Raw genomic sequence first — 106,621 nt, forward strand, 5'->3', positions numbered from 1 at the left:
ACTCTAACAAATGGGCACCCTACTGTAGAACATGTAGGCTGTTTCTAAATTGGGGTATCATGACTAAAAAAATAATGAACATTGTGGAAGAGTATAACTGAAGAATGTGAGTTCTGTGGACAGATGGATCTGGACTTCAGTTTGGGTTCTGTCTCTTATAAGTTATATGATTTTTACTTTATTCAGTCATGTTTTTATTCAGCAGATACTTATGGAAAGCCCATTATAAGCCAGGCACTGATTTGGAGATGGTAACACAGCATTAAATAAGTCAGTTCCTCCATGAGCCTAGCAGAGGATCATGACAATAAACAAATAAACACATAAATTGGCTAATGACAAGTGCCGTGAAGCAGGGCGAGGAGACAGCAAGGCGGGCGCCCAGCTCAGTGAGCTCCGGATGAGCACAAACACTTTATCTGATTTTTTTTATATCCTTGTGTCTAGCATAAGTCCAGTGAATCATTGTTCAATAATTGATTAATTTATATTACCAACTGGAACTCTTATTTTAAGTGTAAGTAAATTACTAACCAATGTTGTTATCTGTCAGTAAATGATAATGCATGGATTTCCTAAAATAAGTATGCTAACTTTAATAGAATTTTGCTGAAGAATTAGCCTCATCTCCAATAATTTTCACTTTCTTTATATTCTGCTTTAAGGGAAAGGGAATTGCCTTCCCAAGAAAATTTGTGTCAGCAACAATTGCTGACAAAGACATAAAAACAATGGTATCAATGGAAAAGGGGGTTTACCAGCTTCCATGTTTCTGGTTCATGGTAATAAAATTATTCTTGTACATATATTTCAATGACATTAGCTTGCAAAAATCTCTGCCTGTCTTACAGTTGCTGGCTAAAACTTATAAACAGTGGCTCTAAATGGCGAAAACCAAGCCTAAATGCTGTACTACTTGCCTTTGTGTCCATCTATATAGGAGTCTTTTAGCGTCTTCCATCACTCAGAGTGGGCAGTACACACCAGAGCAGTCTCAACTAAAGAAGAGGTAGTGCAATGGTAAATAAAATACCTTAGCAGAGTAGGTTGTGTTTCAGAGGTTTTGTTGTCTGCTTTTTCACTGTTCCCAAGATGGTGTTACTGACTCCCAGTTGTGTTCTGGTTAGGAACACAACACAAAAATGGGTTTTCTCCGCAGTTCATCAATCATGAAGGCTGATCCTGTTTGTGTTATGACTCACACACAAACCCACACTGTGGACAAAATGCTTTCATTATAATTTAGAAGAAAGACATAGGGCCTTACAGTAGTTACTAGAGGCCTGGTGCACAAAATTCATACATTGGGGGGAGAGGGGTCCCCTCAGCCCAGCCTGCATCCTGCACCCTTTCCAATCCAGGACTCCTTGGGGGATGTCCGACTGCTGGTTTAGGCCCAAACCCTATCGGGCATAAACCAGCTGTCAGACATCCCTCTCACAATCCTGGACCGCTGGCTCCTAATTGCTCACCTGCCTGCCTGCCTGGTTGCCCCTAACTGCGCCCCTCCCCCCCCCCCCCCCCCCGCCAGCCTGATCGCCCCTCATTGCCTCTGGGTGCTATCCTGATCACCCATAACTGCCCCCCTACCAGCCTAATCGCCCCCAACTGCACCCCCCACCAGTCTGGTCGCCCCTAACTCCCCCCCTCCCCACTGGCCTGGTTGCCTCTTACTGCACTCCCCTGCTGGCCTGGTCACCCCACGCAGCCTGCTTTTCAGTCATTTGGTCATCCCTCACTAACCCCCCTGCCAGCCTGGTCACCCCACGCAGCCTGCTATTCAGTCGTTGGGTCACCCCTCACTAAACCCCCTGCCAGCCTGGTCACCCCACGCAGCCTGCCTGTTCGGTCATTTGGTCGTCCCTCACTAATCCCCCTGCTGACCTGGTCATAAGCAGCCATCTTGTGAGGATGTGAGGGTCAATTTTCATATTACCTCTTTATTATATAAGATTACCCAAACAGGATGGAGATCCCAAAGCCTTAGTTAGAGATCACAACTTTCTCCCTGGTTGTAGACATTAACTCCTGTTTGACAGTTCATATTTCTACATGGTGCACATGTGTCTCAACTGGGAACAGTCATTGCTTGGATTCTTTCTATCCTCCTGTTACTAAGTGGATGTTCAAGCTGGTAAATAGTCAGTCATGCACAATCAAGTTGAGAAGTGTGTGCTGTGCTCTCTAAGTGAGTTCTGTCTAGTAGCAGAGAAAGTCATACGCGGTCTCCTCCTGACATTGGGAGGTCACTCAGTGGGATGGTGCCAGAGTAATTCATCCAAACATGGCCAGAGGCATGATGACTTTAAAACAGCGGGCATACCATTCTGTCGTCTGAGACAAAGGCAGTAATAACAGCAAGTGTCCAACAGTTTCCATTGTCTTGTTTCCCAAACTTGCAGTGTGTTCTGTCCATGAACTTGATTTAATTTTAATGATATTTTCCAAGGGGAAGCCAAGATGTTCTTTTAAACATATGAATCAAATCATGTCACTTGTCTGCTTACTCTCCTCCCCATGATGGCCTTCCATTGCACTTAAAATAAAATCCAAGTCCTTCAAGGCTCTGCATGACCTGGATCCTGCACTCGGTCACATGTCACCTGTGACTTGTGATGACTATCCTCCAGCCACTCTTGACATTTTTTTTCTGCATTCTCAGTGCCTAGAATAGCCCCAGGACATAGTTGGCATTCACTACATATATTAATTGAATAATTAAATGAATGGATGACTCAAAACAGCTGTTATCAAACCTGTGTGCACATTTGAACCACCTACAGAGTTTTTTAAAATAAATATGTCTGGCCCTGGCTGGTGTGGCTCAGTTGGTTGAGCATCACCTGTGCACTGAAAGGTCACTGGTTCTATTCCCGGTCAGGGCACACACCCAAGTTGAGGGTTCGATCTTTGGTCAGGGTGTGTGGGGAAGTAACCGATCGATGTTTTTCTCTCACATCGATGCCTCTCTCTCTCTCTCTCTCTCTCTCTCTCTCTCTCTCTCTCTGTCTCTCTCTCTCTCTGTTTCTCTCTTTCCCCTCTCTCGCTCACTTCCTCTCTCTCTAACAAAATAAAAAATATATATTTTAAAAACTAATAAATATGTCTAAAACCCATTCCTAGAGTTTCTGATTTAAGTTCTGCTATGGACCGGGATATTGGTATTTTTGAAAATGCTTCTCAGATTATTCTAGTATGCAGGTAGTGTTGAGAAAGAGGGAGTTCAAGGAAAGGACAATTGTTAATAAACAACTTACATGGTTTACTCAGACCCCTGAGGTCTCACCATCCTCTGGTGTCACTATCATATAATCCTATATATTCTTAAAAAGTAAACCTTTCCCTATTTATTGTTACAAGTCCCTGTTTGATTTTAAATTACTGATAGACGCTGGCTGTGACTACACAATGATTCTATAGGTTTAATTTTGTTTGCTCTGTGCTAGAATCACTGTTAGGTTTCTGGAAATTTCTGACATAGAAAAAGAAGGGCCATTTGAATCTGTTTCATACACTACAGCGTTGCTGATTAAAAATATCTGGGTCCCAGCCAAAGATGTCGTCATGTTGGCTACATGGCTATTGCAAACAAGCCCCAGCATCCAGGCAGATCTGAAGTTCAAAGGAACACTTATTAAAGAAAATGTCATTTGCGCTCAGAATAATGGCTTGTAACTCTTCCAGCATTATTTTTTACCTAATCGGATTCGTCTTCTACAGAACAAACTCCAAGGAGGAAATCTGGAAATTTTGGCCTGCTATATACACAGAGACCAGATGGCCGACAGGTACTGAGCTGGTTTTTGTAGTGGGTATGGTGAATGAAAAAGACAACTCTCTTTAAGAATACAATAAATTTTCCAAATAGTCTGTTTAAAAGTTGAAGATAAAGGTTTTGGGTTACGTTGCCCTTAATATGAAAGGGGGATAAATGGAGCCAGGTGGGTTTCTATTTCAAACTTAAGCAAAACTGTCTTCTGAAACTGTGAACTTTATAAAAGAAACTGGTTGGAGTTTGGGAGCAATAAATTATAGTAGAGTCTACATTGGAAGGACAGAGACATGCTATCTGCTTAAAGCGATCCTTTTGAAGGTGGCATGCTGAGGTCTCAATTAGAGAGGGTCAACCCTCAAAGGATGTTTTTAACTATTGGAAATGGAGAAATAGTTTCTTTTCTAGAAAGGAGAGCATTAAAATGACAGGAGTTTTCCTTTTTGTTCCCTTCTCACACTCACATACTAGTTCCACTGTGTGTATTACGTGTTGTTGAGTCAGCTCCAACTCCTAGTGACCCTGAGAATGAATGCTGTCCACTCTGTCTTGTCCTCAACATCCCTGCTCAGCTCCTGTAGATCGTGTCTATGCCTTCTTCCATGAAGTCAGTCCATCTTGTATTTGGTCTTCCTCTTGTTCTGCTGCCTTCTATTTCCCCCAACATAATTGTCTTAGCCAAAATACCCTGACTTTCTCATGATGTGCCCGAAGTAGGACAGCTTTAGTTTTGTCTTTTTTGCCACCTCAAGTCCACAAGCCATTAACCTCAACTCCCAAATCCAAGAAATTCTTGAAAGTAAATTTTTTTTCATAATTCATTTGAGAACAAAAATTTTCCTGAATGGATGTGGGTTTATTAAAAAATCTTTATCCCACTGAGTGTGATATTCCTACGCTTTCCTGAAGTCTTAATCACATGTCGAATGGAGTGTTTCATCAGACTTCCTTGGGGATGCTACATGGGACTCAGTATATGGCCTTATTACCTCTCCAAAATCTGAAAAATCTGGACCCTGAAATCCATCTGGCTTAGGTTAGAAATATGCCCACTCAAACTTGTCTATTTGCATGAGTTAAAACACTCACTAGTTTGGACGGATCGGCGATGCCACACCAACTACTTTGATTTGTATCACGCCAAAATGTGGTGGTAGCTCTGACTGTTATTTTCAGGGGAACACACCTCTGAGATAGTGGGAGGAGAGAGTAGGAAAACTCTTTCACATGTTAAATGCTTCTTCATTTACAAAATAGGAAGCATGTAGCATGTACTGAAGGTTCTTTTTAGCATTATAGGGCTGGTAAAGGTAAAAAGCATGAAGACTTTACCTTTTAAAAAAGTATTCTCCTTTTGGCAATCTTCAAGCCAAACCTTGAGTGATGATTATGGTAAGATTTATGTAAACATTACAGAGATAAAAGAATTGGTTAATTGAACTGGGTTTGAGCTGGGCTTGGGTAATTATTCTGGACTGATATGTAACAGATTTATTTGGACTAGATTTATAAGTTCCTTTCCTATGAAGTGGTCAAAGCTGGAAAAAATGAGTTGATTGCGTTGATTTGCCTATTTGGAGTCAGGCAAACTTATATGCCTGAAAACAATTAATGAGGCTTATTTTCACCTTAATTCAGAGAACTAGGAACACACACACACACACACACACACACACACACACAAATTCAATTACATGAATGGAATTCTTGAATATACGTACTGAGTTCAGCTGTAATATCTGAGACAGGAACAAACACAATGACGTCTTTATTATGGTTCATTGGTTGATTGAGTTATTGGCTGTCAGTGGTTGACCACTGCAGATGATAGATCTCCAAGAGTCTAAGTAGGAAACTGCAATTTACAATTAGAGAGATGATTACTGGGCTTGGGATCTCCTCAGGATGTGTTCATAGTTAGGATGTCTACTATAAGAATTATTTGTGTGTGTGACGTGTTAAAACTCTAGTAAGTTTACAGATGACATAGTGTTTTTTTTTTTCTGATGCCCCAACTATAATCTTTTAAAGCATTGCCTTGAATGGTTGCATCTTTGGAAGAATATTAAGTGTCCTAAAAACTTTTGAACTGGAAAGATTTGGGGGGATTGTCTACCAATACATTACATTTTACAGGTGAAGAAATGAAGAGTCCTTTTCATTTTGCCTGTTATATATTGGGATGAAAAAATCTCAGGAAATGAAGTGAATTTAGTTATACCTGTCTGTTCTTCTGGTCTACTTGAAATCCACCATAGAAAGCTCTCAGGGAGAAGGAAGGCTTTGCAGTTAATCAACTGTTATTATTATAGAAAATTTTTACTAGAATACATTATTAAAGTATGCAGTTTATAATTTCTGCTTTTTAGAGAATGCAGAAGGCCCTGTAGAACCATGTTTGGTGTATTTTGCCAAGTCCTTTGACTTACATAATCTCATTTAAGGTTCCTCAAACCTTTAGAAGTGAATAAGACAGACATTATTATTATTGCCTATATTTTGCAGAGGAGGTAACTGTGCTCAGTAAGGCTGATTGACTTAGCTAAGTAGTTGAGAGAATTTTAACCCAATGTTTCTATTTCTAAATCATGTGATTTTTTTTCCATTTTACATTTCTTTTGAGTGATAAGTGAGCTGGGCAATAGAACATTCTAGTTTTATTTTTATTTTTTAAAATATATTTTATTGATTTTATAGAAGAAGGAAGAGGGAGAGAGAGATAGAAACATCAACAATGAGAGAGTATCATTGATTGGCTGCCTCCTGCATGCCCCCTACTAGGGACCAAGCCTGCAACCCAGGCATGTGCCCTTGGCCAGAATTGAACCTGAGACCCTTCAGTCTGCAGTCTGACGCTCTATTCATTGAGCCAAACCAGCTAGGGCAGAACATTCTAGTTTTAGATCAATTGGATATTGACATCTTTTCTCAAATTTGTATGCATGTAAAGATTCAGAAGGCTGATGGCCCACTGCCTAAGCTGTCCCAGGCTTTGCTCAAGATTGTGATCAACTATTTAGCAACAAGGAACCAAAGACCTGAGAATCTATTTGAGCTTTCTCAACCTCAGCTCTCCAATGCTAGAGTTGAGTCTGTTTAACTTATATTCTTCTATATCAATAATTTTTACTTTTTATCCTGGCTTCTGAAATTTATTTTATCTTTTTTATCCTCACCCAAAGATATGTTTTTATTGATTTTAGAGAGAGGAAGGAGAGAGAAAATCATCAATGTGAGAGAAACATCAATTGGGTTGTTGCCTCCTGTGTGAGTCCCCACTGGGGATAGAACCAGCAACCTGACCTGGAGTTGGACCCACAACCTTTTGGTGCATGGGATGAAGCTCCAACCAACCAAGCCACCCAGCCAGGACTTACCTTTTTTTGAGGGGGTATTACACACACATATATACACATTTAATTTTGAAATAATTTTAGATTTACAGAAAAGCTGCAGATAGTAGAGAAAGTTCCCATATGCCCTTCACCCAGCATCCTCTAATATTAACATTTCATGTCACCATGATACCGTTTTCCTTTTTAATTAATAGACTTTATTGTTTATGCTGGCTTTAGGCTTACAGAAAAATTGAGAAAGTATAGAGAGTTCCCCCAAACTTCCTCATTCTTCCAACCCCTTGTCTTGCATTACTGTCATAATTGGTGAACCAATATTGATACATTATTTTTTATTAAATTCACAGTTTATGTAAGAGCTCATTTCTGTGGTGCTCATTCTATGGGTTTTGACAAGTGTCCATCATTACGGTATCATACACAATAATTTCATTGCTCTAATAATTCTGTGCTTCACCTATTTACCCCTTCTCCAACCACTGATCCTTTCACTGTCTATAATTTTGCCTTTTCTAGAATGTCATTTAGTTGAATTCATACAGGACGTAGCCTTTAAATAGGCTTCTTTCACTTTGTAATCTGCACTTAAAGTTTCTCCATTTTTTTTGGCTTGTTTACTCATTTCTTTTCTTTGTATAACATTCCACTGTATGGATGTGCCATGGTTTGTTTATCCACTCACCTATTGTAGGGCATCTTGGTGTTAACATAAGAAACATTCAAACCTGCAAAGAATTTTGGGAGTTTATTTGAGCCAAACCGTCGGCAATTGCTGGGAAGCAGAATCTCAATGTCTCCTCCTTTGATAAAACAAGGTGTAAAGGTACCATGATACTTATATCAAAACTAAAAGACTAACCTTCGTATAAGACTATAAACTTAATTGCGTAATTTATTCAGATATCACCAGTTTTTCCACTAACATACTTTTTCTGGTCTAGGACCCTATCCAGAATCCTATATTGTACTTAATACTTATGTCTTATTAGTCTCTTTTAATCTGTGACAGTTTCTCAGCATTCCCTTGGTTTTGATGACCTTCACACTTTTGAAGAGTATTCTGTAAATGTCCCTGAGTTTGGGTCTGACTGGTGTTTTCTCACGGTTAGACTTGGGTATTTTGGGAAAGAATATCACACAGTTGAAGTGCCCTTCTCACATCAGGGATACCCAATAGCACCATGGCACATCACTGGTGACATTAACCTGATCACTTTGTTAAATAATGTTTGCCAGGTTTCTTCACTGTAACGTTCCTATTTTTTCCCCTTTCCATACTCTACTCTTTGAAAGTAAGTCACTAAATTGTATGCTTTCTTATTTTACTTTATTTTTCAACTAGTGGCCTGGTACACAAAATTCGTGCACATTAAAAGGGGATTAATTAGAGGAAATAATTTAATATTGCTATTTGCCCTTTCTCTATAATAGAAGTGTCAGAGACGAAATAAAATTAGTAAAATGTATATGAAAACCTTCCTCCTGTCAGAGTCTGGGGCTCACCATGGGACCCAGAGTCAAGTCCCCACCTACCCACATGCACCTCAAAATTGCATGAGACCCAGACCCAGCCGGCCCCCCACCCCATTGGGCTAGATCCAGACCTGGCCAGTCCCACCCTTGTCAAGCCCTGCTGGGCAGGGGGCATAGCCTCAGGTCCCCTGGCCCGACGCCAGGATGGGGGACATGGCCTGAGGTCCCCCAGCACAGCACCGGGAGGGGGGTGCAGCCTCAGGTCTCCCATAAAGCCCTGCTGGGGGGCATAGCCTGAGGTCCTCTGTCAAGTCCAGCCAGGTGGGGGGTGAGGCCTGAGGTCCACTGGCCTGGCACTGGGGTGGGGGGAGCAGCCTGATGTCCCCTAGCCCAGCACCAGGATGGGAAGTGCACCTTGAGGTCCCCTGTCAAGCCCTGCCAGGTAGGGGGCCCGGCCTGAGGTCCCCTGGCCTAGTGCCAAGGCAGGAGGCGCAGTCTGAGGTCCCCCAGCCTGATGCCAGGGCAGGGGGCACGGCCTGAGGTCCCCTGTCAAGCCCTAGTGGGTGGGGGGCATGGCCTGAGGTCCCCTGTCAAGCCTTGCCAGGTGTGGGGGGCACAGCCTGAGGTTCCCTGTCAAGCCCCACGGGGGAGGGGGAGGGCATAGCCTCAGGTCCCTGCTGATTGCTCGTTAAGGCTCCTTAAGGGAACTTGGCCTCAGCTGTGGGTGCAGCCATCTTTGTGATGGAGTGATGGTCAATTAGCATATTCCCTCTTTATTACCCGTGTTTCCCCGAAAATAAAACATCCTCCGAAAATAAGACCTACTTACAGGTTTCCTTCTGAGTGAAATATAAGGCATCCCCCGAAAATAAGGCCCCCAGGCTCTGTCTCAGAATGAAAATTAATTTACCGTAAACTGGTCGCTAGGGCCGCCCCGACTGGCGTCTAGCAACCAGTGACTTTACGTGGAGTCCTGACGTCACTGCTGTGTGGAGGCGGAGCGGAGGTCGGAGTGAGCGGTGAGCGCGGGGCGGGAGAGGGGAGAAGACTTTCACAGATGTGTGTAGAAGAACAGGAGGATTAGAGTGGACGGGACACGGCAAAGGTGGTGAGTGTTGGTCTGTCTCTGGTGACACTACCTGATGCTCGCGGCTGCCTTCATGATGACTGAAGGTTCTCAGTCAGTGGCAGACCCTGCTCCAGCCCAGATCCAGGCCCCAGCAAGCCCAGTGACAGTCCCCAGGCAGGCCCCAGGGGGTAAATGTCTGATAAAGGGGTAGGGGGGATGTCTGGTGAAGGTGTTCAGTGGCACAGGGGTGGGGGAGAGGGATCACTTAAAATGACACAGGAGGATCAGAGGGGGCAATCAAAATGACACAGGAGGATCAAAAGGGGTTACTAAAATGGTAATCCCCCCTCTGATTCTCCTGTGCCATTTTGATTCCCCCCCTCTGATCCCCCCTGTGTCATTTTGAGTGATCCCCCTCCTCCCACCTTGATACCCCAGTTCTTTTTTTTTACCCCTAGAAATGAGCACAAAAAGAAAAAGCTACTCTGTGGAGTACAAGAAAGGAATCGTGGAAGACTCTTGGGGCCAAAATCTTACTGCTTTCTGCAAAGAGAAGATGTTGAGTATCCGATTGGTCCGACAATGGCGAGCAGAGTATGGTAACCTCATTGAACAAGTGGACAAGGGAAATGCTAAAAAGCGCAAGTGTGGATCAGGTCGGAAACCATTATTTTCCGAGCTGGAAGACCTGATCTGTGAATGGTTTGTTGACAGAAGAGCAAAGGCTTTGGTTGTGAATAGGGCTCAGATTCAAGAATTTGCCCTTGCAATGGCACCACAGTTTGACATAGCCCCCGAAGACTTCAAAGCATCACAACACTGGCTGGATAATTTCCTTCAGCCAAGTGAACTGTCTTTAAGAAGATCTACCAACATTGTTTAGGTTGGAAGATACTCAAGTTATTAAGCGAGCACTTGCATTCAAGTCCTTTATTGATGATGCTGACTTCTCTAAATACAATCTTTCCAACATGATTGCTATGGATGAAACTGCAGTGTTTATGGGCCAATCATCTCAAACAACAATTGAACAGCGGGGTGCCTCCTTAGCGTACATTCCCTCCACTGCTTACGAAAGTGCACGTGTTTCCTGTATTTTGGCAATTCGTCTGGATGGCACTAAAATCCCACCTTTAATCATTTCTAAGGGCAAGAAGGAAAAGATTGAACGTGTTTTGGGCGTTTTTGTTCTTGAAACTGAAAAAGCCTGGGCCACACAAGCAGTTATAAGGAAGTGGGTCGATTTAATGCTGCCGCTTGTTATGCGAGGGAGCCAAAGAGGTCTGCTAGTCTGGGATGCAGCCAGCACTCACCGCGCTAAAGACACAAGACATTTCTTCACGAAAGAAAAATAGATCAGATGATTCCCGCAGGAATGACGGCCTATCTCCAGACTCTTGATATTGCAATAAACAAGCCATTCAAAGACAATTTGTGCATGGAAATTAATGACTACATTGAAAATAGAATGGAGAGAAATCAGCGTGGAAACTTTGTGAAACCTAAACTGCAAGAAGTTGTGACTTGGGTGAAGAATTCATGGGAGAAAATCACTGACAGTTGCATTGCAAATGCACTGCGAGCAGGCTACCTTGACGAGAAGTACTCATTTAAAGACAGTGCTATTGCTAAACATGAGAGATTTGGTCCACTGATTCTGAAAGAAATGGAGTCACAAGAAATTCACCAGGAAATTCAGGAATTGGATTGTTATGATGATGTTCCAGAAGATGATGACATGATTGTCATTGAATAAATGAGTAAATTCTTGATACTGTAGGATTCACAGTTTGTCTGGTTTGTGTTGACAACTACCGTACTACCGTACCGTATACAGGTAATAAATTTCCTATATTTTCATTTAACAATAAATGTGTACCGTATTCTTCTTCATGGAAAAATAAGACATCCCCTGAAAATAAGACCTAGCATGTCTTTGGGGGCAAAAATTAATATAAGACACTGTCGTATTTTCGGGGAAACAGGGTAGATAGGATTGCAGTTTACATTTGGTATTATTTTGTACTAGTGGTTAGATAATCATATACTTTACAAAGTGTTCCCCTCAATATTTCCAGTACCCACCTGGCATCATACAGAGTTATTACAATGTTATTAACTATATTCCCGATGCTATACTTTATATCCCCACAACTACTTAGCCTCCTTTTGAGGGCAGAGAAATTAAGCTCCACCGTCTGGAGGAAGGAGTATCAAAGAACTGTGGACATGTGTTAAAACCACCACAGTAATTAATATACATTTCGGGGGAGATACATTGAGGCCATCCAAACATCCTGTTTCTCCCAAAAGCTTCTCCCACTAATTTTAGCATTCATCCATGGATTGTGCCTTCAACAATTATTGCTTTGGTTTCTTCTGTAAGGAAGATTTGTCTCCTTTTGTTTAATCAATTATTTAGTTATATCAGTACAGACTTTTAGATATTTATGATCTTCTTTGGCTTATTATCCAATTGCATCATTATTTATTTTGCTGCTCAAATTGTTCTAGCTTTGGCCGTTGGGATCTACTAGAATACGGTGTTGGCCAAAGGTCTTTCGGCTTTACTGTCACAGTTTCTTGACAACATAAAAAATTCAGTTTTCTCCTTGTCTCGTTCTTCCTGGGCCCACTGACTCCGACTAAGTGTGGTGTGTTTTTTCCGGGAACTTTATTCTAGGTCTATCCGGCCTTAATGTACGTACCCATGGGGTCCATTTCTCGTGCTGTTCTCAGCTCTGAGGCCAGACTCCTGTTCGTTTCCAACCCAGAGGCCTCATCCTTTCACTTTGAAAGTTACATAAATGTGTAAGCACTATGCTGTACACATGAAACTAATATAATATTGTGTGTCAACTGTAATTTAAAAATTAAAAAAAAAATTTTAAAGACCTCATCCGTGGTGTGACTGAGGAAGAGCTCTGGCACTGTGGTCTGCATGGCTGTTGCACCACTGACTGAGAATCAGATAGTCACAGAAGACAGTTTTCCGGATGATGGACACCTGGCCTCTAAAATGTAAAACCTGGACATTTTAGGTACGTTATATTTATAATAATAAAAGCGTAATATGCTAATTAGACCAGACATCCTTCCGGACGAACTTCCAGGTGAAACTGGGGCTGCGAGGGAAGCCCGGGTCCTGGGTGCCAGAGGGAAGCCGGTGCTGGCAGCCAGGGGAAGGAAGGCCTACTCTTGCACGGATTTCGAGCATCGGGCCTCTAATATATATATTTATTGATTTCAGAGAGGACGGGAAAGGAGAAAGGAAAGAGAGATAGAAAAATCAATGATGAGAGAGGATAGTTGATTGGCTGCACACCCCCAAATGGGATGGAGCCTGTAAACCAGGCACGTGCCCTGAGTGGTAATGGAACTGTGACCGCCTGGTTCACAGGTTGACGCTCAGCCACTAAGTCACGCCAGCTGGGCTTAGGTATTTTTGATAGAAATAGTTCTAAAATATATCATGAATTTCCCAAAGCAAAATGAACATGGTAGATCTGGAATTTTTTTTAAATGTCTCAAGGTAGCATCAAGAATATTTTCTTTAAAATTCCATGGTTCTGAAGTGATGGCCTCAGGAACTCAGGAAAGGAGTGAGAGCACAGGATCAGAACTCCAAAAGTCTGCGGGCTTTTGCCTAGAGACGGTGGTTCTAGGGCCAATCCTTGAGCCCCTGCCTGTCCTTTTCTCGTTATATTTAAACCTGGCATGACAACTTCCTTCAGAACTTTCAGGTGGGAGTGAGTGTTTCTTATTTTAGCGTCCAGGGCATCAGATGGTTAATATCTTCAAAACTTACTGAAGGAAACACTTTACTACAAAGAGACTAAGTGGCAAATCTGGGACCTCTGGGAGGCCTACTTACTATAAATTTTCTGTCCTTTGCATTACTCTTAAGGTGGACAAAAATATGTATTCTTAAAACAATGCTGAAGTATTGGAAGAATAAAATTATTAAGCTTTGAAGAAATTGGAAGAAAGGTACCAGTATGTCCATGATGGTGACTTACTTCCTCAATATCCAAAGGATAATGGGACTTTTTGGCATGTTGAGTCCCTACCTCTCCATGTGACAGATGGAGAAACAACTTTCTTATGATGTTGTAGGAAAAGCGAATGAAAATGGAACCCCACTTTAGTCTTAACAGACAGAACCATAGTTATCATCTTTGTAATGTTTATTTTCATATTTGTGTACTCCTTGGCTTTTATATTACAGATTCTATACAAAAAGAAAAGGAAAGGGGAGGGAGGGAGAGAGGGAGGGAGGGAGGGAGGGAGGGAGGGAGGGAGAGAGAGAGAATGCTGTAAGGAAAAGTTAGTCAAGAAATTTTTAAGTCTCAATTATGTAAGCTCATGAGGTTTATATCGTTTCAACATGCTTTGAATAAATATCTAAATTGAAATAGAGCGAGAAATCATTTGATGTTCATCCATCACTAAATTTAACCTGTTTTTTTTATTGCGCATGTTGCCATGTTGCTGCACCAGCACTTTGCATCTCTGGGGACAGTTTTTCGTCTGTGGGATTTCTTCCCCTGTGGTTAGGAAAGCAAATGTGGCTCGGTTGAGTGAAGAGTTTTACGGAATTTAAGGCCCGTGAACGTGACAGGCCAGGGCACGAGAGCCTTTGAGAGAGCATCTTACGTTTTTCATCTGCACTGCAAAAATATTTTATTTCATTCCTTAACTTCAAATGAGACTATTGCAAAAATCAGTTTCTCAAAACATGTCCAATTAGACTGCATTCGGTATGGCGGAGGACAGAACATAAACAAAGAAATGCATATTTCTGGGAAAAGAAACAATAATCCTGAACTGGCTCCTATTATTTTGGTTAAGTTTACTAGCAAGCAAACGCTCCCCATCACATCTTCAGCAGAGGCCGTGTTGCTCTAACCATCCACAAAACACTTCTGGTTCAGGATGCATTTGAACATGGATTTGAAGACAGGGTCCGGTGGAATATGTTTCCTATAACCACCTCAAGTCTGACTTCAGGCAGGTGTTCCAGCCTGGCCTCTGAAATTTTGTCCTCTGTGGTTTGCCTAGAATCTTGACCTTTGGGCTATGCTGTGAGATCTTTTCCATCTGACCTGTTCTCCTTGTGCAGGTGTAATGATCGAGAGGAGGGGGGCATTGTTTTAAATAACTCAATAGTGTTTTATGTAGTTAATTATTGTTTTCCCTGACTGTTTCTTCTAATGCATTTTCATTAACATTTTATTGTAGCCTGAGGCTAGTTAAAGTCCAGGAGACTCTTTTATAAACCCACACCCCTTCTCTTCCAGTTCTCCATCTGTACTCACTAACTGGTTCACTGTGGGTCGCTTGCAGAGCTGCAAACGATAAAGATTTTTAAAACAGCTGGCTTTATTTTTAGTGGAATAGGAGCTCAACTTTGATCAATGAAACAGCCATAAAGAAAGGAAAAACCACATGAAATCCTCTTGTTTATCAGCTTTTTCAGTGAGGAAATACAATCACAATAATGTCGAAATTCTTCCCTTTTTTTTTTTTTTTTAACATGGGAAAGTTTCAGGGATTATGACCTTGAACCATGGAAATTAGAAAATCTTTTCTCTCTGTACCCTTAAATTTCCCACAGTGGTTGGGTTCATAAGACACATGCAAGTTCATGGCGTTGGGTTGTGAAGAAATATAGGGAGCTTGAAAGAAATGGAGCGGGTGAGCTGAAGCCTGGGTAAGGTAGAAAAGGCAGTGAAAGATGCAGTGTTTAAGGCTCAGGAACTTTTTGATCTGGTGGCCAGGCATCATGTTGTAGCTCTTCTCAGGCTCCTCACTCCTTCTTACCACCGTCCCACCCCTACTGCCCCTACAGGCTAGTTCCAGCATTGGAACTTGATGTGATGTTTCCATTATGAGTGCTACTGTTCTCACCAGCGAACACCTGATCTTGTTTGTTTACTTGAAACTCCTCCCCTGCAAGACACTTGTCTAAGGGACCCTACTCTCTGGTTTCAATCTTGCTTCCTTCCTCTGCTAAACATAATGTTCAGAGATTTGAATGCCAGTAACATCACCCCGACTTTAATTTCTTAATACATGCTCTACTTGACAAGTTAGCTTTGATCTAGTTAGGACACCCCTGGAAGATGAATCTGGCTAGAATGGCTCAGATCAGAAAGAAGAGCTATGAGTCGGTTGCTATGGATGAAGACTCTCCATCTGAGGCCACTCTCTTCTCTGATAGCTGCAGGTTGGCAGTAAGACTTTGGGGCTTCATGAGCTGCCCACAGTCAGTCCCAGAGCATCTCAGGGCCTTCCCACTGTATTGGGCCCTCCTTGTCCATGGGAAGAACTGGACTCTCTCATAAATGGTTTAATTAAATGAATGACCTCTGTCTTGGTCCTGCTATGTATAAGCATTCACCTTCCTAGAAGTGGTGAGAGCAGTTACTGATGATCCCTTCATACCCTTTCTGTCATATCGATTTTATAATCACTTAACATTAATAGAAGGCATCACTGTGACTCACCAATGCACTATCTATTTATTGAACACCAATAAATATTTTATTTGTAATACAAAGCACTATGCCAGGTGCAGTGGGAGAGGGAGAGGCTACTCAAAAGTAAAAATGTACTTTGCATTTCCTGCTCTCAAAACACTTACTTTCTATTTGGGAAGATAGCTTAGGTAGAATTTTCTAAGAATGCACAAATTTTACTGATTAAAAATGAGATGAGCATTTGGAGAAGGAAGGACAGCTCATTTTGACTAGTATGGTCCAGAAGTCCTTTGTAAAAAAAAGCTTAGAAATTAAACCCGGCATTGAAGAACATGGAGGGTTTCAACCAAAGGAGAGAGGTTTAAAAAGTGCATTTGTTAAGTGTTGTTTCTATGTCCATTGTTCATTTTCCTATGTTTCTACTTTATATCCTTACACCAATTGCATGATTGTAGGTTGCCTTTGATCAGAGGTTCCAAGGGGGTAAAAAATAAAATTTCTTCCACTCTTTTTTTTTAAAAATATATTTTATTAATTTTTTACAGAGAGGAAGAGAGAGGAGAGGGACAGAGAGCTAGAAACATCAATGAGAGAGAAACATCGATCAGCTGCCTCCTGCACACCCCCTACTGGGGATGTGCCCGCAACCAAGGTATGTGCCCTTGACCGGAATTGAACCTGGGACCCTTCAGTCCGCAGGTCGACGCTCTATCCACTGAGCCAAACCGGTTTCAGCTCTTCCACTCTTTTTGATAAACACCAATGAATATAATTGATAATGAAACTGCAGTTTTTAGCTTTCTTATAAAATAATTGAAGTAAGTGTTCTGGGATTTGTACTATTTTAGCTTTCTTTTCCTTGTTTAAAAAGAACTGACACATTTTCTTTACAGAAAATTTGGAAGGTACAGAAAATTTACAAAGAGAAAAATAAAAATGTCTATAATCTCACTGCTCAGAGATAAACGGAAAGGTTTTGATGGATGCCCAAAGGATGGTCAAGCACCATTAGCAGGTTGTGCATTTCATAGATGCAGGGGTTACCTTCACACAGACTACAAATGGCAACAGTGCTCGTGGAACACACGGCAGGGGCCCTGGCTCCCATAAGTGGAACACATCAAACATACTCTTATACAACCTGACTCTTCATTTACTAGTATTTCAAATATTTTAGGAATAATAAATAGTTATCTCAATGATATTTGTAGGTAGCTAACAGTGTTTTGTTTTTTAATGTATCACAATTCTAAACAAATTTTCTACTAATGAACATGTGTGGGGGCGTTTCAGTTTTTAAATTTAAATTAGTGTCGCAATGAACATCCTCGTAAGTATATATTTGAACTTGATTGTAATTTGATTTTTCTCAGGTTAAATTCCTAGGAAAAGACTTGATAGAAAAAACACTTAAATAATTTTTGAAGTATGATATACAAAAATGCACATAGAACTATATAGCTTATTGAAGCGGCAGCTAGACCAAAAAACAGTATATCATGCAAACCCAACACTCACCCACTCCCTTGTATTCCTCTTTAGTCACTATCCTCCTTAAAATATTGCCAAGATAGTCTAAGGCACTATGAGTCTAATAGTGGTTACTAGACTTACAGTGTCTTAGACTATTTTTCCAACCTTTGTACTTCATATAAATGGAATCACATAGTGCTCATTCTTTGTGAGGTTCATTCCTATCATGGCATATAGATGAGGACTGTTTGTTCCATTACAGATAGAATTCTAACGATAGAACTATACCACAATTTACCTATCCATTCTACTACTGAAAAACATTCGGATGGTCTCCAGTTTGGTATTACTACAAATAGTACTACTAACCACATTCCTGCACCTGTCTTTTGGTGAATATATGTAGGCTTTCTGTTAGGCATATGTCTAGGTAGGAAGTTGTTTGGTTGTAGGAAATGCATTCAGCTTTAGAAAATTGCCAAACTGTTTAATAAAGTGATTTTATCTATTTGCCTTCTCACCAGTAATGTGAGGGTTCTGGTTGCTCCACGTCATTGTGATACTCGTGTTGTCAGTCTTAGACTAGAGAGGGTGCACTGATATTTCATTATAATTTTAATTCACTTTTTTTCCCTATTGGCCAATGTAGGCACTTTTTCATATGTTTATCGTTATAGGCCATTTGGAAATCCTCTTTTGTGAAATGCCAGTACAAGTTTTTTGCCCATTTTCTAATGAGTTACCTCTCTTTTTTTTATTTTATTGTGTTGTAGAAGAGAATCTAAACACTTTGTTTAAAGATCCTCTTCAAAATTTTAGTGGCCAGCACACATACTGTTCTGCTGAGCACTAGGAAAAAGAGATAGTCCTGGAATTCACATAAGCATAAAGAAAATCTGTTGTGTGAAGAAAACCAGAAGGATCTACTTAGACTTTAGTGCATATTTTCATTCTGATGTGGCATTTAAAAAAATAACACTTCCTACAAAATTACTAACGTTTCATAGTGCTTGACACAAAGTGGAAATAAATAGATGTTTATCCTGACATTTTATTTAGATGTATTTTTTATAAGTTAAATTGTGTGAATGCTCCAGTCTGGCAATCTGGAATAAAATGACAAGGGGAAAAATATAAAGTCTCCAAAGAAGAAATGAAAAAAAATTATTATAAAAATGTTCAAGTTTCAATATGTATCTCTATTTAGATGGTGATGATATATCCAGGGATATATAGCAGATGTGCTGGCCTGTTTCCAAGCCTTGCTTTAAGGTTTTGAATCAGGGAAGACTATTACATTATGTGTGAAATGCCACTTCAGTTCAGAGTCAGCCAGTAAATTGGTAATACCAACTTCATAGTCTTTTCAGGCTGATTAATGGGAAAAGCATTTCCAGGTGCAAATATCCACAAGTTTAAATCATTTCTAGGGGGGGAAAATGAGCAGGAAACATCATATGATCCATCTCTGGGCTCTTCTAGATACTATAGACCAAATGCTTTTATATTTCTAAAATTAGGTGGGTTTCAAGGCCATAATATTACTCTTTCTCAAGGAAAAGGAGAATTCTATGCTATTTTATTTTTTAATGAGACCACATTAAATGCAGTGGTTAAAAAGAACTGAAGCTGAGAGTTAAGTAGAGTGAAACTGCAGTAGGCCACTTGGCCGTTCTTCCAAAATAAATTTAAAAATTGTCCAACTTTTATCCATTTCGGATTGGACAAGTTACTGTTGAAGGTCTGTCCAACACCTTCTCAGCTGTGAAAGGACCATCATCCTCAAATACTAAGCACACTGTGCATGGAAGATCATATTATGTGGTTTTGAAACATTTAGAAAGCACATTCTATAGAGATAAGACCAAAGAGAGCTTCATGAGTGTGTGTTCAATCTGTGCATCTGGCTTTACTCTCTGTGTCTTTTACTTTCTTGTGAAGCAGAGCAGTTTTTACTGGTTTGTGGGAAGGTCAATAAAAGAAAGATATTTTAACTTGATAATAAAAGGCAAATAGGAGGACATATAAACAAGTAATGAAGGAACAAAGATTTTCCTTTCTCTCAAGAATTTCCTGATGAAATCATAGATTTCACCCAGGTAATCAATACCTTATTAAGGTCTTTTCTCTGACATCCTACCTAAGTTCACACCGAAAGCTTTTTTAAACACACACCAAAGCATAAAACTTGGGCAGCCACCAATCATATAGGGTAAAAACTTTGGGGTGACTTTTAAGGAAATTTTGGTTGATTTGATTGATAGAACAGCTGCTCTTTATGGATTTCATCAACTCATGTGATTTCATCAGCAACTGTTGCCTTTCTTTCTTCTCTGGACTTTTGACCTATGATGATCATCAATTTAAGATCAAGGCACATGACCCAGCATCATTGTTCTGGGATTTATTTTAGAAAGAAAATAAATCAAGAAATGAGGAGTGAGGTCCAAATTAACAAAGAGCATCATATAGAAGAGATCAGTGGGGCATTTATGTGATTGAACTAGGGTTAAAATGATTTTCAAATGATATGTGCAAGTCTGTTGCGGTGTATTTTAGGCTCTTGTGTTGGAATGGAAGTACCATCACTTTTAAATTTAATAAACGATGAAGTAAAATGTCACAGCATTATATGTTGTTTTCTTTAAGTGCTCAATAAACATAAATGTTTTTTGACATTTTTTTCATAACATTTCATAAGGGATTACTTTACATGATAAGCTTGATATTCATATGTGGCTTGTGGAACATTATCATAACTTCTAATCTCGCCTCATGCTTTCTCTGGCATGAACTGCAATCTCTACATATAGTGGCTATAAAAACAAGATGGTTCAAAAAGACCATTACTGACTATACTTGAAAATAAACTCTTACTATAAGAAAAAATGTAAAAGGGGAAATGCAAAATTATGAGGAAATAGTTTACTTGAAACTTATCATTTTAATCATGTCTCCTGTCTGCAATGCTATCAGCAAGGAGATCTATTCAGACAATTTTAAATTTGGTTTAGGCACTTCATAAAGTAAGCTCTAAGGTAACCACAGAATTAAAGAGAGATTTCACCATAAATCTGAGAAAATATTAATTTCAGATCTTCTAGATGCTCAGAAGTTTTCAGACAATATTGTTTCTGAAGCCTAGAGGTACCATGCCACTGTTATCCTGTTTAAAAATGAATGGAACTTGCCCTGGCTGGGTGGCTCAGCTGGAGCATCTTCTCATACACACACACACACACACACACACACACACACACACACACACACACAGGTTGTAGGTTGGATTCCTGGTAACAAGCAGCAGCCATCTGTAAGCTAGAAAGGGAGGTCTTGCCAGAATCAATAGATAGCTGGAACCTTGATCTTGCCTTCCAGCCTCCAAACTGTGAGAAAATAAATTCTGTTATTTAAGCCACTCATTCTGGTATTTTGTTACGGCAGCCTGACCTGACTAATTACAGCGTTGTTTCTCTTATCATCTGGGGGATCTCTGTGCCAGTTTTGTCAACTGTGAAAACAGTCTAATCACGTCTAACCCCAAGGGCAGTTGTAAGGTTTAAGGGAAAAATGGATATAAAAGTTGCTTGTAATAGAGGCACAAACACAATCAATTTCACCTTACCTGACCCCCCTCCCACCCTCTTGTCTCAAGGTTGGCTATCTCCAGAAATGACAGCTAATTTCATTTTGGGACACCTCTGGCTTCTTAAAATCCCTTCTGATTGTGTCATTTGTGATCTTATATATGTTGGCATTATGAGAGGTTAGGGATCAAACAAAACCAACCCTGTCTTATCTGCTCTTTTTCTAATCTTAACTGAAAAATCCAGCACAGGTGTCAGACAAGCACCAGCATGCCTGCTGCATTGGCGAAGCTGGGTTGGCAAAGGCAACCTGAGGTGGCACCTATACAGAATCCCCATGCTCAGGTGGACCTACCTAACCACTGGGTCACCAGTGCAATAGAAACCCCTTCTCCACTCAAGGGCCAGAGGCGGCCCCAGGAACGGACTAGAGGTACCCACTCCATAGGCAGACCCAGAGGAAGGCCCGAAGGGCAGGGCTGAGCGTGCTCAGTTCTCTCTCCCAGATTTACTAGTCAGATAAACCACTTCTTCTCCCTAGGTGAGGAGGGAGGGATGGCCGAAAAGGAAGGCTAGGCAAGTTACTTCAAAACCATTCACACCTGGGAGTAGAGGTTCCCACATGGAAACATTAGGAGAAGGGGAAAAGGTTCCCCTAACCATAACTTCAGTTGCCAAAAACAAAATGTGACTTAAACGTTGAAGGAAAATGCGAAGGCCCAGCATGTGCTGACATGTCTTAACATTAAGTCATAAAGGGAAACCTGAAACTGTAAGGGAGTACACCCAGCAAGCAACTCGGGGTCGGTGTCAGACCTCAGAAAACACAGGTAGCAGAGAGGGAGAGCACACAGCAGAGGGGGTTAGAAGCAGACTGAGCTGACAGACAGGTAAGATTTGTATGCAAGTCTGTGAGGAGGGAGAGTCTGTATTTCCACTTCTGATAAATGCTACTAAGAAAATTATATTTTATTAATTTTACAATGCGTGTATTCAGGAAAGTCTGGAAGAAGCAACCTCCACTGAATAGGAGTAAGGAAGAAGAAGAAAAGTGGAGGTGGAGATGTTTTTTTAAAAAAGTAAACTGAAAGATGAAAGGGAACTTTTTAAACATGAAAAGCAAAAACGTAAGGAAAGGCCATCTTCTGGCTAGAGTAGCTGTTTTTATATCTGTGGAAGAGATGGTGTAGGCATTTCAAAGAAAAAATAAATAAGGGGAAATTCAGTGCAAGCTAAAAAGAAGCATGCTGACAACTAAAAGAAATTAGGCTAAAAGAAAATACAAATTTTGCCTTGGCCCATTTGCCCAGTGGGTAGAGCATTGGCCCGCTGACTGACCAAGGGTCACAGGTTCAATTCCGGTCAAGGGCATGTGCCTGGGTTGTGGGCTTGGTCACGGCGCCTGCAGGAGTCAACCAATGGATGTGTCTCTCGCACATTGATGTTTCTCTCTCTCTGTGTCTCTCCCCATCCCTTCCACTCTCTCCAAAAATCAATGGAGAAATATCCTCAGGTGGAGATTAACAAAACAGACAAACAAACAAAAAAAGAAAGTAAAATGGTTTATAAAAATTTGAAATGAGGTTTTCTTTCCTCTGACCCATTATGTGCTTTTTCATGGTCAAGGTCATTTGATTCACCTTAGTTCTTTAGTGTTGGAAATTGTCGTTATTAACTTGTCACATGATCATTGCTATTAAAAATGAATATGCAAAGGCCCTACTGTCTACCACATTTTGTATTATTTTCATCTACTCTAAGTTGTCATCAGTCATAAAATGCCTTATTATTTTACATACCACGAAGAAAGGAAAAAATGCTGCCAATTGAACTCAGACTTATTAGCAGATTGTAAGATCCTTCCAGATCTCAGAAATGGTGACATGTGAAAATATGCATTTTTAAATTGATAAAATATAATATATTGTTTTCTTAGTAGCATTTATCAGAAGTTGAAATGAACGTATTTATTTGCTGCATCTAATTTCAGTCTCTTTCCCTTGGAATTTCAGCCTCATGAAGGCAGGTACTTTGCCTGCCCTATTCACAGCTGTATTTCTGTCTCGGATAGTGTGTGCACATAACGGGGAATACTGCTGGATGTCTGGCTATTCTTGCAAAAGGTTGGTGATGAATGCAGAGTATAAAGAGAAGCTGGGGTTTATTTGATACCATTCAGTCACTCACTCAAGGGGTAGTCTTCCTAAATGAACCCTCCTACTAAAAAATATTTTCGGTCCCCCCTCAGCAGTAGAATAAGAATAACCCCCATCGCTGCCAGCACCACACACACTCTATTACAGTACTTGGCTTATCCCTCCATTTAATCTGGGGTTATAGTCCAGCTTGGGTGAATAATGTAACCATTGTGCATAGTTGAAATACCTCGAGGGTTCCCCTAGGAAGGTGCCACATTGAAGAATAACAACATCTCTCAGTAATTCAATCAAGAGCCAAGTTTTCCCCTCGGGTAGGAGTAGGTTACAGTTTCTTTTGATGGGCACCAGATGAAAGAATTGGCTTATATGTAGAGGCCATGCATATGAAAAATATGACTCTCTAACGCGAGAAGTCACATACAGTGTGGTGAGTGGCTTTCACTAGGGGTGGGTGGGATGCAGCCATGAAGGCTGGTGGGGAAGCAGCTGATCCGGGTCTCCCATTACAGGGCGTGTGCTCAGTGCAAGGCGGGTGGATCACACGAAGTATTTAGATCTCTTTTCTTTTTTAAATGTAGGTAAGGAAAGGAGAGCAGGCTCTAAGTGCATAGGGTGCCATTCCATGGGTCATGTTTATCTTACTTTGCATCCCTGGTAAGATGGTCTTGTACAAAGGGAGGGAAGAATTGATTTATATTAATGCTATTCTGAATTATTTTTATTTATGATACCAGGTATTATTCCTAATAACATTGATACCTGGTACTTCCAGAATTTTTTAAAATAATGCTTTACACTTCTTTTTTAAAAATATATATTTTATTGATTTTTTTATAGAGCGAAGGGAGAGGGATAGAGAGTTAGAAACATCGATGAGAGAGAAACATCGGTCAGCTGCCTCCTGCACACCCCCAATTGGGGATATTCCTGCAACCAAGGTACATGCCCTTGACTGGAATCGAACCTGGGACCCTTCAGTCCGCAGGCTGACGCCCTATCCACTGAGCCAAACTGGTTAGGGCTAATGCTTTACATTTCTACATTGCTGCACTTTATCATGCTCCTGACTTTAAAACGCCCAGCTTCAATAACTGGTCTACCATCTACTGGCTATGAAATATTGGAAGAATTACTTATCTTCTCTGTGCTTCAGTTTTGTTTTTATCTTTAAAGTGAGGATAAAACATTATCTAATGTCTACGGTTGTTGTAAGGATTAAATTGGATAAGATTAAGAGTAATGTCATCTCTTTGGATATCAGAGTCCTCAGCAGGAAAATCATGTCTCTAAGGTTCCTTGCAGCTGTTTTGTTACTGTGTTCATCCTTTAGTTCCTGGGACCCTGAGGAGCCATGTGCTACCCTGATAGTTGGGAAGCCACAATGTACATGAGAGATAGCTTCAGACCAAAACCCGTCCTGACCAGGCAAGTTCAGTCCCTGAGCCAAGGGCTAGGTCCAACAATCATCCATTTTTTGTGAAATATTTCTCGAGTGCATGTTCATGGTACTGTTATCATCACAATGTATTTATTGAGTGCCATCCATTGATGTGGGGCTGTGTGGAACACACACCAGACATGGCTGTCCCCCAAGGAAATGGAAATGGAATTCAGATGCTCATGATTCATGAGATAACAGGAAAGCGACTCACAGTGTGCAAACACGGTTTGCAATGAGATCAGCCTTGGAAGGCTCAGCTAAAGGAAGTGCTCCATAAGAGAGACACGGGGAGAAGGTGCTTGGCAATAAAGGAGCAAGACATGATTCCAGGTATAGGGAACATCATGACGGTCAGCAACAAAGGGAATAAAAACGGGGTGGCGGTGGAGACAACACCAGGATCATGTCAGTCATCAGAAAGGAGAGCCTAATGGGAGGAGCAGAATGAGAACAAACGAGGGAGTTGAGAGCTGTGCATTCGTTGCCATATTCTGTTTATCCTGGGACAGACTGAAAGAACATGTCCTGCCTTGTGAAGAGAAGTGGCTCCATACAGCATCCCAGCCCAGGCTAGGAGTGGAAAGTTGTATCACATCTGTACTGGTTTTTAATCTCAGTTTAGTTTTGTTTGTTCAAGTTAATGAAAATGATGTGCTATTGTTATGTAGTGATGCCAGAAAAAGTTTCACCAGAGACTTCAAAAATGTTTTTGGTACTGTGCCCATTTCATGTGGTTTCACTTCCCCCGGCTTCTCTCCTCCTGCCCCGCTTGTTCTCCCTTCCCCCCAAAGCCCTTCTCTGATATTGATGGATTAGTATCATGTGATTGGAAGGATATTTGGAGAGAATTCAGCTAAACAAGCAAGCCAGCCCCCAAAAGATAAGTGATGGAAAAATCTAAGGATGAATGGAGTTAGTATCATTTGTATGGTAGAAGACATATCTGTAGGATCATCCAATAGAAACACATAATTAATAGCTCCTCAAATTCATCGCTGGAGCTGATGAATTAGGAAGAATACACCTCCATCTGGGAATAATTAATAGTAATTTATAAATTCCTTTAAGAAAAGGAACTATGTCTTCACCTTCCTCAGTCAGTCCCCTGGGTGCCATAGAACATGTTTTGTCCATCCAGCCTTTCAAAATTTATTAAGTGGTAGGTATTGTGTGAAGGCATTTGGAGACACCAAAGAAAAATAAGGCATCCTTGCCCTCATGGAACTTAAAACTTTGGGGAAGGAGGTAAAATAAGATAGAATGTAATATCTGCCCTCAATAGGGTAAAATCAGAGATCTGAGCTTATTGGTGGGGGGTGTATATCACTCAGAATTTCTGATACCCAAGGGACAGAAAAATCTACTCAAACAGGCTTAAAATATAAATGGGAATTTATTGGCTCTGTCAACTGCAAAGTAAAGAGTGTTACTACATTTAAGCTGGTCAGGTGCTCAAAAGACCTACTAGGAATTTGTCTTTCTTCACTATTCTGGCACTATTACCTCTGAGTTGGTATAATCTTAAGACAGGCTCTGTCTCTGTTGTGGCAAAGATAAGCAGCGGCAGCTCTATATTTATGCTACACCACCCAAGGAACAGGCGCAGCAAAAAAATGCCTCTTCTCAAGAATTCCAGCAAAACTCTTGGGGCTTCCTCTTGTTGGGTCAACTTTGATCAAGTGCCTATCCATGAGCTAATTATTGTTGCCAGACAGACGGAGTGGGCTTATTAGTAATCATGTACATGAAAGCATAGATGGCTCATTTACCGTTTCCCTGGAGTCCCAACGGTGAAGTCAGGCAACCAAGTCACAGGATTTAGAGCAGGGGTGGGCAAACTTTTTGACTCGAGGGCCACAATGGGTTCTTAAACTGGACCGGAGGGCCGGAACAAAAGCATGGATGGAGTGTTTGTGTGAACTAATATAAATTCAAAGTAAAGGAGCGGAGGGGAGAACAAGAGAACCGGATAGAACAGCCGGATCCGGCCAGCGGGCCGTAGTTTGCCCACGGCTGATTTAGAGTGAGGAAGGGACATTTTTCCAAAAGAAAATCAGGGTTATTAGGATAGGAGGGTATGAATGTGGGCACCTGAAAGCAACAGTGCTTTGAAGACGCCCCTAACAGTTGGTGGTAATCTATGAAGAAAACCTGTGATCCTCAAAAGATGGTTGGGTCTGAGAGGCAGAGATGAGGGCTGGGGCAGACACTCCATAATGCTTCCACTGCACATGAAGGAGTTTGGTCACATGGGCATACCTACCTGCAGAGGCTTGCTGGGCAGTGCATCTCCTATCAATGCCACAACACCACGCTTGAAGGAGACAATAGGTGTTTTTTTTTTCTTTATTGATTAAGGTATGACATATGTGTCCTCATCACCCCATTGTCCCCCACCCCCCCACTCATGCCCTCACCCCCCTGTTGTCTGTGTCCATTGGTTAGGCTTATATGCAATAGGTTTTGATGAACAGCTATTAGTTCCCAATAGAAGGAGCAATTTACTTAGTCAAGGAGGTATCAGCGGGTTGCACAGAGGAGGTGATGGTTGAGGTGATGGCTGAAGGAATAATAGGAATTAAACCAGGAGAAGAAAGGTGGAGAGGTGTGTGTGTGTTTTAGCTTTGAGCTGAAGAGGCAATGATCCAGGAAGAAGTACTTGCATAAATACAGGTATGTGTGGAAGAATTTACACCAAAATGTTAACATTGTCACTTCAGGGCTTAGAACAGGAAGAAGAGAACAGGGAAATTACTGTGTGTGTGTGTGTGTGTGTGTGTGTTTTTCTTCATGTGACAATATCACTTGACACAAGGAACTGTCATTACTTTTGTAATATTTTAGCCTCATAAAATAGATTAAGAGATTTGCAGAAAGTGACATCTAATACAATAGAATGTAGGATCTGAAAGAGAATTTGGGCATCATTTCTAGAAGCTCAGAGAGACTATGTAACTTTCTTAATTCTCATAACAAATAGACAAATACTGAGATTAGAATCCAAGTTACCTGGTTTAAAAAGGTATGAGGGCCCTAGCTGGTTTGGCTCAGGGGATAGAGCATCAGCCTGCGGACTGAAGGATCCCAGGTTCGATTCCGGTCAAGGGCACATGCCTGGGCTGTGGGGTTGATCCCCATTAGGGGACGTGCAGGAGGCAGCCAATCAATGATTCTCTCTCATCATTGATGTTTCTATCTCTCTTTCCCTCTCTCTTCCTCTCTGAAATCAATAAAGATATATATATTTTTAAAAAATTATGAGTCTTATAATTGCCTCCACGCATCATTTTTATTCTCTTGACTTTTTATTTGTGTGAACAGTGGCTATTTGTTGAACATGTACTGAATGCCTGGTGTTGTGGGACGCCTTGGAAATATAGTAATGAACATGGCATTTGTGGGCTCAGTTTCATTCTAGCTTTAAATCATTCATTTATACCTGCCATTTATTGAAGGTGATATCAACAACATAAACTAGTAAACTATCTGTTTTCATGAACATGATTACTAGCAAACATTAAATTTGAAACCGTGTTAATTATGTTTCCTGGTGATCCAGTATCAGGGAAGTAACTTTGCTGCTATTGTTTCATTCACTTTAATGCAATGTTGTTACTGTCATAATAATAAGAAAGAAGCAAAGGGAAGGCCAGACATTGTAAGCATGGTCATCTGGCAGCTTTACCAGAGAGCTGCACCTTTATGCTCCACAGGGAACCACTGGTGAAGGAGTCCCAACAAGGAAGAGGAGTGCATGCGCAGTAAAATCAGGGTGATGTAGAGAAGGTGCTTGTTTGTCAGTCTAACCTGGGAACAAAGATCATGGGCTAGAGAGGCAGGACCACGGCAAGTGCTTGAAATGCTGAAGGTTCATTGGTTAAGCTCAGTTATAACCCTGAGGCAAAGACTTTCTACTCTCTTGTTCCTCTGGCACTCCTGCCTCTTGCTTGCTCCATGACCCACACTTGCCTGCCCTGTGGCCCAAGCAGCTGCATGGCCCATAGTCATGTGAACCCCACACAGAATGGACTGCACCTGGAAACACAAGCCGAGCTAGTCAGATGCTGGACTGGACTGTTTCTGATATGGAGTGAAGACACCGGGCAGGGACCTTAATTCTAGCTCTGCTGGAGACAACATGGGACTTTTACATGGCGGGACAGAGGGGGATGGGACCTTGGAAGGGAACTCCCTTAATGTTACATCAATAAACCTTTCCAGGATACCTTATCCTCCTGTGGGGTGTCTCAGGCAATTCTTCTTTCCATGGCACCCTACAATGCCCACTTCCACCAGCAACAGGTAGGGATGCAGAGGGGACCCCACTGATAACAATGTGATATGTATCAACAATGTGATCATTTAGCAACAACTACCTCACCTTAAATTATCCATCTTTCAGTCACTTTAGGTGACTAGTCCTGGAAACAATATCAGTCCTAAACTAGAAAGAGGGAAACAAGAAGTTTGGGATTTCCAAATTAAGTCCTTGTGGTGATGTCCTCTCCAGAGACAATGTCTGCTAGCCTTCTATCAGGGTGTTTTAACTATCCTAATACATAAAAACCCTGGGTCATAACAACCAGTAATGACCGGAGGCTAACCAATGGGAAGTCAGTGCTGGCCCCGCCCTCAAGCAAGCGGTAAGGGGCAATCAGGCAGGCAGGCAGAGGGATTAGGGGTGATCAGGTAGGCAGATCAGCAGTTAGAGGTGATCAGGTAGGCAGATGGCCCCTTGCAAGGCTGGCCCCGCCCCCCAACAAAGAAAGAGGAAGGCCCAGGCCATTGCACCCCAGCCTGTCGCCTTCAGAGGGAGGCTACCAGTGGCAGGGGAGGGGGGGCAGCGCTGCACAGATGGTAAGCAGTGGCAGTGGCGGGGGTGGGGCCAGCTGCCTGCAGCCTGGGGAAGGAAAGCCCTGATAGGCCCTGATCTCAGGCCAGGCCTAGGGACCCTACCCAAGGGGTCCTGGATTGTGAGAGGGTGCAGGCCGGGCTGAGGGACCCCCCCACACACACACACACCGAGTGCGTGAATTTTCATGCACTGGGCCTCTAGTTTATTATAAGTAAACAAACACTACAGGAGAGACATAAACTCAAACTTTACTATGACCTGTGACTTTGTAAGATAGTTTGAGATTTCCTCAAAGCTTTATTTGAAATACCAAGGTAACGAAAGGCTAATTTGGGTAAAAGATACGAAAATTAAAGTGGAATGATGGGAAGTTGATTATTCAGACGTTCTCCCCTGAAATAAGCTTGTATTTAAATTGGGTGGATAAGGTTAGTTTTTTTTTTTTTTTTTTTTTTTTTTTTTTTTATCCATTTCTAATTCAGTGCTAGAAAAAGACAGATTTGAGAACAGATTTATAAAGAGCCAACTTAACTTTAAAATTCCCTAGTTCTGTAGTTGAACACTTGTCCTCCGCCATGAGCTAAGGCAAGATAGTAAATTATACATTACTTGATAGGTCTTTGAGCTTTCTAGCTGGAATTTACTGTGATGTAAAAACATAAAAACACAAATCTATTCTTCATTGGTCAGAAGGTTTTTGTATGGTCTTTTGTCCAATTTCATAATTTACTTTTATGATACAAAAGACACATCATAATAATCTGTTTCTCTGATTATTTCTTGGCATCAGTGGATACTTTTGTTTTCTCAAAAACAATCCTATCAGTCAATAAAAAAAATTGGCCCTAAATGCAGTTCTGTACATCTGGCTTCTCTCCTCCCAATGAGTTATATCTTCATAGGATTTAAAAATAAATGTATATTTGAGAGTAACTTCCAGGTACGTTTGGCAATAACTACTATGTCTTCATATGTTGAAGAAACAAGAGAAGGTAGAGGGGTAATGAAAAAATAGGTCTGTCTGGAACCAATTAATCAATTAATTCCACAAACATGTATTGAGTACCTGCTACATAACACACTGCACTGGGTACTGGTAATTTAAAAGTGAAGATAGATATCTCTATTCTAATAGAACTGAGACTTGGGCATGACTATTATTAGTCTCACAAATATTTATTTGCCATTAAGTATGATCCACTATGATGAAAAGTTACAAGGTGTTAGGAGATCGTAAACAGAAAGGCTTAATCTGGTCTGGGGAATCCAGGAAGACTTCCTCCAGGGGAAAGTGACAATTAATCCGGAAAGATTAATTGAAACTCGTGAAAGGAAGAGGTCCAGAGAGAGGGAACAGGCTGCCCATAGGACTAGAGGCAGAGCAAGAGGCATTTGAGGGGCTAACAGGTAACTATCCCCTTTATGACTCTAGTTCCCCACTTTTTCATGAAATCCACCCCGTTATCAATTTGCCATCTTCATCTGGATGACTGACAGACAACTCAAACTCACCAAGTATGAAGCAGGGCTCTTGATTTTCTCCACAAACTCGCTCTTCCCCCAGTGTCTGCCATCTCAGCATCACCATTTACTTAGTTGCTCAGACCTCCACACCTTGAAAATTCAGCTCTTCCTTTTGTTCTCACATCCACATTCAGCCCCCTAGCAAATCACTTTGCATGTACATTGAAAATATCCCTGAGTATAGCTATTTTTCAGCAGGTCTGCCATTACTGTCTCTATCTAAACCCCTACCTTCCCCCACTTGGGACAATACAAACACTTCCTGTTTTTTCTCTATGCTCTCTTGCACTGTCTCAGTCTGTTCTGCAAGCAGTAACCAAGGTGTAGTTTTAAAGCATGGGTCAGATCCTGAGACTCCCTGCTCAATAGCCTGCAAGGGCTTCCTATGACATTTGCATTCCAACGCCCTCCTGCTATCCTACCTTACCTAGCTTCTGTCTGCATTTGTCACCACCTTGTGCCTCGCTCTCCTTCCTTCATCTGTCCCCTCCCCAGCAGTCAGTCATCTTTTTTTAAAATATATTTTTATTGATATTTTACGGAGAGCAAGGGAGAGGGATAGAGAGCCAGAAACATCGATGGGAGAGAAACATCGATCAGCTGCCTCCTGCACGCCTCCTACTGGGGATGTGCCCGCAACCAAGGTACATGCCCTTGACCGGAATCGAACCTGGGACCTTTCAGTCCGCAGGCCAATGCTTTATCCACTGAGCCAAACCGGTTAGGGCCAGTCATCTTGTTCTTCACGAGGTACAATTCATGTCCCAAGCTCTTCCTTTCATGCTCTTCCCCTGGCTCTGTGCACGGCTTGCTTCTTCCCATCTCTTACGTTTCTGTTCAAGTCTCCTTCTCAGAGAGGCCTGTCCCAGCAACCTAACTGAAACAGTATCCTCTCTGCCTCTGCAAACTCTTGCCTGTTTTCTTTTTCTTTATAACATTTATTTCTGCCTGACATTATATTACAGATTCCATATTCATTTGTTCTATTGAGGGCATGGCCCTTATCCCTTTGGCATATTTTTATGATACCTAAATAAATATTTGTGGAATGAATGAATGAAATGCAACATGGCTGGTTATGGTAAATGAGGAGAGAAGTTGAACAAAATGAGTCATGGAAAGTAAGTGTTTTTAAAATATTGAGAGACTTGTAGGCATCCTAAGAAGGTTGGCCTTTTTCCGAGGATAAATAAGGATATTTTAAGAAGGAGCAGTGATATAATCTGACTTACATTTTTAAAAATTTTCAGTGAAATTGTCTGTGAACTTGAATGTTTTCTGGACCTCAAGAATAGGTTCAATGAACCTGCCACTTATGAATGCAGTTTTAGCTGCTTTGTATAACTGTGTTGAATTCAAATCATTTGAGTGTGATTGAAAATTACACCCTCTACTGGGAAGAGTAACCTGATATTATACAATTTTTACTCTAGAGAGGCAATAACTTATATATGACTTTGAGGATGAAACATTCCTTTAAATTCATTAAAATTGTATGATTGCCAAGCAAAATACATTTTCTTATACTTTTTTAAAAATATGTTTTATTGATTTTTTACAGAGAGGGATAGAGAGTCAGAAATATCAATGGGAGAGAAACATCGATCAGCTGCCTCCTGCACACCTCCTACTGGGGATGTGCCTGCAACCAAGGTACATGCCCCTAACCGGAATCCAACCCGGGACCCTTCAGTCCGCAGGCCAACATTGTATACACTGAGCCAAATTGGCCAGGGCTTTCTTATACTTTTATACATGGTAAGCCTTGTTAGACTTAGTTCACTTTTATCCTTATGAAGATAGCAAAGGAAATAGAATGCCTATTCTGAGTTAGAGGATAAAAAAGAAAAAGCATTTAGAGTTTTTTGAATGGAGTCTGAACTACGGCCTAGCTCGGCATTTTTTCAAATTTTATTTATGGACTACTAACGTTTCCCAAGATATTCGGAGGTGTTTTATATAAATGGGATTCTTCTGCCAGACAGGTTTCAGAAAGAATGGATTAAATGAAACTAAGTGTCTTTAATTCAGGATTTCCAGAGCCTGTAATTTGCTAATGTGCACCCAGAATCCCCAGTGTAGGGACATGGAATGCAGCATTTCCCTGCCCCCCGCCGCCCCCTCTTCACAGAACACCTCTTCTGCAGAATATGGTTTGGGAATTGCTGATGGCCTGAGGCACAAATAACATATATATATATATATATATATATATATATAACTCATATGGTCCTAGCAGGGTGGCTTCCTCGGTAGGTACAGACCGGTGCATTTCTACAGGGCCCAGCTGTCCAAAGGAGCCCTGCGTCTGGTTTAATGCGCTGCTGGCACAGTCTTGAAACTTTTCGTAAGAGTTTTCTATCTTTGAGCTAGGGTTTTGTAGATAAGGCCAAAGGGACAGTGGAGCATGTGCAGCAGGAGCGGAGGCTTTACACTGAGCAGTGGTGAACTCCTAAGAGCTTCCAGGCCAGCGTGTCCATGGAGCAGTTGGCCAGGCTCCTGAATGCACACGCACTGGGGCAGCCCAGAACACCCCAGACATCGGGGTCTCCAGCGGGGAGCTGAGGGTGGGGCCTGGGTCCACATTGATGGTGTCCTCGAATGCATCAGCTGGGTGGCTGCAGCACCCTGGCTCCCTGGAGAGAGGAGGGCTCCACATGGGGGCAGCCCTGGGACCTGGTGGGAGGCCGGCTTGCCTGTCATTCCCATGGCCAGTCTCCATCCTGTGGCGGCTGCGTGGATATTAACTTTCAGGCCTGAGCACTGGGATAGCCAATAAATTATTCAGTAAATATTACAAAAAGGCGTACACATGGCTAGCCCAATGAAGCATATCAGGGAGTTGCCAGACTTAAAAGATTTTAGAATCTCTGGTTTTGAAAACTGCAACACTGCAAAGCAAATACTAGTATTGTGTCCATAGACTTAGCTACCAATTTAAAGATCATCACAGTTGTGGTAAAATAACACAATTTTCATATAAAACTTCGGATAAACCAATTATTATGAGGAAGATGATTTTTAAAATTCCTTGTAATTGAAAATGCAGTGATAGAATGCAGAAAGAGGCACTTTGAACTATATACAAATCATGAAGCCACATTTGGTTTCTTATACAAACTCCACAAGAAATGCCAAAGGAAACATAAAAATGCTATCGTATATATTTACATTTACAACTAAATTTACACTTACTTGAAATTGATTTGTGGGGAGAATTAAGTCTTTCTGGAACATTACTCCCACAAGGATCATTAGCTCTAGATGTACTAAAATTTATATCTTGAAACAATTTATCTGAAATTTATTCCAATGTTGTCATAGTCTATAAAGCATTCTTAGCAGCTCTAGTAGCAGTTGCATGAGCAGAAAGATCCTTTGCAAAATTAAAATTTATCAAGTTATTTGTGATATTTTATTTGCCAAGAGTAATGGATATCACTTTCAATTATATCGATTAAAAATGAAGTTCCTTAGGGGGGTCAATCGGGGAAAAAAGGAGGCATATGTAAAACTTTAGACAATAAAAAAAATAATAATAACATATATATATGTATGTATATATATATATATATATATATATATATATATATATAGAGAGAGAGAGAGAGAGAGAGAGAGAGAGAGATTTGGGGAGATTTTAGATATACAATCATGTCATCTATGACTAATGACAATTTTATATCTTCCTTTCCAATCCTTACATTCATTGTATCTTTTCTTCTTGCTAGCTTCAATAAACTGTTGAGGGGAAAAAAAAGAAGTTGTTGAAAGTATAATTTGAATAAACTAATAAATAATTTTCAGCAATCCAAAGCAGAAAACTTATACAATCAATTGGCATATAATATAAAATCCTATTTTTATTTTATAAAGTTATGATACCAAATGGTTTTTGGGGAATTTATAATTTTATGCTCATACTCATGTCACTATTACTTTTATTATGTTTTATAAATATTAACATATTTTTAAAGGAAAAAATAGATGATTTTGTACTTTTTTCCTGCTTTCTGAACAAAGGGTCTCACATTTTTATTTTGCATAGGACCTGGCAAATTATGATGCCAGGCCTGGATACTGGGCATGAAATGATAAAGTTTTCCAAGTTACTGTTCCTTGAGGAGTGTTTGGGATAGTTCATAGGAAGTGTCAGGGTGTGGATGAATGCATGTTTTTTAGTTTGAATTCTGTAGGGAAAGATACATTTTCCAAATAAGCTGTAAAATTCTTCCCACTTTCATAGCAGGCTGAGAACCTGTAAGGCAATATAGGCTAGTAGCAGAGAACATCAAAGATACGAAGGAAAGTTTACACATTTAGTATTGTCAATAGAATTCTCAGCAGTTGATTTCCTCTAAGAATTAGAAAACTCAAAATCAATTCTTGACAGAGGAGTGTCTCCAATACATCAAAAGAATTTCCCTAAATGGGAAGAGACATTCCTTGGATGTATCTTTGGTTACTTCCAAAGTGTTAAGCTTGAGAACTTCCAAAGTGTTTACCTTAAGCTTGAGAACAGGTGAGGTGGGGTTTTTATTGTGTTTTTGTGACAGGTTATGTGTGTGGTGTTGCATATGTGGCAATGGTGTTGGTGGTCATGATGACATAGGTGGCATTTGGGGGGGATGACTTGCCAAGGGAGGTTAGAGGACACCACCGTACAAAGCACCTAAGATGCCATGTTATGGATTTTCACCTTTTTGTAGTTAATTGAATGGTCTATAATTCTAGAAGCTAAAAGCACTATTTTTTTTCAGTAATTTTTCTGCTGCTAATGTGACATGGAATAGTTTCCCACAGCATATTTCAACAATAGTTTACTAAAGAGAGCTGATAATTGATGATGTCACTTTTGTAAATTGGGAGGTACGATGAAAATTATAGCTTCCTTACTTTGGGAAGCATTTTCACAGGTTGTTTCCCATAGGAAAAATTGTCCGTGTCTTTGTTCTAAGAAAGTTTCATGATTACATGTGATGCTTTATGGCTTACTTCACTCACGTTTGATATATTAATAAAGTGCTTTGAGCAGGCAACCAGAGCGCCAGCACAATGTAACAATGAACTTGGGAAGATAAGAAGGAAAGTGCTGTGATCATGATTTATACTGATAAATGTTTTCCTGAACATGATGCAATAGATCATACAGACTCTGGTAAACTTTGTTTCTAATGTGACCAAATGCTGAATTTAAAAATCCAGGTGTAAGGACCAGGATCTGTAACCAAAGACATTTTAACAAATTTAGAGGCATTCCTAAGAATGTAAAGAACCCTCAAATCTGCAAAGATTATTGGTTAACTTTTTTAATACAATGAATATTAAAATATAACTAAAGAATAGGAGTAAGGGGGAGAGCTCAACCAAGGGACTTGTGTGCATGCATATGAGCCTAATCAATGCACGCAGACAACAGGGGGGTGGGGCATGAGTGGGGGTGGGGGTAATGGGGGAATAAGGACACATATGTAAAAAAATAATAATAAAAATAAAAATAAATAAAAATTTAAAAAAATAGAAAAGAAATGATGAGGTAACCAGAACCCCAAGAACGCCTGAGAACGTCTTTCTTGCCATGCTAGCAGTCATCAGCTGTACGGTAATATTACCTGGGGCAAATGGGGAAGTATTTTAGACTTATGTTCCTGACACTTCATGGGTAAGAGCCCTTACGTGGGCTGATCCCCCGCCTAATGTAGTCACCAATAATACCAAACACTTTGGTCATCCAGGAGGGCCATGGGTGGGGCAAGGAAGTATAATTACACAGGGGTCACCACCCAACTTCCCTTTTGTATGACACAAAATCAAACCACTGCTCCTTTGTGTGTAAAATTAAAGAGAGGTTTCTGGCTTGTGTGGACACCAAAGGAAAGGACTATCACTACTTGCTCCTGGGAGAGGTGCAGAAAATGTAACTAAGACCTTGTCTATACAAAAAGAAATTGACAACCAGTTTGAAATGGAATTGCCATGGCCTAGAGCAAAGAATATCCTTACATGATATTATTCTACAATGTCAAAGAATATAGTGTGACTTTTTTCAGAGCTTAAACATTCCATTTTAAATATTTATATAATTCTTGGCCAAGAACCACTTACATTTTTTTTTTCATTTTCAGTACTAGCAATTAGCTTTCTTTTTAGGACCATGTTCCACCAAGAAACAATACTTTATTACTTGTCAAGAAATGTTAAATAAATAATGATGTGTAGTATAAGAGAGACAGACTTAAGTGCTTATAAAACTCAGGTAGTTGACATAAATAAAAACAAGAAAACCATTTTCAAAAAATGCAGATTCATATGACTGTTCTTTTACTATAAAAAACATAAAGATTCAAGTGTGACAATAAAAGGCGACCAATCCCGGTTTCATCTGAGGAATAACAGGGAGTGGTAAGAAGTGCAGCAAAAAAAAAGGAGGTGCCTATCTAGCTAATTCTTGTCATATAGGAATTTTTTAGAGAGAAGCTACATACGTTTTTTCTTTAAAAAAATTTTTTAAACATAGGACTTCTCTCAGTTTTTAAATGTTGGCTAGATTCATAAATGCCATGTGGACCACACACAATATATCATTAGGCTGATTAACCCCAGAGGCAACCAGCTGTGAAGTCTTTTTTTTTTTTTTTTTACTTTTTTTCTACATTTTTAATTGAATTTATTGGAGTGACATTTGTTAATAAAATTATATAGGTTTCAAGTATACAATTCTATAATACATCATCTGTATACTGTATTGTGTGTTCACCACTCCAACTCAAGTCTCCTTCTATCACCATGTATGCCCCATTTACCCTCTCCTGCCTCCCCAGACTCCTCTTTCCCTGTGGTGATCACCATACTGTTGTCTGTCTGGAGTTTGGTGGGGTTTGTGTGTGTGTGTGTGTGGCTTTTTGGTTAATCCTTTCACCATTTTTATCGAGGCCCCTAACCCTTTCCCTTTGACAGTGTCAGTTGGTTCTCTGTATCTATGAGAAGTTGCATACAGAATAATGAAATCCATTGGGATGTTATGCTAGGCCAGAGAGAGAGAGAGAGAGAGAGAGAGAGAGAGAGAGAGAGAGAAAGAGAGAGAGAGAGAGGCGGGGAGAGGCTGAGGTCAAATGTTTTATTAATAAGGGTGAGCAGTGGAAACTCAGAGACTGGCTATGCTGGACTCACCACTATAGCACACCAGCTTTACCACTTATGGATTCACATTTGTTTCTGAGCAAAGTTAAAAGTCACTGCAGACATTCAAGGTAGCTTGAGACCAACTAAATCGGCATCTACAAAATGCCATGTGTCTATTATTCAGGGTGTGGCAAAAGTAGGTTTATAGTTGTTCATATGGAAAATAATACAATAATTAATAAATAATAATGCAAGAATAAACAGTGTTTTGTGTACTCACAACTGTAAACCTACTTTTGCCTTTCTACCCCATATCTTAATTTTAACAATCAATTACCTTGGAAAAATCAAGAGTTGTTTCTTAAAAATGGGAAGATTTAACTCATGTCAGTGTCAAACTAAAATATTTTATTGATGGAGTAGTATTTTTTGTAACTTTTACATGAATTTTGAGATTATAAAATAGAAAACTAATGAATTGTTCTAGTGACCTTTGGAAATGTAGAGAAAAACTGATCACAATGAGTTTCAATGAGACCAGGCTTTTTTATTAATTGCCTAGAGCCCTAGAGAATTGTTTATCCAGTGCCTACTCTATTAGGTCGCTACTTTGTGGAGCTGGGGGTGGGGCTCACAGTGGGCAGAAGTATCCTGTGGCTTTTCTATATTTTCTTCCCACGGAAGGAGTAAATCTGGCTATGATCTCTGTAATGAGCAGGCAGTTTCTAGTCTGGTAACTTTAGGCAAGCACCCTTCCATTCTGCTAATTTTATGGTGACTTGTTTCATTTCATAAAAAGAAAAGTTTTTAAATAGTTCAAATGTATTGAACCTTTATTATGTTACAGCTCTTACTAGGTACTTACATATATCCTGTTGAATCTACATAAAATTGCCAAAATCATTGAAAAATCTCCACTTTTCTACTAGAAAACAATGACCCTCACAGAGGAAAATTTATGTGGCTGAGCCATGATTTGAACCCAGTTTTTCCTGACACCAAAACCTGGGTTCCTTACATCAGACACTGTCATCTCTTGCTTTGCTTTTATTGAGATCAGTGGTCTGGAAAGTTTGCTGTAAGATATATTTAAACACAGTCTGCTTTTTATATGCTTCTTTTTAAGTTTGTTGAACACTGACTTCTTTATCTTTTCTTTTCTTATTAATAAAACTAGAGGCCCTGTGTATGAAATTCATGCACTGGACGGGGAGCCTGGCCCGCCCCCTCTCACAGTCTGGGAGCCCTCAGGGGCAGGAGGCGACCTGGTGATCAGGGGAAGGAAACGCCCCATCACACCTCTGCTGTTGCCACTGCTGGCAGCGCAAGCCTCGGCTGGCCCTGGTTACCTGCGCCTTGGGCGGCCCTGGGTGGCTGGGCAGCCACCATCTGAGGCTTGCCTGTGCCTCAGGCCGGCCCTGGGCAGCTGGGGGCTGAGGGGACTGGGCATCACCATCTTGTGGCTGTGGGCACCGCCATCTTTGAGGGCATGGTAGTCAATTAGCATATTCCCTCCTTATTGGCTGTGGGCACTGCCATCTTTACGATGGCATGAGGGTCAATTAGCATATTCCCTCTTTATTAGATAGGATATTTGAGGTCCTGAAGTATTATACAAATGGACAATATCACCAGAAAAAAAGTATACTGTGAAGCTTCCTAAGGGGAGGAAACATCACGAAAAATCCCACTCATTTGGATGCATGAATTCTGGGAAAGCTCCATGGTTCTGAATTACCATCTATGTGCTGGTAACACCTGATTTTATCTTTAGCTCTCAACATCTCCATTGAGCTGTAGTCTTAAAGCCTATTGCCAATTTGGCATACTCATTTGGGTGTGTAATAAGGCACTTCAAACATTACAAATCCAAAACAGATTTTTCCTCCCAAATTGGCTCCTCAATTACTCTTCCCTCTCCTGAGAAATGATGCAACCATCTACTCCAAACCATGAAGTCATCCTGAGTCTTCTCTCCCCTCATCTACCAGCTCTAATTCATTAGAAATCTTGTGACTTTACCTCCAAAATATAACCCAAATCTGTTAGTTTCTCTCCATTTTCACCATATCACCATAGTCCAAGCCATCATTATCTCTTGCCTCAACTCTCACCTTAGCTTGCCAACTGGTCTCCCTACTTTCACTCTTGCTCCCCTGTTACCTATTTTCCATCCGTAGACAAAGAGATTCTTTATCTTTTCCTATTCTACTCTTAGTTTCTTATTCTCCAGCTGCAATTAGCTACATTTCCGCACATTTGAAAATGTCTTGTATGTTCTTGCATGTTGTATTTGCTTGAACTTAGCCATTATCTAGCCGAACAGTTAGATTAGAGGCTTATACGTCCCTCTCTTTTTGCTTTGATTCATTTAGGTATGACTACAAAGTGTGACAATACTTTTTTAAACAAACATCATTCATCCCATTCCACACAAAAAAAAATGCTTGTTGTCAGATACATAGATGTGTCACATAGACCCCCTTTGAGAAAAGACTCACTACCCAGCTGCAAAAAAAAAAAAAAAAAAAAAAAATGTGGTTAGCTATCTTTTGATGTCAGCTTTATCAGGGTCTGGTTTGCTGTCTAGCTGAGATCATGCTTTTCTTTTTAAGTACAGAATTGAGTAGATGAAAGCAGCAGTTGTTGTTCAGTCCTGTAAGGGCTCATCTAAGCAACTGAATCTCTCTCCAAAGCTCTAGAAAGGTGCTAATCTAAAGGGTTGGCAAACTCACTGTTCATGATGGGGACCAAGCTAAAAGGATTTGTTCGTGGTAGAACATTTAAGCCCATACCCCACTGCTAGTCATTGATAGTCACTTGAAAACAAAACACAGCAAAACACTGTGTGGCAAAAAATACTGGTTGGAACAGTCTGTACCCTCTGCCTTGGGGATGACCTACATGGTATGTCTTAGAATTTCGAGCACACTTGAGAAAGTTCCTTTGGCCTTAAACAGCTCACTCACACAAATGGAATGGTGTGTGAAATTCCACTTTTATAGAGGCAGTCCTTTAGATTAACCAATCTCTCTCTTCATATACTTCAGAAAAGAATAAAAGATTCTGTCAATATAAGGGTAGTGTATTTACATCAAGAATTTTTTCTCCATGAGTGTTCCAGGGCCCTGATGTGAAAGCTGAGAGTACTATTGCTACAAAGAAGGGCAAAAGGAGATTAAGAAACATAAAGAGTGTTCTTCTAAAGAAACACCCACATTTGTTCAGCTATGACTTGCCAGGCATTCTTTAAGAGACTATCTTATTTGTTTCTCAGGAAGGATGGTGATTGAGGGATAAGTATTCTTGTTGTTCATTTGAGGAAATAATCTTACCAAAGATCACATAGTGATAAGATGCAACTGAGACTACAATCTAAATTATTTCATTCTGAATTTTATGCTCCTCTACTACACTTAGTATTTTCTAAATCGTGTTGTCGATCAGCAAATTTGTGATAGTCCGTGTTCCACTTGGATAATTATAACTTCAATATATTGAGCACCTTACATGTGTGATAAGCTCCTGGGCTCCAAAGTCAGGTGGTTTGGGCTTAAGTGTCAGTTCCATCAATTACTGATTGTGTAATTTGGGCAAATTATTTACTACCTTGAATTGTATCTACAAGTGGGAATAATAATCTTACCTCATAGGGCTATTGTGAAGATGATCTGTGTGACTACATGTGAAGTGCTTAGAACAATTCCTATCACACAATAACTGCTCAGTAATTCTTAGCTAGTATACTTATTATCTCATTAAATCTTTCCCGAAACACTCATTTCTATCCTAATATATAAAAACCCTGGGTCCATCACATCCACAAAGACCAGAGGCTCGACCAACCGGAAATCAGTCCTGCAGTCCGATATGGGTTGCCATGGCAACCCAGCACTGACTGCTACAGCTGCAAATCAGGCCCAGAGAGAGGCCTGAAGAGAGAAGCAGGGTCTGATTCATAGCCTCTGGGGCAGCTGTTGATCAGCACTTGCCTCTCTCTTTCTCTCCTGGTCTGGCCAGCAGCCTCACCTCCATTTCTCTCCAGGCCTCCTCCAGGGCTGCTGATCAGCTCTGCCTTTCTGATCAGGCCCGATTGATAGGCCCAGAGACTCTGACTAGTATAGAAACTGACCAGTCAGAACCAAATCTGGGTGAAGTGTGAGGAGCCAATGGCTGCCTAGGAGGCGGAGCTTTTGACACTGACTGGCATAGAAACCAACCAATCAGAACCAAATCTGGATCAACTGTGAGGAGCCAATGGCTGCCTGGGAGGCGAAGCCTTTGATGCTGACTGGCATAGAAACCAAACAATCAGAACCAAATTGGCTGGCAAAGGAGGGCAGTTGGGGGTGATAAGGTAGGCAGGGAAGAGCAGCTGGGGGAAAGATTAGACAGGCAGAGGAGGGCTGTTGGTGGCAAGATCAGGCCAGCAGGGGAGGACAGTTGGAGGCAACCAGGCCAGCAGGGGAGGGCAGTTGGGGTGACCAGGCCAGCAGGGGAGGGCAGTTGGGGTGACCAGGCCAGCAGGGGAGGGCAGTTGGGGTGACCAGGCCAGCAGGGGAGGGCAGTTGGGGGCAATCAGGCCAGCAGGGGAACAGTGAGGTGTTAATCAGGCTGGCAGGGGAACAGTTAGGGGGTGATCAGGCTGGCAGGCAAAAGTGGTTAGGGGTAATCAGACAGGCAGGCAGGCGAGCAGTTAGGAGCCAGCAGTCCTGGATTGTGAGAGGGATGTCGGACTGCCAGTTTAGGCCCAATCCCTGTGGGATTCCCCAAGGGGTCCCAGATTGGAGAGGGTGCAGGCTGGGCTGAGGGACAACCACCCAGTGCAAAATGTTGTTCAATGGGCCTCTAGTATATATATAAAAGCCTAAGCAAACAAATGACCCAACAACCAAATGACTGGTCTCCTGGTCAATTGGTAGCTATGATGCGCACTGACCACCATGGGGTAGATGCTCAACACAGGAGCTGCCCCCTGGTGGTCAGTGCACTTCCACAGTGGGTGCGCTGCTCAGCTGATCTACGGGCTGGGCTCATGGCTAGTGAGCACAGCAGCGTGAGCCTCTCCTGCCTCCGCGGCAGCACTACCAAGTGGTGGCAGTGACAGGCACAGTGGGGCCAGATTAAGCAGGTGCGGTGTGGCACCCGGCCCAGGTGCAGGCTCCTCCCGGACCTCCTGCCTCTTCAAGCACTACTACATCCCTTGGGAAATGTTGGACTGCCAGTTTTGGCCTGATCCCCATAGGACATCTCCCAAAGGGTCCCAGATTGCAAGAGGGCACAGGCCAGCCTGAAGGACCCCATCAGTGCACGAATCTGTGCACCGGGACTCTAGTTTATAGATAAGTAAACTGAACTCAGGAAAGTTAGTTGAATTCCTAAGTTCAAGGTTAAATAAACTAGCAAGAAAGCTAGATGACTTTATACCAAAGTTCATTCTACACTCTGCTGCAAGGTTGAGATACCACCTGCACATCTGATAGAACAAATGTTTACTATCCAAGACTGGCCTGCACATGGGTGGAGAGATGACACAAGTCTCCATGCACACAGAATGATTCCAAGGTTTTGAAAACTATTGCAAGGCTAAAGGAGATTCTGTGGAAAAAAGGTCCCAGCTGTAAGCATCCTCATTGGAAGTCTGTCTCCAAAAGATAGTAGGGTTTGGGACAAAGTCTCAGTTAGAGCATTGACTGAGTGAAGTACAGAAGGAACTAGATTGGTGAGGCTGGGCAGGCATTGCCATTAAGAGATGATTGGCCAGGGAGAAACCAAGATGGCAGCATAGGTAAACATGTAAACTGCTGCCTCACACAACAATTTCAAAACTACAACTAAAAGATAAAACGGACATCATCCAGAACCACAAGAAGGCTGGCTGAGTGGAAATTCTACAGCTAGAAGGAAAGAGAAAAGCACACTGAGACTCAGAGGAGCTGCAGGAGGCATAGGTACTGAGACACACGCGCGGAGAGGACTGGCAACTGAGTGCACGGCTGGCTTTCTCAAGTGGGAGGGAGACAAAAGTTCCCAATGGCTCTGAACTCCAGTTCCGGGCGAGACTCTGGGGACCCAGACTCATATGGGGAGAAATTGAACTGTCAGGAAAGAGAAAAGCACACTGAGACTCAGAGGAACTGCGGAAGGCAGAGGTATGGAGGCGCCCACATGGAGAAGGCTGGCAACTGAGTACGCAGCTGGCTTTTTCAATCAGGAGGGAGACAAAAGCTCCCGATGGCTCTGAACTCCAGTTCCGGGCAAGACTCTGGGGACCCAGACTCATCTGGGGAGAAACTGGACTGTCTGGCAGTGGGCGAAACTCAAGGGTGGCTTTCTCTCAGAGGTGCTTGCAGCGATTACCGCAGGACACAGACCCAGGGGCCTCATGCGGCAGGGCTGACAGGAAGCCATTGCTGTCTGCTCTGCCCTGAGACTCTGCCCCATCCAAGCTGAGCACAGAGGCTTTTGCAAGTCTTGTCTCATAAGGTTGTCTCCAGCACAGAAGTTCTCCCAGTGTAGACACAGCTGATCCTCACAGTCAATTGACATGGAGGTCAATTCCTTCCAGTGATACCAACAACAATCAAGGCTTAACTACAACAAGACTGTGCACACAGCCCTCAAAGGGGTGCACCAAGAGTGTCCACCTCAGGTAACTGGGGAGGCTGAGCCACTGGGCCCTATAGGACACCTAGCACACAAAGCCACTCTATCAACTCAGGGAAGCAGCCAAAATGCAGAGACAACGAAACAAGTCACAAATGAAAGAAATGGAGGAAAGCAAACGACTGGATATAGAGTTCAAAACCACGGTTATAAGGTTTTTCTAGAAAAGGCCAATAAATTTAGCAAGACCCTCGAGGATATGAAAAAGGACCAACTAGAAATTAAGTGTACACTGACTGAAATAAAAAATAATATACAGAGATCTAACAGCAGACTAGAGGATAGCAAGAATCAAGTCAAAGATTTGAAATATAAAGAAGTAAAAAACACCCAACCGGAAAAAGCAAAAAGAAAAAAGAATCCAAAAATATGAAGACAGTGTAAGGAGCCTCTGGGACAACTTCAAGCGTACCAACATCAGAATTATGGGGGTGCCAGAAGAAGAGAGAGAGCAAGATATTGAAAATGACAGAAAACTTCCCCCACCTGGTGAAAGAAATAAACTTACAAGTCCAGGAAGCGCACAGAACCCCAAACAAAAGGAATCCAAAGAGGACCACACCAAGACACATCATAATTAAAATGCCAAGAGCAAAAGACAAAGAGAGAATATTAAGAGCAGCAAGAGAAAAACAGTTAGTTACCTACAAGGGAGCACCCATACGATTGTCAGCTGATTTCTCAACAGAAACTATGCAGGCCAGATGGGAGTGGCAAGAAATAGTCCAAGTGATGAACAGCAAGAACCTACAACCAAGATTACTCTACCCAGCAAATCTGTCATTCAGAATTGAAGGTCAGATAAAGAGCTTCACAGATAAGAAAAAGCTAAAGGAGTTCATCACCCCCAAACCAGTTTTATATGAAATGCTGAAAGGCACTCTTTAAGAAGAGGAAGAAAAAGTAAAGATAAAAATTATGAACAACAAATACATATCTATCAACAAGTGAATCTAAAAATCAAGTGAATAAAAAATCTGATGAACAGAATAAACTGGTGAATATAATAGAATCAGGAGCATAGAAAGGGAGTGGATTGACAATTCTCAGGGGGAAAGGGGTGTGTGGGTGCGGGAAGAGACTGGACAAAAATCATACACCTATGGATGAGGATAGTGGGGGGGGTAAGGGCAGAGGGTGGGGTGGGAACTGGGTGGAGGTGAGCTCTGCGGGGGGGAGAGGAACAATTGTAATAATCTGAACAATAAAGATTTATTTAAAAAAAATAGAGAACTACAGCCTTTATAAATCTTAGCAAAAAAAAGAGCTTGGTGGGTTACCCCCTTGGGACCCTCTCCCTACGTGGGAGTCTGTACTTACTTCCAATAAATTTCCCCCCTTTTCATCCAAAAAAAGAGAGAGAGAGAGAGAGAGAGATGATTTGGCCAAAGGAAGCAGGGGAGCACACTTCATCTACTTTTTAATGTTTGTCTTAGGCTCAGTGCTGAGTCAGTGGTAACAACCACCCAGATTTACAGCTTATAAAACGTACTTTTTCAACACTTTCTTATGCAGTGGAGATTATTCCATTTTTAACATTCTAACTCTCGTTTTTTAGATGATAAAATTAAAATTTAGAAAGATTAAATTAACAATGCAAGGCCACAATTAGTGGGTTGCTGAGACAGTGCTTGAACCTGGCATGTTGATGGCAAAGCCATTGGCTCTTTTCATTACACAAGGCTGCTCCTCAAAGGCTGAGCACCAGGTACTGGGAATGGAAAGGAAATGAAACCATGAGACTGTTTGCACATAAGTAGCAGATTCCACCCTATCCTTGGATTTTGCTCATTCATAAGCCCATTATGAAAATGGCCGCTCCAGTATTAGCTTGGTTTGTGAGTAAACACTAAACCTCAAAATATGCTTCCTTGTAATCAGTTTATACTAATTTAATATGATGTTAAATTGCTCATAAAATTTAAATATATCCCGGGAGCCTGAAATTTGACCAAAGTTTCCCAGGATTTTTATTGCGTGTTCGTAAAATTTTACAAGCCATGCCATTTGTGACTTCCGACTAAGTCTCTCTGCAAAGGACAATGAATTAATTAGAGACACTGACAAGTCTGTTGCTCACAAAGTGCTGTCATTTGGTGTTGTCGTTTTCAAAAATTGCAATCCCAGAAAAATCCGGAATTCAAATGAGCAAAGTGCAAGCCTCTTACGTGACTGACAGCAGCACCAGTCAAAGCGATGGCACGGCCAGGGTGACAATGAGGAATCTTTGTCGGTGTGGAAACAATCAAGACTCCTTTCTTCCCTTGAGAGTGAATGTGTGATTAAAAATAGGAAATAATTATTGTTCTTTGGTTTTGGAAAGGAAATTCCGCAAGCACAAGGCAGCTGGAAGAATTAACCACAGGTGAAGGCAACCTGTAATTTGGGAGGCAGCTTCCTCCTGATTTCCACTGCATTAGGACTGGGCACCGGATGAGGAGCACAGCATAAGCAGTGGCAGCAGGAGGCTCTTTTAATCCTTCTGATTATCATTATGTTAGTGGAAGGCAAGAATGATTTTAGCAAAAAATGAACTGAATTGTGAACCCCAAACTGAAATGAAGCTTACTACTTCCTTGACGTCCACCCTCCTCCCCCCCCCCCCCCCCCCGCGCCGCCCCCCGCCATGGACAACAATTTTTATGTAAGCATATGTGCGTATTTTTTTTATACACTTACAGTCTACCTACTTCCAGGAAGGATTTTACACAACCTACTTCAATCTAAAGAGAAAGTAAACTAAGATGCAAGGCAAATTAAATTTGGGGGTGAGTGTATGAACAAAGTATCTAATAAACCTATCCAGAAGAATTCTAAATCTTTATATTTTTTTTTAATGCAAGACTAAGAGAGCTGAGTAACAATATCAAATGTTCTCTGAATCAAAATCTACAAACCCATTATTTTTTTCAATCTGTCATAATTCAATAATCAAATCATCACCTTTCAAGTTGAAGGGCCTTTCATGTTTTATTTGAAGCTTTTAGTTTAGTTATGCTCTGTAATGCCAACTGTTAGTGTTCACAAAATTTATGTTTTCCTCGTTTCTCTGGCACATTGCTAGACTTCTTTTCCCAGAGTTCCTGAGGTTGACTGAGTTGAATAGTTCTTGACAATAGAATGTGAACAGAAGTGATGTTTGCCATCTGAACTAAGGTATTTCAGAGCAGCTATGTCTTCTCTAACCCTAGCCTTCTTTCCCTCCACCAGCTGAATGCTGAAGGAGGTCCCTACAGGCTCTCGAGCAGTGGTTCTCAAAATGGGGTCCCTGGACCAGTAGCTGCAGATCACCTGAGAAGTTCTTCAAAATGCAGGTTCTTGGTACCACCCCAGACCTACTAAGTAGGTGGGGCCCAGCAATCTACAAATTAACAAGTTCTCCAGGTGATTCCGATGCACGCTAGAGTTTGAGAACCACTGTTTTAGACAACAGCAGGGCCATAGGCTGAAAGAATCCTGGGTCTCTGGATGACTGCCTGGAACAGAGATTCCTTTCTTGTTCCCCTTCCCATCTCATTGGACCATGACCTAAGACAAATTTGTATTTCACTAAACCCCTGAGACCTTCAGGTTGCTTTCTATAGCATTAGCCTATCTTGACTAGTACTGCTTCGTTTCCCTTTTTCTATTACTTCTCTTGATGAATGTGACAATGTTCTGCTTTTGTCCTAGCCACCACAAGTCCTGTGTGGAATGATGAAGAAGGAATAAACCAAGCACCTGGTAAATATTGTTGTCCCATTTTATCCCACCTTGAATTTTCATACACTGTTCCCTCTGCCTAGATTATTACCTACTGCTCACCATACAGATTTCTACTCATCCTTCAAGCATCTCCATATCTATAAAATCTGCTAGAACACTTCATATGATATGGGAGATACCTTTTTACATATTCTTACAAAATTTCCTGGTCCATAGGACCTGAGGTTCTTCAATATGAGACAAGCTTGTCAAGTACCCACATTTTGGCATAAAATTATATAAGACACTTCTTATCCTATACAGTTGAAAATTTAAGATTTACCCACATTTTTCTGGTAAGTTTTCTTTCTTTGGGACATAGGCTTTTCTCCCACTCTAAACATGTATTTACACTGAATATGTGTCTTAGTTCTGTCCAGAGTTCTTTCCCAATATTTTCCTAATTATTAGAAAATTATAAATTATTAGAAATTTTTATTAGGCTTATTAGAAATGTTTAAATTGGTTTCAACATTGTAAAGTCATGACCCTGAGTGGTCTGCTGGCACGCTGGCACATGGGAAAAGTCTGTTGCAGGAAAGAAAGAAGCAAACACTCTGAGACAATCGTGTCACTTCTGAAAATATCTAGCCCCAGGGTCCAGTCATTCATGAATTTGGATTCACATCTCTGTGGTTTGGATACTTCCACCAATAAATTTTCTTCTTTTGCTTTAGATAGTTTGACATGAGTTTCTATCACTGGCTTTCAAAAGCTTCCAGCTGCTATGAATATGAAATCAATTAGTTCATTTCTGAAAATGAGCATGTTGCAATAGACTTTGGGAGTATTGCAAAACAAGGGAGCAGAGAGACTTAGAAAAGTATGATGCAATGAAAAAAATAGATTATTTAAGTGCAGCAGTGAGAGATAGTATAGAAAAATGTGGCTGCTGTATGGTTATATCAGTTGTTAAAACACTGAAATATTTCTGTGCAAGCTAGAAAACGGCCATTTCTTTGAGCCCCCACAGTGCTCCAACACCATAGGTATCTTGGCCCCACCTCATGACTCTCTGATCGCCCCATGCTTTAGCAAAAGAGGAGAAAAGATCAGTATAGCAGCCAGCTTCTATTCTGATTGGCTGGTGCCCTTGCCAACTCGTTGTGAAGTAATCCGAAACCCATGGATATATACCTTTCGTGCTGTATGGATCACAGTGGGTTTCATTTATTAGTTTATTTGTCTCTTTTCCTTTCCTGATTGTCACTAGTTTAAGGATGTGAACTATATTATATTTGTTATTTTCTCCAGTGTCTAATATGAGTGGAGTCTTCAAGTTGGAAAGAGATGAAGAGATGGCCAGGACCTAGCACCTACATTTCTGGCTGTTTGACACTTACTAACTGTGCTATAGGAAGACATTCATCACTGGACAGAAAGCAATCCAGTGCTGTGCTTAGAACCTGGATTCTTGAGTTAGCCTGCTTGACTTCAAATCCTAGTTTGTGTCCCATACAAACTGAGTAAGTTACTTAATCACTCTTGGGTAAGTTACTTAATCACTCTGTGCCTTAGTTTCCTCATTTATTGAATAGGAATAGTAACAGGACCTACCACATAGTGATGATATGATGATTAAATGACAACACATATAAAGCATTTAGAATAGTGCCTGGCATATGGGAAGCAATCAATGTGTATTAACTATAGTTATTACTATTACTTTGTGCAGACATGAGAACTCCAGGCTATTACTCTAAACCAGTATTACATAAGCAGTTATAGTTTCCCACATATAAATAGTCATTTCACATGAAAAGATTGTGTGGTCAATTTTTGGTTGAGAAATGCTGAATTAATCAATATTAAATAAAGAGTGCTGCTGGATACATTAATTTGCTTATGTATTATATAAAACTCCAAAAGGTTTTTTTTTAATCAGTTAAAAAAGCAGATTTTTAACATCAAACTTTTTGTTGTTGCTTTGAGAATACTGTTATGGAAATGCCACACTGAGAATTTTGACCTCAATCATTATGTAAAAATTCCTTGGCCCTCTTAATTGGATTGAATCATACAAAACCGTGATACGCTTTAAAAAAATGTACTCAGTCCTAAGTGGCCTCGATACAACACAGGCAAGTGGCCTCCTTGGCCTCTTTCCCCTAGACTCATCTTGTCATCCAGATGTAAGATGAAGCAAAGAAACACCAATCCTAGTTAAAGAATCTAAAGCAAAAGTACCCGGAGATAGAGAGCAGGCTGACAGTTGTGGAGGGGAGGGCAGGGGGAGTGGAGGGATTGAGCAAAAAAAGAGAAAGAACTTACTGTCATGAACAACAACGTGGTAACTGCAGCTGCAGGAGGTAGAAGAAGGTAGGGGGGGATAAATGGTGATGGGAAAAACAAACTAAAGAAAAAATAAATTAAAAGTACCTTTCTCCCTTAAGCTTAGAGTAGCTCACCTAAACCTTCTACCTTCTGCTCGCTGACTCAGCCCTGGTCCTTCCCACGGCAGAAGTGTCCTCCTACATTGTAGTTGACCCCAGTCCCATCTTAACTATCAATGGATTTTAGTTTCGATAGACATTTCAAAAGAAGACTCAGTTAACAACAGCTACATCACATAGACACAAGAAACTTCACCATCTTGGCTCACCATACCAAAAGCTTCACCTAACTAACTCTTGAAAGCAAGGATGTGCTTGATCTTGATCCAACATATTAGTACGCCTCTGCTTGTCTAGAGCCAGCAGGAGAGCTGAAGGCCAAGTGTGCCCTGTTACCTAGAGTAAGGCCTGGCTCAATGAACATTTGATGTATGCTTGTTGAATTAATGAAAGATTAAAGATGAATGTATAGGTAAGTTATGGGAAGTAAATGCCACATTTTGGTAGTGCTTATAAAACAGCTGACATGCCATAAATTCTAGCAATATTAAAATAATAAATTTAAAGTTATTTAATCAAATGCAATAATTTTTTTCACCTCAGCTTGGAGAATTTTAACCATTTTGTTTTTTTTCTTCATTAATCTGCAAGTAGCTTCACATGAGGATTTGACTTTCTCATTTATATGTGCACAGAGGTGTCCTCCTTTGGTTATGAGATTTAATTGTGTTGACTTATTAACATCATCCTTCTTCCTTCAGTATATTCATGTCCCATTTCTCTCATTTGTTTATCCTTAAAGTTAACCTTATTGGCAGTCATTTTGTCTTCTCATTCAAGAAATTTTCTCAGGACCTGGGAATTCTGGACAATGCCCACAGTGCTTCCCGAAGGCAGAGAGCTTAACTGTGCAGAGCAGAGCAGAGCCCCTCTTGAGTACAAATGACAGCTTGCCTGATAAAGCATCCCTGCCAGTACTAGGAAGTCATCACCCCATTATCTCTGGCATGCAGTTCACAGAAGAGGAGTCTGAAAATGTCCTGACTTGGGCTTCTTTTACTTTAGTCTTATTTTTAGACTTGGAAGCTTAAAATATTCTTTAAATTTTCTTGAAATTTAAACATTTCACCAGATTTTGGTTACTTCACTATTATTGATTTTGATTAGAAAATAGAAAGCCTTTTCAATATCCAATTTTAGTTTCTTTTTTTTTTTAAATATATATATATTTTATTGATATTTTATAGAGAGGAAGGGAGAGGGATAGAGAGCTAGAAACATCGATGAGAGAGAAACATCGATCAGCTGCCTCCTGCACACCTCCTACTGGGGACGTGCCCGCAACCAAGGTACATGCCCTTGACCGGAATCGAACCCGGGACCCTTCAGTCCGCAAGTCGACGCTCTTTCCACTGAGCCAAATTGGTTTCGGCGCCAATTTTAGTTTCTTTTTAATCCTGAAAAATGTTCTTCAATTATACCCTTGAGCATATGTCCTGACATTTCATCCTATGCTTTTCTTCAGAAATGGATAGTAACTTTTTTTTTAACTTTTAGTTCCACATCATTCATCTTCTCTTACATTATTGCTTCTTGTTATGGATCCTGCATATTTTCCTGGACTCTATCTATTATTTCACTGATATGATTTGCCATAGGAATTCCTACACTTTTCTACCGCTGAATAAACCTGAAGTAGTTCTAAAATCCAGTCTCGCCTATACCTGCCATTCCTCTTTTGATCTTGTCGAAGATATATAGTTGTTACTCATTTCCTTTGAGAGTTCATTTTCTGGACTCTTCTTATTTTTGTTGTTGTGAGATATTTTCTTATTGTGGTTTGAATACTCACAATTTCATATACCCAGGATGCTGGATTTGGGCGGAGGCTCCAGGAACAACAAAGAAGTAGGACAAGATTGATCTGTGGATTAAAGATTGGGGAGAAAAGACAGAATTGAGTGATCAAGGGAAAAATCCAAAAAAAGCTGCAGGGTGAAGATAGTCAGAGACCTGGTATAAAACACTGGACTGGAAAGCAAAGTGGCATTGGACTGGAGGGAAGAGGGCTGAGTCTTGAATCTCTGAGACTCTATAGAAAGCTGCTAAATGTATGGAGCAATTTAGACAAAGGGGGGAGTTGGGCAGACAAGAAATCCTGTCTCAACCTGTTGTTGAAGCTTATGCTGGAAAGGACTAGGATGGGGGCATAGGGCTTCTGGCAGAAGTCTTTCCTAAGACAATATTTGTAGCTCAAGTTGGCTGCCAGGGTTTCTTTGATCCTATTCATCACAAATAAGAATATGCTCACTTCCATTTGTTTTGGCAGTTACTGAGTGTGCTTCTCTCTTGGATGATTCTAAAGGCACTTTAAGGGGAAGACTTCTTAAGTAAGAGCTTTGATTCACTCCATTTTCTATCAATTCCCAAATTTTATTTAAAGATATACATCTCTATGAGACACAAAAGAAATATGAATACAAAACAGAAGTTCCAATTGCTGTGTATAATATTCTAAAAATATACTTTCCCCATACCTACTCGCAGAACAGACTGGAATTCATTTTCAATATCTAGCATTCACTCACGTATGTGGACTGTTTGCATAAGATGGTGAACCAAAGTGTCAGTTGCCCAAGCTTATGTGATGTGGAAATGTGCCCAGGAGGAAGTAGAATGAAATTATTAGATCACTGTGGGCTTTCCAAAGCCCTAACATGATAATCTCTTTGAGAGATGACTGAAAAGCTTTGGTATTAAGTTTCTAGCCTTAGTGCCATTCAAAAACACGCCATTTAAATGAAGCATAGATTCTCAGGGAAATTCAGAAAAGCTAATGTATTAAGATAGAATTATTAAGATAAGAGTCAAGGAATCTTTCAACAGAAATGTACTGTGCTGGGGTAAAATATTTCAGTCTAGCCCTGCCCTGAATCAGTGGAGACAACCTCAGGGACTTGTAAGAAACACAAACAGAACATTGAAGCACGTCACTTCTTGGATTTCAGAAACAAGCCTTCCAAGTCAGTGCATGCTTTTCATTCCAGAGTGCCCCACTAAGTTCTATTTTACACTGAACTTTAAAAATTACACAAGCAGAGTTGGTACACAACATGTGATGGGTAGCTGATGTACACATAAAAGAAGTCACAATCTAATGAAAGATTAGAATAGGACCTTTATAGTTCATAAACATCAACTGGATTTTTCCTTCATTTCCTTTATGAATCTTGCCTTCAAAACTTGCTCTCACTTGGGACTATTTTTCCTTGCACTCATTTACTCATCCATCCATCCATCCATCCATCCATCCATCCATCCATCCATCCAGTATCTTTTGATTACTTAGTATGTGCCAGTCCTCATTTGAGTAGCTGGAAATACAAGAAAGAATAAGAATAAAATAGACTCTGTTCCTGTTCCTGATCCTGTTTTTGTGAAATCTGCCTTCACCTTCCCAGACTCTTAGCTTCTCATCTCAGCAAGTTCACTGAGCTCTGCCTGGATTCCCCCTCCCTCCACAGACCGGAAACTGTCCCAAGGCAGAAAGCTGGGTAAATCATAGGGTCCACTGGTTTGTCTCCCTTCTCTTTACATCACTGTCCTTTGTTGCCTGATGTCCAGTAACTCAAACATCCTGTCATATATTTTGTCCATTTTACTTTTGTAGTGTTGGTCAGAATGGTAAAACTATATCTTTTTCATCTTGGGTGAAAGCAGTTATCTACTATTGAGTTTTGAGAGTTCTTTACATATTCTGGACACAGATCCTTTGTCAAATACTTGATTTTCAAATACATTCGTCCATTCTATAGGCTGTCTTTCTATTTTCTTAATGGTGTCTTTTGGGGAGAAAACGTTTTCAGTTTTGATGTTCAACATGGTGCCATAGCCAAGAACTCTTTCCCTCACCCCAGGTCACAGGTTTTCTCCTATGCATTTGCTCCCTTTCATTCTATTTCAATTATATGTGTAGAGAAAACTTATTTTTGTTGCTGCATTGTGTGATATCTATCTCAAAACAGACATCCATCTGTGCTATGTCCTTGGGGATGTTGACACACCTGTAATTATTCTGAGTCTCCACTGGATGTCAATACTGCTCAAGGAAAAGCAGTTCAGACAGCATGTTGAGTGCACAAAAAAGCAATCCATGCTTTCAAGAAATGCTAAAATGGAATACAGGCAGTCCTCGGGTTACGTCAGACTCGACTTACGTCGTTTCGTGGTTATGTCGCCATCTCCCACTCACAGTATTTATATATAAAAAAAAAGTTCCGTCATTTCAACATATGTACATATGTGCTTTATGTTTTTTATTATTTATTTACCACAAGTAAAGGTCAGGAATTGTTATCTTTCTTTTAAATTTTTTTTTACTCTGTCACTTCATTACTGCTGTGTATGTGCTCCATGTGGGTGGGTTCCGACTTATGGCAAAAATCGCGTTACGTCGCCATAGGAATGGATCTCCGACGGAACCGAGGACTACCTGTACTTAGAAAGGAGGCTAAAAGAAGTGAAATGCGCGAAGAGGAATATTTCTCCTCCTGCCCTGTCATAAATAGGCAGAGTGGTGGGATACAGCACTGGAATTTGTAGCAGCATTGAACCTGAAAGACTGAATTCTCTTTTCCACTCTTGCTCTTTAGTTGCTGACTTATACAAAAATGAAACAACATTTTTACTTGAATTATTTGGCTAATTCTCACAAGGTACTTACTGAACTAAAATTAGAGATCCAATTTTTATTTCACTTCCTTTGTTCACTTCCTAAACATGTACAAATTTCAGCAGTGATCAGGTAGAAAGAAATGGCTTAGGTAAGAAATTACCTCGGCAATTTTGGTCCATATAAAAGAATATCACTAAGTTTAGAATATGAAAGAACACCCAAAGAGTCAAGTGACCTTTGACATCCTTCTGAGCAGATTTTAATTCCAGGAAGGACTTAGTCTGTTCAAAGACTGGAACAAAAAAAGAAAATTAGGATTTATATTGCTTTTCTCTCCTAATAATATGCCACATCATAATTATAATTTGATGCTTAGACACTCTAAGAATTGAACTATAGATATTGTTTTTAGTGTGAAGAAGGTAATTATATCACTTATTATTGTGGTATTTTTAATAAAATCTTATTTTTAATATGAACAATTTTGAAAATTTGAAAGAGTAGAACATACAATATTTTAACAATACGTCCTTCAGGGGGGACAAAGGGATATGGGACTGATCAGTTTATTTAACAAGGGATTATTTCAATGCATATTTTATTAAATACCTTAAATGCGTTATATTAATATATTTATCAAGCCTGTCAGTTAGATGAACATAAAAGTGAGCTTATACTCATCGTTGCCTGAGGAGCATTGTGCTACAATGACTAGCAATATTGCATATACTGAATGAATATCTAAAGCAGATAGAATTTTTCAGTGAACAATTAAAAAAATGTTCTCACATTTGCAAAAATATAGTATAATACCTAGGGATAATCTGATTCAAGCAGAATTAGCTCTTAAAAGTAGGGTGCTATTTTAAGACACATGCATTCAAGTATTGGTGATAGAGCAAACATTAGGTTTTTAATTCTTTCTAGAGACTGTGAGTTTTCTGTTATGACCTGTTTCCCATGGGAGCTTAACTTTCCTCTAAAGCTAAGTATCCAACAGACATTCGAATGGTCGTAAGTAGACTGCCCTACAAATGCATGCCACTGACATATCATGATTCCTGCATCAGTTATCTAAGGTTGGTAAAGTTTCACTGCACTCAGTATTTTCTGTGGTGACAAGATTCTGTCCTCGCATGCATAGTTTTTGCCCTGTTTCTCCACAGCATCTAACATGTCATGTTGTTATAATCATATACACACTTTGGCAACTGGCTCAAAGCTTTGCACTATTATTCATTCCCTGGGCTAGTGAGGCTTGTAAGAAATGTGAAAACAACACTTCTATTTATCAAATTTGTGCATGTCAAATGAAAGACCTAGATTGTCTGCTTGAAACTGGTGGGTTGGCTTTTCCTATAGGTTGCTGGCATGAGATACAGAAGATTATGAAGGTGTAAATCATACTCCAACACGGCCAAAGCTTTGTACCAGACATGGTATTGGCACAAAACTGAAAATATTGGATTGATTTTCCATAAGTTCAGAGCCATGGCTTTCATAGCCCTTTTGTGATGCCAAGTTATGACACTAGTGTGTTTTTATCTGTTTTGACATGATCTTGTGCTATGGTCCCATCTTTCAAATTTCCCAGTTAAGCTATTCTCTGGCTTGCTTTTATTAAATGAGAAGAATTCCAAATCTGGAAGACTATTTAAAATCCTTTGGATGACCACTTTAATACCAAAAATGGAACATTGGAAGCACTGCAGTGGAATAAAAACAAAAATTAAAGGAGATTCTTAAATAGTGATTGTTGCTTTCAGTGTGTCAAATTAAACTTGTGCCTCAAAAGATAGTAACTTTTCCATTTTCAAACTAATTAAGCCAAATTTTAACTTATGTGGCATTGCTGTGTTTTTCATTTGTTTGGATAATGAAAAAAACTTTGGATTTTTAGTATTTTATAATCAAAATTTTTCCTCATGAAGAAATGAATGGTGGGGAGAGAACCTAGCCCAGGGGTGGGCAAACTTTTTGACTCGAGGGCCACAATGGGTTCTTAAACTGGACCAGAGGGCTGGAACAAAAGCATGGATGGAGTGTTTGTGTGAACTAATATAAATTCAAAGTAAAGGAGCGGAGGGGAGAGCAAGAGAACCCTCAGCTCTTTCAGCTCCGCGGGCCGGATAGAACAGCCAAATGGGCTGGATCCGGCCCGCGGGCCGTAGTTTGCCCACAGCTGACCTAGCCTATATAATAAAAGGCTAGTATGCAAATCGACTGAACAGTGGATTGACCGGTTGCTATGACATGCACTGACCAACAGGGGGCAGATGCTCAATGCAGGAGCTGCCCCCTGGAGGTCAGTGTGCTCCCACAGGGGGAGCACCACTCAGCCAGAAGCCGGGCTTATGGCTGGCAAGCGTAGCAGTGGTGGCGGGAGCCTCTCCTGCCTCCATGGCAGTCAAACATTCTCTGAGGGCTTCAGGACTGTGAGAGGGCACAGGCAGGCTGAGGGACACCTCCCCACCCCCACCCCCAGTACACAAATTTTATGCACTGGGCCTCTAGTTGTTTAATAAAAAGAATTAAATAAATCCGAAAACTCCTGATAATTCAAGAACAGACAATGTCTCAAGTATTATTTGCTGTTCAAGACTAATTTCACATAAACTTGTTCCACAATGGTGTTTTCTTAGAAGACTCATAATACTAATTTAAGAGTAGATTTCGCCATCAAAATCTTTTGAGTAGAAGGTGTAAAGACAAATGTTTCATTTTTCAGTTTTAACAGTAAGTCTAGAATTTAGGAATCCATTGTTTTAGGCTCCACAAGATCTCTTAATAAAAGAGTTGAGACACTATGCTGTACTGTTTCTAAGTGTGTCCTGGGCCCATAATAGGTGATCAATAAATCAGTCATGTCTACCAAATGAATGAAATTGTGGACTCATTGCACTGATATGTAGCATAATCAGGGGCTCTCCTAGGGTGGGAGAGTAGGTTTGGAAGCAAATCCTGGAAATGAAGCAGCAATAAAAGTGCCAGACATAGAGTCTGCAGCATCTTTATTCCAAACTAGTAATTTATGTTGAAGGAAAGAATACAGGCCCACAATCATTCATGCCCACTTCTAAAATCCACAATGCCCAGAAAACTTAAAGTATTTCTCTTAATTCATTTGAAGGTAAAACCAGACCTAAACTGACAGAGGTTATTTGTGTTGTTTACTTATTCCACTTAGTCTAAATAGTCACATATTTTGCTGTAGAAACCCTGATGTGTTTGATTACGGAGTCCCGGGTCAGGCCCTAATGGGAGGCTATATAATACACAGTACATGCATTTCAATACCTTTCTAAAATAGATACAATTCTGAGCTCTTAAACATGTTCACCCCAAGGTGTGGGACAAAGGTTTGTGACTGTGTATAGTTTGTGAATTATTGGAAGGCTTTCTGCTTATTTTTCTACTTGTCAATTATCCTCTCCTTTCTGATGCTCAACTCCCAACAAAACTTCCTTGCACAAGAGCTTGTCTTCTAGAGGGTGAAGGCTACCTTCTCTGGTCCTTGATTCACAACATAAATCACTGCCCCATCTTCAACCAACAGCCCTCACTGTGCCTTGGCTATCTGGAAGTGATGCTGTCCGTGCTTGGTTAGCGTGGGAAAGCCCTAGTACCACAGGTGGCCTACAGGAGAACCCTGCATGTGCGTTGGCTCACTGTGGGACCATCAGAGATATCACACACAGTGTACGCATGATCTCACACACTGAGTTATCAGTAGGTGGATTGCACAGTGTTCTCCATGGAGTTGTATTAGAATAGAGCCTATCATTTAAGCTTTGTTAGTTTCAGGCATAAACCATCTGGAGATCCAAAGACCGGAATCCAACCATGTATTTATCCTTGACCAATGAATGATTCTCCTGAATTATTGAACAAGGATTATCTGGGTAAATTGAACTTTTGCATGAAAGCCAGGCCTGATATATCTACTCCATTGGGGACCAATCCCAAGCTAGAATGCCTTCACATATGACTTTAAGTAACTGATCTAATTGGCCCTGAATGAGACTTAATCAGGACAGAGTAGAAGTGAAACTAAAATTACTTAATTCTGCTCCTCACTAATAGTTTGGACTATGGAATTTGGGAGATAATTGGAGTGTTTAATGCTCTAAATTTATCCATGTAATCACTCTGTCTAACTACTAATGGTAGAGTTGCACCAAGACTTGGCAAGCCAGAAAACTATTATTCAGTACCAGCTGTGATAACCCGGACATAGGAGCAAGGGAGTTTGTTGGCGTGTACTTCTTGTTTCTTCTTAATTCTGGATTTTAGAAGGTCCAGAGAACATATTAGTCCTATGTGGTTTCTCTGATGACATCTCTCTCCTTCCCTCATCTACCCTCCTTTTTTTACCTATCTTCTCTCTCTCTTTCACTCTCTCTCCCCCTCTCTCTCCATCATCATCTATTGCTCATTGTCCAGACTTTGTATTTGCCTGACTGTGGTTCTAGCTGTATTTTTCCTAGACTGGGAAAATACGAGAAAGGATTTGAAAAGAGAGAAATGGGCATTTTTCATCTTCTAGTGAGATTTTAAAATATTACTGAAGTCATTATTTACACCACTTTTAGCCTTATAAAATCAAAGCCTTCTTATAGCCATGATGACAATTCTTAAATTTCACTTTGAGAACTATTTATTTACACTAGAGATCATTTAGTTTGGATGTTGTGGAAATGAGATGTAACTCATTCAGCACTTTGGATCTCTTGGGAGAATTCAGCTGAATTGAAGGGTGCTAATCCTTTATAATAAAATGAAAACTGCTTGTCTATTGACCCTGGAATACATTTTCCCAAATTACCTAGGGTTGAATTATTTAAGATCTTGTCAAAGAAGATTCTGAAAGTTTCATTGTAGAGGGGTTCCCATGGGAAATTTTCTCATCAAAATTCTCATTTTCATATTCTGACTCATGACTATTTATCTCTTCAGAAAACAAACAAATAAATAAAACTCCAGGGTCTATAGTAAGTTAATAAACACTTCTTTTCTAACGTTTCTGAACGTTTGAGTTCAGAATTGTATTGTGAAATGTGTTGAGAAAATCTTCTGGCCTTTCTGAATGTATTATCAGCAAGTAGCGAAAAGGTGAGTTTGAATCCAGCTGGGCATGGCAGCTGCACTGGCCTCGGCTTCTTAATGGCATCTCTAGAGACGGAGATGAATTCCTGCTTCTCACCTTGAAACAGCAGGAGTCATGAGAAGCATGCCATTTGGGAAGCTGAGAACCTTGATGTTCCATGTTCTGGTTCAGGCCAATTCAGTGCATTATCCTCTCTTTCACCCATGATGCTCAGGTGCCCTACACTACTTACCAAGGCTTCAGACGCTCCTGATGGCTGCAGTGATCCTAGACCACGGGTTACACACACAAAAGTATACAGGCCACAAGCAAGAGTGTCAATGAGTGAAGTGGGCCTGTGGGAGCCTCGGAGCACAGGCAGCACCACCCGCACCAAAGGAGAGGTTTCTACTGAGCTCTCCTCCAGGAGGCCTGCAGGTCCCGTGTGGTTAGATTCCTTTTCTCCCCGCACAGGAAGCACAAAATCTGGACTATTTTTTTAGACGCAATTTTGTAATTTTAAAATAATCTGTTGTCATTATTCAAGTTTCTTGGAAAACAAAAACATAGCAGCAGGCTGGATCTGGCCTGTGTGTGAGCTGCCTGCCGTGACTTCTGCCCTAAAAGGAACAAAACCGGGAAGAGACCTCTAACAATGCACTTTTGTACTCAGTGATTTACATATCCCACATTTTAAGGCTTTGGTTAGCTTTCTAGTTTATCAGGAGTCACAGCCAAACCTAGGGATTATTCTAATACTAAATGCAGAATACATGCAAGGGCTTAGCACCATGATTTTGACCAGTCTTGCTTATTAGAGATCATTTGCACACTGTGTAAGAGGAAAGAGCTGTTGATCGAGTCATGTGGTTTTGTGCTCTCCAGCTATGACCTTGCTGCAGATCCTGTTAACACTGACCCTGTAACACATACTTTGCTTCAATGAGGAGGTGGTGCCAACATGATGAACTAACCATGAGAAGCCCCCTCCAAAGGAGACCACCCAAAGAGAAGCTGAATTAAAACCCCCGTAATACAAACCATCACTGGTCAGGAATGAAAAGTACTTAAGAAACAACTGAAATTTACAATGATTTCAGACACACTTGGTCTCCATCTCTTCCCGAAAAATAAATCAATCTCATTTCAAGTGATTTTTCTGCAGCTTGTGGTTGTAACACAAACATCTACTTAGGACCTGGACACAAGTATTTCAGAATACAACTACTGTCAACCCACAGTGAACTGGATCCCCTGAATTTCATGGTTGTGTGTCTGACTCAGCTAGGTTTTTCATTTAAATCCTCACACGAAGATTTTTTTACTGATTTTTAGAGAGAGAGAGTACCATGAACTGGATGGCTTAAAACAACTAAAATTCATTCTTTCACTGTTCTGGAGGCTGGAAGTCTGAAATTAAAGTGTCTGCAGGGTTGGGTCTTTCTTGGAGACGCAGAAGAAAAATCTGTTTTCAGCCCCTCTTCTATCTTTTGGTGGCTGCCGGCCATTCTCAGTGTTCCTTGGCTAGTGGCAACATACCTCCAATTTGTGCCTCCATTGTCTCATCATATTCTCCCTGTGTGTCTTTGACCGGATGTCCTTCTTCTCATAAGGTCAAGAGTCACTGGATTATGGCCCACCCTAACCCAGCATGACCTCATTTAAATAGGATTGCATCATTTCCAAACAAGGTCATGTTCACAGGCACCAGAGAGATAGGACTTGAACATATCTTTTGGGGGAACACAGTTCAACCCATCACAGCCATCTGTCTCTCAGAGAGAGAGAGAGAGAGAGAGAGAGAGAGAGAGAGAGAGAGACATCAGAATAGTGACAATAAGAGGTGAATAAAAGTTAGAGTGGGGGGAGTGTTGGGTACATGTACAGTTAGAGGAATAAACAGGACAATACATTTAGCATAAGAAAGATGTCAAAATTGGCTGGGAGGGGCAAACTTGAATTCTATATGGAGGAATCTCAATTTTATCCTATTGTCTTAGTCTGCTCAGGCTGCCATAGCAAAATACAATAGACTGAGTGACTTAAACAATTGAACTTTATTTTCTCACAGTTCTGAAGACTGGAAGGGCACGATCAAGGTGATAGCAGGGTTACTGTCAAATAAGCTCTCTTCTTGGGTTGCAGATGGTCGCTTTCTCTCTGTGCCCTCACATGGTGAGGAGAGAGATCTTTAGAGTCTCTCTTCTTATAAGGGCAGCAGCTCTATAGTCCTACTCTTGTGACCTCATTTAACCTTTATCACCACCTCATAAGCCTTATTTCCAAATATGGTCACATTTGGGGTTAGGACTTCACTTCTTAAGAGTAGTCAATTACATTATTAGTGAGGCAGGGAAATGGGAGATTTATTTGAGAGACATTTCAGAGGTAGAATCTACAGGGCTTGGGGGTGTGATGGAGAAGGAGGGATTCGGGATACATGAGAGTGAATGATGCCACTGTGTGTTAATTGTGTCTTCATTTGCCTGTATTGCTGTGGTGGGTGAGTTAAGCCAGGCATGTTTATGCATGTCAGAATTTCTCTATTTTTCATTTTATAAAACTGAGACTATACTCCAATTTTCCTGACTCTGATTTTTTATTTCCTAACTCTAATATTCTCCATCATAAAAGTTCTTTCCAAAACCTTGGCTGGCTTGGCTGGTTCCTCTCCCCCAACAAGGCCTCCTCAGTCATCTCTCCTGAAAGGTTAGGATCTGTTCCTCAACTGCCAATCCCAGTTCAGAACTTTGCTTAATTTTTCTTTTCAGTTGTTGATGTGCAGACACCTGCTGCTTATGTTACATTTGTATTTCTTGGTCCTGGCATTGCCTGTGCCACCTCTGGCCTTAGGGAACTATTCAGATAGTCAATTACTTGGCTGCTCCCATCAGAGCCAGCTATTGCCAAGTTAGTCCTTCCTGCCCATCCTCAGCTTTCTCCCAGTTGGCCTTTGTTTCTGACATCTTGCCTTTTCTCCCAAACTTTCCGTAGTGATGGAACATTCTAACTCAGGCATCTAGGCCAATGAAGAATCAATTTAGGCAACCAAACCTCTTCCTCTTTTTCCCTACTGAATTCATTGCCTCAGCATTTTTTCAAAGCTCTTGCATCATAGTAAATATTTGTTCTTTCAAAAGCAGTGTAATTTTTATAACCTTCAAATTTATGTCACTGTACTGATATAAAACAGTTTCTTCTAAATATGAAAAGCCTAAACTCAATGTTTTGCCCTATAAAATTCTTCATCTGACTGATTCTATGGACCAGTAATTACAAAGTTGAGCCTCCTTTAGCATAGGGCAGCAATCTTCCCACTGCCTGCTGAGCAAAGTGACCAAGAACATGGGGAGGGGCTCATCGCCTTCCACACTGCTCATGTTCAGCCCCTTTTACCCCTCACTATGTGCCCAGGGTCTTTCCTGGAGGTACTACTTTTTTAAAAATATGTTTTTATTGATTTCAGAGAGGAAGGGAGAGGGACAGAGAGATAGAAACACCAATGATAAGAGAGAATCATTGACCGGCTGCCTCCTGTATGTACCCTACTGGGGATCCAGCCCACAACCCGGGCATGTACCCTGACTGGGAAGTGAACCATGACCTCCTGGTTCATAGGTCGATACTCAACAACTGAGCCACGTGGTGGAGCAGTATTTTTGTTTTTAAGTATTATTTTAAGGCTTTAGAGAGGTAAGCATTTTCTTCAGGGAAAGTTTATGGAGCCTTCCTTTAGCATTTTCATTGGTTATGCTCCCATAGATAGCCTAAAGATCAGCCTTGGGCAAACTACGGCCCACGGGCCGGATCCAGCTGTTCTATCCGGTTCTCTTGCTCTCCGCTCTGCTCCTTTACTTTGAATTTATATTAGTTCACACAAACACTCCATCCATGTTTTTGTTCTGGCCCTCCGGTCCAGTTTAAGAACCCATTGTGGCCCTCGAGCCAAAAAGTTTGCCCACCCCTGCTAAAGATTGTGACTTGTAAAATAATGACTTCCCATATGAAAATATGTAAACATAGTTATTGTATTATACTTCATTTAAATATTTTTTGTTTGGTTCATAATAATTATATATCCTATCTAATAAAAGAGCAATATGCAAATTAACCATCACTCCGCTATACCCACCAGCCACACCCACCAGCCAAGTCCACCAGCCAAGCCCACCAGCCAATCAGGAGTGAATATGCAAATAAGCCCAACCAAGATGGCTACGGCCACAGAGAGCAGGAGGGAGGCTTGGGTTTCCCCGGCGATGGAGGAAGCCAAGCTTTCCACCTGCCTTTGCTGGCCTAGGCCTCCACTCAAGGCTACAAAGTTTCAATGATAGAAGATACATAAACCCAAACAGAAATGGCAGCAGCCACGGAGCTGGAAAGAGCAGGAGGCTAGGGTTGCCCCCGGCGATGGAGGAAGCCAAGCTTTCCGCACACCTTGGCCGGCCCAGGCCTCCGCTTAAGGCTACAAAGTTTCAATTATAGAAGATACATAAATCCCCCAAAAATGGCTACCACCTTGGAGCAAGCAGAAGGCTTGGCTCCACTCCAGGCTACAAAGTTTCAATTGTAGAAGATAAATAAACCCCAGATACCAGGGCCTCCGCTTGGGTCGCCAGGGGGCGTGGCCAGCCTGCAAACCACCACAGGCCCCTCGCCCAGGCCGCCCCATGCCCCAAGGGAACCCCCACCCTGATCCAGGACACCCTCCAGGGCAAACCAGCTGGCCTCCACCCATGCACCAGGCCTCTATCCTATCTAATAAAAGAGTAATATGCAAACTGACCATCACTCCAACACACAAGGTGGCTGCCTTAATGTGGTCAAAGATCCTGCCCCCATGTGGACACAAGATGGCCACCACAAGATGGCCAGCAGGGGAGGGCAGTTGGGAGGGACCAGGCCTGCAAGGGAGGGCAGCTGTGGGCGATCAGGCCAGCAGGGGAGGGCAGTTGGGAGGAACCAGGCCTGCAAGGGAGGGCACTTGTGGGCAATCAAGCCTGCAGGGGAGGGCAGTTAGGGGTGACCAGGCCGGCAGAGGAGGGAAGTTGGGGGTGACCAGACCTGCAGGGAAAGGCAGTTGAGAGGGACCCAGGCCTACGGGGGAGAGCAGTTGAGGGGGACCAGGCCTGCAGGGGAGGGCAGTTAGGGGTGACCAGGCCTGCAGGGGAGGGCAGTTAGGGGTGACCAGGCCTGAAGGGGAGGGCAGTTAGAGGTGACCAGGCCTGCAGGGGAGGGCAGTTAGGGGCAAACAGGCTGGCAGGGGAGCAGTTAGGCATCAATCAGGAGTGGTTAGGGCAGGGGTGGGCAAACTTTTTGACTCGAGGGCCACAATGGGTTCTTAAACTGGACCGGAGGGCCAGAACAAAAGCATGGATGTAGTGTTTGTGTGAACTAATATAAATTCAAAGTAAAGGAGCAGAGGGGAGAGCAAGAGAACCCTCCACTCTTTCGGCTCCGCGGGCCGGATAGAACAGCCCAACGGGCCGGATCCGGCCCGCAGGCAGTAGTTTGCCCACGGCTGGGTTAGGGGGTGATCAGGCTGGTAGGCAGAAGCAGTTAGGGGCAATCAGGAAGGCAGGCAGGCGAGCAGTTGGGAGCCAGCAGTCCTGGATTGTGAGAGGGATGTCTGACTGCCTGGTGGGATCGGGCTTAAATGGGCAGTCGGACATCCCTCGAGGGGTCCCAGATTGGAGAGGGTGCAGCCTGGGCTGAGGGACACCCCCCCCCCCCTTGCACAAATTTTGTGCACTGGGCCTCTAGTATATATATATTTATAATTATATAAATTGTATCTTATAAATGGTTTATTTATTATATAAATTGTATCTTATAAACAGTTTATTATATAAATTTATTATATAAATTGTATCTTATAAACAGTTTAATATATATTTACATTGAAAAGTAATTTGGATTTTAATACATATATTAAACTATTTGAAGATGAATTTTATGTATTTATCTTAAAGATTAGAAGGGAAAAATCTATTTTGGAAGGATAAAATTCTGGAGGGGAGAAAAACAATATTTTACAGAAGGCTAGATTGATTTACATGCCAAAGTACTCAGAACAAGTTCAGTTGTTTCAAATGTACCAAATGTCATAAAGTAATTTTCAAATTTGAATACTATTAAGATTAGCTTCTCAATTTTTATGTGGCTTGTTAATATTAGCGAGCAGTGCCAAATGGCTCCTAAAACCAACTTATTCTCTTCCCCTTAAATGGTGCCTTCCAAAATCAGTAAGGTTATTCCACTCCAATATTCTCAGATATATTTATATTTAAGTGTAAAATGAACATCTTTAAATGTGATATTTAATATCAGATCAAACGTGTTTTGTTGTGGAGGAAAATGCATAGGTATATTACAGTATAAAATATTAAATTTATAAATGTTACTAGAGGCCCGCTGCATGAAATTCATGCACAGGTAGGGTCCCTAGGCCTGGCCAGTGATCAGGGATGATCAGGGCCTTCCAGTTACCAGTGGGGCCTTCCTTCCCTGGGCCGGCTGGCGCCTTCCTTCATTCCGTGCTGTCCCCCCCCCCCCCCCCCCCCGCCAGTGGTCAGCACATGTCATAGCAAGAGATCAAAATCCCGGTCTCCAGGGGGAACTCCAGAGGGGACAATTTGCACATTAGGCTTTTATATGTATAGACTAGAGACCCGGTGCACAAAATTAGTGCACTCGGGGGTGTCCCTCAGCCTGACCTGTGCCCTCTCACAGTCCGTGAACCCTTGGGGATGTCTGACTGACATCCTTAACACTGCTGTGGAGGCGGGAGAGGCTCCTACCACTGCTGCTGCGCTCACCAGCCATGAGCCTGGCTCAGGGCTTCTGGCCGATCGGCAATCCCCCTGTGGGAGTGCACTGACCACCAGGGGGCAGATCCTGCAGTGTGCATCATAGCAACCGGTCATTCCACCATTCGGTGGATTTGCATATTATCCTTTTATTATAGAGGATTAGAAAAGACTTTGGATTTTTACTGTACAAAAATAATGAAAAATTTTCTTCTCAGATCAGACATTCTGACTGCCCACAGTAAGTGTGCTTCTAGTAAGCTGGCAACTTCCAAGATGATTCCTCATGCTATTCATGAAATCTAGTGTGGCCCATTAAAACTTTGGTACTGGGGCTGACAAGCAGCTTTTCCCTTCTTAGACTCTGGTATATCCAGTTTTGTACTACCTATCATTATTATTCTTTAGGAGCCTAACCTGATGTGTAATCCTTGAAATATCAAAATAGTTACCACATACAAAATGATGTACCATGGAGTTCCTTTTAAATAGAAAGTTTTCCACATGGCTCCCCCCCAGCTGGGTCAGGGTCTGGTCTGCCTTTGAAGTGACTATATTTGTGATTGCTCCTTTGTTATTCATCTCTCAGGGGTTATTGCCACGAATCAGAATAGCAAAGCCTGAACTTCCTCTGAGGTTCCTTCCATACACAGAGCAACCTCATTCAAAGAGCCAGGAGTTTTCATAGACTTTGTTTTTACACAGTAGGCTGACTGACAGGTTCCCAGAACATGGGAAGCTAAGATGCGTGTGTCCCTATTCACAGAAAAAGTGCTGGAACCTAAAGTCCTAAGAGCTCCCAGGATCTTCCATCCAATCATTAAGTAAAAAGAATAGAATCCGCTCAATGCTACCTCTGTATCTCAGAATACATCCACCTATCTCCATCCTCACGCCACATCCCAGTTCGGGTCACTACCATCTCTTGCCTATGTCACTGCCAGAGTTTCCTATTGATACCTTGGCCATCAGTCTCACCTCCCAGAAGTCTACTGTTTATATTTCAGTGTTGCTAAAAACCAAATACTTTCCATGTTTCCTTTTGCCACCAGGATAAAGTCCAAACTCCTGAATGTGGCATAAATTTTACCCCTCTCTACCTTCCCTCTCACTCTCATGTGTTCAGCTTTTTTGTAGTTCCTTGTATTGTTGCTTGAGCCTAATTCTTTGCGTGTGCCTGCCTTGGCCTGGAACCTGGAACGCTGCACCCCTCTGCTCTCCCTCTGCCTCTTCCATCGCTTCCCCTCCCTTCTCCCTGACAAACCATGTTGCCTGCTTAATTGAATGGTGGTGCGATCGCCACCATTGAATCTGACATCCAGTTTGGCTTTTCTTATTTTGATCTTGGATGTATTTCATACCAACCCTCTGGCCCTCAGTGTTTTTGCTGCTTTGGAAAACTACCCTCACTCTGACACTGTCTGGCTGGCTGATGTCCCTTCTGAGCCTGCATCTGTAAGACGGTGGAAGGAAGGGTATTACATATTTTGTTCCCAATTACCTGTCACTACAGTAGCACTGTGCAAAAATAAAAAGCCTTGGCTTTCTTTTTTGACAGTTGGAGAACTACTCCAGAGCCTGTAACTCTCATCTGAATTCATTACAGTGTAGTCACGTTTTCCTTACCGGGTGACTAGGAGAGATGCCTCTGCTAAAGTAGTTTTGCCTCTGCTCCTATTCGCCATGAGCATCAGGTCTCTAATTAGCTGCTTCCTGTAAAACCTTAGCTATCCCTTTTCTTTATGCGAGTCTACTTTTTGCAAGTCTTAGCAAGATTCGGGAAGAAAACCCTTAATTATTGCCTCCTCAGCAGCCTCTATCTTCTTTTTTCTTCTTTCCAAGTTTTAACACAAAAGATAGAGACAAAAACGTTCCCCCAATCCTTTTCAAACCTTCCAGATTTTCCTCCAAAGAAAAGAGAGTGACTAAATTACTCTCTCGGTTTTATTTTCTCCTCTTCTCTGCCTCTTGTTTTGATGGGGTGTTTTGCCCTCCTCACTAGTGACTTTATCTTTCGTATACCTATCGGCCATTTATATGTCTTCTTATGAGAACTATATTCAAGTCCTTTGCCCATTTTAAATCAGATTGTGTATGTTTTGCTTATTTTTGCTATTTAGTTGAAGGAGTTCCTTATATTTTTTTATTATTAACCCCTTATCAGATATATAGTTGCAATTATTTTCTCCCGTTCAGTGGGCTGCCTTTTCATTCTGCTGTTTCCCTCGCTGTGCAGACATTTTTTAGCTTGGTGCAGTCTCACTTGTCTATTTGGGCTTCTGTTATCTGTGCTTTTGGTGTCATATCCTGGAAATCATTGCCAAGACCTTTGTTACTTTTCTCATTTCCTTCCAGGAGTTTTCAGTTTCAGGTCTTACATTTACGTCTTCAATCCATTTTGGTGTTTGTGAGTCTTCAGAATATAGGAACTAGAAATGCCATGTGATCCAACAATCCCACTTCTGGGTATTTATCCAAAATAACTTATATCGGGGTCTTAAAGAGATCTTTTCACTCCCAGGTCCATTGCTGTGCTAGTCACAATAGCCAGGAGGTAGAAACAACCTAAAAGCTTATTAGTGGATGAAGAATATGTGGTATGTACAGGAGTGAAATGTTATTCAGCCTTAACAAAGGAAATCCTTCATAGGCAACAACACGGTTGAAACTTGAGGGCATTGTGCTAAGTGAAATGAGCCAGTCACAGAACGCCAGACACTGCGTGATTCCACTTATACGAAGTACCTACATTGTCAGACTGATAGGAACAGAGAGTAGAATGGTGATTGCCAGGAGCTGGGAGGAGGGGAAACGGAGTTGCTATTGAAAGGGTATGGCGTTTCAGTTGCGCGGGATGAATAAACTCTGGAGATCAGCTGTGTGGCACTGTGTTTATAGCTAACATTTCTGTATTGTACACATCAAAATTGGTTAAGAGGGTAGATCTCACATTAACTGTTCTTACCACAATAAAAAAAAAAAGTGACTTTGGTTATTGCCATGTTGGCTTCTTATTGAGACAGGTACTCCTAGCAATTTAAAGCAATTTATAATCTGCTACACAGCCCTGCTTAAGAGGCTTTGAATGATTTTTTTCCTTTTGAAAACGAACAGCTCAAATAGTGACTAGTCTTGTAATAGCATCACCTCTGTGCACCCCTCAGAGAGATCCCCAAATAAACATATTTTTAATTCATGGGAAGTCCTCATTCATTTGTGACACAAATTGATGTTTTCCATGTGGTTAGGAGCAGAGAATTAATTTTTGGTTCTAAATATCTAACTAATGAGTCCACTAGTGTCTACAGAGCCCTGTAGTTGAGAACTTTCTAGGTGATTCTCAAATGAAAACAATGAGTTCAATTTTTAGAGACAATGAAATAGGCCTATATATGGCTTTGAACCTGACAATATCTAGGCAACACTGTGTGAACTGTTCCAGAGTAAATTCAATTAACTTTTTCATAATAGTCATTCCACTGGTCTGCAAAGTAATGGGTGTAACACTAACGGAAATGACTTTGCTTGACCAAAGCAGCCTTGTGGTTAGGAGGAAGAAAATGACCAAAGAGAAATAGATTTTTATATTGTTTATTCCACTGCATTCTTCCATCCAGCTTCTTACATGCTTCAGTTTTAAATACGGAAGTAATTCACTTTTTCAATGATGCACAATTCTAAATGACTGGGCACTGTGTCCATTTAGGTGGGAAGATACACGCAGAGAAAAACTTCCCTAAATTTATGTGAGCACTTCAATCTATGATCACAAATGTTCTAGTTCTAGTTCCTCTTTTCTCTAGGTCTTTGCTAAAAGCCTCAAAGGACAGCCAATATACACCAGCATTCTGAGTTTGGTTTTTTTGTACAACTTCCTAGATTCACATGCCACATTAATGTGTTTTGCCTAAGGCATCAGAGGTATCAGTTTTCATAAATGTGCTTCCAAGCAATAACAAGTCACTAACTTTCCAGCTTCATAATACATATTCCTTCCACCTACTGCTCAATGCCTAAGCCAGCGACACATATATTGGATTCTATTATGGCAACCGCAATTCTAATATCAAATTCTAAGCTAATTAGGGTCTAGATACAGTTGTAATAGAATTCCTAAAAACAATAGTTTAAACAAGAGAATTTATTTTTATTTCCCATAGCCGCTCAGGTAAAAGCAGTCCAGAGCAGGTCAGGCGGCTCTGACAATTCCACTTTGTGGTTCAAGATGCCCTTTTCAGCTCTAGTCATCAGAAGCATGTTCTAGCCACTGGGAAGGGGGAACTACAAAGAGGGAAGGTACATTCTTTTTCTCTTAGAAGTAGGACTTGGGAGGTTTGCCCCCCTTGTGCTCACATCACCTTAGCCAGAACATATTCATATGACCATACCCCACTGAGGTCTTTTTCTGGGCAGCCATAATCCCAGCTAAAAATGTTGGTGCCATGGGAAAAAGAGTGAATAAATATCAAGAGAACATTAGCAGTATCTGCCAGAGTGAGCAGTTGTAGGTATAGCTGGGAGCAGTAAGAAAGAGAGCATTGCCATCCATCTGCTTTACAGACATTGATGACTTTCATATTCACTGAAAAGCTAGCTTTCCCTCCTTCTCAGCTGAACAGCCAGCCTGAACTTAAATGATGCTTATAGACTCCAAAGTGGCAGGGAATTTTTGAAGAACTTTTATTTTGCTTGGCAGAGATAATTGGCCTACAGGAAAGATCAGCATGTATTTCTTAGTCTTGAAGATTTTATAACATTTCCCTAAACCACAAAATGAAGAGGACAATTATAAAAAGAATATTAGAAATTATAGAAGCCAAAAGAGTGTCTCCAAAATAAGCATTTATTCATTAATCTTCTTTTTAGACATTCTTTCTAGAAAAGCTCTCTTCTCATCTTTCCTTTCCACAATGGCCTTTCACTGAATCCACACAGAAAGAACAGAGCATCTAAATCTAGATTGAAATCTCCTTGACTGCAGTCAGTCAAGACTATAGTGGAAATTTTCCTCTAGGCATGTATTACTAGACCTAAAAAGGGCATACATTGGAATCCCAGCTATTCTTCAGACCATATCAGATTTTTCACATGGCGATTAAATGGAAGTGTTCAAACTCTGGAGCTTATTAATTTCACTATGAATAAAACCAGACCTGGCTACTGACTCAATTTTAATACAAAGTAGTGGTAAGTACACAATCTTTGGGTAAGACAGGCTGTGTTTCAAGCAAGACTCTGAGATATATGTCTTAGACATTTGCTTATATGTAGGGGAGGAGAGATCCATTTTTTTCTCCCTTGAAGTTTCATATTTATGATCTTATCTTCAATTATCAATTTTTTGTATATATTACTAGAGGCCTGGTGCATGAAAATTCATGCACTTTGGGGTGGGGTGGTTCCTCAGACTGGTCTGCACCCTCTCACAGTCCGGGAGCCCTCGGGGGATGTCTGACTGATGGCTCAGCCACAGTCGGACATCCTTACTGCTGCCACGGAGGTGGGAGAGGCTCCCGCCACTGCTGCTGCACTCACCAGCCTTCAGCCTGGCTTGTGGCTGAGTGGTACTCCCCCTGTGGGAGTGCACTGACCACCAGGGTGCAGCTCCGGCCCCACCCCCTATCTCCCCTTCACCGCCACTGGTCACCGCCATCCCCCAATATCGCCATCCCCTCCCTCTGCCCGCTGGCACCTGCCTTGGCTGGCCTGGCACCACCTGCTTGCCAACCCTGCCCCCTGCTGACCGTTCGTTCCACCATTCAGTTGATTTGCATATTAGGCTTTTATTATATAGGATAATGTATAATATATCTAGCTCTGTTCCCTTTCCAAAGCCTATTTTGCTGTATTTCTAATCACATGGACAGTTAGGGATAATAATTGAACTTAGTAGTCCTGTAGGTGGCATGGCATGTAAAATTGCATAAGATGATGCCTAAGAGTCAAATGATAACCATTGTTATTGGGCTCATGAGGAATAAACAAATCAATAAAATATGACTTTCATAAGAATGGGTAACAGATGTGTGAGTGTGTGTGTGTGTCTGTGGTGTTATAATAAATATTGTTCAAATTAACACAGAGGTACACCAAACATTTTTATTTAAAAAGCACCTCTGATTTTTGAGAAATCAGCTGACAGTATAATGGGAGCTCCCTTGTAGGTAATTTTCTGTCTCTCTCTTGCAGCCTCTAAGATTCTTTGTCTTCAATGTTTGCCATATTAATTATGATGTATCTAGGTTTGGGTCCTTTGTGGTTCATCTTGATTGGGACTCTCTGTGTTTCCTGAATTTGAGTGACTTTTTTCTTTACCAGGTTAGGGAAATTTTCTGCCATTATTTCTTCAAACAGGTTTTCTATTCCTTGCTTGGATTCTTCTCCTCCTGGTATTCCTATAATGAGAATGTTGTTATATTTCATGTTGTCCCAAAGCTCCCTTAGACTCTCCTTCTGCTTTTTAATTTTTTTTCCAATTGCTGTTCTGAATGGGTGTCTTGTCCTCTAATCTACTGATTCAGTCCTCAGCTTCTTCTAGCCTACTGTCGAATCCTTCTAGGGTTTTTTTTTTTATTTCAGTAATATCATTCTCCATTTTCACTTGATTCTTATTCATTGTTTCATGTTGGTGCAGTTCTCATTCAGCTCCTTATAATTCTCATTAAGTTGCTTGTAGTTCTCACTAAGTTGTTTGAACACCCTTATAACCATTATTTTAAATTCATTATCTGACACGTTGCTAGGCTCCATTTTATTTAGTTCCTTTTCTGACAATTTCTTCTTTTCTTTAATTTGGGGGTTGTTTATTTGTCTCCCCATTTTTGCTGACTGTAATCAAAACAGCCTGGTATTGGCACAAGAGCAGTCATATAGATCAATGGAACAGAACAGAGAACTCAGAAATCAACCCAAGCAATTACACTGAGTGGCCAAATTATTATGATCTCTGAACACATAATAATCTGGCCACTCAGTATATATATATATTAGAGGCCTGGTGCATGAATTCATGCATGGGTAGGTCTGGCCAGGCTGGCTATGGGGGGGAGGGCATGGGCCGGCCTGCCTGCTGGTCAAACTCCTGGTCAAGGGGACAATTTGCATATTAGCCTTTTATTATATAGGCCAGATTATTATGCATTCAGAGATCATAATAATCTGGCCACTCAGTGTATGTTCAATTAATATTTGACAAAGGAGACAAGAGAATACAATGGAGTACAAATAGTCTCTTCAATAAATGGTGCTGGGAAAATTGGACAAGTACATGCAAAAACAAATGAATCTAGACCACCAAATTATACTATACACAAGAACTGAATGTAAGTTGTAAAACCAAAAAATCTTGGGAGGAACCATAGACAGCAAAATCTCAAAAATCTCTCATAGCAATATGTTTGCCAATAAATCTCCTAGGGCAAGGGAAACTAGGGAGAAAATACACAAATGGAACTTCATCAAAATAAAAAGCTTCTGAACAGCAAAAGTAATAATCAACAAAATGAAAAAGGAGCCCACTGTGCAGGAGAATATATTTGCCAATGATACATCTTATAGGGGGTTAATTTCCAAAATATATAAGGAACTCGTATAACTTAACAAAAGGAAGATAAACAATCCAATTAAGAAATGGGCAAAGGGCCAAAACCGGTTTGGCTCAGTGGATAGAGCGTCGGCCTGTGGACTGAAAGGTCCCAGGTTCGATTCCGGTCAAGGGCACGTAACTTGGTTGCGGGCACATCCCCAGTAGGGGGTGTGCAAGAGGCAGCTGATCGATGTTTCTCTCTCATCGATGTTTCTAACTCTCTATCCCTCTTCCTTCCTCTCTGTAAAAAATCAATAAAATATATTTAAAAAAAAAAAAAAAGAAATGGGCAAAGGACCTAAATAGATATTTCTGCAAAAAGGACATACAGATGGCCAAGAGACATGTGAAAACATGCTCAAAGTCACTAATTATCAGAGATATACAAGTTAAAATGACAATGAGGTATCACCTCAGACCTGTCAGAATGTGGCTATCATCAACAAATCAACAAACAACAAATGCTGAAGAGAATATGGGGAAAAGGGAACCCTAGTACATTGAATGTAGAGATGCAGACTGGTGCAGCCACTATGGAAAACAGTATGGAATTTCCTCAAAAAATTAAAAATAGACTGCCATTTGACCCAGTTGTCTACTTCAAGGAATATATTCTAAGAAACCCAAAACACCAATCAGAAAGAATATATGCACCCCTATGTTCATAGCAGCACAATTTACAATAGCTAAGACCTGGAAACAGCCCAAGTGCCCATCAGCAGATGAATAGATAAAAAAAAGCTATGGTACATTTACACCACGGAATACTTGCAGCTGTGAAAAAGAAGGATCTCTTACCCTTTGAGACAGCATGGAGGGACCTGGAGAGTATTATGTTAAACAAAATAAGCCAGTCAGAGAAAGAGAAGTATCACATGATCTCACTCATATGTGGAATCTATTGAACAAAATAAATTGATGAACAAAAATAGATCCGGACACAAAGAAGCATAGAACAGATTGATGAATCTCTAAGGAAAAGTAGGGTTTAGAGGGTGAGAGATTAACCATTTATGCATTTATTCATAACCCATGGATGTAGACAATAGTGTGGTGAAGGCCTGGGGAGGGGAGTGAGAGTGAGGTGGAGGGGTCAATGGGGAAGAAGGGGGGGATATCTGTAATACTTTCAACAACAAAGACAAGTTTAAAATAAATAAATGAATAAATAAATAAATAAATAAAAAGGACCTCTAATTAAGAAATACTACTCTGTCTGGCCTAGAATTTCATCCCTCTCTTGCACTGTACTTTGTATATAATAGGTAAGTAGTTCATAAATATTTGGTACTTGTTAAAATGAATTTACTAATGTGCAGATTTTTAATAAGTCAATCTTAAAACTTCCTCCTATTAATACAGTAACATATTAATATATAATATTAATAACATTAATAACCATATTCCAGACATCATTACAAGCATGTCATACATTATCTCATTTATTCTTCAAAGTTACATGTGTTGGTAGGTCTTATCTCTATTTTAAAGATAAATACACTGGTGCTCAGAGAAGTTAGATGACTTACACAGAAGCATATGGAGAGTGTCTGGGATATGCAGTAATATAACTCAGGTCAGTTGGCTCTTTTTTTTTAAAGATTTTTAATTTGGTTTTTAGAGAGCGAGGGAGCAAGAGAAGCTTCAATGTGAGAGCAAAACATTGATTAGCCTCTTCCTGCACACCAACCAGGAATTGAGCCCACAATCCAGGCCTGTGCCCTAATGGGGAATCAGATCAGCCACCCCTCATTGCACAGGACAATGCCCAACCAGCTGAGCCATACGGGGCAGGGCTAAAATCTATTCTTTTAACCAAGATAGTGTACCAAGAAAATTAAAAGGCATGTGTGAAAATAACAGCAGTATTCACACCAGTAACATTATCTTAGAACTTTACCCTGCAGGCCAGCTTGAGAGCAGATATCTGTGGTCTCTCTCTCTCAGACAAAGCAGGCATGTAGTATAGAATTCACCTGAAGTGAGAAATGATACAAGCCTGACATCTTTTATCCTTTCATCCCTACATCCCACAACTAATTGACATTCTTTTGTTTTTTCTGTTTTTGGAATTAAGAAACATTTCCAATTTTATTCATAAAATTAGTCAAAATAGCAACAGTAGTTTTACAGAGCCACATATCAATAACAAAATAGGAAGGAAACAAAATATTCCAGAGACATCTTGAAAAGTTTCAAAGGAATACATACACACCAGACTAAAAATCTACAGCTAAGCTGTGGTGGATCCCAGGTTATATTTATTCCTTCATTTTCTCATTTGCCTTTCTCTTTTCCAACTTGTTGAGATTAGGCTTTACGTTTAAGAATTTTAATCAAAACTGTCAAATATAACTTACTTATTTTTTTGGCTTTGCATTATATTTTCAATTTTGTTCTGATCTAAAGTGAGGGAACAAAAGAGTGGGAGAGGGATTCAAAGACAGAGAAAGTTCTAATAGCCGTCATCCTTTTACTCCCAGTGCCAGTCTTCAAAAGAAACCGCTTTCCAGTTCATCTTTCTCTGACTAACATGCAGAGATGCGGTCAGGCATCAGAATGATCAGATGCACAAGAGAGATCCTGTGAGCAATAAGAAGGCAGTTACAGCATCTCGGTAGACCAAAGGAAATGTGCAGTTAACATTTTTAGCTGCAATTTAGAAAGGCTATCATGAAATGGTATTAGACCCTGTGGAGGAAATTTTCTTATTAGTTTAAAATATGCAGAAATGGTAGCCTGGATAGAGTCCCTGTTTGTGGCAGTGTTTTAGATTTCTGTTGCTGCATAACAAATTACCAGGAAGTTAGCAGCCTAAAGCAACACACATTTATTATTTCACAGCTTCTGTAGACCAGACATCTGGGTTCTCTTCTCAGCGTCTCACAGACTGAAATCAAGGTGTTGCCTGAAGTTGCCATCTCATTTGAGGCTCAGGCTCCTGTAATTTTTTGTGGAATTCAATTATTTGCAGTTGTAGCACCGAGGCCCTCAGTTTCCAGAGGTCATTCACATAAAAGTCTAAAAAAAAAAAAAAAATGTGAACTACCTTACAGGGGCAGAAAGGAAATCAGTGATTCCCGAGAGAAGGACGCAGGGTAGGAAAGGTTGGATTACAGAAGGGCAAGAACACATTTTGGGGATCATGGATTTGTTTCCCTTTAATTAAGTCCATGAACTACAAAATCTCTAGCCAATAGAAGGCACTTTACGAAATGTATGAATTAGCTTAACTCTGTAGGGTAGCAAAGTCAGTGCCCTCCACTAGAAAGGGAAACCGTCTTGAATTAGAGATATGGAAAGATGTCAAGATAGGAGATAATATGGACTCAGATCCGTGAATTCCCACATGAGTAAATGAGATCCTTGAGCCAGGAACAACATCAGCATCGGAGCAGCACTTGGAAAGCCCTGCTGCAATGTGAGAATGGAATGGTTGGGAGGGCAGGACAGGGGGGTGTCATCACTATGTCTTAATCAGGCCTGGAAACTTGATGGAATAAGATCAAGCTATAAGATGAGCCTTGACTTAAAATCTTGGTTGTGCAGTTATTGGGCATCTCTGAGCCCTAAGCTAGTATAGCTGATTTGTGATCCAAGCAAATGTGTCATGCTTTTCTCCAGGAGTGGATTAGACTGGTATGTATGAACATCAAGACAGTTCCCCAAATCTTCCCATTGTGTCTGCTGCTTCTCTGCATAATCTATCAGAGAAATTCCATAAGCCACACTGCTTTATATATAGACTAGAGGCCCGATGCATGAAATTCATGCAAAAGTAGGCCTTCCTTTCCCTGGCTGCCGGCACTGGCTTCCCTGTAACAACCGGGACCCAGGCTTCCTTAACAGCCCCAGCTCATCCTGAAGGACGTCTGGTCTAATTAGCATATTATGCATTTATTATTATAGATATTTGCTTGGTTCTCATCTCAGGGTTTTATTAACTTTACATATTTACAATTTTCTCCCAAAGCAGTAATAGTAAAGGGATGACAGAATATCCCACACATAGCCGATGAAGTAACCATGTCAATCTATTTACTGGACCAGGCTATATTATGTCACATTTTTTATCTTGGCATATCTTTCTCTGTTTAGGACACTCTTCCCTTGTGGACCTGGGCATGGATTTGTTAGAAAAAATGATACAGTAATGAACTCTTTTCTCACAAACACATGTAGATACACAGTATTTTGCATACACCGCCTGGTTTAGACATAGACCCCTACAAAGTAGTTCTTCACTGCCAGACATTGATAGTGTGCCTGCGTTTGTTATTGCATTTTGAATATTTGTTTATATACTTGCCCATTTTTAGTATGCTGAACTCTTAGAAGATGGGGGCTAGTTCTTATTTAGATTTCATCTTCTTCAGAATGCTCAATAAACATTTGTTGAATGCATTGATTCCTTGGGGTTCAGCTATTTGAGGCTCAATTTATTACCAGTTATAAATATTTAAAAGCAAATTCAAAGACTTGGAGGTGTGTTGAGAGAGTCTTCTCAACAAATGTTGAATGAATGCTGCAGCATTTTAGTTGCCTGAATGCATGGTACTTACTTTGTAGTGTAAAATATATTTTTCATGTATTAATTTTGTGAATAAGCCAAGCTTCTTTCTCCCTCTCCGTTTACACACTTACACACACACGTAATCTAACTAGAACTGAACAGTATAATAAAGCCACTAAAATATCTATAGTGCATATCAGTGTGGGCAAAAGTAGATTTACAGTTGTGAATATGCAAAACACAGTTTATCAATGTATTATTATTTGCTAGGGGCCCAGTACATGAACTCATGCACCTTGAAAGAAACTGTGAGCCTTGAGGCTGCAGTGGACACAGGGGCGGGTCTTGGCCCATCCTCCACGCCCCCGCCCAGCCCCTCCTGCCACGGCCCCCTGTCCCCTGTCTGCTGGCAGCCCCACTCCTGCCGCCGCTCCCATGCACTGACAGCGCCAGCAGTGCTTGCACCTGCTGATGGCGCGGAGTGATTGGGGCTGGCACCAGCAGTGGGTGCGAGTGGGGCCGGCACCATCAGTGGGTGTGAGTGGTGACTGCTGCCCCAATCGCCCCTCAGGAGCAGGGGGAGGTGGAGAAGCCCTTAGGGGCAATCGGGACTGGCGCCGGGTGCCAGCAGCAGATGCGAGTAGGGCTGGCACCAGCAGTGGGTGCGAGTGCCAGGTGGGACCACAGCGTGCGGGAGCAAAGAATTTTCAGTAACCACCAGAGGCTCGCCCCGATGACAGTGACCGTCGCCCCACCTTGGTCTGGCTCCCCTGCTCACCTGCTCCACCATTCCGCTGCAGCCAACGCCCGCCATGTTCCGTGGATGCCCTCGGGTGGTCAGCACACATGATAGCGACCAATTGTTCTGTTGTCCTGCTGTTCAGTCTATTTGAGTACTAGCTTTTTGTTATATAGGATTATTGTGTTATTTTCCATATGAACAACTGTAAACCTACTTTTGCCCCACCTTATATATAATAAGGCACTAATGTATATTTAATATGTTGATGCTCTGGAATTGTGATTAAGGCTCTTATATGAAGATAAAGAACTATTAACCATCCTGCATCTCTGCCATTATGAAGAGTCAACAAGAAAGTAAGCCAGCTATTTCTAAGCTTGCTATAAGATTGTTTGAACTGGTCCTTCTACCGGCCAGATATCATGACAGCACGGACCCCACTTCAAGAAGATATAAGGCTGGTGAGGATGTGGAGAAAAGGGAACCCTAGTACATGGTTGGTGGGAATGCAGACTGGTGCAGCCACTGTGAAAAACAGTGTGAAATTTCCTCAAAAAAATAAAACTGCTATTTGACCCAGTGATCCCACTTCTAGGAATATATCTGAAGAATCCTGAAACACCAATAAGAAAGAATATATGCACTCCTATGTTCATAGCAGTGTTATTTACAATAGCTAAAATCTGGAACAAGCCCAAATGCCCATCAGTAAATGTGTGGATAAAAAAAGCTGTGGTACGTTTACACAATGGAATACTACATAGCTGTAAAAAAGAAGGATCTATTACCCCTTGAGACAACATGGAGGGACATGGAGATTATTATGCTAAACAAAATAAGCCAGTCAGAGAAAGGAAAATATCGCATGATTGCACTTATATGTGGAATCTAATGAACAAAATAAACTGACAAACAAAATAAATCTAGAGACATAGAGGTATGCAACAGAGTAATGAATCTCAGAGGGAAAGCAGTGGGGGGCGTGAAGAGTTTAACCAAAGAACTTATATGCATACGAGAGACTCAGTGCATGAATTCGTGCATGGGTGGGGTCCCTTGGCCTGGCCAGTGATCGGGGCTGATCGAGGCTGATCAGGGCTGGCTGGCCAAGGGGAGGGACCATGGGAGGCTGGCCGGTCACAGGAAATTGGCTGTGAGAGCGCACTGACCACCAGGGGGCAGCTCCTGCATTAAGCGTCTGCCCCCTGGTGGTCAGTGTGCATCATAGCGACCAGTTGACCAGTTATTTGGTTGACCGGTCATAACGGTCACTTAGGCTTTTATATATATAGATATGCATAGTCTATGGACACAGACAATAGTATGGTGTGCAGTGAAGAGCAGAGGAGGGGGTGGGAGTGAGGAGGAGGGGATCAATGGGTGGAGGGAAGGGGGACATCTGTAATACTTTCAACAATAAAGATAAATTTTTTAAAGTTGTTATGAGAAGAAGAGAAAGAAAAGAGAGGATCCACTAGTTTCCTATTTCTGCTTAATGGCAACAAACTTAATGGCTTAAAACAACTTAAACTTATTATCTCACAGTTACCTGAGTCCAGGGTAGCTGAGTCTCACAAGACTGAAATTAAGGTGTAATCTAGACTGTGTCCTCATCTGAGGCTCAACTAGGAAGATACTTATTTCAAGTTTCCTCAGAAAGTTTACAAAATTTGTTTCTAAATGTTTATAGTATTAGGGTCCGCATTGAACTTCTAGAACTGCTTTTGGCTGCCAGAGGCCATTTTCAGAGGCTTAGCACATGGCCCCTGCCATGGCCCTCTCACACTTCCAACCTCTCTGCCTCCCAGAAGGGGGAAAGGGGGCAGTCCCTTTTAAGTGCTAACCTGATTAGGTCAGGCTCATCCAGATGGCTCCCTTTTGTATAACTTGAAGTGAACTAATTAACAACCTACTCAACTCCATCACAGTCACAAAATCTGCCCACTTAAGGGGTGGGCATTACAAAAGGGTCAGGAATCTTGGGGCCACCAGAGAATTTTGTCTACCCTAAAGGATATTATAGGATGTGTCTTTGAAACTCTGTAAGTGCAGTGAGAGGTTGTCTGAGATGAGAAGACAAGGATCTCATTTCTCAATGCAGTCCTACCCTGGTGGTATCATTGGATAAGAGCAGAACATGGTAGGGGCTTCATGTGAAGCTTTGATGCAAGCTCCTTGAAGTTTGTGGGTAGATATAAAAATAATTCTTGGAGCCAGCACATTTTCTGCAAAGAGTGCAAAGAGAAGATTTGAGGGAGTATTTCGCAGCAGAGAGGCAATAACAGATGGTGGTGTGGTTTGTGTTAGAAGAGGATAGAGTCATCCCATTTCAGTTCTCCAAGGCTCTCAGGAGGGGTAGGGAGATGCCTCACTCTGAGAGTCACTGGAACATGGACTACTTAAGAGAGACTAAAGGGAGACTTGAGGGGCCTCAGGAGCTGAGGAGGCAGAGAGCTGAGATCCTTCCCAAGAAAGCCAGGCAGGAATCTCAATGGACAGTTACATGAGAAGAGCCATAGAATGGACCTGAGCCTGACAGAGATCTTGGTTCTCTCCTCACCAGAAGCAGGGAACCTATTACCTGAAATATCTCTGCCTCCAAATTGGGGGGAACTGAGCTTTGAAATGGAAAAGGGAAAGAAGTAACCAGAATCAGACCATTTCTTCTCCCCACTCCACAAATCTGGCCCACTGGAGAGAGGAAGGATGCGTGGGTAGGAAGAGGAGCAAATGAGATTTAAGCCAATGTGAGAGGAGAGACTTAAACAGACCTGGAAGTTAGTGAAAGGTATGGCATTTTTCCAAGATATCCTGAAGAGACAGGGAAGTGACATTTAACAGAGCATGATTGAAAACAGTGACTGAAGAAAAAGAAAAATATTTCATGTTTATAGCCCATATTAAGGCTGCTTGATAAAACAATTATACATATGTTTCAAATTCCCCCCCCCCCCTAGCTTCTAATTTTTTAAGGTATAAAACAGAATCTCCCCCTTCCCATGGCTCCCAATTTTCCAGAAAACAAATGATACCATCAAGTTACATAGTGGAGTGAGTTACATCCAGATACATTTCCCAAGAGCAGGTTTTGATAAGGAAGGCTAGCATGAAATCAGTGCATAGGCTATGCTAGTGCCATGGCAAAGAACGGATGCCACTAAAATTGCTAATTAGAGAAACACTGTCACAATGCATTTCTGAGTGAAGAATACAGTTTGAAATATTTGCCTGTGATAAGCAGGGCATTAAAGTGCGTCCCTAATATTTGTTTCTGAGTACAGCTATTTTCTCATGTGATGCTCGGCATTTAAAAATAATGTGAAGATACATCTGAAAATGCAAAAGTATTTCACAAGAACTCAAAGAAGCCAAGAAACCATGGCAACATAGCAGAGTTTGTACATCTCCCTCTAAACTAAGTTGACTCATTATGAGGTGAAAGAAGTCCCCATGATACTCAATCATCCTATATCTATAATAATAAAAGGCTAATATGCAAATGGTCGTGACGCCGTAACAACCGATAAGCAGGAGGCTGTGTGTGCAGCATGTGCAAGTGGGAAGGGCTGCATGCACAGCGAGGCCGTGGGACATGAGGCTGCATCCCCCACCCAGCACAGCTTGACAGGAGACTTCTATTATAGAGAAAGAGCAAATAGCAATATTAAAATATTTTCTCAAATTAATTCCCTTTTAATGTGCACGAATTTTGTGCACCAGGCCACTAGTCCTATATAATAAAGAGCTAATATGAAAATGGTCATCACGCTGTCATGCTGTAACAGCTCAGACACTCAACATTGGGGAGAGAGGAATGGGGACCAGCCAGTCTGCGGCCCGGGAGAGGGACAAGCTGCCCACCCCGCAGTCCCAGGCACCAGTGGCTGGGGCTGCAGCCCAGGAGAGGGACAAGCCACCCACCCCATGGTCCTGGGTGACAGCACCTGAGGCTGCAGCCCAGGCGAAGCCACCTCCTCACAGTCCCCTACAGTTATGGCTGGCCTGGGCGAAGCTGTCCCAGGTCCTGGGTGCCTGCGGCCATCCACAGGGAGGGAAATCCAGGTCCCAAGTGCCTGTGACTGACCACAGGAGGGAATCCTGGTTCCTGGGTGCGGGGCAAGGCAGAGGCAGTTAGGGGTGATCAATCCAGCAGGGGAGCAGTTAGGGGCGATCAGGCAGGCAGGCAGAGGTGGTTAGGGGTGATCAGGCAGGCAGGCAGGCAGAGGGGTTAAGGGCAATCAGGCAGTCAGGCAAGTGGTTAAAAACCAGTGGTCCTGGATTGCAAGAGGCAGTCAGACATCCCCTGAGGTGTCTTGGATTGGAGAGGGTGCAGGCCGGGCTGAGGGACTCCCCCAACTCACATGCATGAATTTCGTGCACTGGGCCTCTAGTTGAAATATGATTATAATGAATGTAAACAGTGTCTATAAAACTTAATGATAAAAGGTAAATCCACTAATTGTTATTCTTGCATTGCTGGTTCAACTGACACCCATTCCATTTTGAATTCTCATGGTAGATAGTAAACATAGTAGGTATGTTTGTGTGTATATGTGTTTGTGTAGTTGTCTTCACAGCATATTAATCATAGTATAAACCTTTAGAAAGATTTAACTTTAGGCAAGCAATAATAAGGTCAATTAGCATCAGAAGAAACCAATATCTTCCAATTTAACAACAATCCTTATAATAAAAGCCTAATATGCTAAGTGTCCGGTCATCTGGTCATCCGTTCAACCAATCAAAGCATAATATGCTAATGATATGCTAAGGACAATCAACCTCTCACTATGATGTGCACTGTCCACCAGGGGACAGACAGTCGACCGATCGCTATGATGTGCACTGACTACCAGGGGGCAGATGCTCCGACTGCTAGGTTAGCTTGCTGCTGAGACTGAGTGAGATGGGCCGGTCATGCCCTGGAGCCTTCCCGTGATCTCTCCCTAGCTGGCCAACCTCCCGCATACCTCCCTGGCCCCGATCCTGGCCTGCACCCTCTCGCAATCCTGTACCCCTTGGGGGATGTCGGAGAGCTGTTTTTGGCCCGATCCTGCAGGCCAGGCCGAAGGACCCCTCTGGTGCACAAATTTATGCACGGGCCTCTAGTAGTAACCATAATAGTAAATATCACATCCATATGTTGGAGAAAACCACATGTCCCAACAGAAGGAATAGTAGGCTACAAAGAACTAACTTAATTTTGCTGGGTTGGCACATGGATAAGCAGAGCAACAAACAGAATATGTGAATGTTAAAATAACTTTTAAGTCAGAGCGTCTTTGAAATCAAATTTTCTTACTCTTTGTTTTAAGATAATTTTGTGCAAAATTCCAGTCTTTTACAATAAATACTGTAACTATTTGAAATCATTACTTCAAATAAAAGAACTGTGTTGCTAGGAAGTCCTGTGTGCTACGTATTTCATGAATGTGCAACAAAATATGAAGGCCTGTAAACGGAGTATGGTGAAAGACAGCCACTAGTGAATGGTGGGCCCTTGAGGACTCCTTGGCAACACAATTGAGACTAAATGGCATGTATTATGCATGACTTTTAAATGTGATTTCAGAATAATAAGATTTATTCTTTTTCAAGTGCAGCTGTACATTTTTATGAGAGACTCAGCTGTCTTAGACTGTTTCCTAGAATATGTATTTTCCCCTGTATTTTGGATACTTGAGAAATTGTAGAAAGCTTACGTTATTTTATATATATATGCATATAAATGCCTATGCAAATGATACTTTTTGAGGGTAAGAAGCTGGTAGAAGTTATTGCCTCTGGAGTTAGAGTGTGTAGCTTGGGACAAGGTGTGAGGGTGTCCTAGTTAGGTTTTCCCCAAAGCTACCCTAAGTGAAGAACGTGGGTACAGGTAATTCATGAGAGGTGATGGCAGGAAGCACAGGTATAGAAATGGGGAAAGTGAGACAGGACAGGGAGAGAGCCAAAGAGTCTGATAATGAGCATATTTCCACTGTGGACAATAAGGCTCAGTCCCACCAGGGACTCCTTCAGAAACCACGTGAAACACACTTCAGATGTTTCTCTCTGGAGGAAAGAAAAGGAAGGTTGGGGTGTTTGTTCATCCACCTCCACCCTTCACCTCCCTTGGGTGAGAGTTGCCCCAGAAGCATGAGCTTCTCCATACTTGCTGCTCAGGAAAGAGGAGAGACTCGGATGCTTGTGGTGGAAGCTGTCGTCATCACCCCAGTGGTGTGCTGCAGGCTGGGGGACCCCTGGCTCTGATTCCTGCTCCCAGGTCCTCGGTCTTGTGTCCCCCTCCCCACCCTCACCACACACACACACACACACACTCTCTCTCTCTCTCTCTCACACACACACTCACACACACACTCACACACTCTCTCACACACACACACACTCACAAACTCACACACACACACTCTCTCTCTCACACACACACTCACACACTCTCACACACACACACACTCACACACTCTCTCACACACACACTCACACTCACACACACTCTCTCTCACACACACTCACACACTCTCACACACACACACACTCTCTCTCTCTCACACACACACACTCACACACTCTCACACACACACACACTCACAAACTCACACACACACACACTCACACTCACACACACACACTCTCTCACACACACTCACACACACACACACACTCTCTCACACACTCACACACACACACACTCTCTCACACACACACTCACACACTCACACACACACACTCACACACACACTCACACACACACTCACACACACACACACACACACTCACACACACACTCACACTCACACACACTCACACTCACACTCACACACACACACACACTCACACACACACTTGCTGCACCAGGAAACGGATTCAGCAGACTTTATTAAAGGTCAGGATAACCTTTAATATCCTGGTTAACCTGGAAAGCCTTAAACTTAATGATTAGCATCTCTGTTCTTAAAACAGCCCTGGTACTCTCCCCGACTCCCTGCAGGGACTCTCACCAGACCCTTTCCACCAGTTTCCCACCACGTAGGTAATGGTCTTCTCAGGCTCTTCTCAAAATCCCTTTCTTTACCAGCTCACCATTCCCAGGATCACAAGTCCCCAAACCTTCTGTGCAGAGGAGTTTGACTCTATGCTTTGTTTCCTGCTGTTCCCAAAGACACATTCTGTATCCAACGTGAGTTACAATGTTATTTTCTTAACAAAGGCAGTTCTCCCCTAAGAGGAACTTTAGTTGTTTAACAATTAAAATTTTTACCTTGCTTGATATAGGGTGTCCCCAAAACTGTACATACACACTTTGAATCATTGCAAAGGCAGTGTTTATTAAAATACATTTCATTTAAAAATGGAGCTATCAGTTATTAAGTGTGTGTTCATATTTTTGGGACACCCTGTGTGGAAGGCTGGTGCACAGTAAACCACCTTAACAATACAGTGGGATCAGATAGTATCATTTTATTAAGGATATTGACTCAGTCTGGGTCCACTTCTTAGGTCCCGCTTTCCTTGGTTTTCCATACACAGTCTGTGTGGGAAGGTCTACCTCCTGCTCCAAAGCCCTGTCACTGATATTTCTTCAACTTTTCTTGTTCTCCCAGGAATCTCGGTGGAATGCTCCATGCTACCATGTAACTGGTTGTGACGCTTCTGCTCCTCTCTCCCTTTGCGAGGGATTGACTTTCTTACGGCAGAAAGAGATTTTTCGGGTTTGCATTTCAAACTGAAAAGCCCTTCCCCCAGCAATTTAGTCTTTCCTTGCTCCATTTGGGTTAGGCTGTGGTACTTACTACTGTGTAATGCCGTTAAGACTTCTCCAGATGTGTAGTATTCCATTGTGTACATGTACCACAGTTTTTTTAATTCACTGTAAAAAAAGAAAGAACTCTTACCATTTGCAACAGCATGGATGGGCCTGGAGAGTTTCATGCTAAGTGAAATAAGCCAGTCAGAGGAAGATAAGTATCACATGATCTCACTCATATGTGGAATCTAATGGACAATATAAACTGATGGACAAAAATGGATCCAGACATAGAAGCATGGAACAGACTGTTGAACCTCAGAGGGAAGGTGGGGGAGGGGGGGTAGGTGGGAAGAGATCAACCAATGAACTTGTATGCATATATGCATAACCCGTGGACACAGACAATAGGGTGGTGAAGGGCAGGGGCCGGGGTGGGCTGGAAGAGGTCAATGGGGTGGGCTTTTCAGAAGATCAATGTCAGTCATTTTCCAATTTCTAATGCTCAAATATGTAATACTTTCAGCAATAACGATTAAAAATAACTTTTACAAGAGACCTCTCCAGGCCACAGAAGCTCCGCACATTACTGTTTAATCTGGTGTATTCAGGGGCACCAGCTGATTTCCTTTTATAATCTTCACAGGGTACATGAGAGATTCTTAAACTGAGTTGCAGAAATACTTGTATTTCAAGTTGCAAGTCTTCTATCCTGAGCTGAGCTGAGAGGTTAATTTTAAGAAAACTTTAGGGAAATAAATATGTTATTTATTTGCTCTGGAGCTTTTAATGGTGGCATTATCCCTCTTTGACCACAAGGGAATTTAACTAATGGCTTAGTCAGGGCTGTAATAGCTAGAAATTAAAGAGGGGAAAAAGGCAAGATTCTCTCCAGGCCTCACTCCTACCCCTCAATCCCCAGGCCAAGACGCACTATTTACGCAATTATCCTCTGAGGAGAGAGATGAGATCTGATGAAAATACAACTTCAAGCAAGGGCTAAGCCCAGTTTTCCTTAATGACCTAGTTCATAACATCACAGTGGTTTTCCCAAAGGTTCTTGAAAATTAACATTTAATTTAAACAAGCAACTTCCAATAAACCATTGAGCCAGGTTATATGATTTTAAGACAGCACAAATTCATCTGCTGAGGACTTTTAGGTGCCTTTGCAGCTATCCTCGGGCACCTTCCAAATTATAATTCCATTACTCTTTCCAGGAGAGTGACATTCTGCAGGCAACCTGGGAGGTCTAGTTTGTACTCTGCCTCCATCTCAACCTCAGTTTTTCTCAAGGTCAAATGTAGATAATCCTGCCAGGCTGTTTAACATTACTGCCGTGACTCATAACTAGCAATTCTTATTTTAAAGCACTTTCCAATTATGCAAATGATAGCTTATGTTAGAGAAGAAAATAAGCTAGTATATGGCAAATATTGGATACAATGGTATAAATATATATCATACCACCTGCTTCATTTAAAAATGTCTCAAATCAAGAAATGATAACTTAAAGTGCTATTTCCTTAACCTAATCCCACAATAAGACTGTCTGTTTGCCTATCTATCTAACAGAAAGCACTACCTCTTAATACTTGAAAAAAACTTGCTTGTATTATATCACAAACACACACTCAGGGAACGGGGGAAGCTAGAAAACAGGAAAAATAAATCTTTCTCCTTCTTTCTCTTCCTCCCTTCCCCCCATGCCCACCCTGGGAGATTGATCATAGCTGAAATGTACAAGCTACTTGTGCAAATTCAGTGGGCTCACGAAGGTAATGATGTTAGTGATACTTTACATTTGCATAGCATCTTATGGTTTCCAACATGCTTTCACGTAGGTTGTTTCATTTAGAGAGAAGCATTGCACAGATATCTTGTGGATTTGCACGCATTAAGATTGCTAATTCTGGCCCTAACCGGTTTGGCTTAGTGGATAGAGGGTCGGCCTGCAGACTCAAGGGTTCCGGGTTCGATTCCGGTCAAGGGCATGTGCCTTGGTTGCGGGCACATCCCCAGTGGGGGGTGTGTAGGAGGCAGCTGATTGATGTTTCTCCTTCATCGATGTTTCTAGCTCTCTCTCCCTCTCCCTTCCTCTCTGTAAAAAACCAATAAAATTCATTTTAAAAAATTGCTAATTCTGATTAAACTCATCTAATATTTCAGGTTCAGTTTCACTCACATATTTTATTCTGACTCCTGGTTCACAAATATATTTTATTATGCGGATGCAAGTGTCGGTCAATTTCCAGTTTCTAAAGCTCTTCCTCAAGTGAAATCAGAGAAAGTTTGAGTTGGAAAGAACTTTGAAAAAATTTTGTTCTAGACCTTTTATTTTGTAGATCAACACTGGTTCAGAGAGACACTGTGAGTTGCCCAGGACTTGGTTTTCTGCTCTGAACTCTGGAAGATTTGCTGGAAGATATAAAGTGTGGTTCATTTATTTTTTTATCCTTTTAGTGTTTTAGAAAAAACTTTTCAGAAAGGTATCTTTTCAATATTTCAAGTGAATGCCCCCCTGTTATCTCTTATCCAATATGACTAGATACCATTTTTTCTTTTAATTAAATCAAAGACCTTTAGATTCCTTATCAGGTGTTGTTTTTACTATTTTATCTTTAGAACCTTCTAAGAGTCTTGTAAAAGCAGGTATTATTAGCCTCATTTTAGAGTTAAGAAATCTGATTCTTGGAGAAGACATATGAACTGCATAGGGCACATAACTAGTTAGTGAAATTCATAAGATTAGAAACCACCTTGTCTGATTGTGAGTCGTCTTTTTAGAATAGAGTTGAGAATCATCAGATTTTCCACAAGATAGATTTCCTCCTTTTTCCTAAATAGCTTGAGGAAGGGGCATGGTAATCATTCAATATGCAATTGGATTGAAAACAAGTTGAAGTTTGTCATATCTGCACATATTTGTAAAAATACCTGACTATATACCATTATGAGTTTCTTTTTAAAGTACAGGGTGTCTCCAAAAATGTATACACACTTTACCAGCTGATAGCTCAATTGATGTTTCTTTCTTTTCAGATTTAATCCATTGGAATTAATAATTACTCAAAATGTGTATACATTTTTAGGACACCCTGTATTATTTTCCATTTCTAGCATATCCAAAATGAGGTTAGACTAACATTTACAAATATGAATTTGCTGAATTTTAAATAGAAGATTTTACATTTAAATTAGATATGGAGTCACAGGGCTTGAAAGGATGCTAACTGGAAAGTGGGTAACTAACATTTATTGGATGTCAACCACATGTCGTCTATTGCTTTTTCAGTGGAAATACCAACAGCAAACCTGAAAGGTCCCTAACATTATCGCCCTTTTTTACAGATAAAGAAATTGAGGCTCAGAAAGTTTAACTTTCCCAGAGTCACAGTTCTACATGGTTCCAAAGTTCATGCTTTGCCGGGGCTGACTGGCAGACCCTGAGCGATGGATGAATGATTACTCTGACACAGGATTGCTGTGAAAGAGAGGGCTAAGGGACTGCTTGGCTTGAGAAACCAAACAGCCCCATTTGCCTGCCTCTTTAGGCTTTTATTGTAGCAACAACTTGAACTAAAATTAACTAATAGACACTCTCAGTAGGGTAAGCATCCTTGAGAAGACACATGCGTCTGCAGTGCCCTTTAAGCAAGGACGTCTAAAGACTAAACATAAAGATTCCAGTAAGACACCCAGGGGCTCAGACTTGTTTGGAAAAGTCAAGGCAGGGGCTGCCACCTTCGGCCAGCTCCTCCTAAAGGCCCCCGGCCTTTCGGAGATTCCTCCTTACAAACTGTCCAACCAAGTCCCTGCTTCCCCACAATGCTTTTTCTGCAATGTTTCTCATCTTTCCCAATTGAACATTAAAGAAACCGTCTCAGTGTACATAGATCAGTGATCATTTCAATAAATTCTGAGATTAAAAAAAAACTTGCTTTTGACTGAACAGACCTGTAAAGATTCTCTATTTATTTACATTCCTAACAAAACACAAAATATTCTAGAATATATAGCTAAAGTTACTAACTGGCCTCTCTCAGACTAAGATTAATCTGTCTCACTTTTTTTTTTTTGGTTATAGAAAACATCCTTTCTCTAATGGTTTATTCTTACTAGCTTATACTTATGAAATAAAAATAATGAGTATTTCTATTATGATAGATGAACTAAATGAATTGTAATTGAGACTTGACAAAGATATCACAAACTATTATTCAAATGTCTGGAGTTTTACGAAGTCTGTTGGCTTTACCTTTTAAATATGAAAGTCTTTTAAAGAAATCTATATCTTGTTTTGTTTTGCTTTAAGTTAGCTGTCACAAATCATAGTAGCGTACTATTCAAAAAAATCTTTTAAGATTATTATAAATAGCTGAAGCTGTAGATTCTCAGACACAATATATTTGTTTTGAAACCCTGAAGTTTAATATTGTTATTGTATCTTGAAGTTTGCTAGTATTATTGTCAGTATGTGCTTTCATAAAGACATGTATGATATGAATCATTTCATTAAAAATATTTATAAATTAAAATCTATATACATAAAAGGCTAAGTGACTGACCGTCCATCCATCCAGACATCTGACCGACTAACCGGCTGGTACATATGACGCACACTGGCAATTTAAAAATAAACGTTGACTCCCACATGCGCGATACAAAGCTCTCGCTGGCGCCAATCGCACATGTGTATTTCGATCTGTCATTATCAATTGTGAATTTGGTTCTTTGGCTGACATTCTGAAGCTGAAAGAAAGCAGCGTCGTTGACAGAATATCATGTATTTGTTGTTGTTATATCATGTTGTTATTGTTTATTTATTAAGCAATTAATATATTATTTTCATATACATTTTACTAATTTTTTTCATCTCTGACACTTCCATTATAGAGAAATAGTGAATAGCAATATTAAAATATTTCTTCTAATTAATTTCCTTTCAATGTGCACAAATCTGTGCACCAGGCCACTAGTGTAAAATATAACATATGTACAAAACACATTAAAATGTGCAGTATAATGACTAATTATTAAGTGGACATTCATAGAATGATCAAATGAGTTTGGAAATAAACATTAATAGCACTCTGAAGCCCCATCCCCACATGTGCCTTTGCCATTCTTTTGAGAATTTCTACCATTACTAGTATTTAACATTGTATTGGTTAACTTAATCCCCATTATTATGTATTGCTCTAGTCTGTGCATTATTGTTGCTTCACAATTTTCATTTTTTTGAACTTTTACTACAAGTTTATTTATCCATTCTACTGTTGATGGATATTTGTATTGTTTCTAGTTTATTGCTGTTACAAGTCAATGCTGATATAACTATTCTTGGGCATATCTTCTGGCTCATATATAACCATATTTCTCTGGGGTATATATTCAGGATTAGAATTTCAGAGTTGTGAAGCATATACATATGTTCAAATTTAATAGACAATATTTCCAATTTTTCAAAATACTTGTACCAATTTATGCATCCACCACCAGTGAATGAGAATTCCTGTTATGCCATATCTCTGAAAATATGACATTTTTCAGAGTTTTAAATTCTTTCCAATCTCAGGGATATGTGCAGTAGTTGGTATTTCATTGTAGTTTCAACTTAATATGTCCAGAACGTAATGAGGTTTGACATTTGATTATGTGTTCAATAGTCATGTGTATTTTCCAGTTTGTGGTGTGCCTGCTCACAATTTTTCCTCCATTATCTTACTTAATTTTGTTTTTCTTATTGATTTGCAGAAGTTCTCTACTTAGGATATAAATCTTTTATCAGTTATATGTGTTCAAAATATTATCTCCCATTCTGTGGCTTTTCTTTTCATTCCCTTTCTTATGTCTTTTGAAAAATACAAGTTCTTAATTTCAATGTAGCTGAATTCTTTTAATGAAACCAATATAGCTTAAAATTCAAAAAATCACAAGAAATAAAATTATGAACCAATCTTTCTCAAGAACATAGATGCAAAAGTGCTAAACAAAATACTAATAAATAAAAAATATAATGTACAAAATTCATATAGGCCAGATAAAATTACATTTCTCCATACAATAACCCTGGAAATTAAAATCTGTGTGAAACCACTAATAAAGTTATCAATACATGCTAGTAGCGATTAAGAGCCATTGCAGCTTTTTAACTTTGATATATTTTCCCATTAACCTTATTTTAAATATAAGATAATTTAAAATTACTTTTTATAATTTCATAGATTATTTAGCTACTTTCATACTTTAAATACTATATATATATCAGATTAATATATATATATACATATATATATATATATATATATATATATATATATATATCAGATTATATATATAATCTGATGAAAACAAAAGTGATAATGCAGTACCAAAGGGAAACAATGGCCTTTAGTACTGGGTCCATTTGATATGCCTATGAGTAAAAAAATTTTTTTGACGGCTGTCTCACAATCATAACTGAATAGTACTAGAAGTCCTAGAAGTCCTAAACAGGTTAATAAGGTAAGAAAAAATAATAAAACATACAGGCTGGACAGGAAAATATAAAACTGACATTTTTGCAAATGACATAATTATCTATGTTTAAAATTCCTAAAGAATCTACAAAAAAAGCTAATAGAACTAGTAAGTGCATTACAGTCACAGGATACATTTAATATTCAAATTTCATCTCCATTTACTTTAGTTTGTGAACACAAAAATAGAGCTTGTGGGCTCCGTTGGATTCTGAAGATGGTCATGATACTTCTCCTTCCTGAGATTTAAGTAGTGAAGCGAACTTTTCCTGAAAAGTATCAGCAGCATTGGAGAAGTATTATATTTGCATGAAGTTTGTTCTTATTTATTTGCCTTGCGTTACTCTACCTAATTGCTCCCTTGTGTGTTTCATTTCAACCATTAAGTTCAGTGATTTACTTTAGCAAATTGTTTATGGAGAGTTATCAGTTTCTTTCCCCAGATTTCCACATTCACTCTGGTTTATTTTCTTGTCATTGTATATGAGTGTGTGTCTGTCTGTAAATGACATACATGAATGTATGTATACACAACAATTTAACTGATACACACAGGTACATTACTGTATATCCGTATTTCCCAAATAAGCTTTCATGACTTCTCAGAGAACATCCGGAATCACTTTCCTGTAACATTGTTTCCAAATATGTTGTGATATGTGTTTTTAAATATAGAGCCAATATTTCACCTTTAATTAAAAAGAATATTCTCCAAATATTACAACAATCCAATAATGCCGTTGGATATTTCAGTAGGCATAAACTATTGCTGACAATCCATGCTTCTTTTATTACTGGTGATATAACATGGGGTCATTTGATAATTATTTTTATGAGAATGGGCTCCATGGATACATTTTACTTGTAGTAGGTATAGTATCTGTTGCATGATTTTTGGCATTGATAAGGGGAAAGGAAATAAAATGTGGCTGGGCCACTAACCTGTCAGAATCCTCTGACTTTTTTTGTGTCTTGCCTGTGTCATTCTTAGTTTATAAATCCATATAGTGGTGAAATATTTTTTGTACCTCAAGTAGTTGGATCTACAAAGTCCAACCCCAAGAGAAGAGTGATTTCGTACGGGCAATTATGACTGTGGTGCTGAGAGCTGCCTTTAGAAAGAAGTGGTAGTTTGGCTTATGAAGCCTAGGCCCGACAAAATTACAACTCTCCAGACAATAACCCTGAAAATCAAAATCTGTGTGTAACCTCTAATAAACAGACTAATCAATATATGCTGATAGCAATTAAGAGCCATTGCAGTTTTTTAACTTTGATATATTTTCCAATTAACCTTATTTCAATTATAAAATCATTTAAAATTACTTTTTATCATTCCATAGATTATTGAGCTACTTTCATACTTCTAACAATCAATCATCTTTGAGAGCATAGTGGGGTTTTTTTAAGGTAATTTTTTTAATGGGAAAATATTTTATTAATAAAAACATCTTGCCCTAGCTGGTTTGGCTCAGTGGATAGAGCGTCAGCCTGCAGGCTGAAGGGTCCCGGGTTTGATTCCGGTCAAGGGCACTTGCCCATACTGTGGGCTTGATCCTCAGTAGGGGACATGCAGGAGGCAGCCAATCAATGATTCTCTCTCATCATTAATGTTTCCATCTCTCTCTCCCTCTCCCTTTCTCTCTGAAATCAATAAAATATATTAAAAACATCTTCAGATTTGAATTGGAGTTTTTTTTCAGTCTCTTTCAGCATAGAGAAATTAATAAATTTGCCTCAATGGAGTGGGTTGGATGTTGTGATTATTGATGTAAACTATCAACCTGGGTTGTTCCAGTTCAATAGAAGATTAAAAGTACAATTTCCAGCAAACCCATGTGCTACTTTTACATACAGCATAATAGACATCGATTTTAGTGCCATATTTGACACATAGATTAAGAACTGATATCAAGATTTGTATGACTTCTTTTTCACATAATAGAAAAGAGTAATGACTTTTTCTGAAACTCTCTAGTCTATATTCAAATTGGCCATAAGTACACAGGACCTGTCCACTGGTGAGCCACCCCTAGGACCCAATGAGCTCCTGAATGAATCGAGGGGCTTGCACAGAGGAGCAGCTTCTCTCATTTAAAAAAAAAATGTTTTATTGATTTTAGAGAGAGATGAAGGGAAAGGGATGGAGAGGCAGAAACATCAGCGAGAGACATTCATCAGTTGGCTGCCTCCTGCACACATCTCCCACCCAGGGATTGAATCTGCAACCCTGACCAGGAATCTAACTGGTGACTTCTTGGTTCATAGGTCAATGCTCAACCACTGAGCCACACCAGCTGGGCCACCTTCTCCCTTTTAACTCTCCTGTGGTTTTCTTCCTTCTCTTTGTCCACATTCTTATATCTTCTCAAATTCTCTTCAGCATCTGTACTTCTTCTTTAGCCTGTTACTTGTCCTAGAGTGCGGTTGCTGGTGAGGCTAAGGCGAAGAAGGTGAAGTTAGGAATTTGCTTCTGACAGCATGCCTGTTCCCCAAGTTGACCAAAATATGGCCATAGTAAGATAAGATCTGAATTGTTAGGTGGGTCATATATGAGCCAAATTTATCAGGTTTTTCCCTTTAAGTTTTACACTTTCTATCTTTTTAAAAGAAATCCTACAAATCTCAAAATCAATGATATTCTCGCCCTAACTGGTTTGGCTCAGTGGATAGAGCGTCAGCCTGTGGACTGAAAGGTCCCAGGTTTGATTCCAGTCAAGGGCATGTACCTTGGTTGTGGGCACATCCCCAGTAGGAGGTGTGCAGGAGGCAGCTGATCGATGTTTCTCTCTCATCGATGTTTCTAACTCTCTATCCCTCTCCCTTCCTCTCTGTAAAAATCAATAAAATATATTTTTAAAAAAAATCAATGATATTCTCTTATATTAAATCCTATATTTTTATTTTATCATTTAATCATTAATCAAAGTGGAATTGTTTGTCTACAGACAAGGTAGGAATCCAACTTTTTTATTTCCTCTAATATGGATAACCAATTGCCCCAGTACCATTTATTGGTCATCTGCAATACCACCTCTGTCATATATAATGTCCATCTAGAAATAACTGACTCTCTATTCTATTATATTGGTTTATTTGTCTATCCATACCACACTGCCTTAACCATTACAATTTTACTAGAGGCCCAGTGCACGAAATTCATGCATGGGGGGGGGGGGGAGTGTCCTTCTGCCCAGCCTGCACCCTCTCCAATCTGGGACCCCTCAAGGGATGTCCGACTGCCCGTTTAGGCCCGATCCCAGATCGGGCCTAAACGGGCAGTCGGACATCCCTCTCACAATCCAGGACTGCTGGCTCCCAACCGCTCGCCTGCCTGCCTTCCTGATTCCCTTACTGCTTCTGCCTGCCAGCCTGATCACCCCCTAACCACTCCCCTGCCAGCCTGATTGCCCCTAACTGCCCTCCCCTTCAGGCCTGGTCACCCCCAACTGCTCTCCCCTGCAGGCCTAGTCACCCCCAACTTCCCTCCTCTGCCGGCCTGGTCACCCTTAAATGCCCTCTCCTGCAGGCTTGATTGCCCCCAACTGCCCTCCCTTGCAGGCCTGGTTCCTCCCTATTGCCCTCCCCAGCTGGCCATCTTGTGGCAACCATCTTGTATCCACATGGGGGCAGCCATCTTGTGTGTTGGAGTGATGGTCAATTTGCATATTACTCTTTTATTAGATAGGATAATAAATCTTGATACCTGAAAAGTAATTAGTCACATATTCTTCTCTTTCAAGGTTATTTTAGCTATTATACATTGCTTTTGTATAAATTTTGGAATCATGTCACTTTTATAAAAGAGCATAAATTGAGATATTTATTAAAATTGCATAGTACTTCTGGATCTACTTAGAAATAATTGAAACATTTATTTTATTAAGACTCCCAATCTATTTACTTGAGGCATCTTTCCATTTATTTAAGCCTTTTTTAAATGTCTTTTAATAAAGTTTTAAATTTTTCTTTTTTTTTTTTTTCTTTCATGGATGCTGTGCATGCCCTGCTGGATTAAATTTTTCTTAAGGAAGATTTTGTTTATATTAAATTCTTTTGTAGCTATTTTATATTGCTGTGGATGATGTATATTTAAAATTTCAATATTTAATTATTTCATCTGGTTAATATATAGAAATACTATAATTTTCTGGATTTATTTTTCATTTCAAAAACTTGGTAAACTATCCTATTAAGTGTTTACATCTTCCATATAGACAATCTCATCAAACACCAGACATTGGCACTGCTGATTCTTGGGCATTCAGACTTGGACTGAATTACACCACTGGCTTTCTTGGTTCCCCAACTTCAGATTACAGACTGTGGGACTTCTTGGCCTCCATAACCACATGAACCAATTCCTATAATAAATCTCCCAAAATATATATAATTGACTAGAGGCCCAGTGCAAGAAATTCATGCACGGGTAGGGTCCCTAGGACTGGCCGGCGATCAGCACTGATCAGGGCCTTCTTTCATTTTGCACTGCCCCCTGGTGGACAGCGCACGTCATAGCAAGCAATGGAACTCTCAGTCTTCTGGTTGAACTCCCAAGGGGACACTTTGCATATTAGCCTTTTTATATATATAGATTCTGATTCTCTGCAGAATCCTAACTAAAACAGAAATAAATTCTTCCCCAGAGACTCCAGATAAGATCCCAGCCCAGCCCACATCTTGATTATGTCTGGGTAGATCCAAACTACAGAACCGTGAGATAATACATGAGTGTTGTTTTGAGCAACTAAGTTTTGGTAATTTGTTACACAGCAATGGAAAACTAATACATTTACTTATTTTCTGATTTCTGATTAAATCCCATCTTGGCCAGATATTATGACTGTTATAAACATTTGACATTTGTTAAGCCCAGTGTGTGGTCAACTTCTATAAATACATCTTTAAAATCTTTACTTTGCAGATAATGTATGCAGTTACACACACACACACACATTAGATAAAACTTATTTGTGTTTTTCACATATTCTCTTCTATACTTTTAAAGTTTATTTGTTTCTGCCTGCTTAATCTATCAACTCCCTAAAATCTCCCATTATTCTGGTAAATTTTTCCATTATTAAAGCGATCATTATTAACGCTGGTCCATGAATGGGTTTTAGCATTTCAGTGAACCAACTAAAATTGGATGTATTATATTTGTAGGTATGTACATATCTTTTTGTAGGAGAGGGATATTTAGTCTTCATCAACCCCAGGTAGACCCAGAACTAAAGAAAAGTAGCTCTTTTAGTATTGAAATAAACAAGTGAAAAAAAGTCAATCAATAAATGTGCTAATAGTATTTTATTCAGTTTAGAAATCTGAATGAACTAAACATAAAGTATGCACAATATTAAGCACAACAAAAGGCTGCATAAAAAAGTTTAATATTATTACATGGAAAAGGAAAATATTAACATTTTGAAATTATTTAACCTGGAAGTGAGATATGCCCTGGAATTAGCCAACCTCAAACTTTTGTGCATACGGTGTACCCCTCTAATATTCTTCTAATTTAATAAGTCTAGGTAAAGTCAAAGGATATGAATTTTTTAATAAGCACCCCATAAGTTTTTGAGATCGCTGATTCATGAGCAACAGTTTAAACAACATTGCCTTAAAACCTTTCGATGCATATCAAAATATAGTTTTGTTTGTACAGAAAGAGGTCTTGGCACATACGTGGTTCTAAAACTCTACTTAGAAGGCAAGTTGAACACTAATGGCCTCACTTTCCAAACAGAAGCATGTACAGTACTTTGCTGACTGCACTAACTCGAGTCAACCTTAAACTATCTCTCTAAATCAAAATGTCAGTTGACAAAGCCCTAAACTTTCAAATAAAATATTTATTAACTACATTTAAAAATTAGTTTACCTTGTAAATGATATCACTTTGTGTTCCTCAAAGACTTAAAGGATTGCTACCAGATTAGTTATTTGCATATTGAAAAAATATCAATATTAGGACTAACTACAGATTCACAGGGCTCTGATTATCCACAAAAATCTAAGAGAATGACAAGGATGGCTTTGAAGTTATAAGACTTGGGTTTAAGTCCTTGCTCTAATGGCTTGTTGGTATATGTTCCTGAATTGATTACTCTTTTTGAACTTCAATATCTTTCTCTATATAGCATGTATAATGATATCTGCCTTGCAAGATAATTGTAAAGATTACAATTTGTGTAGTACATAGTAGGCATTTCAATAATTATTTTTATTGAATATATGTAATTTCATACCATAATTAACAATGACAATGTATGGTTCTTTATAATGTTACTAGAGGCCCAATGCATGAAATTCATGCAAGAGTGAGCCTTCACAGCCCCTGCTGCCTCGGCCCTCTCATCTCTGGTGGCCCCGTGGCCCGGCCCCCAGCCTACTGGTCATTCTGGAAGGTCATTCCTCAGTCCAGTCTAATTAGCATATTAGTTCTTTATTATATAGGATAACACATTTTTACATGTAATGATTATTTAATTTTCATTCAACCCTGTGAGGTAGATTTTATTTTCATTGTCCATATTAGAAATGGAGGTTCAGACAGATTAATGACATTCCCAAGGTCAAGCAGCCAGAAGGCAGTAAGATTAGTAGGGATATTGTGACTTCACAATTTCTTTTTATTAGACCAGACTGATTTTCTTTGAAATAGATAAATACTTATTAATACATTACTTTTAACCAATGCAGCTAATATTTAGAGCCTGTCATATGTATAAATTGTATAACATTAAGACAGTATTGTAGGTGAAATGTGATACCTATCTAATAATTCATTTGATAATTAAATAGATATTGTTTTTATTCATTATATTTCTAATGTAAAACATAATGGTTTATTATCCAAAGTATAATTTTATAATGAAAACATTATATAATTGTTATATTCACCATTTTACACGTATATGAGTCGATTCTCATCTGTGAATAACAATGGAGTAAGATTTGCTCATTCTGGGTTTTAAATTAACCTAGTCTAATTTGTTTGGATACCATATTCATCACCAGTGATTTCATCTGCACTATTTCTCAGTGACAGCTGAAAGCAAAAAAGCTTCTCAGGAATTACTATGCACTCATACAGACTAAGAGCCTTTGCAATATATGTTCTTGAGATCTGCAGGGTTAGTTTGGACAGAAAGTTGTTAGTAGTGATCAAATGCCACATGACTGTTATTGAATGAATATGCTTATGTTAAGACTGTGACCAATTAAATACATTGAAATAGCAAACTGAAGGGAAAAAATTAAGTCAATCAAAGGATTTGAGTTCACTCTCCACTTAATTGACTGGTTGTTGTGGTGTCATATAAACACAGTCTTAGTTTATTCATTTCTGCTGATGGGGTTGACATGAGTAAAACTTAATTTAAAAACTTAAGAAAGACTAGAAGTTTCTTTGACGGCTATTGCAAGTTTTTGAACTCCCTTTCTCTTTCTGGGTTATTGCATCAGTGACTCTGTGGTTTTGACTCAATGACACTTGGAAGAAACTTGAGAAGAAATTCTGCCAACTGTCATTTCTTCTCCATTAGAGCTAATCTCTTTCGGACTGATGGCAATATCATTTGGCTTGAGATGAGGGTAAGGCTTAAAATGAATATCTTTTATTCCCAGACTGCCTAACACAATTCCTTTGATATAGTTAGGAAAAGTATTCATGTTCCATTGGGGTTAGAGTGGTGCCCTTTGAACAGAAATATTTTCTGATTTTTTAAATGATAAGAAACATTAAAAAGGTTCATGCGGAATTTAATTTTAACCAAAGACTCTGATTCAAAATCTTTTGCTATTGTAAAACAGAAAATTTTTCTCTGTCATTTAAAAATATTTTTTCTTCCTTGCATTGTAGCCTGCTGTATTGCTAAGAATTTTTCAAAGTTTGATCTTTAAAAATGTGGACCATAAGTGCATCCCACACACTGGCCCTAATAACATTTTGGATGCAGTAGCTTTTCATTCTTGACTGAAGAAATAATGTAATTTATAAAAAGTGGCAAGTACTTGTCTATTGTTATTAGGAGATCCCAGATCGGCTTATGGGTTCATAAGAATACACGTTCTGGTGAGTTCCTGGAAGATGCCTTTGGGGAACAGCACTGGTTGGTGAGTTCTTAGGAGGTTGACTGAATGTACATTTAACCTTAGTACTGGCTCACTGTGCTCAGGCTGGATCTTCTACTTAGTACCAATCGAACTCATGCTGTATGACGGTTTCACAAATACACAATGAAAAATAAAATGGCTTCATTGCCTCCAAGTTGATGAATCCTTTCAATTTTATATTAGTTCTAGGCTTTTTTAAACTGAAAGGGTTATGAAAATCTAATTTGTTCATATAATGTTAAAGAAATACACATGGAGGTTGTGACTTGCTTAAGGTCATGCAACAGAAGGGGGAGTCAGGACTGAACCCCAAATCTGTGCAAGTGCTCTCATTTCTAAGCAACAGGGCCAATATCAAGCACTTCTCATTATGAGAGAGGCAGGCAGAGAAGTAGGGACTCTTTCCAAAGTGACCCCTTTCCATTCCTGACTGTGGTCTGAGGTATCAGGAGTAGGGCATGTTTGATTATTGATCCTGAATCATCTGGACACATTTGTTTTAAAAATAGAAACTCTCATTGTGTTTGAGTGGGCAGGCCTACATGGTCACAGTATAATTCCTTAAGATTTTAGATCAGATGAGGTATTTGCTGGAAAGGAAAGTCACCTTCAACTCAGCTCTTCAATGAATCTATTTATCTGTCCAAATCTTCTATATTATGTTAGCTAAAACTAAAACTAAATAATATTTTAAAGGTTTAATCTCATATAAGTTGATAAGATCGATATTTGATATTAATAGCTCAGTGGCTTGCTTTAATGTATGATGCAAACCATACATATCAAATTGCCTGGCACCATACTTATTTGAAGTGGTCCAGATCACAGAAGCGAGCCTTGAAAGGTCGGAGGACTGAAAAGAATGTCTATGAGGCTGTTTAAACGTAAATAAATGTTTACTCCCTACCCTAGAAAGCAGAAAGAGATGGACAGAAGCAGGTAACTTCAAGAAAAGAATAAAGCATTTTGTACTTTGATGGAGTTTAAAGGATGGGTGCCCAGCAGACCCATCCTGATAGAGGGGCTTAATCATCATGGTGGGGGCATTTGCCCAATCCAGTGTGAATCCCCATAGGCAGTCCTAAGGCCAGCATGGAGTTAGCTTCACTTCATTCCAAATATGTCCAAAGAAAAATCTGATACTGAAAACAATTTTAAGAACAGAGAGAGAGAAAGAGAGAGAGAGCGTTCTGGCTGGATAGCTCTCTGTTGGTTAGTACATCATCCCCTTATGCCAAGGTATGATCCCCTTATGCCAAGGTTATGGGTTTGATCCCCAGTCAGGGCACATACAAGAATCAACCAATGAATGCATAAATAAGTGGAACAACAAACTGATGTTTTTTTCTCTCTCTAAAATCAATTTTAAAAAATTTTAAAAGAAGAGAGAGAGAGAGGGAGAAGAGGAAGAGGAGAAAGAGATCAATATCATTCTATGGAATTTGTCTACCTCAAAAATTAAAAATCCAAAGCAGATGATGACCTTGACTCTTGAAACACTCTGTGACTTTGGTTTGAAAAGAATTTATAAAAATAAAAGTAATGTGTTCTTTTCAAAACAGAGGGACACGTATATAGAAAACTTCTCCGTCCAGGAATTTTTCATGGTTAGGTATTCTGGGCTGGAGCAAACTATAAAGTTCATGCCAGGGAGTTTAATAATGTAATGCCTTTATTAAAATAAAGTCAAACTATCACACAACCTCTCAGCTTTTTATAGTATCACAGGTTAAAATAATGCTTTTTTCATAAACTGCTGCATTAAGTTCGGTAAATTGTTCAGGCATATAGTTAGTAACAAAACAAGTAGAAAGAAGCAACACGGCTTACAAAAGACTCTTCAGACTTCCTTGATGTAAAGAAATAATGCTGAGTAACAACCCCAGCTTGCCATGTTCTCTATTGATAAGGCTACCATGTAACAGAAAACTGACTTGGCAAACTGAACAGGATAGCCTTGTAGGTTCAATCAGTTTGTGGGTCAGATAGCTTCGTTGTGCTCTACATTGGCTAATCATCTCCTGCCGATATACCGTTGGTTGGAGACAGAGGAATAATATGTGAAAAATCATATCCCTTTCTACTACTGGAAAAGCAAATATAAATGTCCTCAAAATGTATAATCCACATTGGTTGAAGGCTGGTTGGTAGCATTGTCTTCTTGTACAAATATTAGCAAAAATCAAATGATCTATTCAAAAATCTCATAAATGGAAATAAAAATTAATCTAGATCACTGTTTTCTTAAAAAAAAAAAAACATACATCCAGATTATGTATATCATAGCATGTGGAAGAACTCACAGGAAGATACCTTAGATTCAGTTCAACACATTTTTTAGTGTTACCACATGAGCAACAGAAGATAACATTTATAGCTTTTCTACTGGTGGTAGAGCCTCATAAGTTGGCTTCAATTAAGCATCACTCCCACCCCTAAAAGTCTTTTCTTAACTCTAAGACTTCATAAAAGCATACACATACAGTTTTAAGTTGAATTCAAAATAGGTTCTTGGATGAAAATGTCATACTTTTTTGTGTAATTGTATAAGTAACATTTCGCTGAAGATGGCATGTAAAACTTCTTATAAGTGGAATAAACAGATATCCAGGTACAGTTTTACTTTTAGAGCTACAGTTAACTACCACATTTGCATCCCTAAGGAAGTTACTAAGGGATTACTAAGCACATTGGGTTACCAGTCTATGAAGCATTTACCCCGAATGGTGAAAGTATATGGAAACTCTTAGATCTGTATTGAAATATGTGTGAAATCACAGCACTTTGAAAATGTTGTGATTGATCCCATTGAGTTCAATGGGCCATGAGGAAGAGTCACATTCAGAGTGATTAATGAAAACAGGGTAGAACTCGGGAAGCTTCAAAAAAGAGAGAAATTGCTTAATCCTCCAAGGCAGCTCTTTTCTCTGATTCTCCTATAAAAGTGAGTAAAGCAAATCAAATCGCCTCAGTTTCCCAAGCTGCAGATGTCATGAGTGACAAAGCCTTCTATCCAGCTGTGCCACCGTGTACTTCTTATGATCCTGACTTACGTTGACACAAATATCCAGAGGGAGAGCTGGATCCCTTCTCAAGGGGCTGGGGGGTGGGGCACACATTTTAAACTTGAAATATTAAGCCCTGAAATCTTTCATATGGGCTTGTCATGAGTTTATTGTGGGGGGGGAGAGGGCGCAGAGGGGAAGACAGCCTTCAGTCTCAACAGAATGCACTGTTTGCAGGTCAATTGCTGAACCATTGATAAGTAACAGCATCAAGTCAGTTTTGTTGCTATAACAACCAAACTAACTGGCCCATTAAGGGTTGATCCTGGTCAGTAATCCAATCTTTTGTTCAGAGTATGACTGTTCTGACTGCCCCCAAAACTAATCCCACCAGGAGGCCACTGAGTTGATGCCATCAGGCCTCAGAATGTTGAGAAGGACATGTTGAGGTCCTCAGTTTCTTTCCTGAGTGGGGAATGGCACAAAAGCAAAACAACTCATAGACTTGTTTATAGATTTTATTTCTAGTTATGGCATTTGGAGTTCTGGGGGCACTTTCAAAGTAGAATGAATACTTCTTGTTGGATTTAAAACAGGTAGACAAAAGACAACAGAGAGACTTTATTCACTCCAACCACACTTCAAAAGATTATATTTTATTTACAGAAATATCAGAGCTTCGTGTGAAAAAAATGAAAAGTAAACACTAAGTGAGAATGCTTAAAACTGCTAGTCATCAGAAAAATGCAAATTCAAATGATAATAGG

The 106,621-nt window shown here is 40.4% G+C and overlaps 1 long non-coding RNA gene across 1 annotated transcript; it reads left to right on the top strand.

The window, feature by feature from the left end:
• The first annotated feature begins 3,573 nt into the window (after positions 1–3,573).
• On the top strand, positions 3,574–51,067 carry LOC308244381. The gene is made up of 3 exons (XR_013960132.1): positions 3,574–3,788; positions 48,652–48,702; positions 49,978–51,067. It is a non-coding gene; the product is annotated as an uncharacterized lncRNA (long non-coding RNA).
• The last annotated feature ends 55,554 nt before the right edge of the window (positions 51,068–106,621 follow it).

This window comes from Plecotus auritus, assembly GCF_963455305.1.
Source record: "Plecotus auritus genome assembly, chromosome: 3".
Taxonomy (NCBI): Eukaryota; Metazoa; Chordata; class Mammalia; order Chiroptera; family Vespertilionidae; genus Plecotus; species Plecotus auritus.